Here is a 143,862-nt window from a genome sequence, read left to right on the forward strand (position 1 = left end):
ACGTAAAAGCGATATGCAGAACCCAGCTGCTGCTGCCCTACTTACAGAGGCAGCCCTGCATGGCCGCTCAGATTGGTGTCTGAGAACTTTATTTCAGCGCACGATGATGGGAAAAGCTGCTTACAGAAGCGGCGGATCATCACGTGCTCTGCATGGACGCGTCCTCCCAGCGCGGGGTGCCGGGAACCTCGAGCACCACCACCCTCCGGCCTTCCCGGAGGGGCACATGGGGCCCGGCGGGCAACTGATTGGTGAAGATGTAGTAGGTGACCCTGTGTCCCACCATGAACTGCTTCTCAACTCTCTGCAGGAACATCTCCAGGAAGACCATGTATCCACAGGGACAGGGGACAGGGCTGGAGGAGGGTCACTGCCAGAGGCTGGCGGCAGGACCCCAAAACTTGGGCCGTGAACGTGTGCACTTTCTTCAAGGAGGGCAGGCCCTGGGCTGCTTTAAGCAACAGCCACCCTCCTGGCCTGGCCTGAGTGCGTCTGCTGGTGGGGCCTCCCTACCTTCAGCTCCCAGAGATGGGAGCCATCAGGACCCCATCTTACAAAGGGGAGCCTGAGGCTTAGAGGCTAGAAACCCATGCAGCTGATTCTACCCAGTCTGTAGGCCATAGAAACAAGGGCTGTGCCCAAAGGTGCTCAACTCATGGCAGGTGGGGACAGAACCTGCAGGGGGTCAGCCAGGGGAGGGGACGTGCAGGGTTTGCCGGGGAGCTCAGCACAGGGGGAGTGTTCCTGGCTCTAGCATGCTGACTGTCGGCCTTCATGGGTCACAGGGTCACCTACCCTAACCCTAACCCTTAACCCTAACCCCTAACCCTAACCCCAACCCTAACTCTAATCAAACATCATGCTCAATTTTGAGGACTGACAGCTCTACTCTGAAATCAAAAACAAGTCCATCATGCTGGCTTTCACTCATTGCTCAGTATCGTACTGAAAGTTCTACCCAGAATGATAAGGCAAGAAATCCACATGTGGAAGAAAACAGTAGAACTAGGTCTATTCAGAGACCAGAGATGACATCATCTTATAGACAGAGCTTCCTAAACAATCAACAAATGATTACAGCCAGTTAATATCAATACACAAGAATCTCTCTTATTTGTATACATTAGCCATGAATCATCCAAAAAATAATTTAAGAAAACAATTCCATTTTAGGGAACATTATCATTGACAAAATACTTAGGAATAGATGTAATCAAGGTGCAAGTCTTGTACGCTGAAAATTACAAAACATTGCTGAAAGAAAGGGAAACCTAAATAAATCTGAGGACCCCACGGTGATGAAAAGACATACTATTGATAAGATGGCAATAGTACACAATGCAATGTGGAAATTCAATGTGTTCCCAAGAAAATTCACAAAGGCCTTTGGAAAGAACTGCACAAGCTAATCCTAACAGTCATATGGAATTTCAAGGGACCACAAAATAGCCAAAACAATCTTGAAAAAGAAAATCAAAGGTGAAAGGTCATTCTTCCAAAGTTCAAATATTAATACAAAGCAACAGTAAATAAAACATTTTGATACTGTCATAAAGGTATGCATTCACCCTGAAACAAATAATACATTATATGTTAATTGAATTTAAATTTAAAACATTTTTAAAAATAAATAATTTTTTTAAAAAAGATATGCATACACATCAGTGGGATTTAACTGAGAGCCCAGAAATAAACCCCTTCATCTATGGTCCACTGAATTTTGACAAGGGTGGACAACATTACAGTGGGGGAGAGAAGGGTCTTTTCAACAAAGGGTGCTAGACAATTGGCTATCCGTGTACAGAGGAATGAAACTGGACCCTTACCTCACACCACATATAAACATTAACTCAAAATACATTAAAGGCTTAAATGTAAGAGGTAACACTATAAACTCTAGAAGAAATAAGTGGTGATGAATCTTCATAACCTTGGATCTAGCAATGCTATTAGATTTGACACCAAAGCGTAACAAAGCAAAGAAAAAAATAGATAAAATAATATCCTCAAAATTAAAAATCTGTTCTGGGTGCCTGGGTGGCTCAGTTGGTTAAGCGTCCGACTCTTAATTTTGACTCAGATCATGATCTCGAGGTCATGAGATAGAGCCCACGTCAGGCTCCACACTGAGTGTGGGGCCTGCTTAAGATTCTCTCTCCTTCTCCCTCTGCCCCTGACCACTCGCACACTCACTCACTCTTAAAAAAGAAATGTAAGAAAAAAAATTAAAAATCTTTGTACATCGTAAGATACTATCTGGAAAGTGAACAGATAGCCCGCCGAATGGAAGAAAATATTTGTACATTATGTATCTAATAAGAGTCTGTTGCCCAGAACATGTAAAGAGCGTTTACAACTCCTCAGCAAAAAGACGACCCATTTCTTAAAATAGACAAAAGACTTGGATAGACCTTTCTCCAAAGAAATCATACAAATGGTGAATAGCACATGAGTAGATGTTAAACATCCTTAGTCTTTATGGAAATGAAGGTTTAAACCAGTTAGATGTCCTTTTACACACAAGAGAATCTCTATAATCAAGGAAACTAAAATAACAAATTTTGGAAAGGATGTTGAGAAACGGAAACCCTTACACCTTGCTTGTGAAAAATGGTGCAGTCTATGTATAAAATATTTTGGCATTTAGGCAAATAGATCAAAGTAGAACGACCGTATGGTTCAACAATTATACTCCCAGATACATACCCCAAAATCGAAAGGAGAAGTACCCTTATTCAGCGCAGCATTTGTCACCGCAGCCAAAAGGGGGAAGCAACCCAAGTGTCCACTGACAGACGAATGGATAAACGAAACGCGGTGCACACACCACGGAGCACGATTCAGCCTTAAAAACGAAGGGGGCTCCGACACAGGCGACACCACGCATGAAGCGGGAAGTCACCACGCTGAGCGACATCAGCCAGTCACAGAAGGACAGACGCCCTGTGGTCCCACTTACCGGAAGTGTCCCGAGACACACAGTACAACGTGGCTGCCGGGGCCGAGGGGAAGGGGACGGGGAGCTGGCGTCTCCCGCAGACAGAGCCGCCCTCGGGGAGAAGGAAGACGTTCTGGAGGACGACGTGCCCCCGCGGGACCCCAGCTACGGCCGGGAACGGCGCACCGGACACGTTCTGAGGGCTCGGTGGCGGGTCCGCGGGACGGCGCCCCGTCGGGGGTAACACGCCCTGAGGCACCCCGCGGGCGGCGAGGACACGCGGCTGGGGTCTGAGTGCGGAGAGGGAGGGGCTGCGCTGCGCGGGCGGGTTTCCCGCAGAGTCGGCTCCTCTTCAAACCGCCACGTCCGCGCGGCCCCGAGAAGCCGAGCCGCCGACGTTCGTGCCGCAGGCGGAGCCCCGCCCCGACCCCGACGGTGCGGCCGCGGGGAGGACCCGCAGGGCCGAGGCCCGGGGAGCGCGAGCGCCGCGGCGGGGGGCCGCTGCCGGACCGCAGCCCGGCTGCGGGGCCCCGGAACCGCATCCGAGGGCCGCGTGAACACAGACCCCGGGGCCCCCGAGCGGATCCGAGCCCAGGAAGGGGAGACCGACAGCCCCGCGCACAGCACCACCGCGCACAGAGCCCCGGCGTCTACACAGCGCGCCCCTCCTCCGCGGGGTCCTGTGAGCTCGCACCCCCTCCGCAGTCCCCGCTCAGGCGGCTTCTCCTCACCTCCTCCTCCCTCGGCGAGTCCTGAGGAGGCCGGCTCCCGTCAGCGTGGACGCGGACCCACATCCTCCACAGCGGGTCCTGAGGGGGCCGGCTCCCGTCAGCGCGGACGCGGCCCCACGTCCTCCCGAAGTCCCCACAGCGGGTCCTGAGGAGGCCGGCTCCCGTCAGCGTGGACGCGGCCCCACGTCCTCCCGAAGTCTCCCCAGCGGGTCCTGAGGGGGCGGCTCCCGTCAGCGTGGACGCTGACCCACGTCCTCCCGAAGTCTCCCCAGCGGGTCCTGAGGGGGCCCGGCTCCCGTCAGCGTGGACGCGGCCCCACGTCCTCCCGAAGTCCCCACAGCGGGTCCTGAGGGGGCCCGCTCCCGTCAGCGTGGACGCGGCCCCACATCCTCCCGAAGTCTCCCCAGCGGGTCCTGAGGGGGCCGGCTCCCGTCAGCGTGGACGCGGCCCCACATCCTCCCGAAGTCTCCCCAGCGGGTCCTGAGGAGGCCGGCTCCCGTCAGCGTGGACGCGGACCCACGTCCTCCACAGCGGGTCCTGAGGGGGCCGGCTCCCGTCAGTGTGGACACGACCCCACATCCTCCACAGCGGGTCCTGAGGGGGCCGGCTCCCGTCAGCGTGGACGCGGCCCCACGTTCTCCCGAAGTCTCCACAGCGGGTCCTGAGGGGCCCGGCTCCTGACCGTGGCTGAGGCCCCAAGTCCTCCCGAAGCCTGGGCGTCAGCACAGCGGGTCGGTCCTGAGGCCTTGGAACACCTGTCCTCGCCCCGGAGGAGGAGGGCTGAGCGCGCATGCCCCGCACGGGTCGCGGGGCGGGACTCGGGCGCCCCCTGCGGGAGGTGGGGACAGTGCAGGATGCGGTGCACTCAGTTCCGTGGAGGCACCTGTCCCTTCTGGGGTCCAGCTGAATCCATTACATTTGGGAAATTCGAACTGAAATGGAGTCCAATTATCCCCTGACTTCTCCAGAAATAGAAACTATTAATTAGAAACCGTACGGAATTAAGTGAAATGCAGACACAGGCTTTACAACTTTCACCAAAATTCATTTAAAATTGTAGATAAATTTAAAATGTAAAACTATCAAAATAAAGGGGGCTCCTGGGTGGCTCAGTCGGTGAAGCGGCTGCCTGCGGCTCAGGTCGTGATCCCAGGGTCCTGGAATCGACCCTCCGTCGGGCTCCTTGCTCAGCAGGGAGCCTGCTTCTCCCCTGCCTGCTGTTCCCCCTGCTTGTGCTTGCTCTCTCTCTCTCTCTCTGTCAAATAAATAAATAAAATCTTTCAAAAAACAAAAAGTAAAAAAAAGAAAATCCACATGGTCTTGGGTTCAGTGATGAGCTTTAACACACAACACCAAAAGCCAATCCACAAATGAAAAAAATTGATAACATGAACTTCCTAAAATTAAAACTTTTGCGGGGCGCCTGGGTGGTTCAGTCGTTAAGCGTCTGCCTTCGGCTCAGGTCATGATCTCAGGGTCCTGGGATCGAGCCCTACATCGGGCTCCCTGTTCAGCGGGGAGCCTGCTTCTCCCTCTCCCACTCCCCCTGCTTGTGTTCCCTCTCCCACTCCCCCTGCTTGTGTTCCCTCTCTCGCTGTGTCTCTCTCTGTCAAATAAATAAATAAAATCTTAAAAAAAAATTTTTTTTGCTCTGTGAAAGACCTTGCTCAGAAAACTAAAAGACAAGCCACGAACTGGGAGGAAATATTTGCAAAGCGCAAATCTGGTAAAAGATTTGTATTCAAAAAATACAAAAGACTATCAGAACTCAATGATAAGGAAACAAACATCCTAATTGATAATGGGTAAGGATCTGAACAGATGCCTGGACAAAGAAGATATTCAGATACAAAATAAGCATACAAAATTATGTTTGACATCATCATTAGGAAAGTACAAATTTAAACAACAGTGAGACAGCCAGTACTGCACACCTATCACAAATGCTAAACTCCAAAAACAAGAACACCAATTGCTGGAAGGTGAGGAATGGCAGCAACTGTCCCTTCAGAAGACATTTTGGCCATTTTTTCCAAACCTAAGTTAGTCTCATGTTAAGATCCAACAATTGCACTTCTAGTATTTAGCAACTGCTTTGAAAAACTATTTCCGAACAAAAACTCACATGCAGTTATGCACGGTAGCTCCATTCATAATGGTTACAAACTTAAAGAAACCAGGATGTCCTTCCATTAATGAATCCATAAGCAAACTAAGTGCATCCATGTGAAGGAAGCAGAATATGCCATGCAAAATATACCTCTTTGGCACAAGGGATATTTGGGCTGATTAATTTTAAGAAACGCCAGACATGGGAGAATCTCTGAAAACTGGGTAAAAGTTGCCATTTGGTGAGTGAAATGTACACTTATAAAGGAACACCCCATTTGTAAGCCTGTCTCCCTCTGTATCAGGAACAGAATTACTAAATCTCAAGAAACTCTTACCAAAAGAGAAGGCACAGACTTAAAGCTGTGTAACAACCATACCCTCGTTTACTGTGCTCACCTGATAACATCCCTTAACTGGCCTTCCCACCACCCAAAATCTTTTGGTCTTTAGCTGAAGATAGCATTTAGGGTGAGGGCTGGGCCACTTCAAGGAATTACACCATTTTCCTGGGTATCTCCCATGAATACAGGACATATGCATGATATTAAACTTTGACTTGTTTTTCTCCTGTTAATCCATTCAGCAATAAAAAGAAATGAACCATCACCCCATACAATCACATGGATGAACTTTACATGTATTTTTCTAAGTGCAAGAATCCAGTCTGAAAAGGCTGCACACTGAGTGACCCGATTTGTAGGAGATTCTGGAAAAGGCAAAACTAGAGATGATATAAGGATCTGGGAGTGAATTCCATGATATTTTCATGATTTATACCTGCCATTAAGCATTTGACAAAACCCAAACCTTTTGGGGCACCTGGCTGGCTCATTTGGTGGAGCGTGCAACTCTTGATCTTGGGGTTGTGAATTCGGGCCCCATGTTGGGTGTGGAGATTACTTAAAAATAAAATCTTTAAAAAATACAAACATTTCTACATCCCAAAGAGTAAATAATAATCTACAGAAAGTAAGTTGTTTAGGATGTGGGAGTGTCACAGGATGGTGTGGGGGCCAAGGGCAGGCTGCCCCAAATCTGCCACTTTGACATACAGATCATTTTAAATAAAAGTTACTTAAGAGACAGCCTATGCAATGAGGACACTTAGACCCTCCTCTGTCCCCCTGCAAAGGAAATCAATCTCCCATGTGAAGGTGTCCCTGTACCAGGAGGTAAAGAGATTTTGACATCACCAGAGATGGGAGATTTGGAGCCCATAAGGCTGTATAAACAACCCTTGTTACTTTTTACTAATTTACGACCCCAGCCCAAATTTTGTTTAGAATTCCTTACTAATCGAAGCTCCCAAGGTTAAGTTTTCTTTGTCCTGTGATTTCTTCACAGGTGTAGTTACTCTTTGTCCAAAAAGTATAAAACCTGGCTTCCTTGGTCATTTCTTTAGACCTCAGGTTCATTATTGGGTCTCCATGTGCACATTATTGCACTTTAGGTTTTTTTCTCCTACTTATCTGTTTCATGTCAATTTCTTTCTTCATCCCGCAGTAAGAACCTTGGACCAAGGAAAATTTCTTCCTCCCCTTCAATGGAATACAGAACGTGACACATAATCTAACTGTATTAGAAACATATGGGGGGAAAAAACCCTCACTGTAGGTTGTATGACAAAAGGTGCTGACCTAAGTAACTTTGGAAATGAATGGAATCTGTAGATTAAAGAAAAAATGTACTGTACGTACACAGTGGACTCCATTTGATAAAGTTCTCTGCCATCAAGAGTGGTAGCTGACAGTTCTGAAAACACCACATCTGTAATCTGGAATGGAGCAATGAATTAAATAAAGGGCCGGTGGTGAGAGCCAGGTTTGTCACTGTTAGAGTAGGAAGTTACAGATCAGCAAAGGGAGAAGATCACAATCTCCATGTGGTGGCGGACCAGGTTGGAGACATCAGTATAAACTCGTCCTTAGCTTAATATGGACGCAGACGGTTCCACACAGAAATCTTTATCATTAGGTGTGTCGACATAGGTGGGAATACAGGCATATATTGCCTTGCATTGTCCGCTGAGCATGGACATTTAGCTCCCCCGTGTAAGACTTTAATACCGTTCTCTACTACCCAGAGCTCCTTAAAGAACTTGCTGACGCTAGAACTTGGACAGTAAGTATAGGAGCCAGGATAATCTTGACGTATCAGAAAGTAAGGAAGTACCAAGAAAAGAGCCACAGAGATGGAATGATGTCAATGGAAAGCAGGAGCCAATGGAAAGTGCTCTCCGTCACCAAAGGAGGAATGAGCCAGCGACCAAACACTGAGGTGCTGGAACATAACCTACCCTGGTGTCCGTGCTGGTAAAAATAAATGATTCTTTTTAAGATTTTACTTATTTATTTGAGAGGGAGAGAGAGTGCATAAGCAGAGGGGAGAGACAGAGGGAGAGGGAGAAGCAGACCCCCCACTGAGCAGGGAGCCCGACGTGGGGCTCGATCCCAGGACTCTGAGATCATGACCTGAGCTGAAGGTAGACACTTAACTGACTGAGACACCCAGGTGCCCCCAAATAGACGATTTTTTAAAAAGAAACCACAGGGCCAAAATGGAGTCACTTACGTCAGGAGACCCAAGCCAGCAAACCAAGACTTACTACCTGACCTAACTGCAGTTCCACACACCCTCACCTCCACGTAAACTTTAACCGGTCAACCTGGAAAATGAACTGAATGGCCCCTTCTGTTCCCCTTAGGAGGGGGACATTGCCTAAAATAGTGCATCCTTTTCTAGTAATTTCTTTTTTTCAATGCCCTCTCTGCCTTTAAAATCCTTCCCCTCCCCGCAGCTCAAAGAAGCCCCTTTCTTTTTGCTAAATGAGGTGCTGCCTGTTTCATGAATTGGTCAATGAAGCCAATGGGACTGGGATCTTTTAAATTACTTTGTTGCCTTTTTATTAACAAATTACATAGCTTTTTATAAGCGGGACTGCATAGACCTCTCCTATAAGAATTCCAACTAATAGATGTAGATAACCATTCATCAAGTAAATGGAGCTAACTCTCCTCTCCTAAAGTGGGGGCTCAGGGCAGTTGTCTTCCTGCACATGGGAAAGAGTAACTTCCTGGTGGGGAAGCCTGACCAATGCTGCCCCAGCCAGGTGACCAGCGCTAACATGGACAGTGACAAGTGTTCCCTTGTAAAGTAACGAAAAAGCACTTTACCTCCCTGATCTGCCTCCTCAAAACCCATAACCCCAGTCTAATCAGGAGGAAAACAAGTAAATCCCAATGGGGGACTTTCTACAAAATGCCTGACCGGTCCTCCTCAACACTGCCAAGGTCACTGAAACAAAGCAAGACTGAGAAAGTGTCACAGCCAAGGAGAGCCTAAAGACACATGATGAACACATGTCACGTGGTGCCCTGCATGGGATCCTGGAGCGAGAAAAGGTAGAACAGAGGGAACCTGAATAAAATACGGACTCCCGCTAAAAACAACATATCAATATTTGTTCACTAATTGTGACAATTTTGTAGAAAACTAGAAAAAGAGGAGAAATTAGGGGCACCTGGGTGGCTCAGTCAGTTAAGCGTCTGCCTTCGGCTCAGGTCATGATCCCGGGGTCCTGGGATCAAGCCCCACGTCGGGCCCCCTGCTCCGCGGGAGCCTGCTTCTCCCTCTCCCTTGCTGCTCACCCTGCTTGTGCTCTCTCTCTCGCTCGCTCGCAGTCAAATAAATAAATAAGATCTTTATAAAAAAAAAACAGACATTAAAGGTCAAATAAGGGAAACCTATTGCATCGGACTGGAAGCCTAGAGGAAATGGGTGATTTCCTAATAAAAATGCACAATAATAAAATGGACGCTAAAATAAGGAAAAAACAGGCAGACCAATGAGCCATCCAGGGCCTCATCTTACTGCTGGTTCTCCTCTCACTGTTCTGGGGTTTTCCTCTCCTAGGACAGAAAAGGAACAGGGACAGAACTGTTCTGGAGCTGCCCTTAGACCCGACCCCACTCACTGTCTTCCTCTCCCCCAGCCATACCCTGCTCAGCGAGGACACTGTGCACGGGGAGTCTCGGGGATTGTGGATCCTGATGTGTCACCCAGTTCTTTTTTGGATGGCAAGGGACTGGACACACTTACTAAAGTAAAAGAAGTTAATATTTTTTAATGGTAGAAATACCTTAATACTTGCAAGAGACAAGAGTGGGTTTGGACCTGGCAGGCCCAAAGGCTCACACTCTCACAGTGTGACCTAGACACACTCCAACACTCCATCCTGCTAAGTGCTCTGGGGTGGCCCCATTCATAGGCACAGTCTCTCTCACTGCATCTGGGGCCTCCCACGACTCCAGGCTGACACCCACTCACCATCCATTCTACTGGGAAGGGTTTCTCTTTCCCTTGGTTTCCATGAAAAGTCATGGCTTTAACTGTCTTTGGCCCGGCTTGGGTCACACTCTCATCCTTGAAGCCATCAGAGCACCCAGAAAATAGAGCAAGGGGTTGGGTAGACTTGGATCATACACGCATCTCTGAAGTGGGTGGAAAGTGGAATCTGCCCTCTGGAACTGTCTGGATGGTAGGCAGGTGACATGGGGTTCCCAAAGGCAAGCTGAGATGCTGGACTTGGACGTGAGAAGAGATGCCAGGCTGGGAAAGCAGCAGATTCCGCATCACTGGTGACTGACTGCACGGCTTTGGAATCTGAAGCCCAAGGAAGGAAGGGGTCACTTCGTTAGGGTCACGGGCTGCAGCCGCCCATCCAGTGCTCTTGCTATTTTCCCATGACGGCAAGGCGCTCTCCTACTTGCTGAAAAAGCAACTTTGCTGTTGGTAGGAAACTCAAGGCTCCTGCCTTGGATATTGGGTCCTCACATCTCAGAGACTGGAAGGCACACAGACCTCACTCTTCTCCCTGGGAGGAAGGAGCCCCGGAGTCACACCTGCCCCCCACATTAATCGCTCCTCCCCAAAGAACAAACTGGCTCATTCTCCAGTCTCTTCTCTCTCCTTTATGAAGAACAGAGAGCAAATGTGAGGATGATAAGGAAAGTATCGCTCACTGAAACAGTGGGAGGCTCAAGGATTATTCCACACCACAAATCCACACATGGCAGACTTTCTGGAGGCCACAGTCCCTGAATCATGCATGTGACTCTCTGAAACCAGGCAGCCTCACTGAGAAACTGCCTGCTGGGAGGCACAGTTACTCCCATAACCTTAATTCTTAACAAATACGTATGTCAAAGGTTTACATCACAATCGGGAGGCCAAAGGACTGCAGCGTCAGTCTGCCGAATGGCTGTATGGCTGCTGTGGACAGGGCCACATCCAACATTTGGAGGGTTAAGAGACTGTGAAGGAGGAAGCCCTTGTCTCAACCACACAGACGTTGGGAATGGAAACATCCTGTGGGGCTGTCTACACTGCCCATGGGCCTGTTACACTGCCAGGAGCACAGTCAGCTCAGTAATGGCTGTGGGGGTTGTCAGGACCCTTTCTGGCCTGAGCTGGAGGGCCACAGATGCCTCCCTGGATGGTCAGAGGCCAAGGGCTGTCCTGTCTACTGCCTGTTTCCTGCCGATCACTCAGATGGGATGAAGGATCTAGCCAGCGCCGGGGGGGGGGGGGCAACAGCCCGAAGAAGGCTGTACATGGGGGCGGGCAGGCCACGGCAGTCAGTCCTATATGAATCCATTCGTGTCTACAGAGTGCCCTTGTGGGGTGGGGCCATGCTGGAACTTGCGGCTGCCCAGGCAGAGTGGGGCCAGCAGCACCCTTCCCAGGTGGGAAGGCAGAAGAACCCTTTATAACCTCTGAGTCCCCCTATAACCCCTGACTGGGGATGAGTTGGATCTCAAACTGTCAGGAATCAGGTGGACATTTCACTTTTCTTCTGTCTGAGCCCAGGAGTGAAGGGCTGAAAACCAATGCTCCAGCTCACCTCTGACTCGTGTGTGACCCTGGGTGAGTCCTGTCTACCCTGGAGGCCCAGGGAGTTGGAGGAGGGGGAAGAAAGCCAATTATGCTTAAACCTAACCCCGATCCAGACCCTGGCCCTGACCCCAACCCATGACCCTGACCCCAACCCCACCCAGATTCTCAGGCTGATCCACACTTGCATCATGAACAGGCCCAAATCAGTTTTAGGGGGTTATTTTCTCCAGAGAGCTGCTCAGCTCTGCAATCCTGCCCACACGCCCGTGGAGGTGGCCCTGCCTCCTGAGGACGCACAGGTTGCTGACCCCCACACCTCTTGCATACATCACCCAGCAGCATGGTGGGGTTTGTTTTGATTTTTTGCTAAGTTTTATCTTAATCCAAGGACTTTGATTCATACCAAATGTCATTGTAGAAACAATAGCAGAATCCAAAGTCTGGGTGATCAGTATTACTCAGGCAGCAAACTCGTCAATCACAGAATTGTTTTAAAGCAGGTCCCAGTTGTGTTGCATGGTTGGGACTTCTTTTTGGGTTTTTTTTTTAACACTGTTCTTAAATATAAAGCTTTGCAACAAACCTTTGACTTATGTCAAATATAATTAAAAATTAACAAATGAGTACATTGTATCAAAAAGTACGAAGATATACATTTCATGCACATACTTGTATATATGTATATATGTATATATTTTACATGCACACATAACTTCTTCAAACTACAGCCACTGCTTGACTGGTCCAGATGCAGACAACTGGTTAATGCATTTCAAATTTGGCAACTCACTATGAGATCTCAGTGGAAACATATGATAGCTGAGAAGAGACGATACAGAAACAAAACCCAAAGTCAGGAAAACAAGACACAGTATCTCTTCCCCCACTCCCTGTAGTTTTCACCAATTCCAGTGTCTAGAAGAATCCAGACAGACTGGTGAGGCCGTGTGGGGCTAGAACAGTGATTCTCCACCCAACATGGCCTGGGAAGCAGCTGCGGTTCTGCACAGAATGGATACATTCACAATAACATGGGCCAGAGATGAAACATCAGTATCAAAATACACATCCTTCTGCTTTGCAACAGGAACAGAGCTATCTCATGCAGAGTCTGAGATACCATTCCAGTTATTATTTCCTATTGCATGTAAAATACTCTGTAATCTTAAAGTTTCAGAGTATTGTGCCTTCCAGTAAGGAGATTCTCTAAAATGGTTTGGTCACAATCATGCTGAAACCCTAGAACAGGTGGTGGTCTTACGTGATTTATTTCTATTGAATGTGTGTCTTTTGTTGCATAGCCCTATGGGTTAACGACATCCACTCACTGGGACACACCTCCACACAGAGAAACGCACACACACGTCACAGGCCAGGTTTCTTTAAGGTGAGTCATGGGGCAACAGCCAATGGGAACACTCAAATGATCCAGCGAAGAGATCATCTGACATTTCCAAACACGGAGGATGCACCAAAATCTAATCATCTAAATATTCCTTTTGTTCACAAAACAAAGGGTCTCCTGGCATTTTATGCACAGCCTCCTACCTACGGTGTTTCCCTTTTGACAGTGGCCATGAGGTTGGATTTCCCTTTCGCTTCCTGCTTTCCCATGTCTTGTGCCACAGTGCTGGGCTTCAGATGGCTCCTACCTGAGCCTCAGTCGCCAAGCTTCTCCTTGCCCCATCGCTTCCTCCGAGTTTTGGCCTCATTTCAGTCGGGCCGTCCCAAGTGCCCGCACCTGCACAGACACAGGCCCTCCCTCCTGCCCGCCGGGTCCATCTCCACTCCCCCACCTCTCCCTCTTCCCACGACCTCTCCCTCTCTCTGGCCTTATCTGAAAAGAAACTTTCACAACAGATACCACGCCCTCTTTGGCAGGCATCCTGTTCCTGAGATTCAGACATAGAACAGACTGAAAACACCCCATACAAGGACACGCTCTACACTGCTCTGTGGCTTCCCAGGAAACCCTTCCACTTGTGGGAGGAAAACAGGGAAATGGTCGTTTCGTTTCCAACTACAACCGTCCCACTGGATGTTATATGAGTGTTCTCCATGGACACCAGCTTTCTACTTGGTTGATGTTTGGAACTGGAAACAGTTCCAAGGATTCACCCACGCTTCACACAGGCTTCACGTCACCGCCCCCAGGAGCCTGGCACGAGAGGGCTCGGAAGTCAGGCACTTGGTCGAGAGCAGCAGAAGCCAGGGGAGCTGGGGGGCCACCCAGGCTGGACGCAAGAGCATCTCCTCGCACGAGAGAGAGAGAGAGAGAGAGAGAGAGACACCACCCCCCCCAAAGAGCTGAGAGCTTCCTACAGGTTGGATTTTTTTTAAGTTCTGTTACTATTTCCTTCCCCATTTTTCTGTTTTTCTCTTCTTTCTAGATCAAGTATATGGAATTGACAAAAGAGGGAAGGGTGTTTCGATTAAAAACCAAAACCAACAGCAAGAATGTTTTCCAGATTTGGTCCCTGTCAAGGTTGACAGCATCTAGGAGAGGACAGAGTGTGTGTGAGTGTATTTCTGGTGTCCACCTGCTGTTTCAGTACAAAGAGCCACGCTGGATGTGTTTGTGTTTGTGGGCGCCGACAAGAATGCACGGAGCCACAGGCCGGGCTCCTGAGGTTACTGCTGTTGACCAACCACTCTGTCTTATCTGGCCAGGCGTGTAAACATGCCGGGCTCCGTACCACACACGTGGATAAAGGATGGTCTCTACCAGATCCAGACCTCCTAAAAGTGGCCCAGGCACACCCCCCAGACGCTGGGAGCCATCACACAGGATTCAGACTGACAGGGTCCCACTCAGCACATGCAGTGACTTCCCGTGTAGGGTCTGTGGCACGAGACCCAGGCAGGCAGCATACAAGGGGACAGAGAGAGCCACGTCCCTCTCCGAAAGGGCTTTAGGAATTGGTCCAGCGTAAAAGAGAAGGTGGGGGCAGGGGGGTGGGGGGGAGCCACGGGGCCTCCCCTCAGCTGGCCCCAAAGGCGGGGTCGCTCCAACCAGGGGCTGCTGCCCCTGCCTCGGTGCCCCTGCGCGTCCCTGGGAGCCCAGCGTGGATAATAAAACTCATCGGCTGGAACGCGCCCACTGAGCAGGCGTAAAGCGGAGGTGCGGCTAGCACCAGTGGTCTTGATCGGGGTGGTGGTAGCTATGCTGAACCCGGCCGCCCGAGCTGAGCCCCAGAGTGCAGTGGTAGCCGTTGGGCACGCGGCGGAGGGGGTGCGACTGGGAGGTCAGGGAGGACACATAGGAAGTCCGGGAGGAGCGGCCTGAGTTGGTGGCCACAGCCTCCTTGAAGGTAAGCGTGTCCTCAGGCTGGGTGCGGGCAGTGTCCTCACTGTCCAGACGCTGCCCCAAGTAAGGGTCAGAGCCGATCCTAGAGCCGGCGGCCAGGGGCTGGCTGAGGGGGTCTCTCTGGAGCAGAGCGTTGTGTTCGGAAAGGCCACGGCTAAGCCGGCCTGGGGAAAAGGTTGGGAGGCTTGTCTGTGCCCCAGCAAAGTGGACAAGCAAAGATTGGCCATCTTGTAGGTGACACTGGGAAGGGGGGTCAGCGGAGTCTGGGGGAGCTGCCTCCGCCCACCACGGCCAGGGGTGCTAGCACCGGATGTTGGCAACAAGGGGCTCCCATTCACTGAACCACCACCCAAGAAGAAAATAGAACAGAGAAAAAAAAAATCAAAGTCCCAGACCAGAGGCCAATGCAGGTGAGAACCATGGAGGTGGGGGGTGAGGCATGGAGAGAGGCAGGCACCCTGGGAGGGGACCCATAGGGTGTGTGGTGGAGGGGGGAAAGCCGCTGGTGCCGGTAGGCCTGGGGAGGTGGTTGGGGACCAGTGGGGAACAAAGGGACAGGCACAGCTCAGGGAGAAGGAAGACCAGAGGCCAGTCCAGGGCAGTTGGGAGGGGAGGATTGGGCTGGTGCGGGACGAATGGAGCAAGGAGGGGGGGAGCGCAGACTCGGGCCTGGGAACCAGGACATGAAGGAGGATTCGGAGCATGTTGGAGGGGGGGCTCGTAAGGAGGGGCAGTGAGGGGGGTCCTGTCTTACCGGTCTTGGGGGTCCTGGCTCCTGCCCAGCTGTTGGTGACGTGGGGTGGCTGCTGAGGGAGGGTTTGGGCTGCGAGGGCTCCCGGCCCCCAAAGCGGTCACAGGAGTAGAAACGCTGCTTCTCCGAGGAAGAGGAAGAGGGCTGCCTCCGCTCTTGGGACCGGCCCCGCTCCTGTCTGCGCTCCGTCCGGCAGCCTGTGGGCCCCTCTCGCGGGGGTGGGCCTGGCCCTGCAGCACTGCTGGGTGCTGGCCAGGAAGAGGGGAAGTCAGCACAGCGAGCCAGGTGGGGAGACAGACCCCCAGCCCAGACCCAGTCCCCAGGGCCAGCAGGGGGACCCAGGGGGAGAGCTGAGGTGCGTGGGTGATCCTGCCTGGTCCCCAGACCTGGGACTCACAGCCCCCTACTCAGGGCCGTTTGGATGGTGGAGGCACAGAAAGGAATGCCTCAGGCCCTGGCCATAGGAGGGACCCCCGCACGCACCGCCATCTGTGTCTGCGGACAGGCTGGGCCCCTTCTCCAAGGACTTCTGCTTCCTGTCCCTGCGGCGATGGCAGCGGTGGTGGTGATGGAGCGGAGCCTGGCTGGCTGGGGCACGGTCCAGGGCAGCGCTGCAGAGATGAGCCACGTGGGGACGCTGGGGCGCCAGTGTGGAGATGGAGCACTTCATGGGGCTGGCGTTGGGGGCCGGCTGTGGGTGGGATGTGGGTTGGCACACAGTCTGAGAGAGGGGCCTGGGGCAGGCTCCAGGGCGGCACTGCAGGCCTGGGGTTCAGGAACCACCAGGCCCCTCCCTCTCCCCAGAAAGCTCTTCCCCACCCAGGCCCACCCTTTCTCCCAGAGCACGCTGCACAAGGTGCTGTCCGTCTCTGCCAGCGGGGCCCAGAGAGCTGTTGGCCTCAGTGTCCCTGGGGGACAGGGAGGATGCCAGGAAGAGGGAGGCTGCGGGCCTGGCTGGGAGAACCCTGAGGGGTGGCTGCGTGTGATGGCTCTGCTGGGCCAGGGCCATGGGGCTCCTGCCCTGGGCTGAAATCGGGACCTGCGGAAAGGGGCCCTCCAAGGGGAGCTGACCCACAGCCTCCACTCGGCGTCCTCAAGCTGGCCGCCCAGCGGGCCAGGCTCGGGAAGGGGAAGAGGGCGGGAGCCACCACCAATGGGAGGCAGAGACAAGTTTAGAGAATGAAGTCATTTGGAATGTGCAGAACCAGGAACCACAAAAGGAGGCAGGGACAGGGCCAGCCGCAGGCAAACACTGAAGGTCCCCGGCTGGAGGACATGCCCCTCTAAAGCCCCTCACCATCCCAGGAAGTGAAAGCAGGGCCCCCTGACACAGCCTCAGGTCTGCAGGCCCCTCTCTGAGTCCATGTGAATGGGCCCACAGCCCCCGTGCCCTGGAGCTTCCTGCTCGGTACTCAAAGCATCCCCAAAGGAGCAGGGGATGGAGGTGGTGCCGCCTCCAGAGTCCAGAGAAAGAACAGGGCAGGTCAGGCGCCTGGGTGGCTCAGTTGGTTAAGCGACTGCCTTCGGCTCAGGTCATGACCCTGGAGTTCCAGGATCGAGTCCCGCATTGGGCTCAGCAGGGAGTCTGCTTCTCCCTCTGACCCCCCCCCCATCATGTGCTCTCTCTCTCTCAAATAAAATAAATAAAATCTTTAAAAGAAAAAAAGAACAGGGCAGGTCCTCCCCAGAGCATCCATGGGGGAAAGGGAGGACCAAGCTGTGAGGCACCGTGTGCATGGCGGGGGGGCCGGGGGGGCAATGCAGGCTGGCGTGGGAGAGGGGTGTCCTAGAGAGAGGGAGAGTCTGGGTCAGGGACACTGGGCTGGGAGATGGAAGCCCCAGGGCCACCGCAGGAGGCTGAGCACCGGTGGGTGGTGGGGATTCCTGGCAGGCCTCCGAGGACTCTGGCTGCACCTCTTGAGACCATCGTCCTGGGAGCTCCCAACGGGGCTGACAGTGTCCAGGCCGCAGTGCAGGTAGGGAGCCCTCACGCGGGACACAAGCCCTCCCCAAGCCAGGTCTCTTCATCCCCCACGCCCCCACCCTCCCATGACCCTGCCCTCCCAGGCCACCCACCTGAGTCTCTGCAGCCGGGCGAGGCATGGAGGCCGCGCGTCCCTGGCTCTCCAGTCCGGGTTGGGGCTCCCCGTCAGGACCTCTCAGGGCCATGCTCTGCATCTGGACGTCCACAGCCTGGGCATACAGCAGCCCGCAGTCACACCGGCCCCCACCCCACTCTCACCTTCCCCCCCATCCTGGGCTCCCCGCCACACTCCTGCCATCTCCCACCATCCCTGTCTCACCCCAATCCTTATCTCATCCCCCATCCCCAGCCTGGCTCCCCAGCCCTGGGAGCCCTCACCGGTTTTCCTGGCTGCACCACTGGGATTTCTGTAGAGTGGCCACGCTCCAGGGGTGTCCTTGCCTCATAGGGTACCTCCTGGGTCCTCTGAGTACCCCAGGAAACAGACTCCTTGATGTCACTCTCCTGGGGTTGTCTGTAGAGAAGAGAGGATTGTGCTGTTGGCTCAGAGGTCTGTGGGCCTTGGAATGCCCACCAAGGACCTGGCTCCAAACTGCCAGGAACCTATACTGGCCCCTTCTACTCTGGGTTAGAAGCAGCCCAGACGCGTGAGGCCCTTCAAGTGCAGGCTCTCAAGTGGCCACAGAGCAAGGGATGTGGACCCAGTACCAGGGCTCAGAGCAGATGGGCAGAGAGGGCGCCCAGATATGAGCCCGAGGGAGGTCTGGGCCCACTGCTTCCTGATCTAGGGACACCCGGCAGGTTCCTCGGCCCTAGACAGGGCCGCCCAGGAGTAGTGGGAGGCCACATGTGCACAGCATGCATGACGCAGAGGGCGGACATCCTGTCTACGCTGGTGCACAGCAGGCCCTGACCACTACGTTAGGGGCAGTGTAGTACTCAGGAAAACCTACCTGATTAACAGTCCAAGACCCACAACCAGGCTGCAGAAAAGAACGTCCAAACATGTACAGATGAGGAGGAAATCAGGAGCCCTAAACATGCATGCTGTGCTCAGTCTGGTACCAGGCCCCACACCTTAGCCCTTGCTGGATGAGGCAGAGCACAGGCCCCCCTCTTTGGGCTCAGCCAATGATTTCCTTTAGCCAATAAGGGTGTTAGCAGACCTGGGACCCTGCTGGCCCTGAGGGGGTGGCTGAGAGGAGCCTGCCTGCTACCACCCCCCAGCGACACACGGTGCAAGACAGGTAGGTGACTGTTAGTTCGCAACACTTGGTTTTGGGTGGTTCATTACCAAGAATTATTGTGGCAAGAGTTAGGGGTTAGGTAACAAGGATGTTACCAATTTGTCTACAAAATACAATTGCTTCAGGAATCACTACTGGAGTGGAGATCTGAGGAAAAATGTCTTAGAGGAGTTAGGAAGACTAGACACACACAGGCCGTCAACAGAATGGGGTCAAAACAAATCATTTCTCAACGGGCAGTGAGGAAGCAGAGGCAGAGGCCCCTCACTGGAAAGGGAAATGGCACGCACAATGGGAGGTGACAGTGGGAACCACCGACTGTCTAAATCCACTGACCTCAGTGCCATCAGAGGCACCCATGTAACGTTTTGGGAATTAGCTTTGGAGTCCACCATGGACCGCTCCAGCAGCCCACCTGGACTAGCTTTCAGGCAGCATCCGCGGGGAACCATTTGGGGGGAGGTGGGCACGGGGTGGAACAGAGAGGCCAGTCTCCCAAAGTGGTGATGGGACCTGAGGGCTCCATGTCCTGCAGCACAGCCTACAGGGAGCCCCTCTGGGAGGGGGAGAAACCAGGAGTCCTGCCTCCTCCGTGCACCTCGCACCCTGGCCAGGTACTCACACGGCCCCGCCGTTGCTGAGGGACGCAGAGCTCTTCTGCCGAAGGAAAACCCGGGCTCCTCGGAGCACAGCCGGCTCTGTCTGCTCCAGCGTGGCCTTCAGAGGGTGGAACAGGGACACAGGGCCCATCTGTAGAAGGGACGCAGGGAAGAGGAAGAGCTCTAAGGGCACAGACAGGTGTGCCAGAAAGCTGGCCTGACCCCACAGCATGGGTTGGTGCTCCTTCTGCCCTGCCCCAGCCCTACACAGGAGGTAGGCGGGGGCTTACTCCCAACCTGGCCTGTGAGTGACATCAGGAAAGTCATTTCACTTCTTGGAGCTTCAGTATCCCTACCTACAAAATCTGGGGACCTCATCCAATTAAAAATGGTAAAAGGTTTCATCTCATCATCAACTTGGATTGATGGGTAGAGGCTGCATGAGCCCGGACTGAGCAGAATTCTAAGGACATTTCAGGGCTCGGGGGGTGGCGGGGGGGCACTAATGGGTGTCTGCAACAGACAGGGGAATGGGGGATGTGGTGTGGGCATCAGATACTTCCCATCCCACGATGGGTGAATGTCCCTGTAAGCTCCAAACCAGGCAACTTTCTAGACAGAGTCTACGTATGGTCACTGATGGTTTGGCTGCATGTGTGGGAAAGTTGTTATCTTTGAAGGATGACGTCAGGAAGATGGGGCCCCAAACCAGCCCAGTCAGAGTCATGAGTGGAAGAAATCATGACCCTGGACCCATCAGTTTGATTCTCTCTGGTCCTTGCCAATGTGCACGGTAATCAGGTTCTCCTCGAACCTCCCCAAACAACCTCCTCAAATATTCTTCAAACTTCTTTCTTCTACCACTTAAAACAGTGGGATCTCCAGGGAACATGCCCTCAGCCTCTTGTCTACTGCTCCTGAACACTAAATCTCCAAGTCAGGGGGCCCCCAGTACCAGCAAGAGACCAGCCGTTGGAAAGCACTCAGGCTGTATGGGGTTTCTGACTTTGGGGCCGGAGAGTGAGGCTACAGTAGGAACCTCTCATCTTCCTTTTCCCGCCGTGCAATCCCCAGGAAGGATGTGGGTTTCCTCTGCCGTCAAAACAACTGATGGGTGCCAGACTCTGAGGTTTACTTCTTGGAAATCCTGGAACTCGGTACCTGGGACAGGCCTCCCGTGGCCTGGTGAATCTGGGCTCTGGGGGTCTTGCTCTGTTTGTAGAAGTCAAATATCATCAGAGCTGCGAACACCTTTCCTACGGTCATCTCATCGGCTGGAGGGAGAGAAAACAGAGGGTGGGGTGTGGAAGAGGAAGGGGAGGTGGGGGGCAAGGGAACAGCCTCCACCACAGGGACTCCTGGACATGCTCAGGGAAGGGCACAGGGCTTGGCCGAAGTTGCATCTGTGGACACTGAGCACGTGTCCTCTGGAGCTGTACTGACTCTCCACAGGGCCCTCCATCTCCTCCCAGTGAAGTGGATGTGGGGTTTAATCTTTAAGCACCTCATCTCTAACTGTAGGAGTCTCCCTGCTGTTCTCTGGATTTTTTAAGTATACACCCCCACCAGGAACGTGGGTGACTGTGGTCAACAGAATAACGCCCAGGGAATCCCTTCCCACAGTCCCTATGCACCCACTGGTAAGACCGTTCTCCCTGCAGGTGGAAACTAAGTCTAGACTATTGACGAGGTCACCCTGGCCCAGGCCTCCTGGCTCTGCCTCTGGGTGGGACACAAAAGGGGGGTGAACAAGGAGAATTTCTTGCCCTCACTTATGTTTATGGGGTGGCACCAGTAACTCCAGGGTCTTCTGGGGCAGATTGGCCCACACAGAGGAAATCTCCTTCCTCATCTCTGCCTCCCACTGATGCTGCTTGGTGCCGGCTGGGGCAGGACAAGGGTGTGGAGGGGAAGAGAAATGTTAGGAGCTGTCTCATGGGCCCCCTGGGGGAGCCGGCACAGAGAGGTGTGGTGTGAGGGGAAATGGGACAAGGACCGTGCCAGGAGAAAGGGCAGAGCGGAGAGAAGCACGGCCACGGCGTCTGTCGGAGCATCCCTGATGGGCACGTGCAGAGACAGAGGCCTGTGTGCGTGGGCCCTGGGAGTGGAGAAGGGATATGGTGGCGGTCCAGCTGTTCGTCCAGCCATTCAAAACTATCAAGAGAGCACCCTCCCATGCCAAGGACTATTCTAGGTGATGGAACAAAAGCAAAGGAGCCACCTTTGTGGCACCATGTGGCTTGACTCAACAATAAAGTGGCAGTAAGTTCAAAACCTAGTGTGTTGGGTGCAGGAAAAGCTTAAGTAGGGAGGGATGAGAAATATTAGGAGGGCTGAAATTTCGGACAGGGTAGTCAGGAAAGGTCTCATGAGAAGGTGGTGTGTGTGTAAGACCCCGAAGGCAGAAAAGGACCAGGGGGTGCAAAGGCCTTGGTGTGTCACACAACCAGCCAGGAAGGCAAGGCTCACTGAGCAGGGGGTGGGGGTGAGGGGTTGCAGGGAGCAGATGTTGAGATAGGAAGCAGCAGAGCGTGATAAGCAGAGGGATAAAATACTCTGATTGATCTTTTTTTAGCATCAGGTTTACTATGGTACAATGTACCTACAATGAAATCCACCCTTTTCAGTTATCCCATTCTATGAACTTTGGTAAATCCATAAAGCCGCACATCCACCCCACAATCGAGTCATGGTATATGGCCCCACTGCCAAAGTCCCTCTGTGCTCCCTTTGTAGCTGACCCCTTGGCCTCCTCTCACCCCGTCCCATCCCTAGTGTGTTTTCTGTCTCGGTCTGTTTTGCGTTCTCCAGAATGCCACACAAACAACGTCATCGGGTGTATTGGCTTTTGAGTAGGACTTCTCCACTCAGCGTGGTGCCTTTGAGATTCAGTCCACGTTGTTGAGTGTATAAGTAGCCTGTTTCTTTTGATTGCGGAGTACTACCTTGTGGTATGGATAGACCCCAATTTGTTTATCCATTCACCAGTTGTGAGCATTTGAGTTGCTTACATTTTGAGGAGATTATGAAATAAAGCTGTGAACATTTGCATATAGGTTTTTGTGCAGATGTATGTTTTCTTTTCTTCCCACTTGGGAGTGGGCTGGCTGGGCCGTACGGTAAGGAACTGCCAAACTAGGATCACAAGAATTCCATATTATGCATTCTCACCAGGACTTAATATTGTCATTTAGAAAAGTACTTTAGTCGTATTAATAACCATGTAGTGTTATCTTACTATGGCTTCATTTTGGATTTCTCCCATCCAAGTACGAACCAGGCCCGACCCTGCTTAGCTTCCGAGATCAGACGAGATCGGGCGCGTTCAGGGTGGTATGGCCGTAGACTTCATTGTGGATTTCTCTAATGATTAATGATATTGAGCATCTTTATAGGTGTTTATTTGCCTTCCATATATATTTTTTGGTGACATGTCTATTCGAATCCTTTACCCATTTTTATTAGGTTGTTTATTTTCTTATTACTGAGTTGTGACAGACCTTTATCTATTCTGGAAACTGATCCTATATCAGATACATGGTTCAAAAATATCTTCACCAATGCTTTAGCTTCGTCTTTTCATTTTCTTAAATGTCTTTTTGAAGAGCAAAAGTTTTTAATGTTGATAAAGTTCAATTTCTCAATTTTTCTTTTACGGCTCGTGCTCTTTGTGTCTTCAAAAATCTTTGCCAAACTCAAAATTGCCAAAATCTCTCTCCTGTGTTTCCTTCTAGAGGTTTTATAATTTTACATTTTACATTTATGTCTATGATCAATTTCAAGTTAATTTTTGTAGGAGGTAAAAGGTATGTGCTATGGACTGAATTGTGTGCTGCCCCCATTCGCATGCTGAAGCCGGAACACTCATTGTGACTGTATAAGGCCGAGAAGGAGGCAATTAGGTGAAATGAGGTCAGAAGGGTGGGACCCTGACCCAGAGAGTTAGTGTCCTTATGAGAAGAGACATCAGAAAATTCATTCACTCTCTGTATGCACTCGGGGAAAGACCATGTGAGCACACAGTGAGAAGGTGACCACCCTACAAACCAAGAGAACAGGCCCAGGAATGAAACTTACCTTCCTGGCACCTTGATTTGGACTTTCAGCCTCCAGACTGTGAGAAATAAATTTCTGTGTTTAAGCCACTCAGTTGTGGTTCTTTGTTATTGGCAGCCCTAGCAGACTAAGACGCTAAATGTCAAGATTTTTCCCTTTTCTGGATAGTTGTCTAAATTTTTCAAGTACCATTTGTTGAAAAAATTATCTTTTCTTCATTAATTGCCTTTACAACTTCATCAAAAATCCATTGGCAATGTAAGTATGAGTCTCTATTGTGTTCCACTGACCCATGTCTCTGTCCTGTCACCAACACGATACACCTCAATTGACGTGCTTTATAGAAAGTCTTTGATTCAGGTAGAGTAAGTTTTCTTTGTTCTCTTTTCAAAATTGTTTGTTATTCAAGTTCTTTTGCTTTTCTAGATACATTTTAGAATTTGTTTGTACATTTCTACCTAAAAACCTGTTGGGATTTTGATTGGGTGAACATTTATTCTATTGATGAATGTGGGAAGAATTGACATCATGACAATATGGAATCTTCCAATGCATGAAGATGATGCAGTGCTTAATTTTTAGATCTTCTTTGCTTCTTTCAATGTTTTGAAATTTGCAACATAGAGATCTCACATATATACTTTTTAGAGTTATCCAACAACAAAGAAGTACTTCATGTTTTTGGTGTGATTTTAATGGAACTTTTTCCCATTTCAATTGTTAATTGCTAATATATAGAAATACATTTGCTTCTTGCACACTGACCTTGTATCCTGTGACCTTGCTCTATACTTGGGGATGGTTTTAGTTACTTTTTTTAATGGCTTAAAACAACAGAAATTTATTATCGCAGTTCTGGAGGCCAGAAGCTCAAAATCAAGGTGTCCAGCATGACCGTGCCTCCTCCAAATGTTCTAGTGAAGAATTCTTCCTTGCCCGTTTCTAGATGTTGGTGGCTCCCAGCCATCCTTGGCATTCCTTGGCCCGTAGATGCCTCCATTTTATTCACTTTTTCTTAGAGTCTTTCAGATTTTCTCCATAGATAATCATGTCAGTTGTGAATACAGGCAGTTTTATTTCTTCCTTTCCAATTGGTATGCCTATTTCTTTTTCTTAACTCATTACAATGGCTAGGACCTAACATATGGTGTTGAACAAGAATGGTGACAGCAGACATCCTTCCTTTGTTCTTGATCTTAGGGAAAAAGGGGTTAGTCTTTCTTTGTTAAGTGTGTCATTCGCTGAAGGTTTTTCATAGATATCCTTGATCAGATTGAGGGGGCTTCCTTCAGTTTCTACTCCATGCAGAATTTTTAAAATCATGGATACTGAATTCTTGTGAAATGCTTTTTCTGCATTATTGAGATGATCATATAGTTCTACTTCTTTGATATATTAAATTATATTGATTTTTTATACTTGAACTCAACTTGCATTCCTGGGATAAACCCTACTTTTGTCATCAAGCAAATAGATATATATACAGCCAGACTCAGTTTGAGAAAACTGGGTGGAATATTTTTGTGTCTACAGTCATGAGGGATACTGACCTGTCACTTTCTTTTCCTATAATGTCTTTGTCTCATCTTGGTGTAGGAGCAATGTCAGCACAATATGGTAAGTTGAGAAATGTCCTCTTTTTCTCTATTTTCTGGAAGAGTTTATATAGAGCTGGTATTATCTCCCCCTTAAATGTTTGGTGGACCTCACCTATGGAGCTAACTGGGCCGGGGATTTTCTTTGTTGGAAGGCTTTTAACTACAATTTAATTTCTTTAATAACTATAGTGCTACTCAGATTCTCTCTTCCTTTTTTTAACCCACTCAGGTTATCCATTCTTGAATGAGCTTGATATTTGGTGTCAAGGAATTTTTCCATTTCATTTAAGTTGTTGAAGTTATTGACAGAAAGTTGTTCATAAAATTTCCTTGTTATCCATTTAATGGCAGCAGGACCTGTAGTGGTGTTCTCTCTTTCATTCCTTATATTGGTTATTTCTATCTCTTTTTCTTGATTGGTCTAGCCAGAGGTTTATTAATTTTATTGCTTTGGTTTTTAACATGATCATTCTAGCTGTTCTGTTGCAGGCAGACAAGAACAGAGGCAGACCAGTCTGAAGCTACTCTAAGAATCGAGTCAAGACCCGAGAGAGGGGCTTGGACCAGGAGCTAGCAGTGGGAGAGGACATAGAAGTGATCATATTCTGGTATATTATGAAGGTGGAGTCAAGAGATATGACAGGAGATCATATATGGATCAAAACTGGGAAAAGGATTTTAAAAAAAAGAAAGAAAGAAAGAGGAGGTAAGAATGACTCCAGAGGTTTTTGTCTTGAGTGACTAACTGGAAGAACAGAGCTTCCACTGATGGAGACGGGAAAGATCATGGGGAACACGTGGCGATCAAGTTTGGGCAAGTGAACTTTGGAATGCTTCCTGGGCCTCCCAGTGGAGACAGTAAAAATTCACATGAGAATGCAGAATGCAGGTCTGGAGTTCAGGAGGAGGCCTGCACTAAAAACACAAAGTTGGAATTCCCAGTATTTAGAGCCATGAAAATAGGTGGAATGACGAACGTGGCAAAGGGAACAGTCTGAGGGGCACCGTGACATTCAGAGGATGGGAGACATGAGAAAACAGAACAGGAAACATCAAAGGGATTCAAGAAGAACTACACGACCACGGAGGAAGGGCCGAGCCGCGGGCGGGCGCGGCCACGGAGGAAGGGCCGAGCCGCGGGCGGACGCGACCACGGAGGAAAGGCTGAGCTGTGGATTAGGTAAAATGAGGGCCGAGCACACGGAGGTCGCCGAACAGCTCAGCAAGAGTGGCTCCAGCAGCATTGCAGTGGAAACCCACCTGCAGACCGAACAAGAGAGACCAGACAGACAATACAGACCAGTCTCTCGAGGAGTTGGTCGCGAGGAGGGGAAGAATAAACATAGGGAAGCCAATGGAGGGAGCAGAAAACCTTTTAAAGATGGGAGAGATCATAGCTTGTTTATATGTTGATACAAAGAATCCAATAGGGAGGAAAAAACTGACAGGGCAAGAAGCAGGGTGCAGAATTTCTGGCATGACATCTGTGGGTAGATGATGAGAACGGGACCTAGAGTGCAAGGGGGGCAGGGTACAGGACTGGCCTTGACTCATCCGCTACAAACGAAATGGCTGAGCTCAAGGGCTTGAGTGCGGCCAGGAGGGTGGTGTGGTGGCAGAGACAGTGCAGATCCCCTCTGGTGGCTCTAATTTTTCTAATTTTCACAGGAGGGTGAAGGTGGAAAGGATACACTGGAGGTTTATTCTCTCCTAGATTTGGCACAGGCTATGCAGTCCTATCAGTTAGCTCAGGAGAGGACCTGACAGGGCCCGGGGTCACTACGGGGAGTGGACAGAAGGCACACAGACGCTGCACCCTGGAAGGGTACTACCTCATGTAAACCTATGTTCTGCCGTCACATGCTCTGGGTAACCTGGACAGGTCATTTAACCTGCACCTCAGCTCCCGCACATGAAAATGGGATCATTACAAGGCTCAAAGGCAGGGCGGTTATCAGGGGATGAGGTCAGTGCCCAACAGAGGCGCCATGAGCAGCTGTCCTTGGTCGTCTCCAGACAAGCCTCCTCACCCCCCTTCCCTGCACACCCACCTGGGGGTGGCTCTGGACTGAGGACCGCCTGGTCCTGGCTTGGTGCCCTCCCCAGATGCTGCCTTGCTCACCTGGAGCCAGCTCGATCTCCAGTGCAGTCCGAATGAGGGCCATCAGCGTGGACGTGAAGTGGACGGTCATGTCCTCATTGGAGATGGGCATGTTCATGCGAACCAGGAGCTAGAGACAAGGGGAGCAGGTCAGGGCCAGGCCTACCAGGGTCCCTCCACCACAGGACTACAAGGGGCTGGAGGCCCCTAGAGGCTGGGCTTCACCACCTGGGGGTGGCTTCTGCAGGCGCCCAGGCAAAGTTGGGTGGCTGGGAGTTTTGCCAGCATTCACACTCACTCTTGGACCACCCCCCCCTTGGAGCAGTCCCTCCTTCTCCTAGCTGCAGAAAAATAGAAGTCCAGGTAAAGACTGTAGCATAGCACCAAGCCAGAAGCCTGGATCCCTCTGAAAGAACAGGCACATGCTGAGCCAGAAGGACCCCTGCCCAAGGCTGGAATAAGGGGCGTGGGGCCTGGGCTGAAGAGGGAGGGATCTGGGCTGCAGAACAGAGGCGAGGCACCCTGGGATGGCCCACAGACAGGAGGGAAGACCCCTGTCCTTACAGCTCTGCCCAACGTCATCTCCTCCACCGGCAGCCTGGAGCACTGGACAAGGGGCAGGTTAGCCAAGAGCACAGCTCTGAGCTCCCACTCCCAGTGAGGCATCCCTTCACCCCAGGAAGGCTTCTGCCTCTCACCACCCAGCCAGGGGGCCTGGAAGAGGCAGCCAGCACCTTCCAGTCAGAAGGACCCAGAACAGATGGTACTGCACAGGGCCAGCGTGGAGGCTGGTAGGGAGAGGCTCAGGGCCATTGCACAGGAGTAAAAGTACTTCGGACCAGACTGGGGGCAGTGCCCTGCTGCTTTGCTCCCTGTTTCCGCATCAGGTGAACAGCCCCTTTTCTCTCCTCATTTTTCAAGGACAGAACAGCGGGAGACAGATGTGTGTCTGTACCACAGACCTCCGGGTATAGCCAGCAGCTGCCCAGAGCCTGAGGCTCTGAGAACTTAGGTGGTGTCCAGGAAGAAAAGTACCCTTGGTGTGTCTGGCATGGTCTCAGCCTGGGAGGTCACCTAGCTGACCAGGTAGAGCCCTAGGGGCACCGTGACCCACCTGTCTTCTCTCACCGCTCTCTTGTCGTCTACCATAAGACAGAGCTAGAGAAGTGGGCACAGAGCCCCTCCCCGGGTTGTGCCTGTCCTCTGCCAAGCCCACATCCCATGACAGAGCAGCCTCTCTTCCCCTCTAGGGGGGCCCCCAGCCCGGCCCCCAGCCCTGCCCCCAGTGTCTGGGCCCTAGATCCAATCCTCGGCCTAGTAGAGACCGGGTGGCTAGAGACACGAGCCCAGACTCTGCCCCCCTGAATCCTGGTGAAGCCCCACCTGGCACATCGAATCGTGGTCCCAGGACCTCACACATCACCTTTGTGATGCACACCAGGAAAATCGGCTTTCCAGAGCACAGGGTCCCTGTAGACCAGCACCGATGGCAGGAGGAGAGGCAGAGGGATTCCTCTCTAGGGAAGTCAGGGAGTCGGGTCCCAGCCTCAAGGAGGAGCAAGCAGGTGATTTCCAAGAGAAGAGAGCTCTGTCCAGGGCACCTTCACCAGAGGCTCTCCTCTGCCTGTCCAGGCCCTAGAAGGGCAGGGATCTCTGGAAGTGGCAGAAGGACAAGGCCAGGGTAAACAGACAGGCATCTCTGCCCTGGGCCTAGGACCTCCTGGTCATAGCACCCTGAGCATCTCCTGGACCCTCCCCAGCTCCCCAAGCCCATCCATTCCTACCCACCCTGAGGCCTCCCCTGGTCTATTCATGACCAGAACCTTGGAACTGGCCAGCACAGCTGGGGAGGGGCCCTAAAGGCTAGCCCATCAGAGCCCTGCATGCCCAGCCTGGCCCCAGGTATCAGTGTGGACAGAACTCTCCTCCTTGGGAACAAAGCTACAGTCTTGCATGCAGGCCTCAGGCAGGCGCAACATGCATGCCAGGCAGGGGAGGGCTGAGGAGGACAGCAGAGGCATCTGCCGATGGCCTGAAGGAGCCACTTAGCTTCCAAAGGCTGTGCTGAGCCAGGTGACAGAGGGAGGCCCAGATTGAGAGCACAGAGACAGACAGCACGGACAGAACCAGAGAGAGGAAAGCTCTGCTGGGAAGCTCGCTCAGAGAGAGGGCGGTGGCAGAGAGGCTCCAGACACATGCTGGTGGAGCCGCACTACTCGGGCTGGCTCTGTTTTCTGGGAGCAATGGGAGCTGCAGCAGGGCTCTCGGTGTGGCGCGACGGGTGGGGGGTGGTGCTGGAGGGATGGGAGGTGCCTACACACCAAAGGGCACATGGGGCAGGTGGGAGTAGGCTTGGGGCTGGGCCATGTGACCTGCCCGCCCCCCAAGGAGGGAGGCCTGGAGATGTCCTTCAATTTACCACCTCCTTGCCGCTCAGCCTCCTGGGCTCCTCAGCGATGGAGGGAGGGGGCGTGGGACTACCTGTCCTTACCCTGCAGCAGTCTCTGAAGCCCCAGGAATGACAGCAGAACGCCTCTCCCTGGCATCCTTTCCTTCTTAATGCCACAGCACCTCCTTCCCGCTGTGGAACTTACAAAGCCCTGGGGATGCTGCCTCCCCAGGCTGACAGCAGCCCAGATCTGGGGAAGTTCTGCATGTGCGGAGCTGAGTGGGGGTTCCTCAGAAGTGCCAGAGGCCCTGCAGGCCCCTATTACCCCAGGCTCAGACCCAAAGGGCTGGATACCTCCACCCTCATCAGGTGCTTATGGGACAGAGAAGTTGAGTGCGGTCCTGAGCCCGGAACAAAAACAGCTTCTGTCTGAAAGGTGGTCTGTCCCCTCATTTCTGGGAAAGAGAAGGAAAGGAAAAAAGGCAGGTGGAGGGCTCTGGCTCCGTCTTCCTGAGCCTCTCAGGGGCTCTCAAGGGGGCAGACCTGCGGGCACAAGGGGCGGGTGCAGACACCATCATGGTATCTGTGTCCCTCTGTCTGGGAAGGTAGAGGACATGGCTGGAGCAGAGAAAAGGAAGAAACAGTGAGACAGCAGAGCGGCAGACAGACAGACGGACAAGCCCCGAGAGGAGACGGGAGACCAGCCCCAGCACAGCCAGCCTCAGGGTGCAGGGTCGGGGTCTACCTTGTATGCAACTCGGGCACGGCATTTCTCCCCCAGCCCCAGGGGTGGGGACCTGTGTTTCAGCATCTCAAACATGTCATTGTAACTGATGCGCCCGCTGGACACCCGGCCCAGAGAGGCAGAGGCAGGGTGGGGTCCACAGGAAGGGGTGCGGTGGGAGGGGGCCGGGGGGAGGAAGCAGACAAGAAAACAGATCCAGTTAACCAGCGTCCGATTACACGCCAAAAGTCAAAATACGTAAAATGAGGGACTTCTCTGCTTGACCCGATCCCCTCCTTGCCCCTCCCAGCCTCACCTCCACACTCCAGCCCCACGCAGGGCAGCGGGCAGGGGTGACATCTGAGCTAATGAACATGGAAGGATGAGGAAGGGCTGCATCGGGGCGGCTTTCGGTTGTCAACTTCTGATTTCACACTTTTAGAAACCACAGATAATGCCAAATCAGAAGAGCTGCTTCACCATGCCGGGAGAGCCGGCAGACAGAATTACGTGACTGATGAGGCCGGCCTGAGAACCACGGCAGAAACATAGCTTTCCGTCACGCTCAATTTGCTTCCAAGTTAGCCTAGAGGCTAAAGAAGTGGAGAAAACTCTACAACAAGCCAGAAAACTAGAGCTGGGGGAGCCCCGAGGCTCTAGAGACAAACTTGACCGGTGAGTCCTGCTCCAAGCCCAGAGACACCCTAGGCCGCCCAGGGCGGGGCTGCTGCTGGGAGTCAGGGCTGGGCAGGAAATGGGAGATGGGGGGGGGGGTGGAGGGGGCAGAGGCGTGGTGGGCAGCTGGGGTGGGGTGTGGCTTGGAGCCACTCTTGCACGCTCCTGTCCACACCAGGGGCAGGGCTGGCCCCAACACACGGGACAAGGCTGCGGATCCAGGGAGGTGTCTGGGGGCCGATGACTGTCTTCCAAGGTAGACAGGCCACCAGGCCTGCAGCCTCACCTCCACCCCTGGGGACACCTGCCTATGGGACCTGCTTGGGGTCCCAGAGACGAGGTCGGGTTCAGGTCACCCAGGAGAGAAAGGCAACAGCTTTTTCCTGGCAGGCACAGCTGCCCCAGGGCCTGGCCCTCCTCTCAGGGTTCCCAGCCTTGGCTGAGTGGATCGATCCAGAGCTGAAGCAGGAGGGCCCGTCTTTGGGCCTCCACTGCCTCTGTCCTCGCCTCCCTCAGGGACCAGAAGCCCCTCGGTTGTCAGGCTCTTCAGACTGGGAGGGGCCACTCCTCCTGGCCTGCTTGTGCCCATGCGCTCCTCCTCTGGGGCCCTTGGCCTCCAGCCTGTCTGACCATTAGCCCACCCTGCAGAGCCTGGAGGCAAAGCCGGGAAAGACAGCTGCTTCCTCGGGCACAGGCAGGGCCTGGCCCCCAGCTCCCACCCAGCAGCCGACCCCTGCCCTCCAGGCCCAGCCAGCAAGCTTCGTGTGCACCGCCTCAGAAGGCGGCCTCTCCCCAGCCAGCGGGAGGGGTCGGGAGATCAGATGGGGCACCAGAGCGTCCAGGAGGTTGGAGTGCGGGGCGGGGCAGGGCAGGAGGAAAGAGAGGTGAGGTGTCCTCATTCCCAAACCAGGCAGGGAGTGTGCGCTGTGTTTGCATTTCGGGCAGGGAAGGGTATGTCCCATGGAGGCTCTGAGTTGCAAACCTTGTAGGCCAACCTACCAGGGCAGTTCTTCCCTAAGCCGACAGGTGGCGCAATACAACGCAACAAACTGTACGTATCCTTACAATGAACCCGGCAAGTGGAAAGGAAATGTCACAGGTTATGGCAACCAAGGCACGATGAGCCCGTCCCGCCCGCCCACCCAGCCTGCGACAGGAAGAGGAGCCGGGCGGCTGGACAGGCAGCTCCCTGCAGGGAATCCTGGGGCTCAGAAAGCCCCGGGAGGCAGGGCAATCCCAAGACCATTTCCAGAGCCTGACGCGGGCAGGAGGCACACCATACAGAACCAGTGCTGGCCCCTGTCGCAAGCCCCCACTGTGCACGCACTGCAACCACTGGTCCGCCTCCCCCCGGGTCTTGTTTGCCCACCCTCTCTGGCAGCCCCTGCTCTCGCTCCCTGAGTTCCGGAGACCCCACGCCTGGCTCTCCTGACCGTCTCTACCTCCTGCATCTCCTGGAGTCTGCTGGCCCGGCTAAGGACCCCCTAGTCCCAGGGTGGGCACCCTGGCCAACACCGACGTTTCTCTTTCCTGTCCAGTCAGCTCCAAATTATTTCTGGAAAAGAGGGAAGAAAGAGGAAGCCCCACTTTGGCCTCACCCAAGGTGCCTGCTACCTCACTGGACCTAAAGGATCATGATGAAGGGTCTGGAAGCATGGTGAAGCCCCCAGCCCCAATAATCACCCAACCCAATTCACGGCCTGTTCTCTGGCTCATCTTCTCTCTTCCACCATCGAATCCCTCACACGGCACCAGATGGAAAGTGGGGGCACCATACTGTCACTGCAATGCAAAAAACTGTCCTCGCTGTCTGTAAAGCAAAGTCAAAGCTCCTTGTTTATCCCAAATTTCAAGACCTTCTCAACCTGTCCCAGCCGCCCTTCCAGCCCCTTTGCAATGCGTTCTCTTCTGCATCAGACACAATCACAGCCCCTTCCCTTCAGCCCCGGCCCCAACCTCTTCTCTAGAGCTCAATCCATCCTGCCCTCTTCAGTTTGGCTCAAATGCCACCTCCTCTTACTCACCGGCCAGATGGGGTTTCTCCCTCCTCGAACACCCCGGGCTCACACTATGGCTCCTCTGTTCTCCCACAGTCCCGTTGGACTCAGCATCCCGAGAGCACGTGCTTGCTTCACCTACACACCCCTGGTCCCCAGCACACGGCGGATGCTCAGGAATGTTGACTGGGCAGATGGATGAACACAAGGATGAGTAGACAGATCGCTTACAGGTGTGATTGTGATTCTCCTCTCGACTCTCTACCCTTCACCAAGTGAGGCAACGGGGAAGATGGGAGAAGGCGGCACCATAAAGCAACAACCCCAAGCCTTCTTCATCTCCCCCACAGCAGGCATGTGTGCACGCACATGTGCACATACATACCCATGCACACCTGCGCTCACACACATGTGCACACACAAACATGCACACCCGTGTATACCCATGCACACGTGCATTCACACACACGTGCACACATGCACTGCACACAATCACGTGTGCACGCGCGTACGCATATATACAAACCATGTGCGTGTGCGCACATGTACACATGTATGTCTGCTGCATATTCACACACGTGCACACAAGCACACACACGTGCACATATGCACTGCACTCACATTTGCACACACGCGCGCACGCTCATACGCGTACACACAAACCATGTGCATGTACACCCATGCACACACGCGTGCACACATGCACCACACTCGCACATTTGCACAAACACGTGTGCACACTCGTACGTGTACACACAAACTATGTGCGTGTGCGCACATGCACACATGTATGTCTGCTGCACACATGCATGTACGCATGCCACATGTGCACACAAACACACCCGTGCACATATGCAACACGCACCCACAGAGCCATACACACATATGAAAGCTTGGGAAATTTCACAAAGTTTTGTTGTTCTTTAAGTCTCTCCAAGAACGAGGAGACAGCAGAGTGGCCACCTGGGATATAAAGCGGACCACAACCCTACATCTGCCACGGAGGCTCGGAAGGGCTCAAAGCACCCTCGGTCCTGTGCCCAGGACTCAGTCTCCTCAGCTGCCTCTGCTGGGCCTTCCCCTATCCCCTGCCATCTGGAGGCAGGCTATGTTTTCAGCCCAGGCCACTTGGGAGCAGCAAGTCTGAGTGTTAGTTGCGGGTCACATTTATGCTACTTTTGGACCATGGTCTTGTGTGCTATTTCACAGATGCCACCTCTGGGGTGACGCTTATATTTGCTGTCTACTCTTCCACAGCACTTTCTTTACCCCACTCCCAATGGCCCCTGCCTTCCAGAGGCCCCATTTTCAGAACTCTGGATTTGGGAAACAGTCTGAGCCCCCTGTGCACCATCACAAAACCACAGTCTGGCCCAAGTCCATTCCCTGTATGTCCAAATTCTGCTCCACCTGTGGCTGGACTAGGGGAAGCCCTGGGTCTACAGTTCATAAAGATTTGGGGGAAGTCCTCCCCTCTTACAGGCCTGCACTGACTTGCCTTTGTCCTGCACATATGGACATACTGCCCATACAGCATCTCTGCTTCCCTGCAACACACGCTTTAGAAACAACGTGCCCAGTACTCCCTTCAGCAGCACATATACTAGAAACAATGTGCCCAGAAACAGCAGCATCTCTTGAGACCACAGTGCAGATGACCCTCCTAGAATGAGCCTCAAGCCTGCCTCACTTGGAGTCTCTCCTGCTCTCTAACCTGACTGGGCCCTCCTGACCAGAGAACCCACACCTACCCCTGAGCCAGAATGAGACTGAGCACTGCAGGGCCGATGTGCTGACACATCAGCAAAATGACAAGACTCTCCGAGGCCACAAAAACGGTCACCTACACCATGAAACATAAATAAAAGCCATGCTTGTTCTGCACTGCGTGAAAATTATTCAATTTTCACTACAATGGAAAACACCCAAAGACACTACAGGAATGGAAATGCCCTAGGGTGGCTGGTGCTACCAGTGGTTTCAGGACTTGCCCAGCCTGGGAAGGGTCTCATACAGCCTCTTCTGGATCCTCACATGATGGGGTAGCGGCTCCAGGAAGGCTGGATGAGAGGAGGGTGGGGGAGCCCAGCCAAGCCCCCAGGGGCTTGAGGGTCAGAGAGCTCTGGAGCAATCCCCTTGCTGAGCTCCAATTTATGGAAAAACTGTGGGCAGTAGGATCCTCCCCACGACGACACTGACCATCTCCTCCAGGCCTCTACCACGCAAGGGGTGACCAAACACAGAGCTGTGCGAGGGGGACATGGGCAGGCTGGGAGCCTCGGAGAGAGGAGGTGGGAAGTGGCTACACCCCATCTTCACACTCTTCTCATTCCCTTTGAGTGTGGGAAGGGACGGATGCCCATCCGTTTACTGATGCATTGTTCATTCACATTCATGTCTGCTGAGCGCTCACCATGAGCGAGGTGATGAGCAGGCCTGTGCCTTCCCCAGCAGCCAGGTCTCTTGGCCCCTCCATGTCCTGTGTTGGCCTTGCAGAGAGCATGCCCTGAATAACTACTCAAGTACCCGCTTGAGAGAGTGAATGAATGAATAAGCAAATGAAGAAGCGAGTGATGAAGGAACAGACAAATGGGCAGATGGTGAGTCCATGCTGCTTTGCTAGCCCCGAGGATAAGAATATGTGTCCTGGGTGTGCAGTACTCTCCCATGGATCACGAACACCCTTCTAATCCAAGCCAGTCCCCACATGACATACTTGCTCTGTCTGGAAACAAACTACCCCTCACTTAATGCAACACAGTAACCCTTTCCACCATGACCAAAGGGTCTTCAATATACTAGACCCTTCCTGGTAGCTCCTTTAATTTCAGTGGAAGTTCACCAAGCGCCCGCGATTTGCAACCTGGGCTGGGGACACAGGTGCATGTTGGCTCCTGTTCCCAAGAGATGGCAGAGAGGGAGAGGCCTGAGCCCATCGGCGGGAAGAATGTCATTTCTGCCATGAAGGCCTCCAAGCTTCATGAGGACGGTGAGGCCCCAAGGGAAGGCCCTCCTGCTGTGTCCACACCCTCTCCCTTGAGCCCTCCACACCCCTCATGTGACAGACCTGTGAGGAGACAGTACACTCCCATTTGGCAAGAGACCCGAGCCTCACAGACCCCTGGGAACCTCCTAAGCCTGGACTAAGGGTCTCACAGAGAATTTCTCAGCCCAGGGAGTTGTGTAAGAGCACTGTGGGCATGAGAAGGAGCGTGCCACCTAGAAGGGGACCTGGCACCACCCTCTGCAGACCCCGCCAAAACCTGAAGGGGTTTGACAAAACCTGTGCCACATGACACAGGTCTGAAGCCACCCAGCCCTGTGCCGAGATCAGTGGCATGGACCACCCTGAGGACCACGGAGCACGGGGGCCACTCACCACGTGGCCGGGTCGTACTCAGCCCAGACCCAGATGAACTCGTCCAGGTGGTGAGGCCCTAGGATGGAAGAGTCCCGTGTAAGGTACTCAAAATTGTCCATGATCATGGCCACAAAGAGGTTCAACATCTGCAGGACAGGAAGGAGAAGGGGTGACGTAGAGAGACCTCAGCCCGCCCTCTACGCTAGCCCTTACCCTCCAGCCAAAGTCTGTGCGAAACCATCGTGGCAGCGGAGGCCACTCTGACTCAGCCAGAGCCCGTCCAGCCCTGCTCCCCCCAGCCTCTGGGCCTCCCCTGCACCACCACCACCCCCAGCCCCCGCAGCAGCCAGCCTCCTACCCCAGGGTTCTGGGTCCCGCAAACTAACCCGAGAGCCCCGCGGGGCCGTCGAGGCTGAGCTGGACCCAGTGGAGTATACCCTTCGGAAGCAGCTCCCCCACCACCTGCCCTGGAGGCCCAATGACATTTATGTCAACATGAACACTGACTTTAAGGCCCAGTTGGCCCGCTGCCAAAAGCTTCTGGACGGAGGAGCTCAGGGTCAGAATTCATGCAGTGAGATCTGCATTCATGGCTTGGGCCTGGCCATCAACCGTGCCATCAGCATTGCCCTACAGCTTCAGGCAGGCAGCTTCGGGTCCTTGCAGGTGGCTGCCAATCCCTCCACCGTGGAGCTTGTCGATGAGCTGGAACCAGAGACTGATACACGAGAACCGCTGACCCGCCTCTGCAACAACTGGCCATCCACATCCGGGTCTTCAGGGTTGCACCCAAGTAATGGAAATGAGGATGGCCACCTTATCCACCCACCCCCACATAAGTAGGCTCAGCTGTGGCTCTTCTTGTACTGAGTACAGTCATGGACCTTCTACCAGAGCCACGTAAGAAAAAGCCTGTCCCCTTACAGCCCAGAGGACTCTGAACTGCGAGGAAGAGTATTGTCTCTTGTTGGGCCCAAGCATTGGGTCTTCCCGAGTCTTTGTGGTCTGTGACCATTGTCCTAGACAATAAAAACTACCAAGTTGTGTTAGTACGCAGCCACCCCCGAAAAAATAATTATCATTATAGCCATCCTAGTGAGTGTGAAGGAAGTGTGTGGTTTTGAGTTTCCTTAATGCCCAAAGGTGATGAATGTCTTCATGTGCTTGTTGGCCACTTTGTATATCTTCTTGGCTAAAATGTCTATTCTGATTTTTTTGCCCATTTTTTATATGGTTGTCTTTTGTAGTACAGTTCTAAGAGTTCTTTATGTATTTTGGATATTATCCCCTTATAAAATATGTGGATTAGTATTTTCTCCCATTCCTTAAATTGTATTTTCACATTTTTTTATAATCCCCTTTGACAAACAAAAGTGTTTAATTTGAGTAGTCTAATTTATTTTTTTCTTTTGTTGCTTGTGATTTTGGTGTTGAATCTAAGAATCCTCTGACAAATCCGAGATCATGAAGCTCTGCCCCCTATGCTTTCTTCTAAGAGTTTTGTAGTGTTAGCTCTTTCATCAATTCTGGGCTCTTTTTTGTATATGGGCTGAGGTAGGGGTCCATCTTTATTTTTTTGCATGTGGACATCCAGTTGTCTCTTCATCATGTCTTAAAGAAACTATTCTTTCCATACTGAACAGCTTTGGCATCCTTGTCAAAAATCAATTGTCCATAGATATTTGGATTTATTTCTGGAATCTTCATCCCACTCCACTGGTCTATCCTTATGCCAATACCATACTGCCCCGGTATCATCCTTATTAAGATATATATAACTGACATAATTATATGATACTTAAAGTGCATATTGTGGTATATATACATACATAAACATTGTGAAATCATTCCTACCATCTATTTAACACATCCATCACCTATTTTTTTTGGTAGAACACTTACTTTCTACTCTCAGAAAAATTCAATTATACAATACAGCATTATCAACTATAGTCACCATGTTTTACTTTACATCCTCAGACATTATTCATATTATAGCTGAAAGTGTGTACCCTTTTACCAACTTCTCCCTATTTCCCCAACTCTCTAGTCCCTGGCAACGACTCTTTTTTTTTTTTTAAGATTTTATTTATTTATTTGACAGAGAGAGACACAGCGAGAGAGGGAACACAAGCAGGGGGAGTGGGAGAGGGAGAAGCAGGCTTCCTACGGAGCAGGTAGCCTGATGTGGGGCTCGATCCCAGGACCCTGGGATCATGACCTGAGCCGAGGGCAGACGCTTAACGACTGAGCCACCCTGGTGCCCCCTGGCAATGACTCTTTTACTCTCTGTTTCTACGGTTTGACCTCTAAAAAAAATTCCACATATAAGTTATACATGTAGTATGTGTCTTCCCCTGTCTGGCCTTTTTCACCTAGCATAATGCCCTCAAGATCCATCCATGTTGTCACAAATGACAGAAGGATTTCCTCCTTTCCCATTGCTGAAAAATGTGTGCGTGTGTGCGTGTGTACACACACACACCAAATCTTCCTTATCTAATTCATCTGTTGATGAACACTTAGGTTGTTTCCATATCTTGGCTCTCAGGATTTTGATTTGCATTTCCCTGATGATAAGTGATGCTGAGCACCTTTACATGTACCTGTTGGTTACCTGTATGTCTTCTTTGGAAAAGTATCTCTTCAGCCACATTGTTTTTACTCATGGTACCTTTATAGTAAGTTTTGAAATAGGGAAATATGAGTTCTCTCACTTGGTCTTTAATTTTCAAGATTTGTTGTTATTTGCGACTCCTTGCCATTCCATATGAATTTGAGGATCAGCTTTTCCATTCCTGTAGAAAGGCCACTGGAGCTCTGACAGGGATCACACTGAATCTAGAGCTCACTTTGTGGGGACATTACCACCTTACCAATATTAAGTCTTCTCATCCATGGACATGCATGTCTTTCCATTTAATTCGGTCTTCTTTAACTCATTTTAGCGATATTTTGCAGTTTTCACTGTACAAGTTTTCATCTCCATGGGTATTTATTTATTCCCAGGTATTTTATCCTTTTGGGTGCTACGGAAATAGAATTATTGCCTTAATTTCCTTTTCTGGTTCTTTACTGTTTGTTGATTTTGTACCCTGACACTTTGATTAACTCATTTATTAGTATTAGTAGCATGTGTGTGTGTGTGTGTGTGTGCGCGCGCGCGCGCCACGCTTCAGGATATTCTACATATAGAATAGTATCATCTGCAAATAGAGATATCTTTACTTCTTCCTTTCCAATTTGGATGCTTTTTATTTCTTTTTCTTGCCTATTTGCTCTAACTAGGACTTCCAGCATGATGTTGAAAAGTGATAAAAAGTGGGCATCCTTGGTGATGGGTATTAAAGAGGGCACGTTCTGCGTGGAGCACTGGGTGTTATATGCAAACAGTGAATCATGGAACACTACATCAAAAACTAATGATGTAATGTTTGGTGATTAACATAATTAAAAAAAAAGTGGGCATCCTTGTCTAATTCCTGCTGTTTGGGGGAAAAGTTTGTAGTCTTTCACCACTGAGTATAATGTTAAATGTAGGTTTTTCATAAATGTCCTTCATCATGTTATGGACGTTCCCTTCTACTCTGAGTTTGCTAAGTGTTTTTGTCATGAAAGGGTGTTGAATTTTGTCAAATGCTTTTCTGAACCAATGAGATAATCATGTGGGTTTTTTCCTCATCACATTGGTTAATCTTTGTATGTTGAAAATGAATCCGTGCATCCCTGGGATAAATCCCATTTGATCATGGTGTATAATCCTTTTAATGTGTTGTTGGAACTAGTCTGTTAGTATCTTGTTCAGGATTCTTAATATGTATTTATCAGGGACATTGGTTGTAGTTTTCTTTTTTTGTGGCATTTTGCCTGCCTTTGGTATTAGGACAATGGCAGCATCCCAGGATGTGTCAGGAGGTGTTTGCTCTTCTACTTTTTGAAAGAATCTGAATAGGGGGCACTTGGTTGGTGCAGTCAGTTAAGCGTTCGAGTCTGGATTTCAGCTCAGGTCATGATCTCAGGGTCGTGAGATGGAGTCCCACGTCAGGCTCCGCAATCAGCATGGAGTCTGCGTGAGATTCTCTCTCTCCCTCTTTCCCTCCCTCCTCTAAAAAAATAAAAAGAGTTTGGATAGGATTTATGTTAATTCTTTTCTAATACAATTTTCTAAATTGTGGTAAAACATACATAGCAAAAAGCTTACCAATTTAACCACTTTTAGGTGCACAGTGCAGCAGCATCAAGCACACTGACACTGCTGTGCAATCATCCCCACCATCCATCTCCAGAATTCTTCCATCCTCCCCAACTGAAACCCTGACCCCATTAAACCCTAACTCCCACCCCTCCCCCAGTCCCTGGCACCCGCCATCCTACATCCTACTCTGTCTCTGTGAACTTCACTCGAGGGCCTCAGATAGGTGAAACCATACAGTTATTTTTCCTTTTGTCACTGGTTTATTTCACTTGGCATAATGACTTCACGATTCATTCATATTGAAGCATGGGCCAGAACTGCCTCTCTTGTTAAGGCCGAATGATAGTCCCTTGTATGTTCATGTCACATTTTGTGTACCAATCACTTGTTGGTGGGCACTTTGGTTGCTTTTACCTCCTGGCCATTGTGAATAATGCTGCTATGAACGTATGTGTACAAATATTTATTCAAGTCCCTGTCTTCAATTCTGGCATAAGCCCAGAAGTGGAGTTGCTGGATTATACTGCCATTCTAGTTTCAGTTTACTGAGGAGCTACCATACTGTCTTCCACAGCTGCTGCACCTCGTCACATTCTCACTGGCATGAACGACCGCCTGTTTCTCCAGCACCCCAGCAAACGGCAGGTGCGGCTTTCTTTCTCTTTTTCTCTCATGCCTGTGCTTACTCATCAGTCATGTTGGCTCTGTCCTTAAAGTGCAGCTCAACTCCCTTCATCCCCACCCTTCTCTAGGCACTGTCACCTCCAACCATCTCCTGACCACTCTTCAGCCTCTCCTGAGCAGAGGCCAGAGCAAGGTTTTAAAGTATCAACCAGATTGTGTCATGCCCCTGCTCAAAGTTTCCCAGAGGTGTCTGCTGACTTGGACCTAGTCCACTTACCGCCCCAACAACCAGTTTCCTGAGGCTCATCTGCCCCAGGCACACCAGCTGGAGTGCTGCTTCTTTGTAACTCATCACCATGGCAGAGGCTAAAGACTAAAGGACAGTTGTCCCGCGGAAACTTAAAACCCTTTCTGAGAAGGAAAGGCAAGGCCCACAGGAGCTCATGACAGAGTGGGTCCTTTTAGAGGTCATCGTCTCTGGGGAAACAGGACCATCAACACAGAATCAGCTTGTAATGTGCCATGAATCAGTATCAGGGATCAGTGAGAGATGGAGGAGGGGTCTGGGATGGATTGAGACAGGTGGACACAGGGGCACAGTGACCAGGACTTACCAGAAAGGAGCAAAGGAAGATGAAGGAGATGAAGTAGAAGTAGGCAAAGTCGCTCCCACACTCATTGGCATTGGCGTGCTCATCACAGGCCTGGTTGCTGAGACAAGACGGCATGATCTCATGCCAGGCCTCCCCAGTGGCACTCCTGAGAAGGGCAGAGCCATGAGACCCACAAAGGAAGGCCCAGGCCAGCCTGAGAAGAAACCTCAGAAGAGCTGGCTCAAGTGCATACGCTCCCTGGGCTCCCTCCCACAGAGAACCCACTCATATGTAAGGTCTAGGTAAGAGATGCCTACTTCTTAAAAAGAATCCTCTGGCATTAGATTTTCAAATTGATCATTAACTCAGAAAGAACTAGTTACTGAAAACAAGGCACTGCACCAAAAGTCAGCACTATGGTGAGCTCCCCCTCATGGCCCTCTGGCACCTCGGAGCCAACACAGCCTTTCCTGGCCTCCCCCACCCAGCATGTGCCATCCCAGCCTTCCCTGATTCAAGAAACAGGGGCTCCATCCCGTTTCTTAGGCCAAATATACTGCAGGCATCCCTGCCTCCATTCCTTCTCACCAGCTTCATCAGCTCATCTACCTTCAAAAATCAGCTAGACTCTTACCACTTCTCAGCACCCTGGGCTAAGCAACAACCACCTCCCCTGAGCTGCTGCAATAGCTTCCTCACGGACCTTCCTGCTCTGCCCCACCCAACAGCCAAGTGGGTCCACTACACACAGGTGAGATCAGGTCACTTTTCCTCTCAATGACCCCTCACTCACTGCAAAAGCCAAAATTCACACAACTGCCCACAGCTCTGTGAAACTCGCAGCCTGCTCTTTCCCCATGGTCTCTGCTCAGTCCACTCCAGCCACACCAGCATCTGCTGTTTCCTGAACACACCAAGAATAGCCCCACCAGCCTGAGTGGCCATCCTGGAGGACCTTTCTTCATGGAATTTTGTCCCTGGGTGTGCGGCCAGCACGAAGGCCAGATGTGCACTAGACTTGCAGGCAGACCAGAGGCCTGGGCCACCCCCCGACACTGGGTGAGCCTGCATGGTCAGCTCTCGGCACAAGTGGAGCCCACTTCCCATTAACAATGGCTAGGGGTAGGGGGCTTTTCCTGCAGGGCAGCGGTCCAATGCCAAGCCTGACTGATACTGGTGCTCATATGTGACACAGAGACCAGGGAAGAAAAGAGATCTTTGAGAACAAAGACTTAAAACTGAGGCTGGTTTCATAGGCCTGCCTCAACTCTTATAGCACGAGGCAGGACATTAATAAATGAAGAGATGAAATGAACGTAATAGCTAATGTCCAGAGAAATGATGTCATTTGGAGAAAGTGTAGGCCTAAGGATACTTGTCCATCTGATTAAAAAAACAAGAGTCAGACAACTCTCTCCAGGCAGCTTAGCTAAGCAGATCGGTCTGATCTCCCTCCATAAAAAGAAGAACCTCCACGGGCCCTGGAATGCATCTGCCTGGGATTAACCGTGCTGGGCATCTCCCAGCACAGGCCTTACAGCATCCTGGTGCATCTGCATAAACAAACACGCGTGTGGGCACCTCAAGAAGGAGCCCCAGGCAGGGTTTTATGTCAGCACCCCTCCTCCACAAGTCCCTACGAAGAGCTCCTTTCTTCCCTCCTAGGGTCATGTGGTGGGCTTGCCTTAACGAAGGGGACCCTGGAGGCAGTGAGACACATTCACCCCCTCCCCACAGCCCCCAAACCAGGATGGGCCACAGGGAGTGTGTCACATCTCGGAACAAAAGCTGACATGCAGCCCTGTCGAGCACACAGGGAGGCGCCTGAGCCAGAAACAAGCTACTCTGCCTGCCTTGGAGCCTGGAGCCTTGGGAATTGCAGTCCTGTGAGCCACGGGGCAGGTGGAGGCACTCACTCTGGCCAGTTGAGTTCCTTGGGTCCCTGAGTAGCACACTCTGTGTCCCCCTGCCCTGCCCCCGCCCCTGCCCCCGCCCCCGATCCCACAGACCCTGCAGTCAACAAGGTGAGCAGATGCAAAGCCTATGGCCAGCACACCGAAAAAGGCCCTACTGGACACCTTCTGTCTTCCCAGACCCTTGGCTGCAGCTTCACCAGAGGCCTTCTGGCCACCCCCAGGGATCTGAGCTGAGGTGGTCAAGGCCAGCCTCACCTGGGGCTCTCAGGTTGACCTCCCTCATGGACTTCCCTTCCATCTGTCCTGAGGCCCAGGAACCCTTAGGGAAGGAAGGAGGAAGAGGGGAGAAGAAGCTGGGAAGGCCCACTGAGGGGAAGCCAGCACGAGCTGGGGTCGGAGGGGGTGGCCCTCTGGGTCGGCACACGCCCTGTCCCTCCTGAACGGAGGGGCCTCTGAGCCTGCGCTGACTCCCCAAACAACACACCTGAACAACAGCATCAAGGCTTGCAAAAACGTCCTGAAGGTGTTGTGCTGGTTGATGCTGGTGTCATTATCCAGGGCAATATTTCCAAAAACCTGAAATGAGAAAGAAGGCTGCAAGGCTGGTCCTGTTGGGCCCTCAGGAGCTGTGGCCAGGCAGAAGAGGATGTGTGCACGTGAGGACCCACAAGGCACAGGACGATGCCCTTAGCCACCACCCCTGCGGCAGGGGCTGGAGGGGCCAGCACTTCCAGCCAAACACGTCACTGCCCGCCCCCACCCCCCAGCTCCGCATGTCTACACCTGCAAGTCCGCATGCCGAGTAAAAATGCCACCCAGAGCTAAGTTTACATGGGCTGCGCTATATATAAGACAGGAAGCATTTGAAATTTCACCCTGTCATCAATGACTCCGAAGCAGTAATTTTATTGGTAATAGCTATGAGGTCAACTTGAAAGTTTCTTTCTAAATTTCTGTGCAAATATCACAATGGGCTTTTTATCCATTTTAATTGATTTATTTTTAGGGTTAGGAATGCAAACAAGTCAGTAACTGTACTTGCTTAAAATCTGGAATCTGGCTGAAAAATTTATGAACTATCACATATTCACCAAAAACAAAGATCAGTGACCCTTCTGGTCTTATAAATTCCCAAACCAAAGCAGGCACAAATATATATATATTTTTAAATAGCATCAGATCTCAGCAAATTTTAAAGGAAGAGAAACTTTTCAATCCCTGAAGTAGAGTTTAAAAATCACTTTTCAGCTAACCTTTAAGACAATGGCTTCTCCCACTATAATTTAACATTTGGATCCATCTCCCATCCTACTGTTGAAAAGTGGCCAGATGCCAAAGATTTAAAACTGGAACACTGCTTTGTCTTTTAAATGTTTTTCCAAGTAGCTGACAGAGGGTTCTTTGGCAAAATAAAGGCAATCTAACTTATCCAAGCTGAACTTGACAGTACAGTGATCTGGTGTGATCCTGTTGAATTTTTTCTTCTGTAATATATAATTTCCTTTAAAGGATCAGGTCAACTCTCTGGACTAACAGAATGACCAGCGGGTGCTTTGCAGGCCACTCAGCACCAGGCAGATGTTCTCAAAAGCTCCACCACCATGGGGGCCCGGCACCCAATCAAACATACCCATCAACACCCTAACAGCCCAATGGGGTTCCACTCAAGAGCACAGCAGAGCATTTCCCCGCAGACGGTGGAGCTACGCCTCACTAGTGGACTCTGGGTGACAGGCCCAAACCCGTGGTGCCCAGCCTCCATGTCTTTATCGGTAGAACAGCCTTTCTGAGAATTACGTTCACAAAGTGCTTCAAACATAGAAATGTTCCCCAAGTGCCAATCTGTCATTGATACCATTTGATGACCATGATCAGTGCCCTTCTGCCCCAGGGCACAGGCCCCCCCCCCTTCTGCTCCCTGTTCCATCAGGCGCACCCAACTGCATGCCGATGATGGCGTAGATGAAGAACAGCATGGCGATGAGCAGACACACGTAGGGCAGGGCCTGTGGAGACATACAGAGGACAGGGCAGCTCCAGGGAGGGCTGCCCAGCTACCTTGCTCGGGCCTCGTCTGCAGAGTGGACGGTGGCTGGGGCTCTGGGGCCACCCAGACCCCAGTGACCACAAATCCACCCCCACTGACCATGAAGCCCCTCCACCAAGAGACCGCCTCAGTTCCTTCGTCTATAATCAGTCATAGAACCCACCTCAGAGTCAGTGAGCATTACCAAGATGCTCTCTGGATCACTTAAAATGTCTTTGTAAACTACAATAGGATAACGGGTGCCAACAAGGAGCCTCCACGAGGAGGGGCTGCTCTGGTGGCGAGGAGGAGGTGGTGGCCACAGCACTGTGCATCACACAGGGGAGGGTCAGGGCACGAGGGCCGTGCCTGGGCTTCACCTTGAAGGACTGGATGAAGGTCCACAGCAGGATGCGGATGGTGTAGCCTTGGCACAGCAGCTTGATGAGCCGGGCAGCATGGAAGAGGCGGAGAAGGCTGAGGTTGATGAAATTGTTCTGTAGGGAAGAGAGGCTGTTCTCTAACCTGCGGAGACCAGCCTCCTGCAACTGCAGGTGCTGCTCCCCACCCACCTCTCCCTGGCGTGCTGTGGTCCTGAAGAAAAGTGCATACAAAGAGAGACTGAACAAAACGTCACTGCTCTATGGTATAAGCAGCTATCGGCCACCAGAAAACCTTCCAAAAGTAAAGCTTGTCATTGCAAATCACCTCTCATGCAGCAAATCAAAGAAACCCCTCTGCTTTAGGCTCCCCTGCACCCAACAGGGAGGGAGAGAGAGAAAAATTCTCAGAAGCAGCTCCTTGCTGCCAGGTGGAGCCAGGAGACCAACTGTGGATGGGCCTGTAACACTGACTGCCTCTTGAAAGACACAGCCAAGCCGTCCAAGTGCCAGGTAGGGCTGCTTCTTCACCGAGAGCCTCTGAAGGGCCCTTCGCTTCTCCATATGGCTAGGAAAGCCCCTGCTGCCTGGGACCTGGCAGAGGGGCAAACATCTCTTCTGGGGCTGCTCCTGGTGCCTGCAGATAAGTCACCATAGGAAGGGTAAGTGTTGGCGACCCTGAGGCCCACACCACGGAAGCCACTTATGAAATTCGCAAATGGTCTCAACTCCAGAGATCCCAGGGTATCTAGCACTGCTCCCTCATCCAAGAGGTTCAAAATCAAGCACAAAAAGAAGCAATAAACTCTGGACTCCACAGATTACCTGGCAGGGAGGCTTCCACCCTGGCCCAGGGGCGCCTTGAGTTATTGGCACATCCCTTTCAGGGAGCACAGCTCTGGACGGTGTCCACGACATGGGGGTGCTTGTGGCCCTGGGCAGTCTCCCACCCTCTGTCTGCTTGGAGACCAGGTGCCCGCACACAGCCTGACAGCAGCTTCCTGCCACTTTGGTGTTTTAACATATGCAAGCAGCTCAGGTCTAGACACATCGTATCACCAGATTCAGTGGTCAGATGAAGAGAAAAGAACACGACGTGTTGAATGAGAGCAGCAGTAGGAGAGCATGTACAGGAGGCATGGGGAGCCTGGGGAGAGCTGGCCGCCCTCCCTCCAGGGCTGCCCATCTGCTCTAGGCTGGGCTGAGGCCTTTGGTGGAGAGGCAGGTCTCACTCTTACTTCTAAGGACAGTGGCCCCAACCCAGCCCTTGTCTGCCTCTTCAGTTCCCACCGGGGTGGCTGGGGACGAGGCTGTCTCTGCTGGAGGGCTAGATGTCGGAGCTATGGGGTGGGAGGTCTGGTAGTCACAAGGAGGTGCTGACTGTGGTCCAGATCAGCAAGAAGGCAGGAGTGGACCTTGAGGTGTGACCCTGGAGGGCACACAGTTTGCCTAGAGCTCCCTCACCTGCTTGTGCTGGGGAAAGAGAATCTCAGTGGTACAGGATGTCCAAGAGACACCCACCCCTGCCCCGTGGGCCCCAGGTTCTCAAATGAGCCAGTCACTTTGGGAGGATGGGCACAGAGATGGAAAGGAGACTTTGTCTATAGTGCTGGGAAATCCTTTGTACAAGACAATAAAGCAGAGGAACGGGAGGGAGCTTCCAAGGGCCTGGCCTCTAAAGCACCTGCTCACTTGGGTCTGGAGGGGCCAAGACTGTGATAACACAGTTATCATTTGCCCAGCCCAAAGCGCTCTGCTCAGGCCACTGGCACAGACGAGAAGATTTCCTGGAGATATTGGGGAAAATCGAGGCTCTGGGTGAGAAAGAAGGGATGGAAGACAAGGCAGGGGAAGGCACTGTCCATCCACATGGTGCATGAACGCAAAGCTCAACAAGTCACCTGCTACGTTTTGTTGAGGCTCAAGTTCTCACCCCTCCTCCCAGATGTCTTTTCTCGGGGCTCCAGTGGGCATTCGGGAGAGGGATGGGGGTGGCAACAGACAGACAGCCTTAGAGAGCCATGAGGACAGATGGCGACAGCAGCCACAGATAGTCCGAGCACAGCATGGCAGGCAGAGCACTCCATGGCTGTGCCCAGGGCGGGAGCTGCCAGGCAACGCCATGCGAGCGCATGCAGGAGAGCAGGGGGCAGGAAGCACACGGCAGCCTCCCACGGCTATGCATAGTCGCCTCTGGCCTCGGCCAACCCCTTGGAGATGGACATAGCTTGCCCATCCTCCCAGAGTCCGTGGTTTCTGTCACACCAGAGAGCACCTACTACTTCCCCTACTACTTCAAAGCCAGGCCCTTCCTTATTGCCATCTGCCTCTGCATCAGGAAAGGTCAGAGCACCCCAAAGATGCATCATCACACCTCTCAATGTGGTAGCTGATTCACCTTGAGGGTACACTGGTCCCTGGCTCCTTTGAGCCCCTTGCTTCCTCATCCACAAGATGGAGACATTAGGACATTGTGCCCAGACGGTGAGGAGTCCGAGATTTAAGGATTTAAAGGTACGCTGGGCATTGTGAAACATGGCCCCCACAAAGGCGATCAACAGGCCTCAGACCCAGATCGGCATCTCCTGCATCCAAGTACATCACTGTTTCCAGTCAGGGTCAAGCAAAGTGAACTCTGCATATCTGCTGGGGGCCACAGTCTATGCTGTAACAAACTGCTCTCCTAATCAGCTTTGTTCTCATGGGACAATGATGAAGAAAAGAAAAGCTCTGTATACCCCAACATGCGCAGCATGTCAGGTGATGATGTGTGCTCTGGAGGATGAGGAAGGGCACGGGGGGTGGGGTGCTCTTCCCAAGTGGACGGGAAATGGCCACGAAAAGGCCTGAGTCGAAAATTTCTGCGGCATCAAATGGCATATTTTCACAACTCAAGATCTTCTGCTCCACTTGTGAAACACTTTATCGTTAATGTTCGTTTTGTAACAGGAATCTCAAATATTTGCTACTTTATGTGAATTTCCAGTCACAGCTTCAGTTTAATCTGCTCCTGGAATCTTTGCTCTCCTCGCAAACATCCCTGAAGGCCTGGAAGGAAGCCCCAGTTCATGCTACCTGCACTCCACACAAGATCACTGAGCAAGGGTGCACAAGTGGATCAATGATGCCTGGGTGCAAGAGCCCTGAGCTTCACTGTCTCGGGGGGCAGACCCTCTTCCCACTCCATCAGGCCTTACACCACCCCTTTTTGAATCATGAAGACAAAATCTCCAATCCCCTCCAGCCCTGAGACCCAGAGAGGGTTCCCTATGGAAGGGCATGTCCAGGGAGAATGTTACAGGAGACATCGTCAGAGGCCACCGGGGAGAACCAGCCTTGTATGTTGGTACGGTGGGGAAGGGAGCAGAAGGGAGACAGTGCAGGAGAAACCATGGACTCTGTAGGATCAGGTCCAAACTCATGTCCTACAAAAATCTCCCCAATTCTGAGCCTGATCCCGACAAGAAACACTGGGCACTTGGCCGCTTCACTCAGAAGACCCTACACCTCCTCTCTAGACCCAAGGCCAGCTCCTGAATCCAGGGGCTCCTGGGAGGGCCTTCAGAAGCCCCTGCTGGACCCCAGGAGCCGAGAAGAAGAGGCCAGAGGGGATGGGTGTACTGCCAGTCTCTGACCACACCACTCAGGAAGGCAGGGGTGAGGGGCCACAGGAAATGGAAGGAAGAACAGGAGGAGAGCAAGGAAAGCAAGGAGTTTTAAGAACTGCTGAAAGTCATGAAACGGACCGTTTCCTATATGTGACGTTTTCATGGATGGATATTTGCGTATTATTTACAAATTGGGATGTTTGAGCAGCAGGTGTGCAACATACAGATGGAGACATGGTTTTCGCGTTGTCTGTTGGTTGGATGGCGTGAGTCAGCAGGTAGGTTAAGATAAATCAAGAACAAAAACAGAAAACGAAAGAGAAAATGAGTCATCAACAAGCAAAAACTCAAACTTTGAATACCTCACTGGAAAATTTTAGGATTTTAGTAAACTTTGCATATTTGGTTTAAAATGCATCAAATCAAAACATATTTTTGAAATCTGTAGGTTATGCAGACAGGGTGGCATTCATTTGCATTCCTGTTTGTAATGCAAATCCAAAGATGACTCACAGACACTTATTTTTTTATTTCCAGGCAAAGAAATCAATGTCAGTTTTATGCTTGCTTGGGAATGCTGTCTCTACGTGACCCTCGTTAAGACTATTACTCTATTTTGATTAAGTTGGTGGTGGGAACTGACACTCATCTTTTTGCCTAAGGAAAAAAAAAGTACATCACAAAGTAACATCTGAAGTGACTACAAATGAACAAAAATAAAGACACCACTAATCCACATGACGACTTCCTTTCATCTTTTCCCCTCTCGGCAGGACTGGGTGAAGGACTGAGCTCCGAGAGCACCAGCGGCCAGGGCACAGCAGAGCTTCCAAGACAAGCGGCTCCTCAGCCCTCCCACCGGCCCTGCTAGGCATCAGGGGCCGATGGCAGCAGCCATGGAGGGCTTATTTGAGGCAAGGTCTGATACAACCACAAGCCCCCTTGGCCCTGCGCGTCCAACATCTGAGGTCCAGACACTGGGCTGCTCCAGCCACCTGCGCTACAGAAGGTCTCTGCCTTGCGTGTGGGCCTCTTTGGAGGTGGAGGTTTCCCTGCAAGACAGCTGGGTGTCGTGCTCTCTGCATGTCTGGCCACCCCCACCCTTGATGCCTGCTCATCAGTCCGCCCTCTTGGGCGAGGAGGCACACACATGAGGGAACCCCCAGAGCTGTGCCCTTGCAGACAGGACTGCGCTGTCTGGATCCCTTTATCCAGGGAACAAAGATGCCTGTGTCCAAGGACGGGGCCCGTAAGGATCAGCAGCCAGCTTGCTCCTCCCAGAAACCACACTGGTACGAACTATTTCTGGATGAGAAGAACTTGGGCAATGCCACAATGCCAATGGTTGGTGTGACAGAACATCCTTGGTTTTTGTGTGAAAATGGCAGCTCAGAACTTTCCCCGCATTATTTGGATTACTAATTTTTTAAAACCATAAAACATACCACATACACAAAAGAATGTGTATAAATATGTGTACGGATGCACATTTTCAAAGAAAAATCATAACATGTCCATATATTCATCACCCAGCTTAAAGAAAACAGAATGTTACCATTACTTTTGAAGCCCGTCCTGTCTCCCTTTTTCCTCCCCAGATGTAGTAGCTACCCTTAATTCTTGTTAAAAATTGCTTTTCTTTACTGTCTTATGACAAACTCTTAAAATACGTTATATTTGACTTTTCTTAGCCTTTTTAATGGGACGCTACCGTATGCAGCCTTCGCGGACTTGGGCAAACCTGTGCTGACGGCAAGCAAACTCTGCTTCTGAAAAGCATCCCTCTTGGTGTGGAGACCACCACCCTCCAGTGCGTGCGGCACTTCACTACATTCACGTCCCCTAACAATCAGTGCGTTCCGCTGCTACTGTGAACAAGATAGCCACGACCCTCTGTGTGAAAGTGTCTCCAGGTCACCTGCCCAGACACCCTCTGGCTTATGTGCCTAAGTCACTGCAGGCATGCATATGTCCAGCTTTCTAGGGAATGGCATCTCAATGTCAGTTCACTTTACATTTCTTTAATTACAAATAAGGGTGAGCAGCTTTTCCTATGTTAATTGGTCATTTCTGTTTCTTATTCTTTTAGTAAAATGCCCAATTATGCCTTCAGTTCATTTTTCCATTCGGTTGCTTTTGTTTTTCTTAATGATTCACAGAAGAGCCTTGCACATTCTGCACACTAACCTTTGCTAATGGTTTGGAAAACCTCTCTGTCCTCTGGCCACGCCTTTGTCACTAAATGTTGGTGCATAATAGAACTCAGTAGCTCATTCTTTTCTCTCCTTTATTGATCTCATTCAGTCTCATGGATCTGATATCATCTCATATGCTCATGGTTCCCAATCCTATGACACTGGCATGAATCTCTTCTCCAAACTCCAGGGCCATCTGTCCAACAGCCTGTTGGATGATTCCTTCAGGGAGGCCAACAGGCAACTCAAATCTAACATGTACAAACTGCATCCAGTCCACATGTACAAAGAGTCCACAACAAACCTGTTCCACCCACAGTCTTTCCCATTTCAATTAATGATAATCGACGTTCCCAAGTCTTTTTTTCCTGAGAATTTTCCCTGGCCAGGACATGAGAATTAACATTCTCTGGCCCCCTCTCCCCAGTAGCCTTCAACTAGTAGCTAACAGCACTTGCTGAAAAATACCCCAGTCGGGTGCCTGGGTGGCTCAGTTGGTTGAGCGACTGCCTTCGGCTCAGGTCATGATTGTGGAGTCCTGGGATCGAGTCCCGCATTGGGCTCCCTGCTCAGCGGGGAGTCTGCTTCTCCCTCTGACCCTCTTCCCTCTCGTGCTATCTCTCATTCTCTCTCTCAAGTAAATAAATAAAATCTTCAAAAAAATACCCCCGTCACCCCGCCCCTTGCTGGGATAATGGAGGCTCAGGGCTCCCAGTGAGGACCCACAGTGGTACCTGGCTTCATATACCATGTATTGGCTGCCCCCCTTCCCTGGCCCACTTCCTTGTTCCCTTAGCATTCCAGGGATCACCTCCCAAATAAATGACTTGCATTTAACTCCTGTCTTGGGGTCTGTTTCTGGGATAACCCAACTAAGCCCTAACTTGCCTAGCTGCTTCTGCCTGTGCCCTGCACTATATTCTCAGCCAGAGGTTTGGTCTGAAGAGCCAGATTATGTCACTCCTCTTCCTACCTCACTCAAAATAGAGGGCAGAGTCTCATGGCAGGTGGCCCAGTGCCCCAGGCCTTGCACCTTTGCTGCACCTGTCTTCCTTAGCTCACTCCTACCCCAGCATATCATGGGATGATCACTAAAGCCAGGAGGAAAAACTCAAGCCTGTTACATGAAGCGGTTGGCTCAATACATTGGTGTCACTAGAACCCCACACAGAGATGAGCTGGAAGACAGTGCTGAGGCAGAGTTCTAGGTGGTGAACCTGAGCAGCCATGGCGCGGATGGAGAAAGAAGTTGCCTGTGGTATGGATTACAGGACCTTAGGCAAGAGCCAAAGCTTGTCCAGGGCTCCGGAGGGAACAAAGTTTGGGGAAAGGCATCCAGATGGGCCTAGGGAATGGATGCGACATGCAGGTCCTTGTATTACACATCAGTGTCCACCACAGAGCATCCACAGCTGTAGGGGCACTAAAAACCAGGCCTTGAGATGGTTTACCCAACAGATGACAGCCAGCCTCTATTCTCACAAGCCCCAGTGTTCACATAGTAGATCCATGAATGGAGTGACCATGATGGCTGAGATGAAGGCCGTGCCTGAGCCCATGGCTGGGCTGATCCAGCCATGACCACTACTAAACACCCAGCCCACTATGAGCAGAAGTCAACGAGGCCTCTACAGTGCACCATGCTCTAGGCTGTCAGCCAGCCACTTGGTGGTAATTTGCTTACATGAGAATCCTTTCACCTGGAAATGGCAGTGATTTTTCTCTACTGGGATCACTCATACTCTGGGTGTGGGATTATCTTTGCCCATGAATACCTTGGCCCACACCAGTACCAGGGATTCACCCATATTGGATTCACATAACATCGACTCCAAACTGAGCAAGCGGAAGCAGGTACAAAATGAGCAGGTGACTCGAGATCCACTGGCATATAATATTCAACATCATTCAGGAGGTAGAAACCTCATAAAACACTGAAAAAGCCTCTTAAAGACAGAGATTAAATGCTGGCTTTGTGATGTACCTCACGGGTTGGGATATTGTCCTTCAAGATGAACTGACAAACAAGAGATGGTACTGGGTGTCCAACTGTCGCACAGATCCAGAAAGCAAGGGGTGGAAGTAGGGGTGGCCCCTCTCACTATCCTCCAGCAACCCAGGTCAGACTTTGTTCTCATCATCTCCATAAGTTTAGGTTTGGCAAATCTAGAGGTCCTGGCTCAAGGGGTAGGGAAGGCTTCCACTGTGGATCACCAAAGTCATGGTGGGCCCCTGTCACTTGTGCTCCTCATGCCGTAAGATCAGCAGGCAGAGCAGAGTGTCCAGGCTGGCCAGGGTACTGGATGCTGGGAATGGAGAAGGGCAGAGCTACCATTACATAGGGTAGGAAGAAGTCTATCTGGAAATCAGGGGGTTCACTAGGGCCTTTCTAATGCTCTATGACCAGTCTTAATTGCGACTGGACCACTATGGCAGCCAGAACCACACAAGGGTGTGACAAGCAGGGACTTGGGCTTCATAGGGTGACAGTGTGGGCTGCCTCATCCCGTCCAGCAACTAGAGCGGCAGAAGGCTGGCCACCAGTAAGGGGACCCCAAAAGGGGTTAGGAAGAATAAGTTAATGAACATCAACTTAACCCAGACTAGCTCTAGCTGGTCAACAACCCTCTTCTCCCACACATCGTGACCAGCATCATCCTGAAGAAGGAGGGAAGTGAACCCAGTGTGAGACGTGGGCAGAGCTGAGTGGGGCCAGGGTAACAGCAGACACTCGTGCACTCCAGTGCAGTGCTGTTACCAAGGAGTCTGATATTCCTTCCTCCCCAGTGGTGCCAGAGCCTGCTTTGCCTGCACGTGGGGTGCACTCAGAAGGGCTGGAGGTATTTGACAACTGCAGCCCCCAGGTGCAGCCCTTAGCGGTGGACTAATCCGTACAGATGCATGAGCTCTGCAGCTCTGAGGGGTGACCACCCTGTGTCCAAGCCCCGTCGGGGATGACCCAGATGCACCCCGGCACTTGGCTCCAGATCCATTTCTGATCCCCCTTCTCTTAGCCGTCCATTTCCCCAAACTTCCCTCTCATGGTCTTGCCCGGGAGTGCTTCCTAAGAAATGACTTGTACAAGAACCCCACCTTAAGTCTCTGCTCCTGGAGAAGTCATTTAGGACTGAGAGGAGATTTTTTGCCATTTAATTCTGACATAGTGCATTGTACTCAAAGAACACTGCTTTATGATTCAGATCCCTTGAAATTTGTCGAGACAATTTCATATTTTAGCACTTGGTCAGTTTTTACATATAATCTGTGTATCTTTGATATGAATGAGTATCTCATTTTATTTACACACATATACATGTAAAATAAACCTAATATTCTAAAATATTCTAAATTCTTGTTGGTTTCAGATCATGTACTTTGGTGCCAAGTTGTTAGATTTGTCGCACAAACACAGATTTAAAAGATTCTTGTCTTCCTGGTCAGTTGTTACAATGAAGCTCCCAGGTGCCTCTCAGACCACCAGCCTAGAAGACCTTTTGGAAACCACTTTCTTCTCCAAGAGAAAGCATTTCCCAAGACAATACCCAATCCCCAACTCCACCTCTGGAGAGGAGCCTCCTTCTTTCCAGGGGCTCCTGGGAAACGCTGGCAAGAGAGAAGGGGCTAACACTCAGGACCTGGAGGTGCAATGAGGAGCACTGCCTAGAAGGAAACCATTCTGGGGCCCTGCAGGAAGGACAGGAAACACTACTTACCGCAATCACTGTTACTAAAATATCAGTAATACTTCCCAACACAGTGACAAAGTCAAAGACATTCCAGGTATCTCTGAAGTAGATCTGGGGAGAAAAAAGAGCAGTTACTCCTAGAGGCTGGTAAGGGTTCTGCCAGGCAAGGAGTTGCAGGAAGTACCCCTAATCAAGAAAGGAGCAAAGGGACAGATGGGCCACCCAGGGGGGACACCACAGCTGGGTAAGCAAACACCTGTGGGTCTGGGCAGGTGCAGAACTGAGAGCTGTGTGTCCAAAGAGGAGGAGGCTGGCCCCGTCTGTCTCCAGGAACTGGCCTGGGGCAGAGCTCAGGCAGCTCAGGTTATTGGAGCAGCCCCTTCCTCAGGAGCCCCCGCAATGTCACATTTGCTCTGGGGGCTTGGGGAATTCCCAGTGCTAAGCTACAAGTCCCTGAAGATCCCCCCTACAGAGAGGGAGCCAGAATGCAGACCACCAAAAGGCCAAGAGGGAGCCAAAGCACCTACCAGCACCCCAAAAGAAATGATCTTCAGCACACATTCCATGGAGAACATGGATGTGAACAGAATGTTCAGGCATTTCAACATTAGCTCATATTCATATGGTGTGTCATAGAACTGCACGGGGAATAAGTGCCATTGGCTGCAGGTTCGGCTGCCCCAAGACACCCCAGCCTTGACCTCCTGCCAGAGCAGAGAGAACTGCACACCTGCCCAGGGTAAGGATACCCATCCCTGCTCTCCCCGTTTTCACCCAGGACACTCTCACCATCTCAGTCCACAGAGAACCCAGGGCACTGGGCTTCTGTAGGCATCCCATGCTGACCAGGACGTGATCAGCTGCAACTATGGCTCTCTCTCTCTCTCTCTCTCTCTCTCTCTCTCTCTCTCTCTCTCTCACCCCAGCTGGCACCCACTGTCCCCCGTGCTGGGCCAACTTACCTTCATCATTAGCACCACTGTGTTGAGGGCGATCATGGCCATGATGAAGTACTTGAAGGGAGGCGAGACCACAAATGTCCATGTCTTGTACTGGAATGACTGTTTGTCCTGAGGCATGTACCGCGTCAGGGGCTTGGCGCTGATGGCGAAGTCGATGCAAGCCCTCTGCCCGGGGACAAAGGAGCACTGAGAACATGGTGGGGTTGGGGGGAACACCACACTGCGGCACCCACTGCACCCCACACCTGTCTCTTCCATCCTCACAGGCAGCCCTGACCAGCCACACTCAGTCTCTCCCTGCCCCTGTGCTGGCCACCAGCTATGCGGTGATAAGCGAGTCCCATGCGGAAGGGAACTCCAGTGGTTCTGCCCATGCTGCCCATCAGGGGAGCCCAGCAGAGCATCCAATGCACACGTGCACATGGGGCAGAAGAGGGAGCCACCCACCTCGTTCTTCTCCAGGCTGCATTCAGACATCACCTTGTCCCCCTGCACCTGGAAGGTGATGATGATCAAGGCCACAAAGATGTGGACGAAGAAGAAGGGGAAGACCACGAAGTAGACCACATAGAAGATGGACAGCTCCATGCGGTACCCAGGGCTTGGGCCCTGCTCCTCTTAGGTGGCGGCCACAGAGTTTTTCAGGACCCTGCACCAAGGGCAAACACCAAGTGTCAGGGGAACCCCTGAGGAAAGAGCCATGGGAAAGTCAAGACCTATATCACAGGTGAGGCTTGCATATCTGAGCCCAGAGATGGTAAGAGGAAGTGGATGCTCAACACTGCGGGCCCCAGCCCGCTCCCCAGGACCGCAGTCTCCTGAGGTAGACTACCTTCCCTATAGGGCTTGTTCTCAGGGCTGTTGGAGGGCCATCAAGGGTCTCCAGGGACCGGAGGTCCTAACCCCAGGACATGTGGAGGCCCAGGAGTTCTGCCCTGCCCTGCTTACTCCTGGCTCACACCTGCTCATGCCCAGCTCACCAGTTCATACCCAGCTTCACTTGCCTTAGAAAGCCCTGGGCTCCTGGCACAGCACTGACCCTACCTTCTGATCGGTGCTCCTCCTAGCCCCAAAGGAAGTCCCCAGTCATCCAGTGTGGCACTGAATACATACATCCCTCTGTCTACCCTTAACTGAGGCCAGAAGGGTAGCACAGGGAGACACCAAATAGACCCATTCTCCCTCAGGCCTTCAGCCACTCAAAAATGATTTTCAGGAGATCACTAAGCTGTGTACTTTGTCTTAATCTCGTAATCTTTCCAGGTTGCCTGCTCCTAGAAGGCAGAGCCATGTCTTACCTGGTGGGTGCAAGAGCCTATGATGTATCTGCTGGAAGACTAGAACACAAACGGATGCAGAGTTTGAGACTCCCTGCCCAAGCTGCCCCTCTGCTCTAGTGTTATCTGACACAATGAGCCAGTGAGCACTCACATGGGCCGCCCTTCTCCTGTGGACACTGTGACAGTGTCAGCAGAGCCCAGAGCACCTGTACCCTAACTGGTACCCTAACCCGTACTCTAACCCTAAACCCTAACCCGTACCTTAACACTAACCCGTACCCTAACCCTAACCCGTACCCTAACACATACCCTAACCCTACCTGTACCCTAATCCATACCCTAACCCTAACCCATACCCTAACACGTACCCTAACCCATACCCTTACCCCTAACCCATAACACTAACCCTATGCCCTAACCCTGGCCCTACCCTAGGCCCTAACCCTAACCTTAACCCTAGGCCCTACACCCTGACCCCTATGCCCTAACCCCTAGGCCTTAACCCATAGGCCCTAACCCCAACCATAGGTTGCCTCCTGAGAGCTTTGTTCCCTAGGGCTCGCTCCAGAGCAATACCAGAGGACTCACCTTCCACCCAGAAAGCAAGCCCAGCATTAGGAACTCCGGAAAGGATACACAGCAGGAGAATGCAGCATGCCCATCCCAGCGAACCCACTCTTTCATTGGTCCCCTGGCCGAAAAGAAGAGCAAGACACTCACGCTGACCCACACCCTTGACCCCCACCGCCAGGAACCTCAATGCAGCGCTGGCACAGCAGGCCTCCCATGTCCCTACGCCTAACACTCAGCCTAGGTTGGCTTCTGAGGGGTCAGTCCCCAGAACCTGGCTACAAAGCCCCACAGATTCGGGACGCCCGAGCAGTATCGAGGGACTCAGGCTGCCACCCAGAAGGAAAATGTGCCATTTGGTACTCGGGAAAGCATTCAGAGCAGGAGAACTCCGAATGCCCATCCCAAGGAATGCACAAATTTTGCGCCCTCTAGCGGCAAACCCTGAGCCTGACACTCAACCTGACCCACGCCCTCAAGACAAACCCCAGGGAAGCAGGCCACAGTGCTGGTACATCGGGCCTGCCGTGCCCCTACGCCCTAACCCTATCCCTTGCTGGCTTCTGAGGGCTCTGGCCCCAGAGGCCTGGCTCTAAAGCCACAGGGATCAGGGGCACCAGAGCAATACCAGGGGATTCAGCCTGTCTCCCAGGAGGAAACCGCACCATTGGGAACTCGGGGTAAAGCTTTCCAAGTAGGAGAACTCTGGGTGCACATCCCAGCGAGATGCCACATTCAACGACCCCCTGCCCACAAACCCTGTAACTGACATTCACCCTGACCCACGGCCCCCACTCAGATCCCCCGCCCCCCAAAGCTTGCCCCAGCATGGGCAGATCAGGGCTGAAACGACCCTAGGCCATAAGTCTATCCCTAGGTTGGCTTCTGAGTGCTCTGTCCCCAGAGCCTGGCTCCAAAGCCCCAGGGATCTGGGACACCTAACCAGTGCCAGAGGACTCAGCCTGCCACTAAAAAGGAAAACATGCCATTGGGAACTCCAGTAAGAATTCCGAGCAGGAGAACTGTGCCCATCCATCCCAATGAAACCCAAGTTCAATATGCCCAGGCTGCAATCCCTGAGCCTGACATTCCACCCTGACCCATGGCTTCAAATTTGACCCCAGGAGTCTCATCACAGTGCCGGCACATCAGCCGTCTCATGCCCCTAAGCCCTAAGCCTAACCCTAGGTTGGCTTCTGAGTGGTCTGTCCCTAGAGTCTGGCTCCAAAGCCCCAGGGCTTTGGGACACCTGACCAGGACCAGAAGATTCTGCCTGCCACTAAAAAGGAAAATGTGCCATTGGGAACTCCGGTAAGCATTCAGAGCAGGAGAACTGTGCCAGTCCATCCCAACGAACCCCAAGTTCAATGTGCCCACTCCGCAATCCCTGAGCCTGACGCTCCCCCAACCCACGGCCTCAACTCAGACCTCGGGAAGCTCATCACAGCACCGGCAAATCAGGTGTGTCATGGCCCTAAGCCCAAAGAGTAACCCTAGTTTGGCTTCTGAGTGGTCTGTCCCCAGAGCCTGGCTCCAAAGCCCCAAGGATTCAGGACACCCGGGCAATATCGAGGGACTCTGGCTGCCACCCAGAAGGAAACCCCGCCACTGGGACTCTGGAAAGCATTCAGAGAAGGAGAACTCTGAATGCCCATCCCAGTGAAACTACATTTTCTGCGCCCCCTCGCGGCAAACCCTGTGCCTGAAAACTCACCCTGACCCCCACCCTCAAGACATACAGCCCATCCCAAGCTCACCACAGTTCCCGCAGACCAGGAGTGCCGTGCACCTGGGCCTTAACCCTGACCCTTGCTTGGCTTCGGAGAGTTCTCTCCCTAGGTCCCTGGCTCCATGCCCCAGGGATTTGGGCCACCTGAGCAATACCAGAGGACTCAGCCTGACACCACAAAGCAAAATGCACCATTTGGCACTTCTGAAAGCACTGAGAGCAGGAGAACTCTGCATGCCGTGCCCCCAGGCCCTGACCCCAAGCCTAGATTGACTCCTGAGTGCTTTTTTCCCTAGGGCTCGCTCCAGAGCAAGACCAGAGGACTCAGTTTGCCACCCAGAAAGAAACCCCACCAATCGTAACTCCGGAAAGGAGTCACAGCAGGAGAGCACTGCATGCCCATCCCAGCGCACCCACCCTTTCAGCGGTCTCCCGGCTGAAAAGAAGAGCAAGACATTCACGCTGACGCAAGACACTCACGCTGACCCATGCCCTTGACCCCCACCCCCGGGAACCTCGACGCAGCGCTGGCAATCAGGCCTCTGGTGTCCCCATGTCCTATCCCTCACCCTAGGTTGGCTTCTGAGGGGTCAGTCCCCAGAACCTGGCTCCAAAGCCCCACAGATTCGGCACACCCGGGCAATATCGAGGGACTCCAGCTGCCACCAAGAAGGAAAACGCGCCATTTGGAACTCAGGAAAGCATTCAGAGCAGGAGAACTCTGAATGCCCATCCTAAGGAATGCACAAATTTTGCACCCTATGGCATCAAACCCCGAGCCTGACACTCAATCTGACCCACGCCCTCAAGACAAACCCCCGAAGCTGCCACGTCAGGCCTGCCGTGCCCCTAGGCCCTAACCCTATCCCTCGCTGGCTTCTGAGGGCTCTAGCCCCAGAGGCCTGGCTCTAAAGCCACAGGGACCGGGGGCACCTGAGCAATACCAGAGGATTCAGCCTGTCTCCCACAAAGGAACCACACCATTGAGAAATCAGGGTAAAGCTTTCCGAGTAGGAGAACTCTGCGTGCCCATCCCAGCGAAATGCCACTTTCAACGGCCCCTGCCCACAAATGCTGAGCTTCACACTCACCCTAATCCCACGCCCCCAACTCAGATCCCCTGCCCCCCAAAGCTTGCCCCAGCGTCGGCAGATCAGGGATGAAATGACCCTAGGCCGTAAGTCTATCCCTAGGTTGGCTTCTGAGTTTCTGTCCCCAGAAGCCTGGCTCCAAAGCCCCAGGGATGGCAATACCTGAGCAACACCGGACGACTCAGTTCACTGAAAAGAATTCAAACACACTACTTGCAACTCCGGAGAGCATTCAGAACCCGAGAACTCTGAATGCCCATCCCAGCCAACGCACAAATTTGGCGCCCTCTGGCGGCCGACCATGATCCTGACACTCACCCTGACCCACGCCCTCAAGACAAACCCCACCGAGCAGGCTACAGTGCTTGCACGTCAGGCCTGCCGTGTCCCCAGGTCCTAACCTTCACCCTACGGAGGGATCTGAGGGATCTGTCCACGAAGGCTGGCTCCAGCAAGACCAGAAGACTCAGCCTGTCACCCAGAAGGAAAACACGCCATGTGGAACTCAGGACCGCGTTCAGAGAAGGAGTACACTCCATGCCCATTCCAGGGATGCCCCAGGTTCATCAGCCCCTTGGCCGCAATCCATGAGCCTGACACTCATCCTGATGAACGCCCTTAAGTCAAAACACCCGTACATCGCCACAGCGTCAGCACTTCGGGCCTGTCATGGCCCCTTGTCCTAACCGTGATCCTATGGAGACTTCTGAGGGGTCTGTCCCCAGAGGCCTGGCTCGATTCCCAGGGATTTAGGACACCTGACCCGTACAAGTGGACTCAGCCTGCCACTACAACGGAAAACGTGCCATTGGGAACTCCGGAAACCATTTGGCGCAGAACTGTGCTGGTCCATCCCAACGAACCCCAAATGCAATGTGCCCAGGCCACAATCCCTGAGCCTGATGCTTCCCTGACCCATGGCCTCAACTCAGTCCCCGGGAAGCTCATCACAGCCCCAGCAGATCAGGCCTGTCATAGCCCTAAGCCCTAAGCCTAACCCTAGGTTGGCTTCTGAGTGGTCTGTCCCCAGAACCTGGGTCCAAAGCCCCAAGGATTCAGGACACCTGAGCCATTTCAATGGAGTCAGGCTGCCACCCAGAAGGAAAATGGAAAGGATTCAGAGCAGGAGACCTCAGCATGCTCATCCCAGTCATAACCCACATCTATTGGCCCCCTGGCAGCAGACCCTGACCCTGCCACTCACCCTGAACATCACCATCAACGCAGACCTCTGGGAAGCTCTCCCCAGTGTGGACATGTAGGGTTCGCCCTGACCCTAGGCCCTATAAGCACAGGTTGGTTTCTTAGGGTTGTGTCCCCAGAGGCCTGGCTCCTAAGCACTATAGATGGGGACATCTGAGCAATACAAGAGGACACAGCCAGCCACCCTGAAGGAAACCACGCCAATTGGAACCCCAGAAAGCATTCGCAGCAGGAGATGTTTGCATGCCAATTCCAGCGAACCTCAACATTCAGAGGACAACTGGCCACCAACCCTGAGCTTGACACTCACCCTGATTCATGCCTTCAACTCAGACCCCAGCTCGCCACAGTGCTGGCACTTCGACTGCCATGCCCCTACGGCCTAACCCTAATCCTAGGTAGGCTTCTGAGGTTTCTTTCCCCAGAGACCTGGCTCCAAAGCCTCAGGGATTCGGGACACCAGTGCAATATGAGAGGACTCAACCTGCCACCCAGATGGAAAACACACTATTTGGAACTCGAGAAAGCATTCAGAGTAGGAAAACTCTGCACGCCCATCCCAGCATACCCCTACTCTCAGTGGCTGCAAACCCTGACCTTAATCTCACTGTGACCCACGTGGTCAACTCATGCCCCTGGGAAGCATTCCACGGCGCAAGCTGATTGGGCCTGCCACACCTGTAGGCCCTAACCCTTACTCAGGGTTTGCTTCTGTGGGCTCTGTCTCCAGAGGCCTGGCAATAAAGCCCCAGGGATTGATGACACATGGGAAATACCAAAGAACTCAGCCTGCCACCCAGAAGGAAACTGTGCCATTTGGAAACCTGGAAAGCATTCAGAGCAGGAGAACCCTACTTGCCCATCCCAGCGAAACCCAACATTCAGGGGTCCCCTGGTGGCATACCCTGAGCCTGACACTCACTCTGACCCATCCCCCAACTCAGAGCCCTGGGAAGCATGACACAGTGTTGGCAGATGTGGCTGAAATAACCCTAGGCCATTTTCCTAACCCTAGGTTGGCTTCTGAGGGATCTGTCCCCAGAGGCCTGGCTCCAAAGTCCCAGGAAATGGGACACCTGAGCAATACCAGAGGACTCAGGCTGTCACCAAGAAGGAAACCACACCATTTGGAACTACGGGAAGTGTTCAGAGCAGGAGTACACTGTATGCACATTAAAGCACACCTGCACTTTCACTGGTCCCCTTGCCGCAAACCATGAGCTTCACACTCACCCCGACACACGGCCTCAACTCAGACCCCCAGGAAGCTAGCCATAGTGCCCATAGATTCAGCCTGCCAAGCCCCTAAGGCCCAACCATAACCTAGGTTTGCTTCTCAGGAGTCAGTCCTCAGAGGCCTGTTTCCAAAGCCCCAGGAATTGGGACCACCTGAGAACTACCAGAAGACTCAGCCTACACCCAGGAGGAAACCTCACTGTTTGGACTCCAGAAAGCATTCAGGGCAAGAGAAACCCGCATGTCCACACCATCCATCTCCCACATTCAGGGGTCGGGCCTAAAATCCTGGGCCTGGCACTCACCCTGACCCATGCCCACAACTCAGCTCCCTGGGAAGCTCACCACAGTGTTGGTAGATCGGGCCTGCCATGCACATAAGCCCTAACCTTAACCCTATTTTGGCTTGTGAAGGGTCTGTCCCCAGAGGCCTTCCTCTAAACTCCAGGGATTGGGGACAACTGAGTAATACTAGAGGACTCCGACTGACACACAGAAGGAAACCTCGCCATTGGGAATTCCGGATGCCCATCCTAGCGAACCCCCACTTTCAGCGGCCCCCTGGCCAAAATCCCTGGCATGACATTTATCCTGATTCACGCCCTCAACTCAGTCCCCTGGAAAGCCTGCCACAGTGCTAGCAGATCGGGCCTGTCATGCCCGTAGTCCCAAACCCTAACCCTGGCTTGGGTTCTGATGGGTTTTTCCCCAGAGTCCCGGCTACAAAGCTCTGGGCATTGGGGACACCTCAATAATAGGAGAGAACTCGGGCTGCCACCGAGAAGGATCCTGCGTCATTTGGAACTACAGAAAGGTCTCTGACCTGGAGAAATCTGCACGCCTATCCCGGCGAACCCCCACATTGCGCTGTACCTCAACAAGAACACTTCACAGTTCAATATGCATTTATGATAAAAACTCTAAACCATCTGGGTATAGAGGGAACATACCTCAAGATAACAAAGTTCATATATGAAAAGCTCACAGCTGACATCATACCCAAGGGTGAAAAGCTGAAAACATTTCCACTAAGATGAAAAACAAGACAAAGAGGGCGCCTGTGGGGCTCAGATGGTTAAGCATCTGCCTTCGGCTCGGGTCGCAATCCCAGGGTCCTGGGATCGAGTCCTGCATCGGGCTTCCTGCTAGGTGGGGAGCCTGCTTCGCTCTCTGCCTCTGCCTCTCTCTCTCTGACTCTCATGAATAAATATATAACATATTATAAAAAATAAAAAAGACAAAAAGACAAAAAAGCAAGACAAAGATGCCCACTCTCATCACTTTCATTCAACACAGTATTGAAAGCCCTAGCCAAAGCATTCAGACAAAAAGAAAAAAGAAAGAAAAGATGAAATCAAAACAGGAAAACTGTCAGTGTTTGCAAATGACATGATACTATATATAGAATTCCATAAACATTCCGCCAAAAAACTGTTAGAATAAACAAATTCAGTAAAGTTGCAGGATACAAAGTCAATTTACAGAGACCTGTTGCATTTCTTTTTTTAAAGACTTTATTTATTTGCCAGAAGGAGACAGCACAAGCAGGGTGAGCAGCAGAGGGAGAGGGAGATGCCGACTCCCCACTGAGCAGGAAGTCGACTGCGGGTCTCGATGACAGCAACCTGGGATGGTGACCTGAGCCAAAGACAGATGCTTAACTGACTGAGCCACACAGGTGTCCCAACTTGTTGCATTTCTGTGTACTGATGACAAACCTTCCCAAAGAGAAAATAAGAAAGCAATGCCATTTACAATTGCATCAAGAAAAAAAAAAAAAAAACCTAGGAGAAAAGTAACCAAGAATGAGAAAGACCTGGTACACTGAACACATGTTGGAAAAGGAAGGAAAAACACATGTAAGTTGAGGGGGCGTGTATGGGTCAAAGAAACAGAGGACGACACAAATAAACGGAAGCATACGTCCTGCTCATTAACCGGAAGAATTAATCATATTAACATGTCACCACACGCCCGGATTTCAAGCTAGATTACAAAGCTGTGCTCATCAAAACTGTATGGTGCTGACATAGAAACAGACACACAGGTCAATGGAACCGAATAGAAAGCTCAGGAAATGATAATCATAGCAATTTTGGCAAAGTTTATTCATTAGAGTCAGTACATTAAAGGTATATTTAGACTTAGCTCTGATATCATTATTATTAACTCTGAACGGGAATTAATATTTATGTCCTGTTTCAACAGCTGATTCCAATAAATGCATTTCTTTAAACTTGTTTATATAAACACATATTATTAAATTAGAGGGATTTAGAATCGTTTTTAAGAAATATTAAAATCACTTTAATAAACCTATCATGGAAAAGAAACAGAGATATCAATCACCACAACTGATAGCATCACAAGACAATCAGACACAATCTCTTATCTGATGGAAGAATACAACATTTTGAGTAGTTCTGCCCAAATGTTAAACCTGTTGAAAGCTATAGATCCAGCAAGGCATTTACAAAAACACACGTCAGTGAAATGCCCTAACAAATACTATGACATGTAATCAATAAAGTCCACACTGCGTATATTCCGACAGGAAATATACTTTCCCAAAAAATAAACTGTAAAACAAAAAAAATGAAGGAGGAGGAGAAGGAGAAGAAGTAGAAAAAGAAACCTGAGAAACTAACCCACACATATATGGCCTTAACTTACGACACAAGTTCAGAAAATATACAACGGGTAAAGGACTGCCTCTTCAGTGAACGGTCCTGGAAAACTGGACACTACATGCAGAAGAATGGAACTGGATCACTTTCTTAAAGCACACACAAAAATTTTAAATGGATGAATGACTTGAATATAAGACCTGAATCCATAAACATCCGAGAAGAAAACACAGGTAGTGAGTTTCTCAACAATTGGTTTTGGCAGAGTCTTTTAGATCGGACACCAAAGGCAAAGACAACAAATGAAAAAATAAACAAGTGGAACGACATCAAACTGAAATTTCTACATGGAAAAAGAAACCATCAAAACTTAAAAGGCGACCTACCCAATGAGAAAAAATATCAGCAAATCATATGTATGAGAAGAGGCTAATATCCAAAATATGCAAAACACTCATACAAATCAAAACAAAAAACCTGTATAAAGAATGGGGAGATTATTGAATAGATACTTTCCAAAGATGAAACCCAGGTGGCCAACAGACACAGAAAAAGTTGTTCAACATCCCTAATTGTCGTCAGGGAAGCATAAGTCAAACCCATAATCCGCTATCTCCTCACAACTGTTGGGATGGCATTTGCCCCAGAGACAGACACCAGGTGTGGTCAAGGGTGTGTAGACAAGGGGACCCTGTGCACTGTTGGTGGCAATGTACATTGGTGCAGCACCTGTGACAAAGAGTATGGAGGTTCCTGGAAAAATGAATACAACTACCACATGACCCAGTGATTGCTCTGGGTGGATTTATTTGGAGAACACAAAAACACTACCTCAAAAAGATAGATGCACTGCCATGTTCACTGCAGCATTCTTCACAGTAGCCAGACATAGAGACAGACACCTTGGGAGCATTATGCTAAGTAACGCAGACACAGACAGATAATTACCAGATGTTCATGGACGTTTCACATGGAACAAAAAATACCGAATGCAAAGATACTGAGGACAGATTGCTGGTTGCCAGATCCAGGGATGGGGGAGGAATGGGGGAAAGTGGTCAAAGGCACAATGTATGGGCGCCTGGGTGGCTCAGTTGGTTAAGCGACTGCCTTCAGCTCAGGTCACGATCCTGGAGTCCCGGGATCAAGTCCCACATCTGAGTCCCTGCTCAGCGGGGAGTCTGCTTCTCCCTCTGACCCTCGTCCCTCTCATGTTCTCTATCTCTCATTCTCTCTGTCTCTCAAATAAATAAAATCTTTTTAAAAAAGCACAGTGTTTGAGTGATAAAATGCATAAGTCATGGAGCGTTCTGTGCAGCATGGAGACTAAAGCTAACCCTGCAGGATGGGGTACAGGTTCCCCCATTATTTGAAAGTACACTTTCAGTCCTTCCTAGGAAGGAAACCTCTCACAGCAAGAATGGTGTAGACCAAAGGAGGAATTACCATTCATTTATACAGAAAAAAATAGCATGCTCAGACTCCAAAAACGACTTCTCTTTGGATTTTCCTAGGCCTCGGGACACGACTTCCTAACGGATGCCCAAAATAAATGGAGATGAAGCACAGCAGATGCTCACAGACACAATTCAAAGTGCTGGGGGCTGGACGTGGAGAGCGGTTCCCAAGAAAGACCTGGTTGAGGTGCATGCCACCTCTGCAGTGGCTCCCCGCAAAACAGATGATGAACGCGATGCTCACTTTTCGACTTTTTTCATCAGAGCGAAATCCTCTTCAGGATTCCTCCTGTTATTGAAGCCGGGTAATGACATAGATCTTAAAAAAAAAAAAAAAAAAAAAAGCCATGTGTACCGTGAACTTTTAAAAAGTGGGGGATACTTGTACTTGAAAGTTGCCGAGGGAGTAGATGTTAAATGTTCTCCTGGACACGCACATCAATAGATCCACTGTGAAAGGCCCCTTCCTGAGCAAGCGGAACACAGACGGCCTCCTACCCCCAGATACCTCCTCCTTCCCCTCGCTCAGGACAACCAGCCACAGCTGGGAGTTACCCCAATTCCTCCATTCTCCCATTCCCAGTATCTAACCCATCAGCAAATCCAGTGAGCTCCATCTTAAACGTACCCAGAATAGGACTGACCACTGCTTCCAGGGCCACCTGTCTGGTCCACACTAAAGGCCATCTCTTGCCTGAGTTCCTGGAAAAGCTTCATCATGGACCTCCCCTGCCCATCCTCAACACTCTGTCATCTGTTCTCAACACTGCAGCCAGGATGGCCCAGTGAAACAGGGTCCCATGGGGTCACAGCACTGCAATGGCTTTTTATCTCCCTCTGTCACCTCCCTGAGGTCATGTCCTAAGCTGTCTCCTGTGGCCACAGGGCCTTCTTGCTACTTCTGGACATACCTGGTATGCTCCTGCCTCAGGACTTTTGCACATGCTTTCCTTCCATTTAGAATGCTCTTGATGTGATATCACTCACCTTCTTTAGATCTTCACTCAAGGATCACCTTCCTAGTGAAGTCCCACCTGGCTATATGTCAATAGCAAGCACCACCCTTACCTCCCCTACAGCACCCCAGCCCTGTCTCTTGCTCTGTATTTCTGCAGCAGTTATCACAGTCACCAGTCCATCTCGGCAGGGCAGAAACGAAGGCCTACACTGACGCTTTAACCACTGACTCCGTCCGATTTCCTCGTCCAAAGCCCCGGGGGAAAAGGTGCCCCAGGGCTCTTGCACAGACAGGATGCCAAGGACCAGGGGTCCACTGACTGCACCCTGAACACTATCAGGAAAATGAGCCATGCGAGGAATCCACCTGCCCATGAGACCTGAAGCCAGACACCTTCCTCAATTACAGGTGAGCACTCACACTTCCTCTCCTTGCCTGAGGTGCTCATCTGAGAAAGCTGAGCAGAGACCCATTCCAGGATCCAACTCTCCCTCTGGCCAAGGTCCTGAGAAACAGACATCTCTCCTCCTGCACCAACCACCCGGGATTGACGTCTGGAATCCACCTGTTGTCAGGCAGTGGTGCACCTGTCCCTCTTTCCTGCGATATCATTGCAAACCAGGCTGTGCTGCACATTTCTCAGGAAGGAGCCTGCAGCGGCATCAACAGGCCAACCAGGCTCAGCCTCAGTCTTGCACATCAGGCCCCATGCAGAAGTAGAATTGCATGGATACTGGTGTCCTGTGTGGCCTCGGAACCAACGGCAGGAGCTGAGATTTCAGTTCCAAATGAGAAGTGACCTCTTGCACACAGCACAGGAATGTGGAGAGGATTTCTCAGGGGTGGGGCTCTGGAAGAACTGCTTCTGCTGACTGAATTTACAGACACCAGGCAGAGGACATCTGCTGTGCCTCCTCTAAGGAAGCAGGGGGCACACTGGGCAAGAATCGATAATGCTGCCTGTGAGCTGCTTCCCACCAACCACCCTGCTGAGCTGAGGGATCAGGCACCAAGCAGGAAGAAACTCTCTTATCACATCTGCAGCAGGAGGGCTGGCCAGGGAGGAGAGCCCAGTCCCTGTCCCTGTAGCAAGCTGGTCAGCCCATCATGAGCGACGGTCCACCACCACGGCATCACAACCTCCCAGCTATCTGATCCGACTACCCTGCCAGGCTCAGACCTGCTCACACAGTGAGTCATAAGACCCAGCGACGTCTTTCCACTCCAGCTCAATGCTTCTCACAGAGAAGCAAACTCCAGCCTCACAAATGTGCTCACCATTAGCTCTGGAATTCCCTGGGTGGTGTCTACACTGGCCCACACAGGTGTCCCAACCAGATCACTCCACAAGTACCCTAGGGTTTCAAGCCACTTTCAAACTGCCCTTAGAAAGGCAGGAACTAGCCCGATTAGGCACACCAGCCAAGTGACTCAATGTGCTGGAAACTTGGACAACATCCTCGCTGAACACCCACGCGTCCATGTCCGAGGTTCAAACCTTCGCTAACTGGGCATTGAGCACCATGTCAGCATCAACACTGCTCTTTCAATTCACTTGTCTCCCATTCCTTAAAATCAGAAACCAAGCTCCGGTCACCACTCCATTTTCCCTCCAGAAAAATAAGGCAAATGACAGAATAAAACACTTACATGTGCACAGCACACTTCTAATTGAAATATAATTCCTTGGTCTTGCTCATACAGGCAGCCCTACATTACCCATACTAATGAGAGAGGCCATCTCGAAGTCAATGTCTATATGGTTTTCTTAAAATAATAATAATAATAATAATAATAATAATGACATGGTCACATAAGGGTCTGGATCTCCATTGCCACACAACATGGCTCTGGTCCAGATAAGGATGAAGACACTACCTCAGCCCACGAAGCGAAGCCCTTACCCTCAGGGATCCCGACACACCTCACGGGTGATGAGTTCCTTTGCTACGTGGAGTTGTCCGAGTACAAAGGATGCAGGCACCCTCCAGGATTCCCTCCATTTTCTTCATAAATTCCCCAGCTCAAGTCACAAGTGACTCACCAGGTCAAGCTTCCAGAGCCCAGGATGGGCCACCAGGTAAGCAGCCCCCTCAGGGAAGGCTAACAGGGGGCTCGATTTCCGTTGGGAGCACGATAAGCCACTCCACGAGCTCCTGAAGAACCTACACTCCTTCTCCATGTGCCCCTCTGACAAAGGGCAGGGCACCCTCTTACAGCTCTGAGGCTGTGTTTTACTTTAAAACATAATTTCTAATATCGGAATGTGGTTCATGGAAGAGGAAAACATGAACACCCACCAAGGATTCTCATAATATTTCGGAAGATTATTTTCCCAGTGTTTAATTAAATCAGGATATAAAAACACACAGATAGCCCTTTCCACTAGCAGGTATGATTCACTTTGGTGATTGAAAGAAGAGCAGGAAATAAAAGGGTAACAGATGTTCCAATGACCCGTCATTTCCATAATCAAAGTTTTGAAACTTCACACACACAAAGAAAGAAGCTCCAACAAACGATTTGGCCTGGCAACTCTGAGACGTCTGAACTGGAGTGACAGGGACAGACGATGACGTCGTGTATGTTGGGTGAGGCTGGTGGCACAGAAAAAGGTGCTCAGCCAGCTCTCCACCTGGGCCTCACCTGTCCTCAGCCAGGAACCTCCTCACGGCCCTCCACCTGTCACAACTCTCACCCGGGAGACCCACAACCACCCCTGGAGCCCGCCCTGCCCACACCCTCCTGCTCAATGCACTCAGCTCGCCTCTGAGACCCCTGTCAGGTTTACCCAGACCTGGAACTCCCCCATCCGCTGCAGAGCTCCAAGACTCCCGCTCTTCTTCCAAAATGACACTGGCCCAAGGCTATCATGAGAAATGTGGAAGGCTACCTAATGAATGGTTCACTACTTTCCCCTTCTGTCGTATTTCTCTCCACTTACCTTCCTACCTGGGCAAACTGTAAGTAACGTATCAATGGAACATGGACATGCTCTGAGACCTGCTTCTTTCATTGCAGCCTTCTGAGGACTCCTTGTACAATAAAACACCATACCCTATGATGGGGGGGGGTTAAAACCTTTATTCACAGAATAATACAGCCCAAATCACCTCGTTTTAAATTGCTCTTCATTAGACAGAACAGTTTCTGTGGAAAAAGCCTTTCCATAGATATTAGATGCCAGCAATTTCATAAGGAGTCAATGGAAGCTCTGTGGGATAACCTGACTCACCTAGGGTCAGGCAAGCAGTTCCAGAACTCAACCCAGGGCTCCTGACGCCAAGCCCCTTGATGCCACCAGCGTCCAGAATTCTCAGACTCTCCTTCTGACTCCACCACCAAAGAAGCTACAGAGAAAATCGGCATGTCAAAATATCTAGATGACACATTTAGAAAAACTAGAAAGTCAAGCTCAACTTTTATCTTTTTTTAAAGATTTTATTTATTTATTTGACAGAGAGAGACACAGCGAGAGAGGAAACACAAGTGGGGAGTGGGAGAGGGAGAAGCAGGCCCCCCGCGGAGCAGGGAGCCCGATGTGGGGCTCGATCCCAGGACCCCGGGATCATGACCTGCGCCGAAGGCAGATGCTTAATGACTGAGCCACCCAGGCACCCCTCAAACTCAACTTTTAAACAGTGAAAGGCTGCTTTGAATAATTTTGATTTTTCCCTCGATCCTCATTGTAAACCTTCTGATGAGAAGACTAATCAATTATGAAACATCACCTTTGACAAATGACAAGACATCATCCAATTCTGTATCTGACGACAAAAAGCCAACTAACTCTAGATGCTGGCCACTCAAACATATCCTAGGCCCAAATGAATAAACACTGTTAGATGAAGGAACAAATGATATGTTAAAAACACACAAAGAGAAAATGAACACCTCAACTCATCTGTTCCTCATGCAACTTGAGTGGAGTCTGGTTTACTCCAGGCTCCAGGACCCCACCTGGAGGATCCTCCTGCACCATCCTGACAGACCATTACCACCATCCCTGGGGGACATGAAACCATCCTGTCTTTGGGAGGACAGGTCTCCCTCAGGAGCCAGGGTGGGGACTGGCTCCTCTCCCCTCCCCAGGTCCAGGACTCCCGGGACATGCAAGAGCTCTTCATCTGAGGAGGAGTCATGGAGAGCAAGTGTGTGTCGTCAGCCCAGCAAGTGAAAGAACCAAACCCCAACGCTCAGTTTCCAACAGCAGCAGAATTTCAATGTACCATTTGGGGGCAGCCTCCTCCCCTCTTACGTGGCCTTGGGGTACCCCAAGGAAAGTCTTCTTTGTTCTCCTTCCCTCAGAGAGAGGAGTTGGCCCCATGTCATGGGGTCCCCACCACATCCCCACTACTGAGGAAGAGCCACACGCAGGGGCCTGGTGTCTGGAGTGTGGTCGGCCACTGCTCCTGGGCTCCCAGCCAGGGGCCTGGCGGCTACATGGAAAAACTCAATTGCTTTTGGGGGAAGGAGTGCTCACTGCCCATACCGCTCATCATCCCCCTCTGCAGTCTGCAGTCCAGGCTCTCTGCCCAGCTTACGTCAATCACCAGCACTCCACATGTTCCTGCCATGGGAGGGATCATTCAGCATCACCCCATTGCAGAGAGAAGGAGAGCGAGGCCCAGCGAGGGGAGGTAAAATGGCTCCAGTCCCAGAGCTGGTCAGCAGAGAAGCTGGAAAGTCAGCCCTCCAGAGCCCCTGCTAGACCAGCCAGAGACTCCCTGAGTTGAAAGTGAGCCCTCCCCTGCCTGACCAGCCACACACTGGCCCCTGACCTTCATGATGGCCTGTTCTTGACCGTGAAGGTGAGCTGGCCGACTAGGAGGGGGAGTTCAGCTGGTGGGACAGGCTGTAGCTACAGGACAGAGTGACACATCTGAGCTAGCAGGAGCCACACTCTGGTCTCCCTCCTGGAGCCTGACCTGGAGCTGGAATCTGGGTGCCCTAGGGGCCAGCACACAACAGGGTCTGCACTGAACAGGGATCCATGGCCCCCAGGGAGAGTCCACTCTGCCCTGTCCCAGCTCCTGCCTGGCCTCAGCTCTCCTCACTGTGGGGCTGCAGGACCCGGAACCAGGCCCCATAGGGACGGCTCGGTTCCAGCTTGTAATGATTTCGCAGCCCGTGGAGCCCCTGGGGCCGGAGGGAGGACTGGCTGTGGACAAGGACTGGGCTGGGGAGGATGCAGGGCCTTGTGGAGAGTGAAGGATGGGGCAGGGGCCGAGTCCTGGGGCCACTGCTCATGTCTAAAAAGGGCTGAAATCCCTGAATGCCCATGGGGTCCCTCACTACAGTAACGACCCCCTTCACACTCGGGCATCCTGCTGCTGGGACCCTCCTCCCCGGCCTCCTTCCCGCCCCTCTGACTCCAGCCGGGGATGCTGCCAGGGACAGGCTAGACGTCTGTCCCGGCTCCTGCCAGGAAGACAAGGCAGAAGGAGGAGACGAGAAGGGGAAGGGGCAGACTGATCTTCTCCCTGTCCTGAGTCGGTTCCACTGATGCCTCCAGGTCCTCTGGCCCATCCCTGCACTTAGCTGGGCCCTAAGAGGGAGTCTGCATTCCAGGACAGCTGGGTGGGAGGGTCATTCAATGACCTGTGTGTCCCCAGATGTGCTACCCACCTGGCCGTGCACCCTAAGGCCTGCCGCCCAGGGTGGGTGTGATTGCGGGGCCCAGTGGACTTGTGGGGCCACAGAGTGGTTGGCTGTGGTGAGGGAATGTGGGGGACCGGTCAGGTGCAGAGCCATGGGTCTCATGTACATCTGCTGCAGGGCTGGTTCACCATACAGGTGCTGCGTGCAGGTCTCCTTTGCACACCTGGCCATTAGACACCTGGCTGGCCCTCTCGGTGGGGAGGCCTGGGGGCCTGGTGTACCTGTCCCCCACCTACCCCTGGAGGAGCGGCCACGTTCAAGCTTTTCTATGTCCAACCCTCAGGAACAGTTGGGAACCTGGGTCAAGAGAGGCAGGCACTGGCCCAAGACAAATGAGGGGTGCAGAGCCCAAGGAGCAGGGCTGCTCTCCAGTCCTAGGCCAACCCCAACCCTCCCATGAGGTTCGCTTTGGGGGTGAGAGCCCCTCAGATCCAAGGGGATAGCTACCCACCCCGCCCCATGTGGGGACATGACCTTGGCATCCCCAGGCATGCAGAGGCATGTGCACCTGCACACCCACACACACCACTCTGACTGCCCAGCTGGGGGTCAGAAGGGGAGGACACCCTGGGAGCGAGGTGGGGGACAAGGGGGAAAGAAGAAAGAGGTTGGAGACGGCTGGGCCATGGGGCAGGGCATCAGGACTCCTGGCAAGGACCCAGATCCAGAGCATGGGGAGGGGAGACAGGCCAGGCTGATGGTCAGGGGGCCCAAGGGACCCAGGGGGTTGCCAGGGCACTGGGAAAAGACAGGGTCTGGGTTCCGGTGTCCACCACCACCCTGGGCACTTGGGAGTAGGAAGAGATACCCACCCCCAAGTCCAGAGCCCAAAAGGCCTCAGCTTACTGTGCTGTCACTTGGGCTGCAGAGATGCAGTGTCCCAAGGGTCCCACAGGCTTGTAGAAGAGCCTGTTGGCCTTGGATCTCCATCCCCGACCCCCTGTGATCCCAGTCTGGGGAAAATGTTTTCTACCCCCTCGAGGTCCTTCTCAGCAGAGGACAGACTCGGGGCTTGGGGGGCTGAGGACCTGGCTACACAGAATGTGGCAGAGCACTGGGCCACCAGTCTGGAGACCAAGGTCAGGGCCCTCCTTGTTGCAGCCTCAGGGTCCCCATGTGGAAGAGGATCCAGAATCACTGCTCTGGTCAGGGTGAGGAGGCCTTGGGAAGGAATGGAGCACCAGGACCGGAGAGGGAAACAGGGACAAGGGAGGCTTCTGCGGTTTCTCACATCGCCCATGGAACCCACAGATCCTGCTCCTGTGAGAGACACAGACACAGAGACAGAGAAGGAGACAGAGAATGAACACAGGACAGAGGGAACCAGTTGTGCCATTCTATTCCTGAGAGAACCGTCACATAGGCCATCCACCCTGGAAGGGAGGGAATTCCATAGGGATGTGTGACCAGGACTCAGGGGTGCCAGGAGCCACTGTGGGGACTGCCCAGCACACGGGCACAGACAAGGCCCTGGGACCTGAGCCTAACCCTATTGGGAGCCCCTGGAAGTCTGTGTTGTGAGAGGACAAGGTCAGAATCAGTTCATTACTACCTTCCCATGGGGGATGGGACACAGGCAGGAGGGGGGTGGCTTTGCCTGGACCCCAGAGCAGATTCAAGCCCCTCTGAGCTGTGTTCCATGCCAAGCCCAACCCCTGGCTCATCCTTGCATTGCCAAGTATGCCCCAGCCTCCTGTGATAGCAGGCACGGAACATGTGTAGAGGTCCCTAACCCTAACCCGTACCCTAACCCGTACCCTAACCCTAACCCTAACACTAATGGGAGCCCCTGGAAGTCTCTGTCACCAGGGGACAAGGTTAGAATCAGTTACTACATTGCCACGGGGGCTGCGACACAGGCAGGAGGGGTGTGGCTTTGCCTGGACCCCAGAGCAAATTCACGCCCCTCTGAGCTGTATTCCATGCCAAGCCCAGCCCTTGGCTCATCCTTGCATTGCCAAGTATGCACCAGCCTCCTGTGATAGCAGGCACAGAGCATGTGTAGAGGTCCTACCCCTGATGGCATCCCTAGAAGTAGAAGCCAGGATAACCCGATGTGCAGATGGGGAGCCTGGGGAGGCCCTGAGAGGCACGGGGTCTGTCCAGGGTCACAGCTCTGGGCACGCACAGGAACCAGGTCTGAACCCAGGTCTGTGGCATCACAGCAGAGACACCAGCTGCACCCAGGCCTCCCGGGGGCTGTGGGTGGGCTGTGAGGGTGTCACTGTATGGATGGGGCATGGGGGGAGGGTTAGCATTGAGCAGTGGGGGAGGGGGGCCCTCGGGGGGCTCTTGTGTGAGGAGGAAGTTGGGTAAGGGGACCCCAGGCAGTGGTGACCTCAATTCCCTGACAACAGAGCCCAACAGAATTTGGAACCCCGGTAACCAGGCACCCACATTCCACAGACAGCCCCCTGCTCAGCTCATTTTGTTGGAGGTCCTCATCCAAGATGTTCACATGTTGCCTGCCGAGGTCCAGAGGCTGCAGGTGGAAGAAAGCGCGCTGTGCAGACGCTGTCCCCCGCTGGGGATTTTGGGTCAGGGCTCCCCACCGCCTCTGGCCATTTGGCCGGAAGCACAGAAAGGTGACACCAGGAGGCCCAGAGCCGTCCACCCAGCCCCACTCGCTCTGATGACCTGTGTAGCTCCAGGTGCCCTCCCTGTGTGTGTGTGTGTGTGTGTGTAAGGGGTGTGTGTCTGTGTGTGTGTGTGAGTGTGTGTGTAAAGAGGGGTCATGCGGGGTGGGGCCACCCCGAGCAGGAGGTCATGTTCAAGGTCAAGGCTGGCTGTGTGGGATGGGGTGTGCGGGCGCTGCCCCTTCTGCCCAAAGTTTATCCCGATAGCCCTGCAGGGGTGGGTCACTGCATCCCGGGTGCAGGGCTGTGCACGCACAGGTGTGTCTGATCTGGGAGCAGCAGGGGGATTGGGCAGGAGGACAGTGCTAATGGCCGGGCAGGGCTGTGATACCTCGGGGCTGGCTACCGGTCCCTGTCTTTGCAGAAGGCCACGGAGGACATGGAGAGGAGGTTGCTGGACACGCCCTCCGTCTCCTCGACAGAGGGGGTGACCACACAGGGGTCCCCAGGAGCAGATGCTGGAGATTGTAGGGGAAGACCTCCTACACCACCCAGACCACTGTCCCAGGTGGTTGTCCACCGGTCAGTGGTCCAGGAGCCAGAGCCCACAGAGGCCAAGGCTGAGGGTGAGAAGGCTGGGGATGGGTGTTTGTGGTGTGTGGGGATGGGTCGCTCCTGGCCCCACAGGGAGGAGCCCGCAGAGGCTGGTTGGGGCCAGGAGCAAGACTGGGCTCAGAGCACACAGAGGGTGGACTGCAGTCGGGGAGACAGCCCTGTGAGGGTTCCTTCCCGGCTGTGGCTTCTCTGGGAGGCCCTGGGCTGGGCTCTGTCTTTGCAAAGGCCCACGGAGAGTAGGCACAGAGGTGAGCTTTTCTCTTTTCACAGCTGCTCCACCCTCTGAGCAGCTAGAGCTGGCTCCCACTCCATCAGCAGCTCTGGGGGGAGGGGTGGTGCCTACAGCAACTTCAGGAGGACACCAGGAGCTGGCAGGTAACCAAGCACCCGCCCACGGAAAGCCTGGCGTGGACAAGGAAGAACTGGCACCTGCTCCTGCCCCAGCCCCTGCCCCAGTTCCTGCCCCTGCCAGAGCCGCTCTCCCTGCCCCTGCCCCTGGCCCTGCTCTTACACCCAGCCCTGCCCCTATCCTAACCCCTGCCCCTACTCCTGTTTCTGCAGGGCTCCCAGAGCCACATCCAGAGCCCACAGCCCTGCAGGGAGAGCTCCTTGTACCATCGCCGGACCCCGACGCCTCGCCAGAGTGTTTCATCCCCTCCCCCGATGTTCTTTCTCTCTGGTTCATATTAACTGTTATTTTATCTTTTCATGTTCTGTATACTGTTTATTATTTGTTTTAAATAAAATTACTTGTTTTCAATTGAACATGTCATGAGCATTAAGTACATGCCCAACGCTGTACCACCACACCCCAGAACATTGCTGCAGAATATCTCATTCCCCAAAGGAGTCCCCGAACCAGAAGGCCTCCCTGCCCATTTATCCACCAGCCCAGACCCTGGCAACCCCTAAACTGCTTTCTCTCTCTGTTCTTTTACCTGTTCTGGATGATTCCATAAGTGGAATCACGCAGTAAGGGCCTTTGTGTCTGCCCACCTATTTTCAAAAGGGACTCGTTTTCTCCTGTGTTTACTTGACATAGAATTTCTCTTATTTGATATTGAAATCCCCGATGGATTGCACATCACATGTAATCATAGAAGCCACTTTAGGAATTATGGGCACAATCTCTGGGCCGAGACCCCTGTTCCTGCTGGGACACCACAGCCTGACCCCAGACAGGACAGGGCTGGTTCCTCCTGTGGCCCACACAGAAACCAGGGAAATGCAGAAAGCTGGAAGACACACCACAAAGGGCAAAGGCACTGCTCACAACCCAAGGCCAGAGAAAGGTTTCACCTGACTCTGGTCCAAACCATGCTCCAAGTCACTGGGTTCCACAGGGATGGAGACCAAACACATGTAAGTCCAAGGCGGAAGGATAGGCACGCCGGGAATACGTGTGAGAGATGTGGAGCTCCTGGGTAAGGACTCCGGCAAAGGAAAGCCAATGGAGGCAGCGCTGGTCACCCTCAGACCGGCAGGTGTCCGGTCTGGGGAGAACGTGAGGAAGCGGAGGTCCAATGCAGGTCCCCTGGAGAGAAGGGTGACGGGCACCCCTGTCTGGGAGAACAGTGAGCAGCACCCATCTCAGGCCACAGGTGCACCCATCACCTGGTATGCTCAGCCTCGGACTCACCCCCGGAAACTCTGGCTCGGTTTTCACATATGTATTGTCAGGAGTGTTCATCACAGCGGTGCTGGAGAGAGCAGGGAATGGAACAGCACTAATGCCCAAGGAGATGGATGGGATCCACGGTCCCAGTTCTCATGACAGAATGCCCTGCAGCTACTGTCCCGGTGTCATCCGGGGCACAGGATCCGGGAAGCCCCTCCTGAGACCCCCCTCCTGCCATGTTGCTCCTGGGAACATTGGGAATTGTTTGAGGAGGAGGGGGAGAGGATCCAGGATGACAGCGGGTGCAAGGAGAAGGAAGGTCAGCACTGGGAGGACAGACGGAAGTGCCCTGAGCCACCATTCAGGGCCCGGGCTGTGATGCCCTTGGACCTTACCCCAAATAATGGCTCCTGAGGTATGGATCCAGCTTCTGTGGTTTCATTCCCTCCCTCCCTGCATCATTTATTCACTCCCTCATTCATTCCCCCCTCCCTCTCCTTCCCCTCCACCCCTCCCACCCTCCCTGCCTCCCTGCCTCCCTCCCTCGCTTCTACCCCTCCCATCCTCCCTTCCCTCCTCCCTCTCTCACTTCCCTCTCCGGATCCTGCCTCCCTTCCAACCTCCCTTCCCTCCTCCCTCTCTCTTTCCCTCTCTCCCATCCTCCCTCATTCAGCAGAGGATCTGGGGTCCCTGCTGTGTACTGAGCACTGGGGATTCATCAGTGAGCACCCCCGAACCCACATGGTCACGTCCACTGTGGGAGGTGACGGGGGCAGTCCTCAGGGCTAGCACTGGTGATGAGCACCAGGAATCTGCTCCTGAAAACAGGTCAGTTGCACAAAGAAACGAATGGAGAGACCCATGCTTAGCACTTCCTCTAGAAAAATCTAGTCCTGAAAAGTGATGAAAAGTAAGTATATCCTAGACTTCATGCGATGTGAGTTCTTTTTCTTTAATTATTTATTGTTATGTTAATCACCATATATTACATCATTTGTTTTGGTGTACTGTTCCATGATTCATTGTTTGTGCATAACACCCAGTGCTCCATGCAGAATGTGCCCTCTTTAATACCCATCACCAGGCTAACCCATCCCCCTAGCCTCCTCCCCTCTAGAAACCTCAGTTTGTTTTTCAGATTCCATCGTCTCTCCTGGTTCGTCTCCCCCTCTGACTTACTCCCCTTCATTCTTCCTCTCCTGCTATCTTCTTCTTTTTCTTTTATCTTAAAATATGTTGCATTATTTGTTTCAGAAGTACAGATCTGTGATTCAACAGTCTTGCACAATTCACAGCGCTCACCGTAGCACATACCCTCCCCAATGTCTATCACCCAGCCACCCCATCCCTCCCACCCCCGACCACTCCAGCAACCTTCAGTTTGTTCCTGAGATTAAGAATTCCTCATATCAGTGAGGCCATATAATACATGTTTTTCTCTGATTGACTTATTTCACTCAGCATAACACCCTCCAGTTCCATCCATATCGTTGCAAATGGCAAGATCTCATTCCTTTGGATGGCTGCATAATATTCCATTGTGTATATATACCACTTCTTCTTTATCCATTCATCTGTCGATGGACATCTTGGCTCTTTCCACAGTTTGGCTATTGTGGACATTGCTGCTATAAACATTGGGGTGCACATACCCCTTCGGGTCCCTACATTTGTATCTTTGGGGTAAATACCCAGTAGTGCAATTGCTGGATCGAATGGTAGCTCTAATTTCCACTGTTTGAGGAACCTCCATATTGTTTTCCAGAGGGGTTGCACCAGCTTGCATTCCCACCAACAGTGTAGGAGGGTTCCCCTTTTTCCACATCCCCGCCAACATCTGCCGTTCACTGACTTGTTAATTTTAGCCATTCTGACGGGTGTGAGGTGGTATCTCATTGAGGTTTTGATTTGGATTTCCTTCATGCCGAGCGATGTTGAGCAATTTCCATGTGCCTGTTGGCCATTTGGATGTCTTCTTTGGAAAAATGTCTGTTCATGTCTTCTGCCCATTTCTTGATTGGATTATTTGTTCTTTGAGTGTTGAGTTTGATAAGTTCTTTATAGATTTTGGATAATAGCCCTTTATCTGATATGTCATTTCCAAGTATTTTCTCCCATTCTGTTGGTTGTCTTTTGGTTTTGTGGACTGTTTCTTTTGCTGTGCAAAAGATTTTTATCTTGATGAAATCCCAATAGTTCATTTTTGCCCTGGCTTCCCGTGCCTTTGGTGATGTTTCTAGGAAGAAGTTGCTGCGGCTGAGGTCGAAGAGGTTGCTACCTGTGTTCTCCTTTAGGATTTTGATGGACTCCTGTCTCACGTTTAGGTCTTTCAACCATTTGGAGTCTATTTTTGTGTGTGGTGTAAGGAAATGGTCCAGTTTCATTCTTCTGCATGTGGCTGTCCAATTTTCCCAACACCATTTGTTGAAGAGACTGTCTTTTTTCCATTGGACATTCTTTCCTGCTTTGTCAAAGATAACTTGACGATAGAGTTGAGGGTCCATTTCTGGGCTCTCGATTCTGTTCCATTGTTCTATGTGTCTGTTTTTGTGCCAGTAACATACTTGATGATGACAGCTTTGTAATAGAGCTGGAAGTACGGAATTGTGATGCCGCCAGCTTTGCTTTTCTTTTTCAAGATTCCTCTGGCTATTCGGGGTCTCTTCTGGTTCCATACAAATTTTAGGGTTATTTGTTCCATTTCTTTGAAAAAAGTGGATGGTATTTTGATGGGGATTGCATTGAATGTGTAGATTGCTCTAGGTAGCATTGACATCTTCAAAATGTTGGTTCTCCCAATCCATGAGCATGGAACGTTTTTCCATTTCTTTGTGTCTTCTTCAATTTCTTTCCTGAGTATTTTATAGTTTTCTGAGTACAGATACTTTGCCTCTTTGGTTAGATTTATTCCTAGTTATCTTACGGTTTTGGGTGCAATTGTGAATGGGATCGACTCCTTGATTTGTCTCTCTTCTGTTTTGTTGTTGGTGTATAGGAATGCCACTGATTTCTGTGCATTGATTTTATAGCCTGGTACTTGACTGAATACCTGTATGAGTTCTAGCAGTTTTGGGGTGGAGTCTTTTGGGTTTTACACATAAAGTATCATATCATCTGCAAAGAGTGAGAGTTTGACTTCCTCTTCGCCGATTTGGAGGCCTTTGATTTCTTTTTGTTGTCTGATGGCTGTGGCTAGGACTTCTAATACTATGTTGAATAGCAGTGGTGAGAGTGGACATCCCTGCCGCGTTCCTGACCTTAGGGGAAAAGCTCTCAGCTTTTCCCCATTGAGAATGATATTCGCTGTAGGTTTTTCGTAGAAGGGTTTTATGATATTGAGGTATGTACCATCTATCCCTATACTCTGAAGAGTTCTGATCAAGAAAGGATGCTGTACTTTGTCAAATGCTTTTTCTGCATCTATTGAGAGGATCATATGATTCTTGTTCTTTCTTTTGTTAATGTATTGTATCACGTTGATTGATTTGCGGATGTTGAACCAGCCTTGCAGCCCAGGGATAAATCCCACTTGGTCGTGGTGAATAATCCTTTTAATGTACTGTTGGATCCTATTGGCTAGTATTTTGGTGAGAATTTTTGCATCCATGTTCATCCAAGGATATTGGTCTGTAATTCTCCTTTTTGATGGGGTCTTTGCTGGTTTTGGGATCAAGGTAATGGTGGCCTCATAAAATGAATTTGGAAGTTTTCCTTCCATTTCTATTTTTTGGAACAGTTTCAGGAGAATAGGTATTAATTCTTTTTTAAATGTCTGATAGAATTCCCCTGGGAAACCATCTGGCCCTGGGCTTTTGTTTCCTGGGAGATTTTTGATGACTGCTTCAATTTCCTTAGTGGTTATAGGTCTGTTCAGGTTTTCTATTTCTTCCTGGTTCAGTTTTGGTAGTTGATACATCTCTAGGAATGCACCCATTTCTTCCAGGTTATCTAATTTGCTGGCATAGAGTTGCTCATCATATGTTCTTATAATTGTTTGTATTTCTTTGGTGTTGGTTGTGATCTCTCCTCTTTCATTCATGATTCTGTTTATTTGGGTCATTTCTCTTTTCTTTTTGATCAGTCTGGCCAGGGGTTTATCAATCTTGTTAATTCTTTCAAAGAACCAGCTCCTAGTTTCGTTGATCTGTTCTACTGTTCTTTTGGTTTCTAGTTCATTGATTTCTGCTCTGATCTTTATGATTTCTCTTCTCCTGCTGGGTTTAGACTTTATTTGCTGTTCTTTCTCCAGCTCCTTTAGGTGTAGGGTTAGGTTGTGTATTTGAGACCTTTCTTGTTTCTTGAGAAAGGCTTGTATTGCTATATACTTTCCTCTCAGGACTGCCTTTGCTGCATCCCAAAGATTTTGGACAGTTGTGTTTTCATTTTCATTGGTTTCCATGAATTTTTTTAATTCTTCTTTAATTTCCTGGTTGACCCATTCATTCTTTAGTAGGATGCTCTTTAGCTTACATGTATTTGAGTTATTTCCGACTTTCCTCTTGTGATTGAGTTCTAGTTTCAAAGCATTGTGTTCTGAAAATATGCAGGGAATAATCCCAATCTTTTGGTACCGGTTGAGATCTGATTTGTGACCTAGAATGTGATCAATTCTGGAGAATGTTCTATGGGCACTAGAGAAGAATGTGTATTCCGTTGCTTTGGGATGGAATGTTCTGAATATGTCTGTGAAGTCCATTTGGTCCAGTGTGTCATTTAAAGTCTTTATTTCCTTGTTGATCTTTTGCTTAGATGATCTGTCCATTTCAGTCAGGGGGGTGTTAAAGTCCCCCACTATTATTGTATTGTTGTCAATGTATTTATTTGCTTTTGTTATTAATTGCCTTATATAATTGGCTGCTCCCATGTTCGGGGCATAGATATTTACAATTGTTAGATCTTCTTGTTGGATAGACCATTTAAGTAGGATATAGTGTCCTTCCTCATCTCTTATTACAGTCTTTGTTTTAAAATCTAGGTTGTCTGATATAAGGATTGTCACCCCACCTTTCTTTTGGTGTCCATTAGCATGCTAAATGGTTTTCCACACCTCACTTTCAATCTGGAGGTGTCTTTGGGTCTAAAATGAGTCTCTTGCAGACAGCATATGGATGGGTCTTGTTTTTGAATCCAATCTGATAGCCTGTGTCCTTTGATTGGGGCATTTAGCCCATTTACATTCAGGGTAACTATTGAAAGGTATGAATTTAGTGCCATTGTATTGCCTGTAAGGTGACTGTTACTGTATGTTGTCTGTGTTCCTTTCTGATCTTTGCTGCTTTTAGGCTCTCTCTTTGCTTAGAGGACGCCTTTCAATATTTCTTGGAGGGCTGGTTTCGTGTTTGCAAATTCCTTTAGTTTTTGTTTGTTCTGGAAGCTTTTTATCTCTCCTTCTATTTTAAATGACAGCCTAGCTGATATAGTATTCTTGGCTGCATATTTTTCTCGTTTAGTGCTCTGAAGATATCTTGCCAGTCCTTTCTGGCCTGCCAGGTCTCTGTGGATAGGTCTGTTGCCAGTCTAATATTTTTACCATTGTAGGTTACATATCTCTTCTCCCGAGCTGCTTTCAGGATTTTCTCTTTGTCTCTGAGACTCGTAAGTTTTACTATTAGATCTCGGGGTGTTGACCCTTTATTATTGATTTTGAGAGGGGTTTTCTGTGCCTCCTGGATTTTGATGCCTTTTTACTTCCTCACATTAGGGAAGTTCTCTGCTATTATTTGCTCCGATATACCTTCTGCCCCTCTCTCTCTTTCTTCTTCTTCTGGGATCCCAATTATTCTAATGTTGTTTCGTCTTATCGTATCACTTATCTCTAGAATTCTGCCCTCGTGATCCTGTAGTTGTTTCTCCCTCTTTTCTCAGCCTCTTTATTTTCCATCATTTGGTCTTCTATATCACTGATTCTCTCTTCTGCCTCATTTATCCTAGCAGTTAGTGCCCCCATTTTTGATTGCACCTCATCAACAGCTTTTTTGATTTCGACTTGGTTAGATTTTAGTTCTTTATTTCTCTAGAAAGGGTTTCTCTAATAACTTCCACGCTTTTTTCAAGCCCAGCTAGTATCTTTAAAGTTATGATTCTGAACTCTAGGTCCGACATCGTACTACTGTCCGTATTGAGTAGGTCCCTGGCTGACGGTACTACCTCTTGTTCTTTTTGCTGAGGTGATTTTTTTCGTCTTGTCATTTAGTCCAGAGGAGAATAGATGAATGAGAGAACAAAATGCTAACAGGTTTACAACGTCCCCAGCAAATATACTGTATAGAAATCAGAAAAGACCTGAAACCAGGGGAAAAGAAAGGGAAAGAAAGAAAAAAGAAAGAGAAAAAAAAGAAAAATATATAAAAACAAAAACAGAACAATACAAAAAAAGCAGAATGTGATCAAATATGATCAGGCTAGTGCATAGATCAGTGCCACACACTAGATTTTGGGCGTATTTTGGTCTGTTAGAAAAAAGTGCCTCCTAAAATTTTAAAGGAAGAAAGACTTATATGTACAAAATAAGGGTTGATACAATGAAGGGATAGAAGATGACTGTAAAGATGAAAATTATAAAAGATTTTATAAAAGGACTTGATAAGATAAGAAGTTCTTTGAATGGCAGGGCGCCTGGGTGGCTCAGTTGGTTAAGTAACTGCCTTCGGCTCACGTAATGATCCTGGAGTCCCGGGATCGAGTCCCACATCGGGCTCCCTGCTCAGCAGGAAGTCTGCTTCTCCCTCTGACCCTCTTCCTTCTTGTGCTCTCTATCTCTCATTCTCTCTCTCTCAAATAAATAAATAAATAAATAAAGAATTTGTTTGACAAAAGAAAGAAGATTAAAAAAAAAAAAAGAAAAAAGGGAGAGAATGTGATCAGGCAGGAGACCAGAACAGAGCCATACACTAGTGATTTAGGGTATGTTTCGATCTGTTAGAAGAAACTGTATCTCAAAATTTTAAAGAGAGAACGACTTATATATATATGCCAAAAATAAGGGTAACTACTATGAAGGGATAAAATATGACTCTAAAAATGAAAAATAAAAATCTTTTTTTTTTAAAGAGATTGATAAGATGGTGGTTGAAAAAGGGAAAAAGAAATAACAAAAATTAACTTTGATGAACTAATGAATCATGGTAAAAAAAAAAAGCCATGAATTCTATGTGCAGTATTCCCCTAGCGCTGGAGTTCTCCCGTTCTCCTTGATTGGTAAACTTGGTCTTGGGTTGCTGGCTGTTCGTGCTGATCTTCTGGGGGAGGGGCCTGTTGCTGTGGTTTCCAAATGTCTTTGCCGGAGGCGGAATTGCCCCGCCCTTGTCGGTCCGGGCTAAGCAAGCTGCTCGGGTTTGATCTCAGGAGCTTTTGTTCCCTGCAAGCTCTCCGTACAGCCTTGGAGGACCAGGGCAAAAATGGTGGCCTCCCAATCTCCGCCCGGAGGACCTGAGAACTCGGGGCCCCGCTCCTCAGTGCGCCCCCAGAGAAAAGCAGTCACTCCCGTCTCCCTGGTCTCTGGCCGCACTCCGTGCTCACCCGGCCTGTGACCGAGCATTGCTATCTCTGGCACCCGACCCTGTGTGGAGTCTCCAAACCCAGCAGATCCCTGTGGTGCGTTCCCGCGCCACTCCTCCCCGGGAAGGAAGGGGAGTCTCCCCGGATTTGCCGCTTGTTGGGTCCCTGCTGCAGGAGCAGTGGCCCGACTGGGCCGCGGATCACAGTTTATGGCCACCCCGAGCTGAGAGCCTGCGCCTCGGCTCCGTCTCTGCAGCCGGCTTCCCCGCTCCGATACCTGGGAGCTCTGGGGCACTCAGACACCCCCGGTCTTTTTGTGACCCCAAGGGTCCTGAGACCACACTGTCCCGGGAGGATTCCACCCCCTGCTTAGCCACTGCAGCTCCCTCAGCGGAGCCGACTTCTAACAGTCCCGATTTTGTGCTCCGCGGCTCTATCACTTGCCGGAAGCAGCCGGCGGAGGCCCCTCCCCGCTGTCTATCCTCCCGAATATCGCCTCGGATTCACTTCTCTGCACATCCTACCTTCCAGTAAGTGGTCGCTTCTCTGTTCAGAGAGTTGTTGCTACTCTCCTCTTTGATCTCCTGTTGAGTTCGTAGGTATTCAGAATGGTTTGATCCCTATTCAGCTGAATTCCTGAGATCAGATGAAATCTAGGTCTCCTACTCCGCCATCTTGCTCCGCTCCCCCATGCGATGTGAGTTCTAATGACAGGTACGCACTAAATCCTAGAACCAACAAAGAGTAAATCATCCAGTATTGACTGGGGTGTTGTGACTTTTCTGACCAAATGACAGCGTTTCAGCCAACATCTCCAAAGCCTCTGAGTTTTCCCAAGGGCCTCTGTGATCCTTTGGTCCTTCCATCGACCGCCTTGGGAAGCTCTGTCCTGTCGTCTTCCTTGTCCCCTGCCTCTTCTGGGACCCTTCCGTGGCTTCCCCTCCCCCCACTAGGGTCGCCCTCACCAGGATTCCCCATGCCCCTTGACTGGGCGCCGGGATCCCACACTGGGCCCCATGAGCCCAGTGCCTTGTGCAAGTCCCGTGCGCTCCCTCTGGGATCACTTGGCATCTCCCTTGCAGCGGACTGCGTCTTCCTGCACTGGGTCTCCTCTGAGCAGTCTATGAGGCTGCACTGTGCCCATGTCACGGGCACAGAAGCAAGAGTCCAGAAGGTCCAGATGACCTGCTCCCAGTCTCAGCATGTGGAGCCTGGGCAGAGAGTGGTCCCTGAGCAGAGGAGGACTTAGGCCCAGGGAGCCTGAGGGAGGATGTGGCACAGTGAGCCCACAGGAGGAGATTGAGCAATGTATGAACCTGGTGCTCAGAACTGCTGGGAGACCACATTGCTCTGGCTCTGTCCCCAGGGCTGGAGGCTGTCAGGGTATACACCCTCCCAGGCTGCAGGCTGGCAGTAACTCACAGGAGGAGGCGCACCTGGTGCAGGAGAGAGCTCTCAGGCAGAGAGGAGGAGGCAGGTGTTCCCGCAGCAGCTGGAGGAACTTAGGATAACCACCCTCCCAGGCTGCAGGCTGGCAGTGACTGGCAGGAGAGGAGACACCTGGTGCAGGAGAGAGCCCTCTGCAGAGAGGAGGGGGCAGGTGCTCCCCCAGCAGCTGGAGGAACTCGGGGTAGCCACCCTCCCAGGCCGCAGGCTGGCAGGAGAGGAGGCACCTGGTGCAGGAGAGAGCCCTCAGGCAGAGAGGAGGGGGCAGGTGCTCCCCTAGCAGCAGGGGCACTTGGGCAGGCTGAGGGGGCATCAGTGGACAGCAGTGACTGCAGCTGGGGTTTCCACACAGACCCTCTCCTGAGGCTCAGCACAAGCTTGTCTGATGGGCTTTGTCCCCCAAATACAAAGTCTGGCCCAGGACCCCCCCCAAGGCCCAACTCCTAATCCTTTATACTCAGTTCAAGTGACAAGAAATGGCCAATAGTTTAGGTGGTGTTGGGTGCACAAGGACATTTGTTTTTGTGGCCCATGCTATACAGTTGCTGGCATTTTAAAGATCTCAGGGCTTTGATTCAAAAATGGAAGGATGCCGGGGACCCCAGAGAGCTTTCTGGAAACCTGCCTCTGGGCCTTGCAGCCCTCCCATCCCACCAGTTCTGCTCAGAATCCCTCCAGGCCACAGACCCACAGTCTTGGCTCCTCAGATGGCCCAGACAATGTGCCTTCAAAACGCGATCCCAGTGGGGCTGTAGGACACACTGCAGATTCCACCAAATCCCCCTCCCAGAAAGTGAGGGTACGACTGGACCAGCTGTCCAAAAACTGACAGGTCAGGGTTCCAAGAAGACACCAGAGGCACCGGAGTACCTGAGGAGCATCTGAAGCCAGGTAGGGACAGTGAGAATCTCCAGTTTTGCCTAGGGGCAGCTCCCGTCCCCCTAAACCCTCAGTGGGATGGCTTTACTGGGGGATTGGGGGGGACCATGCCTGGAGGACCCATGGCTCCACTGTTAGAGGTCGCCGACTTGATCAGTGCACGGTGGGGAAACCTGGCCACACCCAAAGAATTTCTAGAAACAGTAGCCATCTCAGTGGTAGCTGACCTGGGAGGTCAACCTTCCAGCTGCCTGAGGTGAGACGAGCCACAGACCAGCACACTAGCCAGAAGTGGAAGAAGGAGAACAAGTTCTTCATTTCATAGTTTCTAAGTCACCGGTTTGTTCCTACGGTCAGTATACTTTGCATCCTGGGAAATCTCTGCCTGTCTAAGGTCATGAAAATATTCTCCTCATGTTCTCTGCTGGAGAAGTTCTTGAAAAATCTCTGGTTTATAGGTAAAAATCATCCAAAAGTGACTTTGGATGGCACAGCCATGCTGGGAAAAGGATGGATTTTTCCCCAAAATACTTAAAAATAGAACTCCTGTATGATCCCACTGTCAGGTAGACCTTTTCAGGAAATGAAGTCAGTTTCTCGAAGTAAGACCTGCACTCTCCCACCCAATCGCCCTGAGGAGGGGCGGCCACCCTTAGCAACCCTCCCCTTGAGGCAGGTGCCTCCCTGGACAAGGGGCTACCCCAGGGCTGGGAGGTCTCCACAGCAGCACACCCAATATCCTGGATACTAGGAGACAGAGTACAGCACCAGGCCAGTGAGGGTCAGGACACACTAACCCAAATATGGCACCTTGGCAAATTAAAGATAGAAGCTAAAAGAACTTTTGCATAGAGCAGAAGCAAGAAGGACTCTCTGACGCCCAGCCATCAGCCCTTCTTCCCTTAAGCAGGTCAGAATACTCCCATGTGGAACTTTCTCTCCCCGGACCAGAGGGATGATGTGCTTATCACCAGAGTCAAGGAATTTAGGACCACGGGGTCTATACGAACACACCTGGTTAAACGAATCCTATCTTCCTAGTTAACTTCTTTACCGTTTACGAGCCCTTGTCCAAACCCCTGTGTCTGTCAATTCTTCACACACTTAGTGCTTCTTTGTCTAAAAGGTAGAAGAGCTGTCTGCTCCAGTCACCTCTGCTGGTCGTCAGGGTCTTGTGAGGCTCCCACCAAAACAATCAATATATTTTGCTTGCTTTTCTCCTGTCCATCTGTCTTTGCCAATTTCCAGACTCAGCCAGGGACCTTAAGAGGGTTGAGGAAAACATTTTCCTTTCTTGCAACACTGTGGGGTAGGGGGTGGGGAGTCAGAAAACGCCATCCCATCTTCCTGGGTTTGGTAAAAACGGACCTCTACTGGGAAGCAGCACAGGACAGTGCATGGCTGGAGGAGCCATAGAGAGGCACGTGGAACATGTAGGAGCTACTTGGCCCCCAGCCAGGGGACTTGGCCCCAGTGACAAGTCCAGGGTGTGATTATGACTATTATAATGGAAGCATCCTAAACATCAGACCTTCCCCACGCCAGGCTTCATGATTGCTGCTCCTTGTAGTTGCTACTGTTGGTTTAGTGACTTTTCTGAACTAACTTTGTCAAGTCTGTATTCTTTGCTGTGTGTATGGCTACTGAATCCCTGTGCTGTTAACTTAGTGGTCAGCCAGTGGCTGGGCAGAGAAATCACCCCTGTTTCCAAGCTATGGGCTACAGATTGGAGGTCCCCACAACCCCTTCAGGTTTGAATAAACTGCTCCAGTGGCTCGTGGAACTCATAGAATCATGTTACTTACTAGACGACCAATTCATTGAAAGGACAGTACTCAGGGCCAGGCAGCTGGAAGCGAGGAGCAGGGCAAAGTGTATAGAAGAAGCTCAGAGCTTCCCTGCTCTCTGAAAGAGGCCTTTGCCCACCTCCACTCTGACCTTCGTCTATACTTCCTAACTGAAGATGTCCTTCTTTCGGGCTCATCTGTTAACTCAAGTGAAAGACCCGGTGGGCACCAAAATGACTCCTCAAGTACTAACCACTGCTGCCGTCCTGGTGATTCTTGGGCACAGCCATGAATCTCAGCTTCCTCATGATGGGGGCAGCCCAGCAGCTGTGGGTCCTACAGGTCCTCTGGGGACAGGCCAGCAGCTGTGGGTCCTACAGGTCCTCTGGGGACAACACCTTAATGGGCTTATGGCCCAGCAGGTACCTATTCTGGTGGCTCTCGTCGTGCCACACAGCCTCGATCCCATTGGCCAGGTTGACCCCCATTGTCTGGTGACAGGCCAAGGTCAGTTGGTGAACCTCTACCACCGACCCCCCAGAAAAGGCCCCCTTGTAGTCAAAGTAGCCCTTGCCCCTGGGAAATGTGCGCCTGGGACTGTGGCCAATGCTCGTAGCTGAAATCCTTGTGGGCCGCCTGGTAGAAACCGGGGTGCAGGGTGCCAAAGAGGGTCTCCATACTCACGTGGTCGCGGAACTTCATGTCCACCTCTGTGCACACCAGGTAGTCCACCTCACGGAGGAATTGTGGAGTTAATCTTAGAAAATATATTGTCAGCCCTAAGGAGTGATTGTGGAAGCAGCTGAAACGTCAGCAGCGTTCCTGTTCTCGGGCTACTGAACACAATGGCCCAGTCGGAGCAGGATCCCAACATCCCCAGGGGCAGGGCCTAGGTTAGGAGCCAGGAAAGAATGTAACACTCCGTACCCCCCCTCCTGCACCTGGCGTTTGCTAGCACAAACGTCCCACTCTTCCCCGATCCCATGACGGCCTCCCTGCGTGCCTGCGCGTACGGGAGAGTGCAGGCCTGCTTTACAGCTTCAGCATACTTGCCATCCCTTTGTCCTCCTTTCCCACGCTTTGAGGCGTCTGCCCTTGCTTTTCTGAAAGAAATGACATAAAAGCGATGTGCAGAACCCAGCTGCTGCTGCCCTACTTACAGAGGCAGCCCTGCATGGCCGCTCAGATTGGTGTCTGAGAACTTTATTTCAGCACGCGATGACGGGAAGAGATGCTTATAGAAGCGGCGGATCATCACATGCTCTGCATGGACGCGTCCTCCCAGCGCGCGGTGCCGGGAACCTCGAGGACCACCACCTTCCGGCCTTCCCGGAGGGGCACATGGGGCCCGGCGGGCAACTGATTGGTGAAGACGTAGTAGGTGACCCTGTGTCCCACCATGAAGTGTTTCTCAACTGTCTGCAGGAACAGCTCCAGGAAGACCATGTATCCACAGGGACAGGGGACAGGGCTGGAGGAGAGTCACTGCCAGAGGCTGGCGGCAGGACCCCAAAACTTGGGCCGTGAACGTGTGCACTTTCTTCAGGGGGCAGGCCCTGGGCTGATTTAAGCAACAGCCACCCTCCTGGCCTGGCCTGAGTGCATCTGCTGGTGGGGCCTCCCTACCTTCGGCTCCCAGAGATGGGAGCCCTCAGGACCCCATCTTACAAAGGGGAGCCTGAGACTTAGAGGCTAGAAACCCATGCAGCTGATTCTACCCAGTCTGTAGGGCATAGAAACAAGGGCTGTGCCCAAAGGTCCTCAACTCATGGCAGGTGGGGACAGAACCTGCAGGGGGTCAGCCAGGGGAGGGGACGTGCAGGGTTTGCCCGGGAGCTCAGCACAGGGGGAGTGTTCCTGGCGCCAGCATGCTAGCGTCGGTCTTCATGGGTCACAGGGTCACCTACCCTAACCCTAACCCTTAAACCTAACCCTTACCCCTAAACCCAACCCTAACTCTAATCAAACATCATGCTCAATTTTGAGGACTGACAGCTCTACTCTGAAATCAAACACAAGTCCATTATGCTGGCTTTCACTCATTGCTCAGTATCGTACTGAAAGTTCTACCCAGAATGATAAGGCAAGAAATCCACATGTGGAAGAAAACAGTAGAACTAGGTTTATTCAGAGACCAGAGATGACATCATCTTATAGACAGAGCTTCCTAAACAATCAACAAAAAATGATTACAGCCAGTTAATATCAATACACAAGAATCTGTCTTATTTGTATACATTAGCCATGAATCATCCAAAAAATAATTTAAGAAAACATTTCCATTTTAGGGAACATTAACATTGACAAAATACTTAGGAACAGATGTAATCAAGATGCAAGTCTTGTACGCTGAAAATTACAAAACATTGCTGAAAGAAAGGGAAACCTAAATAAATCTGAGGACCCCACGGCGATGAAAAGACATACTATCGATAAGATGGCAATAGTACACAATGCAATGTGGAAATTCAATGTGTTCCCAAGAAAATTCACAAAGGCCTTTGGAAAGAACTGCACAAGCTAATCCTAACAGTCATATGGAGTTTCAAGGGACCACAAAATAGCCAAAACAATCTTGAAAAAGAAAATCAAAGGTGAAAGGTCATTCTTCCAAAGTTCAAATATTAATACAAAGCAACAGTAAATAAAACATTTTGATACTGTCATAAAGGTATGCATTCACCCTGAAACAAATAATACATTATACGGTAATTGAATTTAAATTTAAAACATTTTTAAAAATAAAGAAATAAAATAATTTTTTAAAAAGATATGCATACAGATCAGTGGGGTTTAACTGAGAGCCCAGAAATAAACCCCTTCATCTATGGTCCACTGAATTTTGACAAGGGTGGACAACATTACACTGGGGGACAGAAGGGTCTTTTCAACAAAGGGTGGTAGAAAATTGGCTATCCGTGTACAGAGGAATGAAACTGGACCCTTACCTCACACCACATATAAACATTAACTCAAAATACATTAAAGGCTTAAATGTAAGAGGTAAAACTATAAACTCTAGAAGAAATAAGTGGGGATAAATCTTCATAACCTTGGATCTAGCAATGCTATTAGATCTGACACCAAAGCGTAAGAAAGCAAAGAAAAAATAGATAAAATAATATCCTCAAAATTAAAAACCTGTTCTGGGTGCCTGGGTGGCTCAGTTGGTTAAGCGTCCGACTCTTATTTTTGACTCAGATCATGATCTCGGGGTCATGAGATCGAGCCCACGTCAGGCTCCACACTGAGTGTGGGGCCTGCTTAAGATTCTCTCTCCTTCTCCCTCTGTCCCTGACCACTCGCACACTCACTCACTCTTAAAAAAGAAATGTAGAAAAATAAAAATAAAAATCTTTGTACATCGTAAGATACTATCTGGAAAGTGAACAGATAGCCCGCCGAATGGAAGAAAATATTTGTACATTATGTATCTAATAAGAGTCTGTTGCCCAGAATATGTAAAGAGCGTTTACAACTCCTCAGCAAAAAGACAACCCATTTTTTAAAATAGACAAAAGACTTGGATAGACCTTTTCCAAAGAAATCATACAAATGGTGAATAGCACATGAGTAGATGTTAAACATCCTTAGTCTTTATGGAAATGAAGATTTAAACCAGTTAGATGTCCTTTTACACACAACGGAATCACTATTTTCAAGAAAACTAAAATAACAAATTTTAGAAAGGATGTTGAGAAACGGAAACCCTTACACCTTGCTTGTGACAAATGGTGCAGTCTATGTATAAAATATTTTGGCATTTAGGCAAATAGATCAAAGGAGAATTACCATATGGTTCAACAATTATACTCCCAGATACATACCCCAAAATTGAAAGGAGAAGTACCCTTATTCAGCGCAGCATTTTTCACCGCAGCCAAAAGGGGGAAGCAACCCAAGTGTCCACTGACAGACGAATGGATAAACGAAACGCGGTGTACACAGCACGGAGCACGATTCAGCCTTAAAAACGAAGGGGGCTCTGACACAGGCGACACCACGCATGAAGCGGGAAGTCATCACGCTGAGCGACATCAGCCAGTCACAGAAGGACAGACGCCCTGTGGTCCCACTTACCGGAAGTGTCCCGAGACACACAGTAGAATGTGGCTGCCGGGGCCGAGGGGAAGGGGACGGGGAGCTGGTGTCTCCCGCAGACAGAGCCACCCTCGGGGAGAAGGAAGAAGTTCTGGAGAACGACGTGCCCCCGCGGGAACTCAGCTACGGCCGAGAACTGTGCACCTGACACGTTCTGAGGGTTCTGTGGTGGTTCCGCGGGACAGCGCCCCGTCGGGGGTAACACGCCCTGAAGCACCCCGCGTCTACACAGCGCACCCTTCCTCCGCGGGGTCCTGTGAGCTCGCACCCCCTCCGCAGTCCCCGCTCAGGCGGCTTCTCCTCACCTCCTCCTCCCTCGGCGAGTCCTGAGGAGGCCGGCTCCCGTCAGCGTGGACGCGGCCCCACGTCCTCCCGAAGTCCCCACAGCGGGTCCTGAGGAGGCCGGCTCCTGTCAGCGTGGACGCGGCCCCGCGTCCTCCCGAAGTCTCCACAGCGGGTCCTGAGGAGGCCGGCTCCCGTCAGCGTGGACGCGGCCCCACGTCCTCCCGAAGTCTCCACAGCGGGTCCTGAGGAGGCCCGGCTCCCGTCAGCGTGGACGCGGACCCACACCCTCCCGAAGCCTGAGCGTCAGCACAGTGGGTCGGGCCTGAGGCCTTGGAACACCTGTCCTCGCCCAGGAGGAGGAGGGCTGAGCGCGCATGCCCCGTACGGGTCGCGGGGCGGGACTCGGGCGCCCCCTGCGGGAGGTGGGGGCAGTGCAGGATGCGGTGCACTCAGTTCCGTGGAGGCACCTGTCCCTTCTGGGGTCCAGCTGAATCCATTACATTTGGGAAATTCGAACTGAAATGGAGTCCAATAATCCCCTGACTTCCCCAGAAATAGAAACTGTTAATTAGAAACCATACGGAATTAAGTGAAATGCAGACACAGGGTTTAAAACTTATACCAAAATTCATCCAAAATTGTAGATAAATTTAAAATGTAAAACTATCAAAATAAAGGGGGTGCCTGCGTGGCTCAGTCATTAAGCGGCTGCCTTCGGCTCAGGTCATGATCTCAGGATCCTGGGATCGAGCCCTACATTGGGCTCCCAGCTCAGCGGGGAGCCTGCTTCTCCCTCTCCCACTCCCCCTGCTTGTGTTCCCTCTCTCGCTGTGTCTCTCTCTGTCAAATAAATAAATAAAATCTTAAAAAAAAAAAACTTTTGCTCGGTGAAAGACCTTGCTCAGAAAACTAAAAGACAAGCCACAAACTGGGAGGAAATATCTGCAAAGCACAAATCTGGTAAAAGATTTGTATTCAAAAAATACAAAAGACTATCAGAAATCAATGATAAGGAAACAAACATCCTAATAGATAATGGGTAAGGATCTGAACAGATGCCTGGACAAAGAAGATATACAGATACAAAATAAGCATACAAAAATATGTTTGACATCATCATTAGGAAAGTACAAATTTAAACAACAGTGAGACAGCACTGCACACCTATCACAAATACTAAACTCCAAAAACAAGAACACCAATTGCTGGAAGGTGAGGAATGGCAGCAACTGTCCCTTCGGAAGACATTTTGGCCATTTTTTCCAAACCTAAGTAAGTCTTATGTTAAGATCCAACAATTGCACTTCTAGTATTTAGACAACTGCTTTGAAAACCTATTTCCGAAAAAAACTCACATGCAGTTATGCACGGTAGCTCTATTCATAATGGTTACAAACTTAAAGAAACCAGGATGTCCTTCCATAAATGAATCCATAAGCAAACTAAGTGCATCCATGTGAAGGAAGCAGAATATGCCATGCAAAATATACCTCTTTGGCACAAGGGATATTTGGGCTGATTAATTTTAAGAAACGGCAGACATGGCAGAATCTCTGGTAATTGGTTAAAAGTTGCCATTTGGTGAGTGAAATGTACACTTATAAAGGAATGCCCCATTCGTAAGCCTGTCTCCCTCTGTATCAGGAACAGAATTACTAAATCTCAAGAAACTCTTATCAAAAGAGAAGGCACAGACTTCAAGTTGTGTAACGACCATGCCCTCGTTTACTGTGCTCACCTGAGAACATCCCTTAACTAGCCTTCCCACCACCCAAAATCTTTTGGTCTTTAGCTGAAGATAGCATTTAGGGTGAGAGCTGGGCCACTTCAAGGATATCTCCCATGAATACAGGACATATGCATGATATTAAACTTTGACTTGTTTTTCTCCTGTTAATCTTTTCAGCAATAAAAAGGAATGAACCATCACCCCATACAATCACATGGATGAACTTTACATGTATTTTTCTAAGTGAAAGAATCCAGTCTGAAAAGGATGCACACTGAGTGACCCGATTTGTAGGAGATTCTGGAAAAGGCAAAACTAGAGATGATATTAGGATCTGTGAGTGAATTCCGTGATATTTTCATGATTTATACCTGCCACTATGCATTTGTCAAAACCCAAACCTTTTGTGGCACCTGGTTGGCTCTGTCGGTGGAGCATGCAACTCTTGATCTTCGGGTTGTGAAATCGGGCCCCATGTTGGGTGTGGAGATTACTTAAAAATAAAATCTTTAAAAAATACAAACATTTCTACATCCCAAAGAGTAAATAATAATCTACTGAAAGTAAGTTGTTTAAGTTGTGGGAGTGTCACAGGATGGTGTGGGGGCCAAGGGCAGGCTGCCCCAAATCTGCCACTGTGACATATAGATCATTTTAATTAAAAGTTACTTAAGAGACAGCCTATGCAATGAGGACACTTAGACCCTCCTCTGTCCCCCTGGAAAGAAAATCAATCTCCCATGTGAAGATGTCCCTGTACCAGGAGGTAAAGAGATTTCGACATCACCAGAAATGGGAGATTTGGAGCCCATAAGGCTGTATAAACAACCCTTGTTACTTTTTACTAATTTATGACTGCAGCCCAAATTTTGTTTAGAATTCCTTACTAATCGAAGCTCCCAAGGTTAAGTTTTCATTGTCCTGTGATTTCATCACAGGTGTAGTTTCTCTTTGTCCAAAAAGTATAAAACCCGGCTTCCTTGGTCATTTCTTTAGACCTCAGGTTCATTATTGGGTCTCCATTTGCACATCATTGCACTTTAGGTTTTTTTCTCCTATTTATCTGTCTCATGTCAATTTCTTTCTTCATTCCGCAGTAAGAACCTTGGACCAAGGACAATTTCTTCCTCCCCTTCAATGGAATACAGAACGTGACACATAATCTAACTGTATTAGAAACATATGGGGGAAAAAAAACCCTCACTGTAGGTTGTATGACAAAAGGTGCTGACCTAAGGAACTTTGGAAATGAATGGAATCTGTAGATTAAAGAAAAAATATAATGTACGTATACAGTGGACTCTAGTTGATAAAGTTCTCTGCCATCAGAGTGGTAGCTAACAGTTCTGAAAACACCACATCTGTAATCTGGAATGGAGCAATGAATTAAATAAAGGGCCGGTGGTGAGAGCCACGTTTGTCACTGTTAGAGTAGGAAGTTACAGATCAGCAAAGGGAGAAGATCACAATCTCCATGTGGTGGCGGACCAGGTTGGAGACATCAGTATAAAATCGTCCTTAGCTTAATATAGAGAGAGACGGTTCCACACAGAAATCTTTATCATTAGGTGTGTCGACATAGGTGGGAATACAGGCATATATTGCCTTGCATTGTCCGCTGAGCATGGACATTTAGCTCCCACGTGTAAGACTTTAATACCATTCTCTACTAACCAGAGCTCCTTAAAGAACTTGCTGACGCTAGAACTTGGACAGTAAGTATAGGAGCCAAGATAATCTTGACGTATCAGAAAGTAAGGAAGTACCAAGAAAAGAGCCACAGAGATGGAATGATGTCAATGGAAAGCAGGAGCCAATGGAAAGTGCTCTCCGTCACCAAAGGAGGAATGAGCCAGCGACCAAACACTGAGGTGCTGGAACATAACCTACCCGGGTGTCTGCGCTGGTAAAAATAAATGATTCTTTTTAAGATTTTATTTATTTATTTGAGAGGGAGAGAGACTGCATAAGCAGAAGGGAGAGGCAGAGGGAGAGGGAGAAGCAGACCACCCACTGAGCAGGGAGCCCGACGTGGGGCTCGATCCCAGGACTCTGAGATCACGACCTGAGCTGAAGGTAGACACTTAACTGACTGAGCCACCCAGGTGCCCTGAAATAAACGATTTTTTAAAAAGAAACCACAGGGCCAAAATGGAGTCACTTATGTCAAGAAACCCAAGCCAGCAAACCAAGACTTACTACCTGACCTAACTGCAGTTCCACACACCCTCACCTCCACGTAAACTTTAAACGGTCAACCTGGAAAATGAACTGAATGACCCCTTCTGTTCCCCTTAGGCGGGGGACATTGCCTAAAATAGTGCATCCTTTTCTAGTAATTTCTTTTTATCAATCCCTCTCTGCCTTTAAAATCCTTCCCCTCCCCGCAGCTCAAAGAAGCCCCTTTCTTTTTGCTAAATGAGGTGCTGCCTGCCTCATGAATTGGTCAATGAAGCCAGTGGGATTGGGATCTTTTAAATTACTTTGTTGCCTTTTTTATTAACAAATTACATAGCTTTTTATAAGCAGGATTGAATAGACCTCTCCTATAAGAATTCCAACTAATAGATGTAGATACTCAACCATTCATCAAGTAAATGGAGCTAACTCTCCTCTCCTAAAGTGGGGGCTCAGGGCAGTTGTCTTCCTGCACATGGGAAAGAGTAACTTCCTGGTGGGGAAGCCTGACCAATGTTGCCTCAGCCAGGTGACCAACGTTAACATGGACAGTGACAAGTGTTCCCTTGTTGTAAAGTAATGACAAAGCACTTTACCTCCCTGATCTGCTTCCTCAAAACACATAACCACAGTCTAATCAGGAGGAAAACAAGTAAATCCCAATGGGGGACTTTCTACAAAATGCCTGACCGGTCCTCCTCAACACTGCCAAGGTCACTGAAACAAACCAAGTCTGAGAAACTGAGAAATTGTCACAGCCAAGGAGAGCCTAAAGACACATGATGAGCACATGTCACGTGGTGCCCTACATGGGATCCTGGAGCGAGAAAAGGTAGAACAGGGGGAACCTGAATAAAATACGGACTCCCGCTAAAAATAACATATCAATATTTCTTCACAAGTTGTGACAATTTTGTAGAAATCTAGAAAAAGAGGAGAAATCAGGGGTGCCTGGGTGGCTGAGTCAGTTAAGCGTCTGCCTTCGGCTCAGGTCATGATCCCAGGGTCCTGGGATCGAGCCCCACATCGGGCTCCCTGCTCCGCGGGAGCCTGCTTCTCCCTCTCCCTGCTGCTCACCCTGCTTGTGTTCTCCCTCTTGCTCACTTGCTCTGTCAAATAAATAAATAAAATCTTAAAAAAAAAACAGACATTAAAGGTCAAATAAGGGAAACCTATTGCATCGGACTGGAAGCCTAGAGGAAATGGGTGATTTCCTAATAAAAATGCACAATAATAAAATGGATGTTAAAATAAGGAAAAAACAGGCAGACCAATTAGCCATCCAGGGCCTCATCTTACTGCTGGTTCTCCTCTCACTGTTCTGGGGTTTTCCTCTCCTAGGACAGAAAAGGAACAGGGACAGAACTGTTCTCGGGCTGCCCTTAGACCCGACCCCACTCACTGTCTTCCTCTCCTCCAGCCATACCCTGCTCAGCGAGGACACTGTGCACGGGGAGTCTCAGGGATTGTGGATCCTGATGTGTCACCCAGTAGTTTTATGGATGGCAAGGGACTGGACACACTTACTACAGTAAAAGAAGTTAATATTTTTTAATGGTAGAAACACCTTAATACCTGCAAGAGACAAGAGTGGGTTTGGACCTGGGAGGCCCAAAGGCTCACACTCTCACAATGTGACCTAGACCCTCTCCAACCCTCCATCCTGCTAAGCGACCTGGGGTGGCCCCATTCATAGGCACAGTCTCTCTCACTGCATCTGGGGCCTCCCACAACTCCAGGCTGACATCCACTCACCATCCATTCTACTGGGAAGGGTTTCTCTTTCCCGTGGGTTCCATGAAAAGTCATGGCTTTAAGGGTCTTTGGCCTGGCTTGGGTCACACTCTCATCCTTGAAGCCATCAGAGCACCCAGAAAATAGAGCAGGGGGTTGGGTAGACTTGGATCATACACCCATCTCTGAAGCGGGTGGAAAGTGGGGTCTGCCCTCTGGAACTGTCTGGATGGTAGGCAGGTGACATGGGGTTCCCAAAGGCAAGCTGAGGTGCTGGACTTGGACGTGAGAAGAGATGCCAGGCTGGGAAAGCAGCAGATTCCGCATCACTGGTGACTGACTGCACGGCTTTGGATCTGAAGCCCAAGGAAGGAAGGGGTCACTTAGGGTCACGGGCTGCAGCCGCGCATCCAGTGCTCTTGCTGTTTTCCCATGACGGCAAGGCGCTCTCCTACTTGCTGAAGAAGCAACTTTGCTGTTGGTAGGAAACTCAAGGCTCCTGCCTTGGATATTGGGTCCTCGCATCTCAGAGACTGGAAGGCACACAGACCTCGCTCTTCTCCCTGGGAGGAAGGAGCCCCGGACTCACACCTGCCCCCCACATTAATCGCTCCTCCCCAAAGAACAAACTGGCTCATTCTCCAGTCTCTTCTCTCTCCTTTATGAAGAACAGAGAGCAAATGTGAGGATGATAAGGAAAGTATCGCTCACTGAAACAGTGGGAGGCTCAAGGATTATTCCACACCACAAATCCACACATGGCAGACTTTCTGGGGGCCACAGTCCCTGAATCATGCATGTGACTCTCTGAAACCAGGCAGCCTCACTGAGAAACTGCCTGCTGGGAGGCACAGTTACTCCCATAACCTTAATTCTTAACAAATACGTATGTCAAAGGTTTACATCACAATCGGGAGGCCAAAGGACTGCAGGGTCAGTCTGCTGTATGGCTGTATGGCTGTTGTGGACAGGGCCACATCCAACATTTGGAGGGTTAAGAGACTGTGAAGGAGGAAGCCCTTGTCTCAACCACACAGACGTTGGGAATGGAAACATCCTGTGGGGCTGTCTACACTGCCCATGGGCCTGTTACACTGCCAGGAGCACAGTCAGCTCAGTAATGGCTGAGGGGGTTGTCAGGACCCTTTCTGGCCTGAGCTGGAGGGCCACAGATGCCTCCCTGGATGGTCAGAGGCCAAGGGCTGTCCTGTCTACTACCTGTTTCCTGCCAATCACTCAGATGGGACGAAGGATCTAGCCAGCGCCGGGGGGGGCCCCAACAGCCCACAAGAAGGCTGTATATGGGGGCGGGCAGGCCATGGCAGTCAGTCCTATATGAATCCATTCATGTCTACAGAGTGCCCTCGTGGGGTGGGGCCGTGCTGGAACTTGTAGCTGCCCAGGCAGAGTGGGGCCAGCAGCACCCTTCCCAGGTCGGAGGGTGGAAGAACCCTGTATAACCTCTGAGACCCCTATAACCCCTGACTGGGGATGCGTTGGATCTCAAACAGTCAGGGATCAGGTGGACATTTCACTTTTCTTCTGTCTGAGCCCAGGAGTGAAGGGCTGAAAACCAATGCTCCAGCTCACCTCTGACTCGTGTGTGACCCTGGGTGAGTCCTGTCTACCCTGGAGGCCCAGGGAGGTGGAGGAGGGGGAAGAAAGCCAATTATGCTTAAACCTAATCCCGATCCAGACCCTGGCCCTGACCCCAGCCCATGACCCTCACCCCAACCCCACCCAGATTCTCAGGCTGATCCACGCTTGCATCACGAACAGGCCCAAATCAGCTTTAGGGGGTTATTTTCTCCAGAGAGCTGCTCAGCTCTGCACTCCTGCCCACACTCCCATGGAGGTGGCCCTGCCTCCTGAGGACGCACAGGTTGCTGACTCCCACACCTCTTGCATACATCACCCAGCAGCATGGTGGGGTTTGTTTTGATTTTTTGCTAAGTTTTATTTTAATCCAAGGACTTTGATTCATACCAAATGTCATTGTAGAAACAATAGCAGAATCCAAAGTCTGGGTGATCAGTATTACTCAGGCAGCAAACTCGTCAATCACAGGATTGTTTTAAAGCAGGTCCCAGTTGTGTTGCATGGTTAGGACTTCTTTTTGGTTTTTTTTTTTTTTAACAATGTTCTTAAATATAAAGTTTTGCAACAAACCTTTGATTTATATCAAATATAATTAAAAATTTACAAATGAGTACATTGTATCAAAAAGTACAAAGATATACATTTCATGCACATACTCGTATATATGTATATATGTATATATTTTACATGCACACATAACTTATTCAAACTAAGCCACTGCTTGACGGTCCAGATCCAGATAACTGGTTAATGCATTTCAAATTTGGCAACTCACTATGAGATCTCAGTGGAAACATATGATAGCTGAGAAGAGATGATACAGAAACAAAACCCAAAGTCAGGAAAACAAGACACAGTATCTCTTCCCCCACTCCCTGTAGTTTTCACGAATTCCAGTGTCTAGAAGAATCCAGACAGACTGGTGAGGCTGTGTGGGGCTAGAACAGTGATTCTCCACCCAACATGGCCTGGGAAGCAGCTGTGGTTCTGCACAAAATGGATACATTCACAATAACGTGGGCCAGAGATGAAACATCAGTATCAAAATACACATCCTTCTGCTTTGCAACAGGAGCAGAGCTATCTCATGCAGAGTCTGAGATACCATTCCAGTTATTATTTCCTATTGTGGTAAAATACTCTGTAATCTTTTTTTTTATTTTTTATTGTTATGTTAATCACCATATATTACATCATTTGTTTTGGTGTAGTGTTCCATGATTCATTGTTTGTTCATAACACACAGTGCTCCATGCAGAATGCGCCCTCTTTAATACCCATCACCAGGCTAACCCATCCCCCTAGCCTCCTCCCCTCTAGAAACCTCAGTTTATTTTTCAGAGTCCATCATCTCTCCTGGTTCGTCTCCCCCTCTGACTTACTCCCCTTCATTCTTCCTCTCCTGCTATCTTCTTCTTTTTCTTTTTTCTTAAAATATGTTGCATTATTTGTTTCAGAAGTACAGATCTGTGATTCAACAGTCTTACACAATTCACAGCGCTCACCGTAGCACATACTCTCCCCAATGTCTATCACCCAGCCACCCCATCCCTCCCACCCCCGACCACTCCAGCAACCCTCAGTTTCTTCCTGAGATTAAGAATTCCTCATATCAGTGAGGTCATATGATACATATCTTTCTCTGATTGACTTATTTTACTCAGCATAACACCCTCCAGTTCCATCCACGTCGTTGCAAATGGCAAGATCTCATTCCTTTGGATGGCTGCATAATATTCCATTGTGTATATATACCACTTCTTCTTTATCCATTCATCTGTCGATGGGCATCTTGGCTCTTTCCACAGTTTGGCTATTGTGGACATTGCTGCTATAAACATTGGGGTGCACGTAGCCCTTCGGGTCCCTACATTTGTATACTTGGGGTAAATACCCAGTAGTGCAATTGCTGGATCGAATGGTAGCTCTAATTTCAACTGTTTGAGGAACCTCCATATTGTTTTCCAGAGGGGTTGCACCAGCTTGCATTCCCACCAACAGTGTAGGAGGGTTCCCCTTTCTCCACATCCCCGCCAACATCTGCCGTTCCCTGACTTGTTAATTTTAGCCATTCTGACGGGTGTGAGGTGGTATCTCATGGAGGTTTTGATTTGGATTTCCCTGATGCCGAGCGATGTTGAGCACTTTTTCATGTGCCTGTTGGCCATTTGGATGTCTTCTTTGGAAAACTGTCTGTTCATGTCTTCTGCCCATTTCTTGATTGGATTATTTGTTCTTTGGGTCTTGAGTTTCATAAGTTCTTTAAAGATTTTGGATACTAGCCCTTTATCTGATATGTCACTTGCAAATATTTTCTCCCATCCTGTCAGTTGTCTTTTGGTTTTGTGGACTGTTTCTTTTGCTGTGCAAAAACTTTTTATCTTGATGAAATCCCAATAGTTCATTTTTGCCCTGGCTTCCCGTGCCTTTGGTGATGTTTCTAGGAAGAAGTTGCTGCGGCTGAGGTCGAAGAGGTTGCTACCTGTGTTCTCCTTTAGGATTTTGATGGACTCCTGTCTCACGTTTAGGTCTTTCAACCATTTGGAGTCTATTTTTGTGTGTGGTGTAAGGAAATGGTCCAGTTTCATTCTTCTGCATGTGGCTGTCCAATTTTCCCAACACCATTTGTTGAAGAGACTGTCTTTTTTCCATTGGACATTCTTTCCTGCTTTGTCAAAGATAAGTTGACCATAGAGTTGAGGGTCCATTTCTGGGCTCTCGATTCTGTTCCATTGTTCTATGTGTCTGTTTTTGTGCCAGTACCATACTGTCTTGATGATGACAGCTTTGTAATAGAGCTGGAAGTCCGGAATTGTGATGCCGCCAGCTTTGCTTTTCTTTTTCAATATTCCTCTGGCTATTCGGGGTCTCTTCTGGTTCCATACAAATTTTAGGATTATTTGTTCCATTTCTTTGAAAAAAGTGGATGGTATTTTGATGGGGATTGCATTGAATGTGTAGATTGCTCTAGGTAGCATTGACATCTTCACAATGTTGGTTCTCCCAATCCATGAGCATTGAACGTTTTTCCATTTCTTTGTGTCTTCTTCAATTTCTTTCCTGAGTATTTTATAGTTTTCTGAGTACAGATCCTTTGCCTCTTTGGTTAAATTTATTCTTAGGTATCTTATGGTTTTGGGTGCAATTGTGAATGGGATCGACTCCTTGATTTGTCTCTCTTCTGTCTTGTTGTTGGTGTATAGGAATGCCACTGATTTCTGTGCATTGATTTTATAGCCTGCTACTTGACTGAATTCCTGTATGAGTTCTAGCAGTTTTGGGGTGGAGTCTTTTGGGTTTTCCACATAAAGTATCATATCATCTGCAAAGAGTGAGAGTTTGACTTCCTCTTTGGCGTTTTGGATGCCTTTGATTTCTTTTTGTTGTCTGATTGCTGTGGCTAGGACTTCTAATACTATGTTGAATAGCAGTGGTGAGAGTGGACAACCCTGCCGCGTTCCTGACCTTGGGGGAAAAGCTCTCATGTGCAGAGACAACGTGGCAAACACCTATGTGGTCGTGGGAGTCACTAGCTGGGGGGTAGGCTGTGCCCGAACTAAGCGCCTCGGTTCATGGCCACCTGGCCCTATCTGAACTGGACTGCTTCCAAGATCGTTTCTAATGCCTTGCACATGGCTCAATCACCCACCCCTCCCCACCCAACTTCTCAAGCAATCCCGGCTAGACAACCCTCTGCCTGCCCTTCTGCTCACCCTCCTTGGTACTTCCAATGCCCTTCTCGACCTCCTCCCAGGCCCCCTGCATCTCAACCTCGACCCAAACCCCTGGCCCCAACCCCACCCCCTCCCCCACCTATCACTAAAGCTCCCCAAGTACTTTCTTTTGCCAAGCGACTACAGCAACTCACAGAGATCTTGAAGGGGAAGACCTTTTCTAATGCAAAGGGGTATTACAAAATGGAGACCACAGATCTCCCAGAACAGACCGCCGCCTCCTGATCCAACCCCACTCCCAACAGACCCAGTGAGCCCTTTACTCCCAAGAAAACAAAAATGAAATAAATAAATATAAATATAGATATATATATTATATAACTATATTTATATTTGCTTTCTGGACTTCTTCCTACCTGCCCTCCCCGACTCAATCCAAACTCTCCCCCAGCAAATCTGTCCTCCCTCTGTCACCCTCCAACAGGGTGGAATTGCTTGTTTGTCAGGTGTCATTGTGGTTTCCTAAATCTTGATTTTTGTAGTTGGAACAAGGCTATCTGGGGTGACAGGCCAGGTATGGTCCGGATCTCACACTCAGAGTCTCTGCTTATTAATCAGTGCAGGTGGGCCTTGGAGCACTTCTGTGAGGTGAGCTGACTCAGAAGGAGGGGTGTGGGTCTGAGTGCATTGGAAGAATGACCCCGGTCTGAAGTTTTGTAGCGTGGCCATCTGATGCTCAGCCCACAATGGCCAACCCCAGGCAGGAGTCTGCCCTCAACCAGAATTGCTTATGTCCATCTGTGAATTCCTGAGAAAGAGATCTCGATGGCCTCAGGTCAAATGCCCACTCTGGTCAGGGCCCAGATCAAGCCTAAATGCTGGATTAGCCACTTGAGAATTAAAGATGGCAGGCTCCAGAAAGAAACTCCCGGGCTCTTGGCTGGGCAGTTGCTGCAACAAGCAACAGTCTCATACCTGTTCACCTGTTCACTGTGTGCACATTTTTCAAGCGCAAGATGGTCCTATGTTCTGGTTGCAAAGACAGATGGCAGAGGGTACAGGAGCATGAGGGAGGAACTTTGGGTGAGGAAGACCAAGGATCCTGTCTTTTCCTGCTGGGGCTGCAACAGGGGCTGATGAAGCAGGCATGAGTATTTTCAGGATTCGTCAGTCTGTCTGGATTCAAAAAAACCCCCTGCTTTACCCCTCATCAGCTATGTGGCCACAGGACCCAGAGTTCCCTGACTTTACCGCTGCTCGGGTAGGGGCTGAGCCTTGTTTACCCAGGTACCTTCATCTCATGACCAGTGTATGGCAAGTGGTAGGTGGTTGGTGAGCATAGCGAGCCTCCGGGGTACAGGCTGGCTAGCGCGGTGCCGGGAGGGAGGGCGGGAGGTGCCCGGATGGCCGGGCCTGGGTAGGGCTGGTTGGTCGCAGGGTTGGCGGGTGGCGGGCGGGCCTCCGGCGGTGCTGAGGGGCGGGGACACGGGTAAATGCAGCTGGGTCGTGTTTCCCTCTTTGGTGTAGGCATTTGTAGTTTGTGGCCTTTTCGTGTCTTCTTTAGTAAAATACTTAGGAATCCCAGGGTGCCTGGGTGGCTCAGTCTGTTAAGCCTCGGCCTTCAGCTCAGATCAGGATCTCCAGGTCCAGGGCTGGAGCCCCGCCGGGCTCCCAGCTCAGTGGAAAGCCTGCTTCTCCCTCTCCCCCGCCCCTCCCCCTGCTCACTCTCTATTTCAAATACATAAAAATCTTAAAAAAAATATTTAGACATCCCGCACTTGAAAGTTTCCTCAATTATCAGTGGCTGTATGAAGCAAAGACTAAAAGTACACATGAAAAGTGTAAAAACAAATTTGCATTTGGTTTGGTTGAATAACTTGCTCCTGATTATGTCCTCATCAAGGACGCGCAAGTCCTGCGCTGCATTATTTGGTTGTCACTTTCGGTTTTGTTAAATAGCCGAGGCCTTTGTAACTCTTACCACGTGCTGTCGGGCTGGGTCACTGTGTCTATGTCTGAAAATCTCTATATGAAACACTAAAGTAGGATAAGAAATTACAGCAGCACCATTTTGATGAGTCCAAATGTTTTCAAGGTTGGAAATAAATCTTGACTCAGTGAAAAAAGCTGAAGACATACAGAAAACACATAGGAAATGACTGAAGTGAGTTCTTCCTGCTCATTTACATTAGAAGTAATGAGCGGATGTCTCCAGTTAAAGGCAGAGCTTGGGTTAGGATTAGGTTTAAAAGACAAGATCCAGCTTCATGCTGTCTCCAGGAGGTTCACCTGGGACCCAGTGACACAAAGAGGGTTAAAGTGAGAGGGTGGAAAAGATCCTCCATACAGACATCAACCAGTGGAGACGTGGTGTGCCATCCCCATATCAGACAAGATGGACCCTAAGTCAAGGCCCTTGGAAGAGGCGGGTGAGAGTGAGGGATTGTCTGGGCCGTGTTTAAGAAGAGAGACCCGGAGCCCCTTCAGGAAGCCGGTCCAAACGGGGTCTGACTGCTGGCAGTCTAAAGGTGCTGCTGAGAGAGATTTTCAGGGGTGTAACCCTTTCCCCGGGAGGTATGCAGACAGATTCCACAGACCTGTGGGCCTCAGGCTGCCCTCTGCAGGTTGAAAGATGTGTGGTGTGCATGCACAAGCTGGGCAGATCTGGGGAGCCAGGGAGCTGGAATAGGGCAGCTCTAGGGAGAGGCCCTGCCCTAGGAGCGGGCTGCTTGGAGCACCAGATATCTGCCTAATTCCAACTGCACATATGCCCCCTAAAGGCCCAGCCGGAGGAAGCTGCACATCCTTGCCATTATGGGGCTCCACAGACTCGCTGGGGTACCCTTCAATGAAACAGCTGCCAACACTGATTGCTGTGCAACTCAGCATCCCCAGTGTGCAATCAGTTCAAACGTGGAAATCTGCCACCATGCAACGATTTTCAGGGGTGTGCCCCCTCCTTTCAGAATGTCACGTTGTTGAGGAGGTCGGAACTCCACTGGCTTGTAGGGTCCTGGACACACAAAACTGGTTGATCACTGCATACTGCACACACACGTCCCACACGGGGATGTACCCAGGGATCTGTACAGCGAGAAGTTCAGAAGGAGCCTGGTTTCAGGAGCGGGCTGTTGGGGGTACATGGAATCTATCCATTTCCAAGCCTGTACTAACTCAAATGTACCTATTTCCTTTGAAGGCTGAGCTGGAGCAGAGTGGATTCCTTGGCCGGTGCAGCGGATTAAATGTTAGATAACGTGTTATCTCCGTATAATAGACACCTGTGAGGACTGACGAAGCTGGGGATCGAACAGGCAGACGGTCCTGGGGCTGACAGTCACCACATTAAAACTGCTGCCAAAGAAATAGTTGTGGGGCTTTGATCCCAACAGCCAGGTGACCAGCAGATGGGTTGGGACCAGGTTGTCCTCCACAGGCCTGAGAGACCCCAGCTGACAGTGGCAGACTGGGGAGGTACCTACTGTTTATGCACAAAATATGGAGGTCCAGATAGGCAGGAACATGGAACAGGGCAAGAATCTTGAAAGGCTGGGTCTTGGGAGGGGGCTCTTGGGCCCACAAGAATTTACCCTATCCAACAAAAATGTGCTTTGAGACTGAAGGAGAATGGACTGCCTTTCCAGGACCGAGACGACTTGGGCTGCAGGAGTAATCCTCATGGGTACACCTGGGAGCTTTAAATACAGGTAAGCCCTAGAACCTAAGGCAACCATTCGGAATGGGACTGAGCTGTGCAGATTGAAAACTGAGACTCAGAAATATTTTAGGGGGATGAACTTTCCATGGAACGGAGACTATGCACATGGTTGGGAATAAGGAAACTCCAGGCCAGGGAAAAATAAGAAAGGGGTTAAAGTTCAGGGTTTTGGTTAGAGTTTTGGATAGCATCAGGGATACGATTTATGGTTTGGAGGTAGGATTTAATGTTAGGGTATGGGTTAGGGTATGGGTTAAGGTACGGGTTAGGGTTAGGCTACAGGCTAGTGTACGGGTTAGGATTAGGGTATGGGTTAGGGTTAAGGTACGGGTTAGGGTTAGTGTACGGGTTAGTCTCTGGACCGAGACTTGCGGGAATAAGGCAGTCAGGAGCCCCCCTAGGGTTGGGGTTAGGGGCTAGGGGCATGGCAGGTAGAGCTCTCCTGCTCTCAATGCTTTCAGAAGTGTCAAATGGTGCATTTTGCTTTGTGGTGTCAGTCTGTGTCCTCCTGTAATGCTCAGGTGGCCCAAATCCCTGGGGCATGGAGCCAGGGACCTAGGGAGACACCTCTCAGAAGCCACGTGATGGTTAGTGTTAGGGCCCATGTGCACGGCACCCCTGGTCTGCGGGAACTGTTCCGAGCTTGGGATGGGCGGTGTGTCTTGAGGGCAGAGTCAGGTTGAATGTCAGGCTCAGAGTTTGCTGCCAGGCGGTGCAGAAAGTTCAGTTTCACCGGGATGGGCATTCAGAGTTCTGCTCTGAGCGTTTTCCAGTTCCCATTGGTGTGGTTTCCTTCTGGGTGGCAGCCCAAATCCCTTGATAATGCTCGGCTGTCCCGAATACCTGGAGCTTTGGAGCAAGGCTCTAGGGAGAGATGCTCAGAAGCCAACCTAGGGTTAGGCTTAGGATTTAGGGGCATGACAGGCCTTATGTGCTGGTGCTGTGAATGGCCTCAGTGGTCTGAGTTGAGGCCATGTGTCAGGGGGGACTGTCAGGCTCAAGGACTGCGGCATGGGCACGCTGAATTTGGGGTTCATTGGGATGGACCAGCACAGTTCTCCTGCTTGGAATGCTTACCGTAGTTCCCCATAGCACGTTTTCCTTTTTAGTGGCAGGCTGAGTCCTCTGGCCCTGGTCAGGTGTCTCAAGTCCCTGGGGCTTTGGAGCCAGGCTCTGGGGACAGAGTGCTCCGAAGCCAACCTAGGGTTAGGCTTAGGGCTTAGGGGCATGACAGGCCTGATGTACTGGCGCTGTGATGAGCTTTCCGGGGTCTGAGTAGAGGCCGTGGGTCAGCGGGGAGTGTCAGGCTCAGGGATTGCGGCCTGGGCACGTTGAACTTGGGTTTCTTTGGGAGGGACTGGCACAGTTCTCCTGCTCGGAATGCTTACCGGAGTTCCCAATGGCACGTTTTCCTTTGAGGTGGCAGGTTGAGTCCTCTGATACTTGTCAGGTGTCCCAAATCCCTGTGGCTTTGGAGCCAGTTCTAGGGACAGAGCGCTCAGAAGCCAACCTAGGGTGAGGCTTAGGGCTTAGGGGCATGACAGGCTTGATGTGCCGACGCTGTGATGAGCTTCCTGGGGACTGAGTTGAGGCCGTGGATCAGGGGGGAGTACCAGGCTTAGGGATTGCAGCGTGGGAACACTGAGATCGGGGTTCGTTGGGATGGACCGGCACAGTTCTCCTACTCAGAATGCTTACCGGAGTTTCCAATGGCACGTTTTCCTTTTTAGTGGCAGGTTGAATCCTCTGGCACTGGTCAGGTGTCCCCAGTCCCTAGGGCTTTGGAGCCCGGCCCCTGGAGGGACAGACCCTTCAGAAACCTCCATAGGGTCACCATTAGGGCCTAGGGGCATGGCAGGCCTGACGTGCAAGTTTGTAGCCGGCTCTGGGAGGTTTATTTTCAGGGCGAGGGTCAGGTTGAGCGTCAGATTCAGGGTTCGCCAACAGAGGGCGCCAAATTTGTGCATTGGCTAGGTTGGGCATTCAGATTTCTAGGGTTCTGAACGCTTTCTGGAATTGAAAGTAGTGTGTTGGAATTCTTTTTGACATTTGAGTCCTCTAGTGTTGCTCAGTTACAGCCACCCCCGGGATTCCATAGCCAGGCTCCAAGGACAGTCCACTCAGATGCCAAGGTAGGGTGAGGCTTAGGCCCTAGGGGCGTGACAGGCCTAATGTGCCGGCGCTGTGATGAGCTTCCTGGGGTCTGAGTTGAGGCAGTGGGTCATCGGGGAGTGTCAGGCTCAGAGATTGCGGCCTGGGCACGTTGAACTCGGGGTTCGTTGGGATGGACCGACACAGTTCTCCTGCTCGGAAAGCTTTCCGGAGTTCCCAAGGGCACTTTTTCCTGTTTATTGGCAGGCTGAGTCCTCTGGCCCTGGTCAGGTGTCCCCAGTCCCTGGGGCTTTGGAGCCAGGCCCCTGGGGACAGACCCTTCAGAAGCCTCCGTAGGGTCATGGTTAGGGCCCAGGGGCACGGCAGGCCTGATGTGCAAGCACCGTAGGCTGCTCTGGGGGGTCTGTCTTGAGGGAGTGGGCCAGGTTTAGTATCAGGGTGAGGGTTGGCCACCTGAGGGTACCAAATTTGTGCTTTGGCTGGGATGGGCATTCTGAATTCTCTTGTTCGGAACGCTCTCCGGAGTTGCAAGTAGTGCGTTTGAATTCTTTTTGGCATTTGAGTCCTCTGATATGGCTCAGTTACTGCCATCCGTGGGGCTTTGGAGGCAGGCTACTGGATACAGAAACTTAGAAGCCACTCTAGGGATAGACTTAGGGCCTAGGGTCATTGGAGCCCTGATTTGGCCACTCTGGGGCAAGCTTTGGGGTGCGGGGGATCCGAGTTGGGGGTGTGGGTCAGGGTGAGTTTCAGGCTCAGGGTTTGCGGGCAGGGGGCCTTTGAAAGTGGCATTTCGCTGCGATGGGCACGCAGGGTTCTCGTACTCGGAAAGCTTTGCCCCGAGGTCCCAATGGTGCGTTTTCCTTCTGGGAGACAGGCTGCATCCTCTGGTATTCCTCAGGTGCCCCCGATCCCTGTGGATTTAGAGCCAGGCCTCTGGGGCCATAGCCCTCAGAAGCCAGCGAGGGACAGGGTGCGGGCCTAGGGGCACGGCAGGCCCGACGTGCCAGCACTGTGGCCTGCTTCTCGGGGGTTTGTCTTGAGGGCGTGGGTCAGGTTGAGTGTCAAGCTCAGGGTTGGCCGCCAGAAGGCGCAAAATTTGTGTGTTCCTTGGGATGGACATTCAGAGTTCTGTTCTGAATGCTTTCCCATGTTCCCAATGGCGCGTTTTCCTTCTGGGTGGCAGCCTGAGTCCCTTGATATTGCTCAGGTGTCCCAAATCTTTGGGGCTTTGGAGCCAGGTTCTGGGGACTGACCCCTCAGCAGCCAACCCAGGGTGAGGGTTAGGACATAGGGGCATGGGACGCCTGATGTGCCAGCACTGCGTCGATGTTCCCGGAGGTGAGGGTCGAGGGTGTGGGTCAGCGTGAGTGTCTTTAGTCAGCGTGAGTGTCTTGCTCTTCTTTTCGGCCAGGGGACCGCTGAAAGTGTGGGTTCACTGGGGTGGGCATGCAGTGCTCTCCTGCTGTGAATCCTTTCCGGGGTTCCAACCAGCGGGGTTTCTTTCTTGGTGGCAAGCTGAGTCCTCTCGTATTGCTCAGGCGTGCCCTGTCCGTGGGGCTCTGGAGCGAGACCCGCGGGAACAAGGCACTCAGGAGCCCACCTAGGGTCGGGGTTAGGGCCTAGGGGTACGGCAGGCATAGCTCTCCTGCTCTCAGCGCTTTCAGAAGTGCCAAATGGTGCATTTTGCTTTGTGGTGTCAGTCTGTGTCCTCCAGTATTGCTCAGGTGGCGCAAATCCCTGGAGCATGGAGCCAGGGACCTAGGGAGAGACCTCTCAGAAACCACGTGAGGTTTAGGGTTAGGGTTAGGGTTAGGGCCCAGGTGCATGGCACTCCTGGTTGCAGGAACTGTGGCGAGCTTGGGATGGGCAGTGTGTCTTGAGGGCGGGAGTCAGGTTGAGTGTCAGGCTCATGGTTGGCCGCCAGGCGGCGCAGAAAGTGCCGTTTTGCTGGGATGGGCGTTCAGAGTTCTGCTCTGAGCACTTTCCGGAGTTCCCTGTGGTGCGGTTTCCTTCTGGGTGGCAGCCCGAGTCCCTTGATACTGCTTGGGTATCCCGAATACCTGGTGCTTTGGAGCAAGGCTCTTGGGAGGGACGCTCAGAAACCAACCTAGGGTTAGGCTTAGGGCATAGGGGCATGACAGGCCTGATGTACCGGCGCTGTGAATGGCTTCCAGTGGTCTGAGTTGAGGCCGAAAGTCAGGGGGAGTCTCAGGCTCAAGTACTGCATCCTGGGCACATTGAACTCGGGGTTCGTTGGGATGGACCGGCGCAGTTCTCTTGTTCAGAATGCTCACCGGAGTTCCCCATGGCACGTTTTCCTTTTTAGTGGCAGGCTGAGTCCTCTGGGTCTGGTCAGGTGTCTCAATTCTCTGGGGCTTTGGAGCCAGGCTCTGGGGACAGAGTGCTACAAAGCCCACCTAGGGTTAGGCTTAGGGCTTAGGGGCATGACAGGCTTGATGTACCGGCGCTGTGATGAGCTTTCCGGGGTCTGAGTTGAGGCCGTGGGCCAGCGGGGAGTTTCAGGCTCAGGGATTGCGGCCTGGGCACGTTGAACTTGAGCTTTGTTGGGATGGACCGGCACAGTTCTCCTGCTCAGAATGCTTACCGGAGTTCCCAATGGCACGTTTTCCTTTGAGGTGGCAGTTTGAGTCGTCTGGTACTTGTCAGGTGTCCCAAATCCCTGTGGCTTTGGAGCCAGTTCTGGGGCAGAGTGCTCAGAAGGCAACCTAGGGTGAGGCTTAGGGCTTAGGGGCATGACAGGCCTGATGTGCTGGCGCTGTGATGAGCTTCCTGGGGACTGAGTTGAGGCCGTGCGTCAGGGGGGAGTACCAGGCTCAGGGATTGCGGCCTGGGCAAGTTGATCTCAGGTTCGTTGGGATGGACCGGCACAGTTCTCCTGCTTGGAATGCTTACGGGATTTCCCAATGGCACGTTTTCCTTTTTAATGGCAGGCTGAGTCCTCTGGCACTGGTCAGGTGTCCCCAGTTCCTAGGGCTTTGGAGCCAGGCCCCTGGGGGGACAGACCCTTCAGAAGCCTCCCTAGGGTCACGGTTAGGGCCTAGGGGCATGGCAGGCCTGAAGTGCAAGGGCTGTAGCCTGCTCTGCGGGGTTTCTCTTGAGGGCAAGGATCAGGTTGAGCGTCAGTTTCAGGGTTGGCAGCCAGGGGGCGACAAATTTGTGCTTTGGCTAGGATGGGCATTCAGATTTCTCATGTTCTGAACACTTTCCGGAGTTGAAAGTAGTGTGTTTGAATTATTTTTGGCATTTGAGTCCTCTGATGTTGCTCAGTTACTGCCATCCCTGGGGCTTTGGAGCCAGGCTTCTGGATCCAGAAACTTAGAAGCCACCCTAGCGATAGACTTAGGGCCTAGGGTCATTGGAGCCCTGATCTGTCCACGCTGGGGCAAGCTTTGGGGTGCGGGGGATCCGAGTTGGGGGTGTGGGTCAGGGTGAGTGTCAGGCTCAGGGTTTGCGGGCAGGGGGCCTTTGAAAGTGGCATTTCGCTGCGATGGGCACGCAGGCTTCTCCTACTCGGAAAGCTTTGCCCTGAGTTCCCAATGGTGTGGTTTCCTTCTGGGATGTTTGTCTTGAGGGCGTGGGTCAGCCTGAGTGTCAGGCTCAGGGTTGGCCGCCAGAGGGCTCAAAATTTGTGCGTTCCTTGGGATGGGCATTCAGAGTTCTGCTCTGAATGCTTTTCCGAGTTCCCTATGGCGAGTTTTCCTTCCGGGTGGCTGCCTGAGTCCCTCGATATTGCTCGGGTGTCCCGAATCTTTGGGGCTTTGGAGCCAGGTTCTGGGGACTGACCCCTCAGCAGCCAACCCAGGGTGAGGGTTAGGACATAGGGGCATGGGACGCCTGATGTGCCAGCGCTGCATCGAGGTTCCCGGGGGTGAGGGTCGAGGGTGTGGGTCAGTGTGAGTGTCTTTCGTCAGTGGTTCTTGCTCCTCTTTTCGGCCGGGGGACCGCTAAAAGTGTGGGTTCCCTGGGGTGGATATGCAGTGCTCTCCTGCTGTGAATCCGTTCCGGGGTTCCAACCAGCGGGGTTTCTTTCTTGGTGGCAAGCTGAGTCCTCTGGTATTAGTTAGGTGTTCCCTGTCCGTGGGGCTCTGGAGCGAGACCTGCGGGAACAAGGCACTCAGGAGCCCACCTAGGGTTGGGGTTAGGGCCTAGGGGCACGGCAGGCAGAGCACTCCTACTCTCAATGCTTTCAGAAGTGCCAAATGGCACATTTTACTTTGTGGTGTCAGTCTGTGTCCCCTGGTATTGCTCAGGTGGCGCAAATCCCTGGGGCATGGAGCCAGGGACCTAGGGAGAGACCTCTCAGAAGCCACGTGAGGTTTAGGGTTAGGGTTAGGGCCCAGGTGCACGGCACTCCTGGTCTGTGGGAACTATGGCGAGCTGGGATGGGCAGTGTGTCTTGAGGGTGGGATCAGGTTGGGAGTCAGGCTCACGGTTTGCCGCCAGGCGGCGCAGAAAGTGCAGTTTCGCCAGGATGGGCGTTCAGAGTTCTGCTCTGAGTGCTTTCCAGAGTTCATAGTGGTGCAGTTTCCTTCTGGGTGGCAGCCCGAATCCCTTGATACTGCTCGGGTGTCCCGGATACCTGGTGCTTTGGAGCAAGGCTCTGGGAAGAGACGCTCAATAGCCAACCTAGGGTTAGGCTTAGAGCTTAGGGGCATGACAGGCCTGATGTGCTGGTGCTGTGAATGGCCTCAGTGGTCTGAGTTGAGGCCGTGGGTCGGGGGGGAGTGTCAGGCTCAAAGACTGCGGCCTGGGCATGGTGATGTCGGGGTCCCAGATGTGTACTATTTCATGCAGATGAGTGTGCTCCTGGATGCCTGGGCCTGTTCTGGGTGCTGGAGATGTGGTCATCAAGAGACAAGTTGCGTCCCGTCCAGATGCAGTACTTGTCCCAGTGTGAGAGCACGGCAGCCAATCAGAGGGGAACAGCACCCGAGGGCGAGTGTTGTCTCTTAAATGAGGTGGTCAGAGAAGGCTTCTCTCAAACGTGGCTGTTGGCAAACAACAAAGACAAAAATTACCCAAAATACCATCAATTGCTAAGCATGGGCCATGCTCTGAAGTCTTCTTCATAAACCATCACCCCAGGACCATGAGACAACATGAGACAAGAGTGCAATCACGAGACGGTGTACAAAACCTCAGCCCTCCTCCTACGCGCCGTCGAGACCTTCAGAGTAAGGAGAGCCCAGGGAGACACCACCCATCGTGGGGGACTCCAGACGGTGTCCTGCAACGGCAAGCACGAGGGGATCTAGACAGAGCTCAGACAGGTTCCTCAGCTGTGACAGTGAGGATGGCAGCCACGGGGGACTCTCCTCCCAGCTCTTCCTCAAGTCTGAAACCACGCTAAGATGTAAAGGGTACCCTAAAGATGCTGTGCAAGAAAACAGCCATTTTCCACTGCTCTTCCCCAGGGTGAATGCAGGCCACCTGTGTCATTCCCAGCCCCTGAAGCCCAGGAGACCCCCGGGGCCAGTCGCTGCCCGGGCCACCTACACTGCACAGGACTGCAGAGGTCTCTGGAAAGTTCTTCCCCACACTGACGCAAGGCAAACCCGGTCCTGTGGTGACACTGCCCCCTGCTGGCCACGCAGCTACCAACACGGCTTCTGGAGGATGGGGTAAATTTCTGAGAAGTCATGGTTTCCACCCCCAACACTTCTGCATTTTCCACCATGGGACAGTGAAAACACAGGTGCTGGAAACATCAGAGGTGACAGAGAGGGCCCGCCCAGGCCTCCCGCGGAGTCCCCAGCAAGCCAGACGCAGTCCTGCTATTCTGCTCCCAAGCCCACGTGCTGGCCTCCCCCCCCCCCGCCTCCCCTCCTCATCACCTGCGCCCTCACCCACTCCTGGGGCAGGGTGGCCTCACCGAGGGAGCATGGCACCTCTTGCTCCATGCAGATGCAGACATGCTGTGGGAACCCCTCCACCCCAGAGGCTAAAGTGAACACCCGGATGAACACCCATCTGTCATCGTGGAGGTGGTCCCACTCCTTCCACACACACACACCGTCTGTGACTGACAGGCGAGGCCACACATCCTGAATCTAGGTGCTGCTGAGAACGTGTCTGTGGATGTGGCGAAGGCCCAGCACCAGCTGACTTTATGTGAGGCTTCCCTGAGGAGGAAGACGTGCGGCCTGTGGTCAACAGCCTTGGCCTGTGCCCTTCCTGATGGCGGGCCCTGTGGAATCCACACTCACCTAGGCTCCTGCTGCTGGACCACGGCCACAGAGGCCCTGGCACGCACTTCCTGCTCCTCTCCAGCCGTGTCTGCACCTGGACACTCGGGGTCAGAGCAGGCCCAGCAAGCCTCTTCTCCCCTGCATGGAGTGTGCTGGCATCCCCCACCTGGCACGCGACACTCTCTCCAAAACCACCAGGTACACAGAAAACCCACGAATGTGGTGGAGCTCCATGAGAAGAGGGACTGTGGGGGACTGGCACTGCGCCTGGCACGGGGAGTTCTCCATCAGCAGAATCAACGGCTGAAGGCGCTCTGTGTCAGGCCTAACAGCCCCAGGTCCCCTCACTGCCCAGTCCCAGCCCCCCAGGGGCAAACCGCAGGGTGGGGGCACCGACGGCCTGGCCTGACGCCTTCCTCATCAGGGTCTTGGGCTCGCTGGTACTGCCCACCCTTCTCGGCCCCTTTACGGGCTTCCCAGTCCTGCCTTGAGAAGGGCCAAAGAAAAATCTGGAAATGCCAAAAAATTACCTGTTTACATTAACACTTCCAAAATTTTGGTGCTTATGGGACAGATCTATTTTCAGGTAAATTTCTTTTGAAACGTGAAGCCATGTAGAATAACATCAAAATATTCATGTGTTAGGGAACCAGGTTATACATTAGCACTGAAATCAATCACTTCAGAACAAAAAGGAGCAAACATATCTCTTATTGTAACAGACATCCAGCAATCAAAGTCAATAAGGAAAGACTACTAGCCTGTTAGAAAAATCACAATAACACAGACATAAGATCACCTATGGGAAAATAAGGTATTTTATGACTTTGGGATTCTTAAGATGGGTGCAGAAACAAACTCAAGGGGAATTTACCCAATTAAGGATTTCTGTAACGGACAATGACAGTCTGGCAGAGGTGGTAGCTTCTAAAGCCAACAGGGATGCATACCTACAACATGGACTAAACAAACAGCACAGCAGAATAAAAAAACAAAAACCACAGAATAGGCAATCCACAGAGAAACATGTGAAGCCCAAAAGCAAATAAGGAGGGTCAGATGCTCCACGCCACAATCAATCAGACATGAAAATAAAGACACCAGCAAGATGCCACCGGATACCATCAGGACGGCAAATCTGAGAAGTCAGATGACCCCAGGCTGCTGTGGGCGAGGCTGGGGCTGGGCCTGCGACCTGGGACCCTTGCGACACCTGGCCATGCCAGCTCCGTGCTCCCCAGAGACACTCGGAGGACAGCACGCCTCACCAACAGCGGAGGCCTGCAAACCCACGAAAACTATGCTGCAGTTTTCAGAGATTCTGATTCCTAAACATGTCCCTGGAAGGCGGGCTGGGATGACCCAGACTGATGCCAAGGTCAGGGGTGGAGGGATTGGACACCCACCAGGGTGGGCAGCTAGGTGCCCTGAGTCACACAGAGGAAAGGGGGAATCGCCTACCGTGGAGCCTTCCTGTTCTGAAAGTGCCACCGAGCCTTGCTGAGCTCAGGGGAAACCCACACAGCCCTCCAGTGTGATACACCCGTGCTCCGGGACTCACAGTCTGAGGTCGCAGGTATTGAGGAAAACGGTCTGAAGTGTGCTCATTTACAAACAAACGGACAGTCTGCACTGGTGCACAGAACCAGCAGATGCTATCAGCGACGCAGCACATTAACAGTGTACCACAGGCCGCACCCCTGGAGACCGACGCGCACTCACCCGCCTGCCAGACATAGCAGCCCTTCTCTGCTGGGGAAGACGTGCTGGCACTTCCGGGTGTCAATCCACCTTCTAACAACTCCATCTTCTTGCCAAAACACAGAAACACAGTCAACTGAGTTTTAATGTTTTCCTGAGGACTGTTAACCATTTTGTAGTGTTCTTTTCCACAAGCACTCCGTGAAGCGGAAGAGCAGGAATTACTGTCCGTGTGTTTTAGAAAAGAAAACTGAGGCTAAGAGCAGGATCTCGTAGGCCTACGGACACAAAGCCCATCAGTAGTAAACACAAAACATGAACACACGTCTTCTGACTAGAACGATGCCCTTTTCACATTGGACCCTGGGTAATTCTGACTCAAAACAAATCCTGACCTCAATCTGGAACTTTCTGCAGTAATCTCTCCTTTCCAATGTGGTAACAAGCATGTGTGGCTACTGGGCATCCAGAGTGTGGCTGATATAATGAGGGATTGAATTTTCAACTTAAGTACATGTGACTAGTGGCTACCACAGTGGATGGCACCACTGTAACGTACCCATGAATACAAAGAGATCTACCTTGTAGCAAAAGTAAAAAAGGAAGCAGGAAAAGAAAAGCAAAGGAACAAAGATCAAATGTATCGACAGAAAATAAATATTAAGATGGTGGATAGACTCAACCATATTAGTAATTATACTAAATGTAAATAGACTAAATCCTCTAATTTAAAGGCAGACTCTCAGTCTGGATTAAAGAAAAAACCACCAAGACACAGCTATGTCTTATTTATAAGAGACACTGAAACATAAGGACACAGAAACATCAAAAGCAAAGGGACTGGAAAAAACACATATTGTGCCGAAAATAAACTCTAAGACAGGGAGTGTTACCAGGGATAAAGACAGACAATAAATAATAATAAGAGAGTCAAGGGCGCCTGGGTGGCTCAGTCGGTTAAGCGGCTGTCTTCGGCTCAGGTCATGTTCCCAGGGTCCTGGGATCGAGCCCCGCATCGGGCTCCCTGCTCTGCAGGAGCCTGCTTCTCCCCCTCCCACACCTCCTGCTTGTGTTCCCTCTCTCGCTGTGTCTCTCTCTGTCAAATAAATAAATAAAATCTTTAAAAATAATAATAATAAGAGAGTCAATTTGACAAAAACACTTAATACTAAACATGTATATCTAACACAATTTCAAAATTCATTAAGCAAAAATTAACAAAACTAAAAGGAGAAATAGACAATCACAGTTGTAGATTTCAACAAATTTCTCTCCATAATTAACACAGCAAGAAGACAAAAATGATGAGTAAGAATATAAACACTATTTAATCCACTCAGGCTGACTGGTATTTATGGAAACATCATCCAACCGCTGAATACACACCCTTTTAAAGTATATTCAAAACTTTAAGAAAAGAGTATAACACGTCTCAATAAATTTCAAGTATACCATCTGTCCCCGAAGAAATGAAATCTGAAATTAATGACAAAAGACTAATAGAAAGTCCTCAAATATTTGGAGATTAAGCACAATTCTAAATAAAGGGAATTGGACAATATCTGAAGTGAATGAAACAAAACAATATGCAGGAAATGGCAGGATGCAAATAGAGCAGTCACGAGGAAAATTTATAGTTCTCAATGCATGTATTTGAAAACTTCTCAGAAAGGTTTATAATCAGTGATTTAAGCTTCTGTTGTGAAAAGTTATAAATTAAACCCAGAGTAGAAGAACGGAAAAGCAAAAATCAATGAAACTGAAAACGGAAAAAAGAAAATATTAACAAAGCCAAAAGTTGGTTCTTTGAAGTAATTTTTAAAAATTAAACCCTTACAAGACATGAACAAGAATAAAACAAAGAGGGGTGCCTGGGTGGTTCAGTCGGTTAAGCGTCTGCCTTTGGCTCAGGTCATGATCCCACAGTCCTGGGATCCCCCACATCAGGCTCCCTGCTCTGTAGGGAGGCTGCTTCTCCCTCTCCCTCTCCTGCTCCCCCGCTTGTGCCCTCTCGCTCTCTGCCAAATAAATAAATAAAATCTAAAAAAAAAAAGAATAAAGCAAAGAAAATGCACATTACCAATATCAGGAATAAAAAGGGAGGCATCACCATAGATCCTTTTAGCCCTGGAAAGCCTTCTAGGGGATATCATACCCAACTTTACACCAATAAATGGGACAACTTATATGAAATAGACAAAATACTCAAAACACCCAACCTTCCAAAACTGAAGCAAGAAGTAGTTTAAGAATATGAACACCCATAACAAAGTGGCAGCAAGAGAAATTTAGAAAAAAAATCACATTTACGAATGTACCAAAAATAATAAAATACCTTAGGGATAAATTTAACCAAGGAAATGAAAGACTTGTACTCTGAAAACTATCAGACCTTGATTAAAAACAAACAAACAAACAAACAAACAAACAAACAAACTAAAGATGACACAAGCAAATGGAAATACGTACTATGCTCATGGACTGGAATAATTAATACTGTGAAAATGTCTATAATTCCCAAAGCAATCAACAGATTTAACGCAATCCCTATCAAAATACCAAGAGCATTTTCCACAGAACTAGAAAAATACTAAAATTTGTATGGAACCACAAAAGACCTCAACTAGCCAAGGTGATCTTGAGAAAGAAGAACAAAGCTGGAGGTAGAGGTATCAGAATCACAGATTTCAGGATATACTACCAAATTGTAGTAATCATAACAGTACACAGTACTGACACAAAAGCAGACACACCGATCAAAAGAATACAACAGAGAGCCCAGAAATACACCCATACTTACACTGTCAATTAATCTATGAAGAAGGAGGCAAGAATATACAACAGGGAAAGGACAGTCTCTTTAACAAATGGTGGTGTGAAAACTAGACAGCCACATGCAAAAGAATGAAATAGGACTCTTTCTTACACCATACACAAAAATTAGCTCAAAATGGATTAATGGATTAAATGTGAGACTTGAATCCATAAAACTCCTAAAAGAAAACATATACAGTAAAATCGCCTTGACATCCGCCTTGGTAACATATTTATGGATATGTCTCTTTAGGCAATGGAAAGAAAAGTGAAAACAAACTGTTGGGACTACATCAAAATAAAAAGCTTCTGCACAGCAAAGGAGATCACTGACAAAACAAAAAGGCAATCTACTGAATGGGAAAAGTTATTGGCAAATGATACATCTGATAAGAGGTTAATATCCAAAATATATAAAGAACTTATACAATTCATCACCAAAACAAATGAACAATCCAATTAAAAAATGGGCAGAGGATCTGAATAGGCCTTTTCCCAAAGAACACATCCATGTGGCCAAAAGACACATGAAAAGATCTCAACATCACTCATCATCAGGGAAATACAAATGAAAACCACATTGAGATATCACCTCACACCGGTCTGAATGGCTAAAATTAACAACACAGGAGACAACAGGTGTTGGTGAGGATGCACAGAAAGGTGAACCCTCTTGCACTGTTGATGGGAATGCAAACTGGTACAGCCACTCTGGAATACACTAAGGAGGTTCCTCAAAAATTAAAAACAGAACTACCATATGATCCAATAATTCCACTACTGGGTATTTACCCAAAGAAAATAAAAACACTAGTGATAAAGATATCTACACCGCTATCTCTACTGCAGCATTATTTACAATATCCAAAATACGGAGGTAACCCAAGGGTCTCCCTAGATGGATAATGAAGATGTGACACACACACACACACATACACACACACACACACACACACACACACACACACACAGTGGAATATTACTCAGCCACAAAAAAGAATGAAGTCTTGCCTTTTGCAAGCATGTGGATGGAGCTAGAGGGTATTAATGCTAAGTGAAATAAGACAGAGAAAGACAAACACTACATGACTTCACTTATATGTAGAACCTAAAAAACTAAGCAAACGAACAAACAAAAAGCAGAAACAGACCCATAAATACAGAGAACTGATGGCTGCCAGAGGGGAGAGGGTTGGGGGAGGGGCAAAATGGATGAAGGGGAGTGGGTGATACAGGCTTCCAGTATGGAACAAATAAATCATGGAGAGAAAAGGTACAGCATAGGGAATATGGTCAATGGTATTGTAATACCAACACAGATGGAAGCTACACTGGTGGTGAGTATAACATTAATTTGTCAAATCACTATGTTGTACATCTGAAATTAACAGAGCATTGTGTATCAACTATACTTCGACTAAAAAAAGGGTGGCATGGATGTCCACCCTCAGTTGGCTATACTGTGGTGTGCTTTCCCCAACTGGAGCAGTGTCAGAAAAAGTACCTGAGGAGCCTCGACATCCACCCTTACCTGGCTGCAGGAGGACTCCTTCCCCTAAGTGGGATGGTGGTAGGGAAGGCCACATGAAGAGCCATCAGTAACAAGGGAAACCTTACTGGCTCAGTGGAGGGGGATGGTAACAAGACCCCCCCAATTCTCCCAGCTAGGGCACAGTTATGAGGAAGCTTGAAATCCCACTCCCAGCCGGCAGCAACAGGTGTCTGTTCCTATCCCAAGGCACAAACAAGGGCCACGTGGGGAATTGGGGCTCTCATCCTCACACAGCAGTAAGAGGAATCAGCTTCCCTTCTCCTTCCCTTCTTTCCCTCTTTCCTTTAAGAGAGAAAGAGAGAGAGTGGCGGAGGGAGAGAGAGAATCTCAAGCAGTCTCATCGCCCAGCATGGAGCCCAACGTGGGGCTTCATCGCACCACCCTGAGATCACGGCCTGAGCCGAGATCAAGAGTCAGATGCTTAACCCACTGAGCCACCCAGGCGCCCCAAGAGGAAACAGCTTCTTACTCCTGGGGCACCATGTCGGGGAAGGCTCTGCTAAAACAGAAAAACAAGATTCAGAATCTTAATACCCAAAATGTCCAGGATACAATGAAGAATCGCCATGCCAAGAAGCAGGAACATCTCTTCTTAAATAAAAAATAGAAGCAAATGCCAAAACCAGGATGAAACTGATGGAATTACTGGACAAGAATTCTAAAGCACCATCATAAAAGTATTTCCACAAGCAATTATGGACATGCTGGAAATAAATTAAAAACCACAAAGTCTTAGCAGAGAAACAGAAGACACAGTAAAGTATCCAGAAATTTTTGAACTTAGAAATACAATAACCGATAAAAAAATGGGTAGACGTAGACTGCAGCCTGAGATGACAGATAAAAGAATATGTGAAATTAAAGATCAAAGAACAGAAATTACCCAATCTGAACAACAGAGAGAAAATACTAAAAACAACAATGACAACAAACCCAAGGGTCCAAAACAAAAGACTGAACACTCATCACCACCACTCCAGCAGGAGAAGAGAAAGAGTGTGGGGCTGGAAAAGGACTCAAACAAATAATGGCTGAACATTTCCCAAGTTAGGCAAAAAGACATAAATAAGCCCATAGAGTTAAAAAAAAAAAAAAACCTAATCAGACCCCCACAGCATAAAACCAAAGAAATTACCGTGAAGTTTGTTAAACAAAGAAAAGATCTTGACAGTGGCATGAGAGACCTCACCTACAGGAGAAAACCAATTTGAATGGCAGCGCACTTCTCGTCAGAAACCATGGAGCCAGAAAGAAGTGGCACAATGGTTTTCAGTGCTCAAAGAAAAGAACTGTCAGTTTAAAATTCCACAATGAGTGAAACTTTTCTTCAGGAATAAAGAAGAAATTGAGTTATTCTCGGAGGAAGAAAACCCACAAAGAAATTGCTGCCCTAAAAGAATGTCTTGAAGAAGTCGATGGATCAGAAATGAACTGATAAGGGCAGGAATCCTAGAACATGAGGAAGGAGGGTAGAGAAACAGAAAGAGTACAAATATAGGGAAATAAAATGTACTTGCTTTTTTCTTTTGAGCTGGCTAAAATATGTATGGCACTTGAAGTAAAAATTACAAAATTGCTGTGGTTCTCAAATAGGAAAATGAAGTTAAGATAATTAACTTACAGAGGATTATATGAATCTGGTGGGGTAAACAGACATAAAGACAGTGGTTAGGTTTCTACACACCGCTCAATTGGGTAAAATGTCAACACCAGGGGTGCCTGGGTGGCTCAGGCATTAAGCGGCTGCCTTTGGCTCAGGTCATGATCCCAGGGTCCTGGGATCAAGCCCCGTATCGGGCTCCCTGCTCTGTGGGAAGCCTGCTTTTCCCTCCCCCACTCCCCTGCTTGTGTTCCCTCTCTCGCTGTGTCTCTCTGTCAAATAAATAAATAAAATCTTTAAAAAAATGTCAACACCAGCACACTGTGACCAATTATGCATATACAACGTAATACCTAGAGTGTCCGATGAAGAATATATGTAAGGACTTACATTCACAACAGTGTAGGTAAGTCACAATGGAATTATGAAGTAATATTCAGGTAACCTACAGGAGGCAGGGGGGAAAAAAGAAATGAGCAACAGAGGTAACAAGTAACACAAAAATTAAAACAGCAGATTTAAGTGTTTTTACACCACACTAATAATTACATTGCTAGGATGGCAAAACTGCTCCAGGTTCTTGAGGCAGATGCTTAACTGACTGAGCCACCCAGGCGCCCCAATTTTTGAATGTTTAATAAACATTGCATTCCTGGAATAAACTCCACTATTATTATAGTGTATTACCCTTTTCCTATCTTATTGGATTTCATTTGCTAAAATTAAAAATAAACCGGTGCATTTATGTTCATGAAGAATATTGGTCTGTAGTTTCCTTTTCATGCAACATCTCTGTGTTAATCTCACTATCAGGATAATGCTGGCTACATAAAATAAGTTGGGAAGTGTGTTCCATGTTTCAGCTTTTGGGAAGAGTTAGTGTAAAATTCATATTATTTCTTCCTTGCATGGTAGGCTTTGCCAGTAAAGCTATCTGGACCTTGAGTTCACTTTGTGGAAGGGCATGGGATTGGGAATTCAGTTTCTTTCATAGGTATTTAGTAAGCAATTCGGGCCATCTGTCTTCTTGAATGAGCTTTGGTAGGTTTTATCTTTCAAAGAATTTATCCCTTTCATCTAGCTAGTCAGATTTATAGGCACAAGATTGTTCATAGTTTTCCCTTATTATCTTTCTAATGACTGCCCGTCTGCTGCATTTGTGCTGATGCCATCGTTCTAATCCCTAATATTGGTAATTTTTAATTTTTTCTCCTTTCCCCCCTTGGTTAGTCTGACTAAAGTCAGCTGTACTGGTTCTTAAGGAACCAGCTTTACTTTCATTAACTTTCTCTATTTGTTTTTGCTGTTTTCTATTTCATTGATTTCTTCTGTTATTTCTTCTACTTTGGGCTTAATTCATTCTTTTACCAGTTCCTTAAAGTGGGAGCTGAGGTCATTGATTTGAAATCTTCTTTTTCTTCTAATATATTTAACACTATAAATTTCTCCCCAAGTAGTGACATCCCACATTTTATGTTAGTTATACATTTTTTAGTTAGTTCAAAATAATTTCTAATTTCCCTTTTGATTTCATATTTGATGCATCAATTATTGAGAAGCATGTCATTTAGTTACCAAATAGTTGGGAATATTTCTGTTATTGAGTTATAATTTAATTGCATATTATGGTCAGAGTACATATTTTGAATAGCTTGATTCATTTTAAACTTTCTTAGACTTGTTTTATGGCCTAGGATGTATTCTATCTTCATCAATGTTCTGGGTATACCTGAAAAAGATGTATGTTCTTCTGTTTGTGGTGGAATATTCTATAAATGGCAATTAGTTCAGGACAGTTGATAGTGTTCACATTTTCTATATCCTTACCGATCTTCTGTACATTTGTTCTATAAATTATTGAGAAACGTTATTGAAATCTCTGAATTGTAAATTTGTCTACTTCTTGTAGATTATATATATTTTATCAGTTATATTGATAAAATAATTCACATACCATACAGTTTACCTGTTTAAACTGTGTAATTCAATGGCTTTCAGTAGATGCAGAGAGTTCTGCAACCATCACCACAACCAGTTTTGGAACATTCTTATTCCCCAGGGTGCCTGAGTGGCTCAGTCCTTAAGCATCTGCCTTCGGCTCAGGTCATGATCCCGGGGTCCTGGGATCGAGGCCCACATCGGGCTCCCTGCTTGTCAGGAAGCCTGCTTCTCCCTCTCTCACTCCCCCAGCTTGTGTTCCCTCTCTCGCTGTCTCTCTCTCTGTCAAATAAATAAATAAATTCTTTAAGAAAAAAAAAGAACATTCTTATTCCCCTACATTCCTCTAAATCCCCACCCCTTAGCTGCTAGGAACGTAAAATAGTGCATTCCCTCTGGAAATAGCCAGCTTCTCAAAAAGTAAACATAGAATTTTCATATTACCCAGGAATGTCACTCTTAGGTACATATCCAGAAGACTTGAAAACAGAGACCCAAAGATATTTGGACACCAGTGTTCATAGCAGCACTATTCACAATAGCCAAAAAGGGGAAACAACCCAAGTGTCCATCAACAGATGAATGAGTAAACATGCTGTAGATAGGGCGCCTGGGTGGCTCAGATGGTTAAGCGTCTGCCTTTGGCTCAGGTCATGATCCCAGGGTCCTGGGATCGAGTCCCGCATCGGGCTCCCTGCTGGCTTCTCCCTCTGCTTCTCTCTCTCTCTCTGTCTCTCATGAATAAATAAAAAAAATAAAATCTTTAAAAAAAAACATGCTGTAGATACATACAAAGAAATATTATTCAGCCATGAAAAGGAATGGAGTTCTGATACATGGAACTATATTAACGATCCTTGAAAATATTTTAAGTGAAATAGACCAGATACAAAAAGGACAAATATTGTATGATTCCACTTACATGATGTATCTAGAATAGGAAATTCATAGGGACAGAAAGTAGAATAGAGCTTACCAGTGCACAGAGGAGGGCAGAATGGGGAGCTATTGCCTAATAGTTAGAGTTTCTGTTTGGAATCATGAAAAAGTTCTGGAATTGATAGTGGTGGTGGTTACACAACACTGTGAATGTCCTTAATGCCACTGAATTGTACACTTAGAAATGGTTAAAATGTTAAACTTTGTTATTTATATTGTAATTAAAAAATTACACTACAAAAAAGGCAAATACAAAAGAATGCAGGAATGGAGAGAAGATGGGACAGAAAAATAGAAGACAGGTTTGTCATAGGTGCCGCCCCCTGCATTGTGTGCCTACCCACGCGACTGGCCAAGTTCTGCTGATGGGGCTGGGCTGCTGCGGATGTGGGTCAGGTATGCTGATCCAAGTAGCTAGGCATCTGCACAGTTAACTTTCCTGAACAGGTGGCAGTCCTGCAGTTTATGTACCCACTGGCATTTCCTGTGATTGGGTCAGTGTTGCAAGTGGAGAGGTTCGTTGCTGGTGGTGCGCAGAGGCGGGTACCCAGACTGTAAGAATAGGAGAACCCCTTGAAGACTGATTCCAAGAACACCTCCAAAGAGGACTTCCCTGGGGATATCTTCAACGTGTCCACCTTTGACTGCTTCAGATCGGAAAAAAAAAAAAACTTTGATTCTTAGAGTCACTTACTTCAGCTATTCAAGGTGATATTGAGTAAGTTAAGAAACAGCTAGACTTACCAGAACATTTGGAACTCAAAGAAGACAATGTCTTCCAGGTTCCTAAAGGAAACTAATGAATGGCCACTGGGGAGAAATCATCTGTCTTATTTATTCATCAACTGCTTATAAGTGTGCAACTTGTTTTGGTTATATTACTAAAGCTGTGTATTGGTTTAAAGAGTATAAAGTATTTACCACATTATGCTTTAAGTTAAACCCATCATGCGTCAGTATTAAAGAGTCATCCTAAAAAAAAAAAACAAGATTTTTTAATGTATATGTTAGTTAAAAACGCTTTCAAAGCTTTCTAAAATATACCACTAGAAAGGTCTTAAAACTGCCTTATGATGGAAATAAAATGCATCCTTTACTATAAAAGGCAAGTTTTTAATTTGAGTTGAGAACTGTAAAATCCAGCATGGATGCCATCGAATAATACGCGCTCTAAACAGAGAAGGCTTAGAAAAGCAAATGCACTGAAAAAAGGATTCATGTTTATGACAAACCTAAGGGGAAAAATCCAGACTTTGTATTTTGTATGTATTTTGAATTAATGCTTTATTATTGACATAAAGACCTGTGGCATTTCATTTTATTCAGTTCCTTCATGAGATCAAATCATTGTACCACTGTCCATGTTCGTATAGATCTACATCAATTCTAAATAGTCTAGGTTCCCTCCTTCTTCCAAGTTTTGTCCATATATATATTTTTAAAGATTTTATTTATTTGCCAAAGAGAGACAAAGCAAGAGAAGGAACACAAGCTGGGGGAGTGGGAGAGGGAGAAGCAGGCTTCCCATGGAGCAGGGAGCCAGATGTGGGGCTCAATCCCAGGACTCTGGGACCATGACCTGAGCTGGAGGCAGACGATTAACAACCGAGCCACCCAGGCACCCCTCCATTTTTGTAAGACAAAGTAAAATGACTTTTTCATTCCATAGTTCTCATTTTTGTGTTAATACTTCTCACTCCTTTGTCAGAGTACATATTCTTCAACATTTACTTGACTTAGGTTCTTCTTTCCTTGAAATGACTGTCAGGGTCAGTCATTGTCCATTTAGATTATTTTGCAACCATAGTTATGAGAGATTGATTGTTTATACCATTTCATCCTTTCACTGTATTAATGATGATGATCATGTATATCTGTATTGATTAGAAAAAAAAACTTTTGTCTTTAGGTTTCTTCGGGATTTAAATGAATAAATAGCAGTTCACTTATATATCCAACTCAAAGAACACAAAATGCTTGTTTTCCCCCGGGAAAACTATTTAAGAGCCAATTAAATTATGAAATATTTAGAAGGTTATTTATTTTCATGTAATGATTTGCTCCTAAGCAAGTCTAAGCTGTTATAGGTGTGTATGCACTGTAATTTGATGTCATTTTAAAGAGAGCTTGTAGCTTGAAAGAAAGGCATAATAAAATTGTAGTTAAAAAATCTTCATACTGATACATTTTTCTTCAACTATGTGATTTTTATTTAAATATTTTATTTATTTATTTGAGAGACAGAGAGAGCACAAGCAGGGGGAGCAGCAGAGGCAGAGGGAGAAGCAGGCTCCCCGCTTAGTGGGGAGGCCGACATGGGGCTCTTGATCCCAGGACCCTGGGATCACGACCTGAGCCGAAGGCAGACGCTTAATGTATTAAGGCACCCAGGTGCCACAACGATGTGATTTTTGATCACTTGAGTCCTTTTGTTTACACTGGTAGAAGTTTGAGATCACTGCATATTTAGAAGCTAAGATTACTGATTGCTTTGGGCTCCTGAAACAGTTGAATGTATCATCGTTCACCTGAGCGACAGATCTGGTGGGCGTCTTGGGGTGGGGGGAAGAAGTGTATAGAAGATACCTTTAAAGGTGATGATATTATAAATCAGTTTCCCTAATTTGCATAAATTAATGAGCTGTTTGCACTAAAGACATTTACAAAGTATATAGGAAAATATCTAAAACTGATGTTGAGGTACCGGGACATGGATAAATGCAACTGGGTCGTGTTTTCCTTTTTGGTGTAGGAATTTGTGGCAAACAGAATAGCTTGTGGCTTTTTCATTTCTTCTTTAGTAAAATATTGGTTCATCTCCCCCTCTGATTTACTCCCCTTCATCCTTCCCCTCCTGCTATCTTCTTCTTTTTTTTTTTTTTCTTAACATATATTGCATTATTTGTTTCAGAGGTACAGATCTGTGATTCAACAGTCTGGTACAATTCACAGCACTCACCATAGCACATACCTTCCCCAATGTCTATCACCCAGCCACCCCATCCCTCCCACACCGCCACCACTCCAGCAACACTCAATTTGTTTCCTGAGATTAAGAATTCCTCATATCAGTGAGATCATATGACACATGACTTTCTCTGATTGACTTATTTCACTCAGCATAACACCATCCCCTTCCATCCACGTCATTGCAAATGGCAAGATCTCATTCCTTTTGATGGCTGTATAATATTCTATTGTGTATATATACCACATCTTCTTTATCCATTCATCTGTCGATGGACATCTTGGCTCTTTCCACAGGTTGGCTATTGTGGACATTGCTGCACATACCCCTTCGGATTCCTACATTTGTATCTTTGGTGTAAATACCCAGTAGTGCAATTGCTGGATCGTATGGTAGCTCTATTTTCAATTGTTTGAGGAACCTCCATACAGTTTTCCAGACTGGTTGCACCAGCTTGCATTCCCAACAAGAGTGTAGGAGGGTTCCCCTTTCTCTGCATCACCACCAACATCTCTCCTTTCTTGGCTTTTAATTTTAGCCATTCTGATGGGTGTGAGGTGGTATCTCATTGAGGATTTGATTTGGATTTCCCTGATGCCGGTGATGTTGAGCACTTTTTCATGTGTCTGTTGGCCATTTGGATGTCTTCTTTGGAAAAATGTCTGTTCATGTCTTCTGCCCATTTCTTTATTGGATTATTTGTTCTTTGGGGGTTGAGTTTGATAAGTTCTTTATAGATTTTGGATACTAGCCCTTTATCTGATATGTCATTTGCAACTATTTTCTCCCATTCTGTCAGTTGTCTTTTGGTTTTGTGGACTCTTTATTTTGCTCTGCAAAAGCATTTTATCTTGATGAAGTCCCAATAGTTCATTTTTGCCCTGGCTTCCCTTGCCTTTGGCGATGTTTCTAGGAAGAAGTTGCTGTGGCTGAGGTCGAAGAGGTTGCTGCCTGTGTTCTCCATTAGGATTTTGAGGGATTCCTGTCTCATGCTTAGGTCTTCTGACCATTTGGAGTCTATTTTTGTCTGTGCTGTAAGGAAATGGTCCAGTTTCATTCTTCTGCATGTGGCTGTCCAATTTTCCCAACACAATTTGTTGAAGAGACTGTCTTTTTTCCATTGGACATTCTTTCCTGCTTTGTCAAAAATGAGTTGACCATAGAGTCGAGGGTCCATTTCTGGGGTCTCTATTCTGTTCCATTGATCTATGTGTCAGTTTTTGTGCCAGTACCATACTGTCTTGATGATGACAGCTTTGTAATGGAGCTGGAAGTCCGGAATTGTGATGCCGAGGGAGTGGGATTTTTTTAGGTCACTGTAACTGTTGGTCCCCTGGGGGTGGGCAATTCCTGTTCTGCTCTTAACGTTGTCTCTAGCGGTTGGAGTGTGTATTACAATCCCATAGGAAAATGGCAGGGGGGTTACAGTGGTCGGCAGGCTATTGTTATTGATGATTTTTATGGGTGGGTTCCATATGATGAGATGTGAGATCTTATGGATAGGGATCCTCATTAAGGGCCCGTAAAGAGTGCTTTTTCTGAGTTTAATAGTAGATATACTTTTATTATTTTTAATAGCCCTCCTTCTTCTTGGTACCCCAATGAGCAGTGCATTACAATAATGCCTGCATTTTATCCGTGTGTGGATGAGTGTTTGAGAATGGAAAATGTTGGCAATGCCTCTACAAATTGTACACTGGAACATCCAGAGAATAAAATTGTATTTTTGACAACAAAATAGGAAGTATCGTCCTGTAATTCTTAGCTTAAACCAGGGGAGGGGGCCTTTTTTGTGGTATTGGTAAAGAGTACCGTAGTCCTTCCTAGGGAACATTATCAGACTCTATTGGGAACTTGGTCTTTGTTATTGTAGAAGAATCAGGAGTTGACAAATTATTTGTCTCCTGTTTCATTTTCCAGGAACATTTCCACAATATTTGGTTTCACACCTCTGCCATTGTGAAATCATCCCAGATTTGGCACCAGCTCACCCTTCTGTGCAAAGGGTATGTTTGAACCAAGAAAAAAGCAGCTTCTGGGTGACTGGGAGTCTCTAGGATCAGAATGCTGTTGGTAAGAAGTTACTGTGATCCTAAATTCTGAACAAGCTCCTGACATCCACACTAAATAGAGTTCAGATTTAGAAACTTCAGATAGAAATTTTGTGTCCATGATGACAACTAAAGAACACGTGTGATCCTTAAACTGAACTCTAACCCTTAACTTTAACCCTAAAAGCTAACGTGACCCTAAACCCCAAACTGGAACCCTGAATCTCAAACCTGAAACTGAACCCCACACCCAAACTCTGAACCCAAGTCCTGAATCCAAGCCCTGAACCACGAACCCAAACCCTGAACCAGAACTCTGAGTCATGAGCCCTGAACCCAAACCCCAGCAAGAACCCAAACACAAATGTGACCTTAAACTTTATCCCCTAAGCCCTAAGTCTTAAACCCTAAATCATAAGCCTAAAGCCCTAAGCTCTCATCCTAACCATTAACCTCACCCTCACCCAAAACCCTCACCCTCACACTGATCCTAAACCAAAACCTTGATTTAGAACTATGACCCAAACCTGAACCTGAACCCAGAACCAAACCCTTGACCACACTTTGTTTATGCATTCACCATGGATGGACATTTACATGGTTTCTACCTTGTGATTATCGTGAACATTGTTCGGGTTTGGGGGCTAGGGTTAGGGTCTTGGGCTGGGGTTAGGACCAACTTGAGATCAAGTTTGGGTCGGAATCATGTTCAGTCAGGGCCAGGGCAATTTTTGAGTCAGGACTGTTGTCATTCCGTATTGTTTCCAATTAATTGTTTCTTAGCTATTTTTGGAGAAGTTGGGGGGATACTAGGCTCCATTCAGCTTGAATTTTCAGAATTTAATGGCTTCAGCTGGACCCAGGGAGCGAGCAGGTGTTTCCATTGAACGGGGAGCTCACCTTGTCCTGCACTGCCTCCCCCGCCTGCGGAGGGCGCACGACCCCAGCTCCCGCCCGGAGCCCAGAGCCCGGCCTGCGCAGCCGCCGTGACAGGGGCGGACCTCAAAACCTGAGGTGGAGGCTTCTGGGGGCCGTGGGGCGCTTCCACGCTGACGGGAGCCCGTCCTCCTCAGGACTCGCTGTGGAGGCTTCTAGAGGACACGGGGCGGTGTCCACACGGACAGGAGCCCGGCCTCCTCAGGACCTGCTCTGGAGGCTTCTGGGGGCCGTGGGCCGTATCCACGCTGACAGGAGCCCGGCCTCCTCAGGCCCCGCCGCGGGAGGAGAAGGTGAGGAGAAGCCGTCTGAGCGGGGACCGCGGAGGGGGCCCGAGCTCACAGGACGCAGCGGAGGAAGGGCGGGTGCGCAGACCGCGGGGTGTCCGTGGCTCTGTGTGCGGTGACGTGGGGTCCCCGGGGTGCCGTGCGCGGGGCTGTCGGGGCTCCGCTCTCCGGCCTCGGATCCGCTGCGGCGGCCCCCGCGTCCGTGTCCACGCGCACCCGGAGTCGGTTCCTGGGCTGCTCCCGCGGTCTGCGGTCCGGGCCGGCCGCCCGCCGCTGTGCTCCGGCTCCCCCGCCTCGGCCCCGCGGCTCCTCCCCGCGTCCACACCCGCGTCAGGGCTGTGGGTTCCGTGTCTGCGAAGACCCCGCTGGAGGCCCGTAGCGGCGGCGCGGACTCGGCGGACGGCGGGGGGAGAGTAGACGTGTCCGCAGCGTGCGCTCTGCCCTGAGCGCGGGGCGTCTTCCCGGCGTGTCTCCCTCGACGTCCGCGGTCCGTGTCTCACGGGGTCGGAGGGCAGGTGTGTCGGCTCCTGGGGACGTGTGCTCCTCGGTGTGTGGTTCTTCTCGATGCGGCTGTGAAGGAGCCTGTGCTCCGCGGGTCTCGTCCTGACGGTGTGTGAGGAGCGCCTGGAAATGCACCGGATTTTTGTCTCTCGGTTTTGCTCCTGGCCAACTTACCGAGTTTATCCGTCCTGTTGACCTTAAACTGAAAGTGCCGGTCGTTTTACCAGCAAAATGGGTTTATTTGGGAAGAGCAGAGACTTGCCGTCCGGGACAAGCCAGCTCCGGCCACATCGCGGACGAGAAAGGACGGAGAGGAACAGCATGTCGTGGGGAAGGAGGAGGCAGCGGGGGGCGCTGTTCCGATGGGAAGTCCGCCGGAGAGAAGCCGGCTTCGCGGTGACGGCGGCTCGCCCCCCTGAGCTGCAGGGAGCGTGGGGTTCCTGGAGGAGCGGACACCTGCGTCCTCCGCTCCGGGGCCTGTGACTGATGGGTGTCTCCCGTGGAGGCTTCCGACCCTGGGCCTGTGACTGACGGCCGTTCCCGTCCCTGACCCTGAGCGGCGGGCTCCCCCCTCCGGCCTCCCCCGCTGGCGTCCCCAGTCCACGTTCCTGAGGTGCCCGTCTTGCATTTTCACAGTTCTAACCAGGTTTTGGGGGAGGGTTGTGGAAAATGGGAATTCCAGATCCCACTGCTTCTGCTGCACCCGAGACACAGGGGCTGCTGATTGAATCCTCCCGCGACTCTCTTGCTATCATGTGGCCTCCTTCAAGGGCGAGTGGCCTCTCCACGGTGGGGGAACCGGGTCTGGGAGGGCGCGGCCTCCATCCTGAAGTCTGGTGTCCTCTCTGCTTCCGTGACCTGGTGCTGACGTGGTGGTTTGAAGAGTCGTGGACTCTGCGGTGATTTCAAAGTGCGGTCAACCTGTCACCGCAGCGCAAATACGCTTTACCTCCACCACTCAGACCCCCAGCTCTCGTCTCCTTACCACATTTACCACTTCACACGGGGTGCTTCAGGGCGTGTTACCCCAAACAGGGACACTGTCCCGCGGAACCACCACATACCCGTAAATGAGGAAATCATTACAGTCTCCACATTATAACCCAGACCACAGGCCCACTTCCACTGCCACCACCTGCCCCACATCCGAAATGGCCTTTTCCATTCAGATCCAGTTTTCTTTTTCTGGAACTGCTCCGAGACTTTCCCTTATTTTCACAACCCTGATGGATTTAAGGATTTAAGGATGGATTTAAAGCCATTTCACCTTTGATTATCTTTTTCAAGATTGTTCTGGCTAACTTGTGGTCCCTTGAAATTCCATATGACTGTTAGGATTTGCTTGTGCATTTCTTCCCAAAGGCCTTTGTGAATTTTGTTGGGAACACATTGAATTTCCACATCGCCTTGTGTTCTACTGCCATCTTATCAATAGCATGTCTTTTCCTCACCATGGGGTGTCTTCAGAATTATTTAGGTTTCCCTTACTTTCTTTCAGCAATTTTTGTAACATTCAGTGTACAAGATGTGCACCCTGATTACTTCTATACCTAAAAATTTGTTAATGTTGGTGTTCCCTAAAATGGAATTGTTTTCTTAAATTCCTTTTTGGATGATTCATTGCTAGTGTACACAAATAAGAGAGATTTTTGTGTATTGATATTTTGTCCTGTAACTTTGCTGAATTAGGTAGCTGGCTGTAATCATTTTTTGTTGATTCTTTAGGAAGCTCTTTATAAGATGATGTCATCCCTGGTCTCTGAATAGACAGAGTTCTAGTGTTTCCTTTCACATGTGGATGCCTTCTTTCTTGGCTTATCCTTCTGGGTAGAACTTTCAGTCCAATATTGAGCAACAGGTGAAAACCAGCAACCTGTCCTTGTTCCTGATTTCAGACTAGAGCTGTCCATCTTCAGACTTAAGCATGGTGTTTGCTAGAGATTTAATGAGAAAATTACTCCTTACTCCTGCTTTTGTGAGTATTTATATCAGCAACAGACTTTGGACTTTGGTTAGAACATTTTCTGCATCAATTAATATGACCACATGATTTATTAAAAATTCATTGTGCTGTATAACATTGCTTGTTTCACTCTATTGAATAACCTTTGAGGTGTTTGTGCAGAGCCACTTGCTTAGGGTGCACAGTCTATTTATGAGCTCTTGGTTTTGCAATTCTTCTGATCTAGCTTCTTACATCTCTTTTAAGAAAGGTACAGGAATGTATTTTGCTGATTTTGTGGGGTTGGTAATAGTGGTTAGGGCTAGGGTTAGGAGTTAGGGATTAGGTTTAGGGTTAGGGTCTCCCTGTCCCCTGCTGCACAGAACCCATTCTCCTCTGTAACTAGAGTGATATTTTCGGAACATAACCTTTGGGCCTTTCTGTGGTCTGCTCCCCTCCTGCCCGTCCTCTCCAGCCTCACCTCTTCCACCACGGCCCCCCCTTCTGTGGGCCACCCAAGTGTGTGGTCGTCCCACATGTGCCCTAGGCCTGACTACAAGGTTCCTGCCTTGGTTTTAAATGGCTATTTCTGTGCTGGTGTTTGTGAAATGTGGGCATTCGCTCTGTCTGGATGTGCATCCCCTTGGGATTCCTCAGTGCCCACCAGTGGGTTTGCACTTGTGCACTTTCTCTGGACCAGCTGCCTGCACTGTGTCTTAGCAAGCACTTACTGAGCTCAGTCACCCAACAAGGGGCAGAGCATGAGAGCGAGAACTAAGATACAGGCTCCCTGCTACTGGGCCCTCCAGGGACTCGCGATGGCCCCGACGTCCTGACTCCTTTTGTATTGTGATATAAAGGACATACAACTGATACCATGAAGCACGTTTCAGTGGCAATAAGTATATTCCCTGTTCTGCACCGGCTACCTCTGTCCATCGCCACAATGTTTTCATCATCCCAAACTGAACCTCTACCCACGAAACCCTAACCCCCCATTCGCCTTCCCCAACCCCGGCACCCAGCAGCTCCTTCCACCTCTGTGAATGGGAGTGCTCTCCATCCCTCCCAAGTGGGGTCCTCCGGTGTCGGTCCGTTAGGGACTGGCTTATTTCACATAGCATAATGGCTTCAAGGTCTGTCCCTGTGAGCCGGAACCTGACCCACTTTCCCCCCAAAAGTGTGGCTCAGCCCTCTCCTGTCTGAGCCGAACTTCCTCAGTCCCCTCTGCTCCCCTCACCTTCCTCCTCAGCCTGAAGATGATCCCAGCCAGTCTGCAGCTTTGAAGACCTGCTCAGTCCGGATGCCAGGCACATAACCCGGGGGCCCCGGTCCTCACCTATACCCCATCTGTCTATGTCAGGTTCCTGCTGCCCTCCCCCAACTGACCAGCTGTAACTCCCACAGGTGTCCCCATCTCAGGAGAGGGAAACACCAAGTCCAGACCCTTGGAGTCCTCTGGGACTTCTTGCTTGCTACCAACTCTCCCAGTAGTGAAGTGGCTACTGGAGGACATTCAATGTCAAAAAGATTTAAAGGCATACGTGAGTCTCTGCTGCCTAAGGCAATGGATAACAGTTGGGGCAAATAGAAACCAAGCATAATCACAGGAAGAAAGGCTGAGGAATGAGGAGCTTTAGGGATGAAGGGTCTGGAAGCTCTGACGGCCCCTACCTGAACTTCAGATGCTCTTCAGTTACTCCGGTGCCTCTGGTATCTTCCTGGAAACCTGACATGGCTGTTTTCAGACAGCTCGTCCAGCAGTACCCTCAGTTTCTGGGAGGTGAATTTGCTGGAATCCGCAGGGTGTACTGCTGCCCCACCGGGATCGCGTTTTGAAGGTGCTTTGTCCGGGCATCTGAGGATGCTACAATGCCCAGAGGCAGGTTTCCAGAAAGCGCACTGGGGTCCGTGGCATCCTACTGTTTTCGAATCAAAGCCCTGAGATCTTTAAAATGCCAGCAATGTTACAGCATGGGCCAGAAAAGCAAATGTCCCTGTGCACCCAACACCACCTAAACTATTGGGCATTTCTTGTCACTTGAGCTGAGCACAAAGGATTGGGAGTCGGGGCTTGAGGAGGGTCTGGGCCAGACTTTGTATTTGGGAGACAAAGACCATCCAGACAAGCTTATGCTGAGCCTGAGGAGGGGGGTCTGTTTGGAGACCCCAGTTGCAGGCACTGCTGTCCACGGATTATCCCTCAGCCTGCCCCAGTGCACCTGCTGCTGGGGGAGAGCCTGCCCCCTCCTCTCTGCCTGAGGGCTCTCTCCTGTACCAGGTGCCTCTTTCCCTGCGAGCCACTGCCATCCTGCAGCCTGGGAGGGTGGACACCCTGAGTTCCTCCAGCTACTGGGGGAGCACCTGCCCCCTCCTCTCTGCTTGAGGGCTCTCTCCTGCATCAGATGCACCTCCTCTCCTGCCAGTCACTGTCAGCCTACAGCCTCGGTGGGTGGATACCCTGACAACCCCCAGCCCGGTGGCCAGAGCCAGTGTGACATTGTTTCCCAGCAGGCCTTTATGCCATGTCGCCACAGTGCTCACTCTCCTCCTGCAGGCTCACTGTGCCACATCCTCCCTCAGTCTCCCTGGGCCCAAGTCTTCTTCTGCTTGCGGACCATCCTTGACCCAGGCTCCACACGCTGGGACTGGGAGCAGGTTTCTGGACCTTCTGGAATCTCGCTTCCGTGCCCATGACATGGGCACAGTCCATCCTCACAGACTGCGCAGAGGAGACCCAGCGCAGGAAAAGGCAGGCCACTACAAGGGAGATGGCAAGTGACCCCAGAAGGAGCACACAGTCCTTGCAAAAAGCACCGGGCTCACAGGACCCAGCATAGGATGTGGGCGTCAGGCCAGGGGGCACAGGGAATCCTGGAGGGGGTGACCCTGTCGGGGAGGCCATGGAAGGGTCCCAGAAGAAGCAGGAGACAAGGAAGACGACAGGACACAGCTTCCCAAGGAGTTTGATGGAAGGATCAGAGAATTGCAGAGACCCTTGGGAAAACTCAGACCCTGGAGATGTTGGCTGAAATGCTGGCATTTGGTCCGAAATGTTGGGTCACAACACCGCAGTCGACACTGGATGATTTAGTCTTTGTTGGTTCTAGGAATCAGTAGGTACCTGCCAGTGGAACTCACATTGCATGAAGTCTAAGATATACTTACTTTTCATTACTTTTCAGGACTAGATTTTTCTAGAGGAAGTGCTAAGTTTGGGTCTTCCATTCTTTTCTTTGTGCAACTGGCCTGTGTTTTCAGGAGCACATTCCTTGTGCTCATCACCACTCCTAGCCCTGAGAATTGCCCCTGTCTCCATCTCAATGTTCCCAGGGGCAGGGTGGCAGGAGGGGTGGGTCTCAGGAGGGGCTTCCCAGATCCTGTGTCCCGGATGACACCGGGACAGTAGCTGCAGGGCATTCTGTCATGAGGACTGGGACAGTGGATCCCATCCATCTCCTTGGGCATTAGTGTTGTTCCATTCCCTGCTCTCTCCAGCACCGCTGTGATGAACACTCCTGACAATACGTGTGTGAAAAACCGAACCAGAGTTTCCGAGGTTGAGTCCGAGGCTGAGGATGGGTGCACCTGTGGCCTGGGATGGGTGCTGCTCACTGTTCTCCCAGACAGGGGTGCCTGTCACCGTTCTCTCTGGGGGACCTCTACTTCCTCACGTTCTCCCCAGGGCTGCTGGTCCCCAGACCAGACACCTGCCAGTCTGAGGGTGACCAGCGCTGCCTCCATAGGGTTTCCTTTGCCGGAGTCCTTCCGCAGGAGCTTCCGCATCTCTGACACATATTCCCTGCATGCCTATCCTTCTGCCTTGGACTTGCATTTGTTTGGTCTCCATCCCTGTGGAACCCAGTGACTTGGAGCGTGGTTTGGACCAGAGTCAGGTGAAACCTTTCTCTGGCCTTGGGTTGTGAGCAATACTTTTGCCCTTTGTGGTGTGCCGTCCAGCTTTCTGCATTTCCCTGGTTTCTGTGTGGGTCTCAGGAGGAACCAGCACTGTCCTGTCTGGGTTCAGGCTGTGGTGTCCCAGCAGGACCAGGGGTCTCGGCCCTGAGATTGTTCCCACCATTCCCTTTAGGAATTGTAATCAATGTAATCTATGATTACATCTGATATGTAATCCATTGGGGATGTCAGTATCAAATGAGGGAAATTTTATGACAAATAAACACAGAAGAAAATGAGTCCCGTTTGAAAATAGGGGGGCAGACACAAAGGCCACTATTGCGTGATTCCACTTACAGAAACATCAGGAATAGGTAAAGGAACAGAGAGAGAAAGCAGCTTAGGGGTTGCCATGGTCTGGGCTGGAGGAGAAATGGGCAGGGAGGGCTTCTGGTTCGGGGACTCCTTTGGGGAATGAGATATTCTGCGGCAATATTCTGGGGTGTGGTGGCACAGCGTTGGGCATGTACTTAATGCTTATGACGTGTTCAATTGAAAACAAGTAATTTTATTTAAAACAAATAATACACAGTATATAGAACATGGAAGGATAAAATAACAGTTAATATGTACCAGAGAGAAAGAACATAGGGGGAGGGGATGAAACAATCGGGCGGGGTCTCGTGTTCCAGCGATGGACATAAGGGTAATTGTACAAGGAGCTCCCCCTGCAGGGCTGTGGGCTCTGGATGTGGCCGTGTGAGCCCTGCAGGAGCAGGAGTAGGGGCAGGGGCAGGATCTGGGTCCGAGGCAGGAGCAGTGGCTAGGGTGGGGGAAGGGGGAGTGGCAGGAACTGTAGCAGGGGCAGGGGCTGGGGCAGGATCAGGTGCCAGTTCTTCCGGGACAGCGCCAGGCTCTCCGTGGGCAGGTGCCGGGTCACCTGCCGGCTCCTGGTCCCCTACTGAAGTCACTGCAGGCACCAGCCCTCCCTCCAGATCCGGCTCTAGCTCCTCAGGTGGTGGAGCAGCTGTGAGAGGAGTTAAGCTCACCCACGTGCTTACTCTCTTTGGGCTTTTGCAGAGACAGAGCCCAGCCCAGGCTCTCCCAGAGAAGCCACAGCCGGGAAGGACCCCTCACGGGGACGTCTCCCCAACTGCAGTCCACCCGCTGTGTGCTCTGTGCCCAGTCGTTGCTCCTGGCCCCACACCAGCCTCTGGTGGCTCCTCCCTGTGGGGCCAGCACCAACCCGTCCCCACACACCACAAACACCCAGCCCCAGGCTTCTCACCCTCGGCCTCGGCCTCCGTGGGCTCCTGCTCCTGGACCACTGTCCGGTGAACAACCACCTGGGACAGTGGTCCATGTGGTGTCGGAGGTCTTGCCTGGCAATTCCCCAGCACCATTCTCGGGATGCCTGTGGGGTCAACCCCTCTGTCACTCTGTCAGGGAGGAGGGCATGTCTGCCAGCTGCCTCTCCATGTCCTCCGTGGCCTTCTGCAAAGACAGGGACCGGTAGCCAGCCCTGAGGCGTCACAGCCCTGTCCGGCCATCCACACTGTCCTCCTGCCCAGTCCCCTGCTGCTCCCAGATCAGACACACACCTGTGCGCGCACAGCCCTGCACCCGGGATGCAGTGACCCATCCCTGCAGGGCTATCGGGATAAACCTCGGGCAGAAGGGTCAGCGCCCACACACCCCATCCCACACAGCCAGCCTTGACCTTGAACATAAAGTGCCCACCGGGTATCTGACCCCTCATCAGCCTGCTCCTGCTCGGGGTAGCCCCACACCCATGACCCCCCTTTACACACAAACTCACACACAGGCGCACACACTCACAGACACACAAACACACACAGACACACACCCCCATCCACATACGTGCACACACACTCACACACAGACACACACACACACACACACAGAGGGAGGGCACCTGGGTCTACACAGGTCATCAGAGCGAGTGGGGCTGGGTGGCTGGCCTTGGGCCTCCTGGTGTCACCTCTGTCCTTCTGGCCAAATGGCCAGAGGTGGTGGGGAGCCCTGACATGAAATCCCCAGCGGAGGACAGTGTATGCAGGGCACGCTTTCTTCTGCCTACAGCCTCTGGACCTCAGAAAGCAGCATGTGAGCGTCTTGGTTTGAGGATTTCCAACGAAATGAGCTGGGCAGGGGGCTGCCTGTGGAATGTGGGTGCCTGGTTACTGGGGTTCCAAATTCTGTTGGGCTCTGTTGTCAGGGAAGTGAGGTCACCACTGCCTGGGGTCCCCTTACCCAAATTTCTCCTCACACAGGAGCCCCCCGAGGGCCCCCCTCCCCCGCTGCGGAATGCTCACCCTCCCCCCATGCCCCATCCATACAGTGACACCCTCACAGCCCACCCACAGCCCCTGGAGGCCTGGGTGCAGCCAGTGTCCCAGCTGTGAGGGCACAGAGCTGGATTCAGACCTGGCTCCTGCGTGTGCCCACGGTTATGACCTTGGACAGACCCTGTGCCTCTCAGGGCCTCCCCAG

At 50.2% G+C, this 143,862-nt stretch overlaps 1 protein-coding gene and 2 pseudogenes across 1 annotated transcript; 1 reads left to right on the forward strand and 2 right to left on the reverse strand.

Annotated features, from left to right (window-relative positions):
- Window positions 1-14,803: 14,803 nt before the first annotated feature.
- Window positions 14,804-57,238, reverse strand: LOC114204083 (voltage-dependent N-type calcium channel subunit alpha-1B-like). Its single transcript, XM_088020527.1, has 19 exons — window positions 57,098-57,238; window positions 56,651-56,836; window positions 56,216-56,326; window positions 55,716-55,799; window positions 46,200-46,316; window positions 45,730-45,799; window positions 44,462-44,493; window positions 44,278-44,369; window positions 41,899-42,043; window positions 36,484-36,611; window positions 35,518-35,593; window positions 27,341-27,449; window positions 20,726-20,838; window positions 19,588-19,715; window positions 18,097-18,232; window positions 17,811-17,927; window positions 16,218-16,425; window positions 15,738-15,931; window positions 14,804-15,103 (listed from the first exon to the last, which is right to left on the reverse strand). The coding sequence occupies exons 1-19, from the start codon at window positions 57,236-57,238 to the stop codon at window positions 14,804-14,806; spliced, it is 2,487 nt and encodes an 828-aa protein (XP_087876653.1).
- On the forward strand, window positions 36,853-37,262 carry LOC148161836 (ribonuclease P protein subunit p20-like; annotated as a pseudogene).
- A 20,202-nt stretch (window positions 57,239-77,440) lies between the features above and the next one.
- Window positions 77,441-92,326, reverse strand: LOC148161837 (histo-blood group ABO system transferase 2 pseudogene; annotated as a pseudogene).
- Between the last annotated feature and the right edge of the window lie 51,536 nt (window positions 92,327-143,862).

The sequence above is a fragment of the Eumetopias jubatus genome, unplaced genomic scaffold (assembly GCF_037043125.1).
Source record: "Eumetopias jubatus isolate StellerSeaLion01/CBP00866 unplaced genomic scaffold, mEumJub1_p1.0 scaffold_52, whole genome shotgun sequence".
NCBI classification, from domain to species: Eukaryota; Metazoa; Chordata; class Mammalia; order Carnivora; family Otariidae; genus Eumetopias; species Eumetopias jubatus.

What these genes read in the sequence shown, in the direction of transcription:
- LOC114204083 (XM_088020527.1), bottom strand. Translation starts at nt 57,238, where the DNA reads ATGGAGCTGTCCATCTTCTATGTGGTCTACTTCGTGGTCTTCCCCTTC. An exon ending in GCCTTGATGCTGTTGTTCAG is followed by an intron (nt 42,044 to 44,277) that starts GTGTGTTGTTTG and finishes TGCCCTTCTCAG; the next exon opens with GAGTGCCACTGGGGAGGCCT. An exon ending in AGCCAGGACCCCCAAGACCG is followed by an intron (nt 15,104 to 15,737) that starts GTAAGACAGGAC and finishes GCTCTGCTCCAG; the next exon opens with AGAGACCCCCTCAGCCAGCC.